The following is a 114,418-nucleotide window of genomic DNA, read 5'->3' as shown; positions in this document are numbered from 1 at the left end:
AAAAAGCAATCCATGGGAACATTGATCAAAATCAGTGAATAAATGCGGAAAAGAAATAAGCTGATTTTACATAATTGTATGCAAAAAGAAAAAAATCCAAGGGCCATTAATATCAGTTTGTTTTAAATATTTGTTTTGAACAAATACTGTCTTATGAGGAAAAGCTACTAGATTTGGGACTATTCAGCCTAGAGGAGAGAAAGTTCCAGAGGTACCTCTGAGCAGCATTCCAGTACATAAAGGGAGCTGCAAGAGAGCTGAAGAGGGACTTTTTACAAGGGCATGTAGTGTTAAAACAAGGGGGAATGACTTTAAACTGAGAGCAAGTTTAGATTAGATATTAGGAAGAAGTTCTTTACTGTGAGGGTGGTTAGGCACTGGAACATGTTGCCCAGAGAAGTTGTGGATGCACAGTCCCTGGCAGTGTTCAAGGCCAGGTTGGATGGGGCTCTGAGCAAGTCAGTCTAGTGGAAGGTGTCCCTGCCCATGGCAAGAGGGCTGGAAGAACCAGGTGATCTTTAAGGTCACTTCCAACCCAAGCCATTCTCTCGTTCTATGAAATACAGACAAGTCAGCTGGGATTAAATAAGAGCTTGGCCCTGAAAAATAATTATTCCTGGTGAACTTTGAATTCAAGGGCTTTCAGCTGCTTTCAACCGAACAGGAGCAAGAATTTCCATCCTGGTATCTCAAATAACTGATGCCAGATTATCTGAGGTCCTGTAAAAGATCTCAGACTTTGACATTTCATAAATTAGCAAGTCAGTTCTATAGATAGACATCCCCTTCTGATCCAGCTGGATAACAAGCAATTTAATTCACTCCCTATCTGTTACCACCTGCTTCAGAAGATTGTCACCTGCCAAGTTTTACTAGGGGGGAATGCTGTTTTAGAACTCTGTGCAGGACACTGCAGCAGTTCTCAGCTTTGCCACGCCACTCTCCTCCTGACCTATCATTCATTGACATGAAGATGCATTCCTTCCACATGTGGATACAGCACCAAGTTTCCTCAGGATGTTTCCAACTGCTCTTCCCCTTAGGTGCTCCAGGACATGAGGCCAGCAGGAGACAACTCCTTTTTGGAAGGAAGGAGCATTTGAGGCTCTGAGCTTGCTGCATGCAGAAGGCATCATTCATTACTTGGAACAGCTAAGCTACTTTTCCCTGTGGAAGTCAAGACAATATGAGTTTTTTCAAGGACTTTTGCTGGAACCCCCTAGACTAAGTCGCTGGAGGGAAGAGGGAGCCCAGGAAACCTGGTTAATATTCAAGGAGCATCTCCTCCAAGATCAAGAGCTGTCCACCCCAATGTGTAGGAAGTCAGACAAAAATGCCAGAGAACCTCTGTGGGTGAACAAGGAGCTCCTAACCAAACTCAAACACAAAAAGGAAGCACAGAGAAGGTGGAATCAGGGACAGATAACCTGTTAGGAATATAGAGACACTGTTCAGGTATGCAGGGATGAGGTCCTGAAAGTCAAAGCCCAGCTGGAACTGAAGCCAGTGAGGGATGTCAAAGACAACAAGAAGTGCTTCTCAAAGGCACAAACAAAAGACTGGGAAAAATGTGAGCCCACTGCTCCCCCCTACACTACTGCATCTCACTCCATTGTCTTCGACTAGACAGCAAACAACACAAGCTCTGTACTCCTAACTGGACCTACCCTTCTCTGACTGTGCTTTGTGTAATAGAGTTCCTAGGATTTCCATGCATAATATTTTTTGTTTGTTTGTTTTTGGGTTTTTTTTGTCAACACCTGTGAGCTGGTTTGGCTGGCAAATTCCTAACTGAGAAGGCTCAGCAATGTAGCTGCAGGGAAATGGAAATTATCTTCTGTAATACTATCAGCAGATTACCTTTGTCCTGGGGCCAATTTACCTTTTGTAACCCCAGCTACAGCCAGAAACACACAGTAGTCTCTTACAAGCTTCCTCCTATATCTCTCTGCACCTTACACCACTGTATTATGGCATTTACATGTTTCACATGGTAGCACTTTACTGAGAATCTCTTCTGATATCCACAGGCAATCACCTTTTGTCATATCACTGCTTTTAGTTACATTTCCAACTGAAAATAAGCCTGGGAACCACAATGCCATTCTCCTGAGGCTGTCAATTCAGCAAATAGCACAGATACAAAGATTAAATATAAGTCGTGTGTGTATACATGCACAAATATGATCTATTATCATTTTTAAATGCTAAATCCTGTCTTTTTTCGTGGCATAATACAAAAGGCTTTCAACCAGAGACACTCACAATCTAAACAGACAGAAAAAAACCCACAAGAGCTTAAACAAAGACTCTTATCTTACCCTGTGCTTTTACAAAACATTTAACCTTTTACTTAGATAGACTAGGGCCAGGGCCTCACAAAGAAAGCAATGTGTTCAGGAGGGAATGGAAAAAGGGCGCTTCCCTTCTGCAAAAGGATTGAGAAGGAATTCCAAACATGAAGATAAAAATCAAAATAAAATGGGAAAATGAGATAAAGTAGCAAACCAGAATTTATTCATTGTGTGTTTCAGTGAACTTCCTCTGATTTCCTGTAATGTACCTCAACTGCTACAATGTTTATTTGCTAAACAGATAGTCCAAGCCTCTAATCTATGAACTTCCACAATTAAAATTTGAAAACTACAAGGCCCAAAATAAAATGCATATTAACATGCTTAAATTGCAAGTGAACCCATAGAAACTAGTGCCTCCATATTGCATACGTAGATCTGGAATGTGACCATTTATTTTAAATTAACTGTTTGGTCCTCACTGACTCAAAATTACCTAAGTGCCACCAAGGTATTGGCCTCTGGCAGCATGCACACATAAATCTGTTCAGGCACTGACAGGACTGTTAGCTGAGGCCTCAGAAACCCAAAATCTGGATCCTCAAGACATATATTTCCATATTTATCTCATCAAGCAGTTCAATCTCGCTGACAGGCTCCGAGGACAATCTCTTTTAAGAGATAAGTTGTTGAAATACTCCTGCCAGGATAGGAAAGACCAAGGTAAAGCACTAATGCCCACGGCAAATTTAGCCTGACAACACAGTAATCTCTTCTAAAATACCTTTGGCACTAATGCACCAAAAATTTCCCATCATCCAACTGCATGCCCTGAATCACGATAACTGGGAAACTGAGATGACCCCGGATACTGCATGACACTAAGGCTGATATAAAAGCAAATAAATGTACTTGCTCCTTCACAGCAGTTCATGCCAGTCTATGATTTACACAGGCTGATCTGGCACACATTTACATTCCTGTAAGGGCTTTCTGTACTTTTTAACTATATCTCTTAACCTCCTCCCTGCTATAAAAAGAGAATGATGATCTTTATGTAACATTATAGAAGCACTGTCAGTTATGACAATTAATTTTTAAAAATATATATTCAGAATAGAGAGTTAAATCTGCTTTATTGAGGTAGAGCTTTTTTGAAGACAACAAAAATTTTATCTAAAGTTAGGAAGAGCTGGTGCAAAAACTGCCAAGTATAATGATTAATAAAGAGAAAACAGGAGTTAGGCACTATTAAAATGTTTGGTTTACTGCACATGCACTCATATTATACATCAAGTGGCTAAAGTTACCAATATTTACATACATACTTAAAAGTCAGAAGTTCATTAAAAACCTTTATCAGAAATGTTGAACAAGCTAATTATAATTTTATTTATCTATCTCCTTCTAGTGGCAGAACATGAAATCAAATACTCAAAAACTGATTTTTGTTATCTTCTAAAACCCCTAAATACAATGATAAAAAATGTTAGTTTGAAATACCCAATAATTAACACTTATAGTATACCAAACATCTGTTCCACAGCTTTATATCGCCTGTAGTCAAAATTCAAGCCTTTGCAACTTGCCTGGTGAAAAGGTAACATGACCCAGAATATTTTTCTGTATTTAGAACTAATCCAGATTTATACGCTGTTTTTACTACAGCAGTATGCAATATTCTAAAACAAGCTCTAAGAAAAAATAATTTAAAATGTGAAGCTTAACAGAAAATGAGATGAAGCCTAATGCTGCTTTCCCAAAGAAAACCCTGCTAAACTTATTTGATATTATTAAGATCAGTGAATTTTCTTGGAAAAGGAAAAATGCATTAGATCACACCTATCTGGACAGATAAACATTTGATTTGGTGCAATGCTGACATTTGTATTTATCTTATGGAAGTTAAGAAGAGGCTGGAGGAAAATTTTCCGTGATCTCCCTTGTGATCAGTTTTTATTTAACACCTTAATTAATAACTTCAACCCAGTGAGTAAGGAGACACTTTCGGTACAAAATAAGAAACGTAGCATAAGGAAAGAAAACCGGGGAATTATATCACCAAAATAGTATAAGACTTAGAACTATGGAGTGCAACATTGTAGCAAAATGTGGAATATGTAAAATTTTCTGAAGAAAGGATGTTCTTTAATGTTTGATCCTTGTATACTTTCAAGCCTAATCAATAAGAAAGGAGATTTAATCAGTGAAACAGAGAGCAGCCAACAAGCTCTAAGTGATGTCTGGGTGTTCAAAAGATAAATTACTTGTTGGTAGAATTGCCTTGTTGAGCTTTAGGGCATGACAGGTTCCAGTGATCTCAGACCTGGAGCGAGGTTATCGAAGCTGAGAAGAAGGAAGTGCCACTGACTGCAGACACAAAATGCAGAATTTATGGGCCACAAGGACATTAGGCAGAGCCCCCAAGATAATGAAGAAATTAATAAACCAAACCCAGAAACTGCACTGAATCAGCTCTGACTGGGTAAAAGGTAAATCTGCAGGAGCAGATCATGAGCAGCAACTCAGAGACCATCGATCCGAGAAACCCATCAGCCCAAAAGAAGAGAGAGACTGAGCATGGGACTAATTAGCATAAGAAGCAAGAGAATCATTGACCAGTAGAAGATAGAACACTAATACAAGAACTATGTAACTTGTAGCCAAGAACACTAATTCCTTGTTGCTGAAATGTACAGATAGAAAGGAGTTTTGATAGTTGTTGTGCTTGATTTGCAGAATTCCACTGAGCACCCAGGCTTGCAGAACTCTGAAATAAAAGAATCAATGCCTCTCTCGAGTGTGTAGTTATTGGCTTGTATTGTAATTGTTGTTGCACACTGGAAAACAAATCCGATTTTTGTGGACAACAATGTCCTGCACTTATGAAGACATAAATTGTTATCTCAGAAATCCTGGTCAGAGGGATGTATTTGATGGGGTGTATTTTTCACCCGTCAAGATAAGCAGAAAGCATCATACAAAGTACACGAATGGTAGAAACTAACTGTATACTTTATTGTTTATTAAAACCTTTCTTAATCAATGGTCTATACCAGAAGCAGAGGATTATTTTTGGTGATGGTAAGATTTGCCTAGTAGCCCTTTTCAAGGAAAAAAGGGGGATGGGGTGATGGATGATATTTTAGGGATGCCCATTTTCCACTACAACATCTAAGATTCAATAAAAACTTGCAGAGAGCTCGGGAGCGCCAAAAGCAGCTCCTATTTCTGTTTTCCAGCCCCGAGCGGAGGCCGGCGCGCCGTGAGGGAGGAGCAGCGCTGTGGCGGCGGGGCGGAGCCGCTCCGCTCTAAGATGGCGGCGCGGCCCTCACGTGGTGCGCGCCGAGGCGGGCGCGGGGCGGGAGCTGGCGACATGGCGGCGGCGGCGGTGGGCGGCGAGGGCGGGAGGAGCGATGGAGCGGAGGAGGACGAGGTGGAGGTTGGTGGATGCCGACACCGGGGCGCTCCCCAGCCCTGGGGGAAGGGTCCTACCCCCGCGGGGCGTGTCGCGCCCGCAGGCCCGGCCCGGCGGGGCAGGCAGGGAGTGGGCAGGGCACGGACCGAGCGCGTTTCCGTGCGGCCCGCGGGTTTCTCTGTACCCGCAGCGCTCCCGTCTCAGAGCTGTGTGCTTCTGGCTGTTCTGCTTCGGGCTTCCTGGGAAACGGCGTGGTCTGAAAGAGATCTTCCAGCTTCCGTTGCTTCCTGTGCCCATAAAATCACAGAATCAGAGAAAGGTTTGGGTTGGAAGGGACTTTAAAGATCATCCGCTTCCAGCCCCTTGCCATGGGCAGGGACGCCTCCAGGGATGGAGCATCCGCAGCTTCTCTGGGCAACCTGTGCCAGTGCCTCATCCCCCTCTCAGTAAAAAAAAATAATTTCATTAATAAAAATTTCAGTATCTAACCTTAACCCACTCTCAAATCTGTTACCCCTTGTCCTGTCACCACTTGCCCTTGTAAAAAGTCCCTCTCCAGCTCTCTTGCAGGGCCCTTTAGGTAGTGGAAGGTGCTGTTAAGTGTCCCCAGACCCAGACTGATGCTCATTTTTCAAGAGTGAAAAAAGAGCTCCATTCCTAGCTAAGAAGAAAGGCCAGAATATTCAGGTGTGAAGCAGGTGTCTTATGGAGTAGTGGGTCACTACATTTCCCAGGGTTTTACAAGAGCTCTGTCGCTTGACAAAATGCAGCATAACTCTGATTTGGGGTCTGTTTATCCTGAAAGTCTGGGTCTTTGTATGCTGTTCTTATTGGTGTGGATTGCTTTCTAAGGGGCCTTTTTTTTTTCCCCCTGAGTTCAGATATATCTGTTATAGCTGTACATAATCAAACTTTTCTTGTAGGAGCAACTGGTCATGGTCGAGCTATCGGGAATTATTGATTCAGACTTCTTAGAAAAATGTGAAAACAAGTGCAAGATTTTGGTGAGTGATTACAGCTCAATAGGAAAGGGGTAAGTCATTACGGATGTGAAAAAGGCACTGAAGCTGCTTCAAAATTTCTTGGCATTACTAACATTTAGATCACATCTTTGATAGAGAATTATGTGTGCTGTATTTGGCTTCATGTTGTGGGCTCTGTTTCAGAAAGGCCATGAAGACTTAAAATATATTATTATGTAAATATAAGGAAACTTTTTCAGAAGTATATATAAGCTTGGACCACTATCTTATTTTAAACTCTAAGTTAATTTTTTAAAAATTATGTATTTCACACATTTTAAAAAAATTTTGTTAATCACCCTTTTTCAAATAACCGGCATATAGCTGACAGGTAAAGCAAAATATTTCAGATTTGTACTGTATTTACAATGGGGTTTTTTGCAGATTTTTCCTGGCAAGTTCAAGTCTTGTAAAGGATAATTGGGTATTAAGCTTTGGGTAAACAGTTTTGGATGTAGTTTGCTTCACTGTGAGGTTATGGTAGGAATCTGGTTTACCTGTCCTTTTCCTTTTGAGTTTTTGAATCACTTTATCTGTATGGGACAGATTTGATTTGCCCTTCAAAAACCTATGTGGACTATGAGAGCTGTTTAGATAGTACAAGTACTATTGATTTGCACATACTTTCTGCAAGTAGACCTTTATTATAGACTGAAAAGATGGAACAGAACATCTGAGTGTGCCACTGACCAGAATATATGTGAGTGGTAAAGTCAATTCTGAATGTCTCAGAAGTAGAAATACAATCAAAATTCGTGAAATACCCATCTTTGGATGGCTATGCTTTTATAAGCAGGTTTGCTTCCACGATCTGACCTAATTCCCTTGAAATTTGTTACATGTATGAGTCACTACTGGTGGCTAAATGGCTACAGATGCTTCAGTGTGGCTGGTGGGATTCTTTCAAATGTTGTGCTTTGAGATTCACTTGTAAATAATGTTACTAGAAAAAGTTTAAAGTATCCATACTGTGTCTACTTGTATCCAAATCTACTTGCGTTCACTCCACAGAGTAAACTTTCCTTGAGATTTTGTAAGGGACAACTGTTGTTGAAACCACAATTAATGATTCTGCTCTGTGTTAGTCTGTTCAGCAAGTTTTCTGTGATGCTGGTCACATAACGGGAAGACAGTCTCCAATTCTGCATAGTCTAAAAAGGAATGCAAATCAGCCAAAGAAATAAAATTTTAAATATAAAAACCCCTTAATACCATTGTTTAGTGCTGATGTGTTATTATTTTTAATAATTTCTTATGCAAAAAAAAAACCAAAACAAGCAACCACCACCACCAAAAAACACAAGCCCCCCCTAAATCCCACAGAAATATGTTCTATATGTTAGTTTATTGCTATTGGTGTTCTCAATTTATGCAGAAGAAAAAGAATCCCAGAGCTTAAATCTTGTTGATCTTAGATATTTCTGTGTTTCAAAAATACAAGAGGAAAATTGCACAAATTCATATTAACTTGTGTGATATTCTGCATTTTATGCAATTTACCACATAATGCCTCACCTTCAAAACTTTTAGCATCTGTTTGTCTTCATGTCCTGGATAATTCTGATGTTCATAAGGTGCTATTCAAAGTCATTTTGCCTTAATTAGTGTATTCTGTTCAGACATTTATTTTTATCAAAATAGAGTATATAGGTGTATCTTGTATAAAAATAATGGGATCCTGGCCTGTGTATTTGGAAAACCTGTGCTATAGAGGAAGGGAATGAGCTGATAGAAGTGCTTCCCTACTCTTCCACTCTTTATTTTAAAAAATCAAATAGCAACAATTTCCAACTGCTTCACAATGTAGACACACAGTAATCACAGAAGCTTCTGTGACCCAGCAGTGGCACTTCTGGTGCTGATGGAATTCCTTATGTTGGCCTTCCTCATCATGTGTGTTTTCCAAAGGCTTTTGAAACTTTTTCCTCTTTCCAGAGCTTGGATTAATTGAAGTGTAGAAAATAACATCACCTTCATGCAAACACTAACATTATTGTTAATTTGAAATGGAGGTTAAATTAATTTCCTAGAGGAAATAATAGCATTTTTACTGTAACTTAGACCATTAGCTGTAGTCTGATCTAATTTTTTTAACATACTAGAGCATTTTCCATACAGTTCTATAGTAGGTTTTATTTTGATTACTAAAAGAGTTTTATCTGGTATATTTTTGTATTTAATATACTTGAAATAACATGTAGGATGAGGAATTGATATCATCTGGATTCTGCTATGTCTGTCTTTGCTGGTCTTACAGTGAGAAGTTCATCTGTGCTAATACAGACTTGACATCTGTGCAATTTTGTTCGTCTTTTTGTAGGGAATAGAGACAGAGAAGCCCATTTTACAAGTGGATAGATATGTATTTGCAGGAGAATATGAAGGTAGGAAAATTTGTGAATACAATCTCTGCTTTTCTAAGTGACCCAGGGAACTTTCTTAACATCAGGTAGTTTTACTGCAATTGGTCCTGTGAGATGCTGAAATTGTGAGTAGTTGTATTACACCACGTAGAGCAGCAGCAGTCTGAGTTCACTGCTAAATTAACAATGCACCAATGGTACTTCCAGGAAAGTATGCCTGGAAGCTGACTTGGGGAGTTCACCAGCTAGTATTACTGCAGACAAAAATGTGGGATATAAAATGCCTTAAAGTGCTTGTTGTCTCCCATGTAAACAGGACTGACATGTGCAATCTGTAATTCTCTCTTTTGCCCTGTGGTGACAACACTGGTCTGGAAGAAAATGGTCTGGAATCCTCCCTTGTAGTGGCTTCCAATGACTGTGATACTCTTCTCTGTTCCTGAGTTCCTTTCCAGTGCCAGGATGGAAATTAGAACATTCCCAGAGCTGGGCCATTGGGCACAGTATCTGCAGCTGATGTAATTTAGTCTCTAAAATTTTCTCACTTTGTTTTTCCTAGATACCTTGGGAACCTGTGTGCTTTTTGAAGAAAACACAGAGCAAGGTGATTATTGTGGTTCAATAGTCTGTTCATTTTGGTAGCCAGGGAGGTTAAAAATATTTATCTCATTTCAGTTGATAGTGGAATTCACTATAACAGTTGGGGTTTGTGTATTGTTTTTTCTCCTCTCTTCTTAATAGATGCAGAAGGCAACCAAAAGGTACAGCTGAAATACAAGTGCCACACAGTGAAGAAGCTGAACATGACACGGACCCTTCTGACAGAAAAGAAGGAAGGAGAAGAGAATGTTGGTGAGTGCTTTTGCTCTTATGCATGTGGACATGGGTGGATTATGCTTGGGAGTGTCAGCCTCTATTAAGTCTTTGATTCAAGAGCATGCAGGAAGTTAAAGGAACTTTCTTCTTTAGGCACCAAATGTGTATATTTCAATAAGAAAATTTAAATACATGTCTGACCAGTGCTACTTCCAGAAATGGCTGGTAGGAGATTCCCACAGAGAAGTGTAAGAGCAGGGCAAACATATGCTGATGCTCCCTGGTATGTTCTTCTGTCATCTAAAAGTTTTGAAATCAGAAGTGCTGTTTTGTAGTTCTTTGTTGATTTTGTTTTTTCCTACTTCCATCAGTTTTTCTAATGACTTTTTAAATCTCTGTAATTGTTGAAAAGCTATAATATCCTTAGTAAGAAGTTCCATGCTGTATGTACTAGAGCTGAACTGTATTTACTGAATTTACAGTTCAATGGAGATGAATTTAACTTACTTGCAAAGACATACCTAGAAGACCATTCATATTGATTTTCATTCTGTAGGTAGAACTCAGTGTTCACAAGTTTGCTTCATTTATTTTCTGTACAAAAGTCAGTACTTTTACATAGTCAAACACTGAGTATCCTACTATATATAGCAGTATTTTAGTCATGCACTGTATTTCTCACTATGAAAAGTAGTAAATGGGCATGTGAAAAGTAATAGGAGAGGGACATGCACATATTTGTATCTGAAGTGGTTCTTTTACTTAGATCTTGGTCAGGCTTAGCCTTAATAGCAGTGACCTTAAACTAAGAAAAAAACGGCTGGTAACTCTTAACTCCTTTTGTCACTAATAGAATTTTCCTTCTTTGCATCAGGTGGAGTAGAGTGGTTACAGATCAAGGACAGAGATTTTTCCTACAGCAGGCCTAATATGATTTGCAGTTTTCTACATGAAAAGGATGATCCTGAGGAGTCAGCTCAGGCCCAAGACAAATTGCCTGAAGAGTCAGAGGAAGAAGTGAGTGGCAAAGAAAATTCTAACATGAATTGTGACCTGGAAAAGCAGCACACCTTGGAAATAGATTCCTCTATTCCTCTGCCTGACAGCTCTGCTTCAGGGGCAGAAGAATTTCCTTCTGGAAATGCTGCCGTAGAGGATGTACCTCCGTGATATCAACACTGATCTTTTCATGATTTCTTCATGGAATTAATGGGCCAACTTTTATAGGCCATGACATGATTTCCACTATATCTGAAAAACTAATAGTGGAAAAACAGACATTATGTTCTTGTGCATTGCTTTTGTGTTTGAATTATGGGGGGAAGGGCTTAAGTGGTTTTTAAATTACTGACTGGAAAAGTATGTATCCCTACCTCAAAACTGAACAAGTGGAAATGGTTACATAATTAAAAGAAACTCCTACATTAGAAAAAAGTTGATGTATTGTACAGTCTGAACGTTTTGTAAAAAGAAAAAAATCATTGTTTAAAATAAAGTCCTGAATTTTTCAAGTATAGCTTCACTTTGTGTGTTATATTCAGCTGCATACTATGCCTGCACTTGTACTGCAGTTACTGAAAGAAAACAAATCAAATAAGTGTGGCTTTTATTGGCTGTTTGAATACTCATCAAATTGCTTAGTTTGGATTCTCCCTAGTGTCCTTTGTCTCATTGATAGAGCTTAGAAATCTTCCATGTGGGAAGCAACTTTAGGAGGTCTCTCATCTAACTTCTTATATAAAATAGGGTCAACACTGAATTCAGGGCACGTTGCTCAGGGCTTTGTCCACTCAAGTCTTGAAAACCCCTGCAAACTTGTCAGCAAGTGAAATCTAGGTCATAGAATCTGTCACTCTCCTTCCCCAATTTTCTGTATAATATAATGTGTGTTACACAAAAGGTAGCGTGGTCACCCCCTTTTTCCTCACAGTAACTTCTTGCCTCTAATCTTCCTCTCTGGCATTTTTCTGAAGGGTTTTATACTTAAGATCCTGTACCCACACATCAGTGGTTTCCAAACTGTTCCATGTGATCGTATTGTGGTGCCTCACTAGCCTGTGGGTTGATACTGCTACATCATTTATACTGCCACACAGTGTTCTATATCACAGTTGAGTGTGTGGTGCACTCAGGATAATGATTTTAAAAGCATAACATTTTTTTTAAACATAAAACATTTTCTCCCTGACCTACCTTCCTTCCTACCTTTCTCTGCCTCCCTCAAAACAGTCTAACTGCAACAGTGCTGTGATGAGGGGAATACCTAATTAATTCCAGCATAATTATGTAATACTTTAATTACTAATGATCAGAGGAGAAGCTCACCCACAGTGTTGTTCACAGCGCAGGATCAGTAAAAAGTCATTAAAACTGCAACAGTTTCAAACCATCAATCCGTTTCTTCTCTTTTTTTTTTCTCTGTGTAGAAGCGACTTGAATCCTAGGGGAAAGGGAGGCAGGGAGAGGAAGAAGAGGGAGCATGTTCTGTGTGCCTCCAGCCTGGGTGTGGATCTTCCACATGGTTGTTGTCTACATTTGAGGTTTCAGTGAGACCGCTCAGCCATCCCTCTGGATTTAACTGCAACCGTGGAAGTTTAAAAACATCATCATTCACACTTGAGTTGTGTGGTGCTGATAGCTAGGGGACAATTATAACTGGAATAATGATCCTGGGAACACACATTATCTTTTCTGCCAGGGGAATGTTTGTGGCACACTTGGTGTGCAGCAGAGAGGGCTGGGGGGTGGGAGGTCGAGCTCTTGCTTTGGCTGCTTCAGCCACTGAGAACAGAGAGGTGCTCCAAGAGTTCTCTGCCAGAATGCAAACACAGCAACTCTCCCTTATGTTTTGTTCACTGACTGCTTAGTCTGTCGCTATGTATGTGAGATTTTTTTCCTTAGGTACAAGGAGCATGCCAGCAGAATTGCTTTCTGGCCTTCTCAGCCTTCTCTCTCAGTGGTATCCTGAAGCTGTTTCTTCATTCTTGTTCATCTAAAAATCAGTATTATTTTTTTTTTAAATTGTACGTATATCATAAATCACAAGTCTATTCATAATAATGTTGGGGGTTTAATATTTTAAATGTCATTTCTAATTGTTGAGCTTTTGTTTCTATCATTATTAACCCTAACTTTTGCAACCATACAACCTCTGGGTCAAGAACCTTTTTCTAACATCCAACCTACACCCCGCGGCACAACTTCAGGCCATTCCCTCAGCTCCTGTCACTGGTCACCAGAGAGAAGAGCTCGGTGTCCGCCACCCCTCTTCCCCGTCAGGAGGAAGCTGCAGGCTGCAGGGAGGCCTCCCCGGGTGTGCTCAGCTCCAGGCGGAGCAGAGCCAGTGTCCTCAGCCGCTCTCCGTACGGACTGCCCCGCAGCCCTTCGCCACGGGCGACAGCGATGTACAGCCGGCAGAGCGCCCTGCCCGCCGCGCCCCGCGCATGCGCCGTGCCGCGCTCTCCGGGCGGATGTGACGGCGAGCGGGACATCCTCCCGCACATGCTCCGCGCGTGGGGACAGCGATGGATGCGCTGGACCGAGTCGTGTGAGTGTACCGGCGAGCCCCGCACCGGGGAGCCCCGCACCGGGGAGCCCCGCACCGGGGAGCCCCGCACCGGGAACGCCACGGGAGGGCTGCAGGGGGGGAGCCGGCAGGGAGAAAAGCCTGGTGGAAAACGTGCTGGGAAAAGGAAAACCAAGCGCTGCCGTCTTTTTAGTGGTGGCCAAACAGGCTTTACTCCGTTGGTGGCTTAAAAGAGCCGTGGTGACCAGCTGGTGTTGAATTTGTGTGTTTCCGTACACCTCAGAGAATTCTCTTCGTCTCTGGAGTTTCAGTGATCCCCGCGACAGGACGCGGAGCAATGGCTGTAAACCAAAGCACAAGGAGTCCCACCTAAGCGTGAGGCAGAACTTTTTGGCCTGGAGCGTGGCAGGGCACTGCAGCAGGCTGCCCGGGGAGCTTGTGGAGTCTCCCTTCTGGAGATCTTCCAAACCCTCCTGGACGCATTGCTGTGTCACCTGCTCCAGGTGACCCTGCCTTGGCAGGGGGGTTGGACTCGATCATCTCCAGAGGTGTCTTCCAACCCTGACGATTCTGTCATACCTCTCTGTGTGGGGGTGCTGTTTGTTTTAAAAAAGAAACTAAAAATAATGCTTTACTGAAAAGATAATCTAGTGGAGAACTGTAGTTCTTAAGCCGTGTAGCCACTGATGTGCCACTGCTCTGTGCCCCTGTGAAGGCTGGGGTGTTTCACCTGGATAGTGCCCAGTGCTGCTGGCAACTTACTGCTGCTGGTTCCTGACAACAGATGTGCTGTACTTGTGCTTTTAGTTTGGGTGCCATTCGTGGTCCTTGAGGAACTTTGTTTTCTTCTCATAAGCAAGTTTCTGGCTTGGGGAGGGAGCCAGTGTGAAGGGAAGCCTTCAGCTTGTCAGTAGGCTGGGAATTGTAGTATAGGTTGAGCTCTAAATTAGCAAAAAATTCAAAACACGAGACTGGAAAATTATGTTTGAAAATTTGAGGGGACAGAGAGGAAAAGGAGTGGCAGTAAAACACATTCACCTGAGACAGGGCTTCTGGCATTGATCGTAATTCTGCAGGTTGGGATTAGTTTGAGTCGTTGAAACAAGTTAGTTGAACACAGTTTGTTCCAATTCTTGTTTGGTTTCATTTCATCACTGTTTTCTGCAGTGTTAGGTCTCATTATGTATATTAAGTTTTTAACTGTTAATTTATTGTTACAGAAAGCCTAAAACCAAAAGAGCAAAAAGATTTCTTGAGAAGAGAGAACCCAAGCTAAATGAAAATACAAAAAATGCTATGCTCATACGAGGAGGAAATGCAAACTTAACAGTGACAGAAGTGCTGAAAGACATTGTAAGTTGTTGGACATAGCATGCAACCATCCTCTCTATTCCTTACAGTTTACTCTGTCTGCTGTACTATCAGTATTTTTATCCTCTCCCTGTACCCCAGATCTCAGATTGACCACTACTCCTAAGGTGTCATTACCTACTTCTTAATGGGGATTTTCTTCCAGTTTCTTCTTTGCCAGAGGTTTTGAGCTTGCTCTCTTATTTTTCCACAATTGTCCAGTATATAAGGTGAAGTGTTGCTAAGTCCATTTAAAAACAAGAGGATTAGGTACAGAACTGGGACTGTATCACACAGCTAAGACATGTCCCAGAATCCTGTAAACTGACTGTGTGTATTGATATGGAGCTCTCAGCATCTTCTAAAACTTTAAGCTACCAATCCTGTCTCCTAACTCTGTAGCTGAAAATATTGTGGCTGTTCCTACACTGTTTTTTTCTCTTTGCTTTGTTGTTTTCCTACTGTTTTATGCTTGTGATAATCAAGTTATTGTTTTCTCCCTGTTTTTCCTCATGCCCCTTAGAAGCAGAGGGATTGTATTACATGGCTTTGATTTCAGCTGTTTCTCAGTTATTTTGTTATTTCTTAGTTTCTACAAATAATTCCTTCTGTAATTAATTTGGAAACAAGATTGTTACCAGCTTGACAGGTTTGATTGTGAGCAGGCCTTTTGAGGCACCTTATTCTAGACTGATCTGCACTGTTACTGTTTCATGTGCTCCTGTCAGTTGTAGTGATATAGAAACAACAGTGCTGTGCATGTTTTAGAGATGACACATGTATAACTTTGTGTTTTGCAGTACGCTGTGAAGAAGCCTTTTGCTGTTCTGTATAAAAGGTAAGTGATCTCACTTTGACATCTTTGAGTCTTCTGACAAACAGACAGCTCTTGGTAATTTCAGAGCATTGATAGAAATGCTGGCTAGCATGGGGACTTAAACAATGACCAGGGCTGCAGAAGATGACTGATTGATCATAATTTTCAATAGACTGGAAACAAGCTACGTGTGATCAGCGTTGGTGCTGAGTCCTGCACTGTGGCAGGTGGTCCAGAGCAGGATTCAGCTCTAAGACTTGCTCAAAATGGGAACCCAGTATCTGTATGAATGCAGTGCAGAGACAATTGTAATAGCTTAATTTAACAGTGAATGAACAGGCAAAGGCAGTTATTCATACAGTGTCACTGGTGCTGGTAGTGGTAGTGGTATTCTGAAAGTCAGGCCCCAGGAGACAGGAAATGTGGAGGAAAGTACTTAGAATGGCAATGGTGGCACAAAGGCATTCCTGGCTGTATTAATATGATTTGTGGCATGAACTTAGACTGAAGCTCTGTTGCTGGAGTTTCCAGTAGAATGCAGAACTTTTTATTATCAGAGAACTAATTAGAAGTGGCTATCTCGACCTGTTTTGGGTTTTTTTGGGTTTTTTTGTTTTGTTTTGGCTTTTTGGTTTGGTCTTTTTTGTTTGGTTTTTTTTTTGGTTGGTTTGTTTGTTTGTTTGTTTGTTTTTTGCTTTTAACTTGTTTTTCCCCCTCTTCTAAGGAAAAATATTACCAGGCCTTTTGAGGACCAAACATCATTGGTAAGTATAAACAATGGTTTTTCTTATGACATTTTTGAGCAGGCTATCCTTGTATGCTAAAAGATGAACCATCAGGGAAGAACAGAGCTTGGTTGGGACTCAGGGGTAAAAAGAGAGTATTTCACCTTTGTAAGAGGCAGGCCACCCAGGAGGATCACAGAGATGTTGTGAGGGTTTACTCAGGGGGGAAATTAGAAGGGCCCAAACCCAACTAGAACTTAATCTGGTTACTGCCATAAAACACAATAAAAAAAGTTTTTGCAAATACATCACCAACAAAATGAGGGCTAAGGAGAATCTCCATCCTTTACTGGATGCAGAGGGAAATACAGGGCCAAAGGATGAGGAAAAGGCTGAGGTGCTTAATACCTTCTTTGCCTTACTCTATAATAGCAACATCAGTTGCTCTCTGGGTACTCAGACCCCCCTGAGCTGGAAGATAGGGACAGGGAGCAGAATGAAGTCCCCATAATCCAGGAAGGAATGGTTGATGACTTGCTACAACACTTAGACACACATGTCTATGGGGCTGCGTGGGATCCATCAAGGGTACTTAGGGAGCTGGTGGAAAAGCTCACCAAGCCCCTTTCAGTCATTTAGCAGCAGTCCTGGCTAACTGGCTGGAGGCATTTTTTTAAAAGGGCAATTTCACAATGTATGTGTTGGTTCAGTAGATGCAGGACACATTTGAGGCATTTAAGTTTTTTGCATCTTTTTAATAAAATATACAGTTATTAGAGAGTGTACACATATTAACACACAGTGATTAACAGAGCTGTTTCTAGGGGAGTCCCCTCTGGTCTGTTCTTGGCCTGTCTAGAGTCAGCATTTTTTCAGGAATCTGGTGACAGAACTCGGTGCTGAGCTGTGTTATTTGTACATGCAATAAATCCAGCCTCTCCAGGTGTCTCTCTGACCTCCCGTGGGGCAGAGCTGCAATGTCCTCTCTGAGCTGCTGCTCTTGCAGGGGTGGGAGATGAGGTGTCCTTCTGTGCTTCACAACTGCCAAGTGCAGGTATATGCTTGTGGGAAGCACTGGATAAGTAGTGTGTGTGTGTATATCATGGAACCACTGTGGATACACAAAATGAGGATCTGCCTTGGGAGGCAGAAGTGCATTACAAGACTTTGGAGCTGGACATCTTTAGAAAGAACTGCTGTAATGTTGGCTCTGGACATGGTACCATAATAGGTTCTCTAATCTATTCCTCCTGGATAAAACATCTTGTCTGTGGTAGTCTCTACTGGCTTGGTTTTAAGTAGCATCTTAGTCCTAAATAATAAATTGACATGAAGTTGCTCTGTAGTAGGACTCTCGTGCAAATGTGAGAATGTTGGAGATTTGCAGATGTTCTTAGACTTGCTGTTGAGGGAATTAAGTGGTTGTTCAGAAGCTGTCAGACAAAGCTAATATGCTGCATAAAGCTTAGTTGGGAAAGTAAAATGAGGCATTACAATGGCAGCTAAGTTGCAAATAGTTACTCATCAGGCAAGGAGAAATGGTTGAACATATTTTGTGTAAAAGCAAATAACGAGGAATCGTAAGAAAAGGTGTTATAGATAAAATGGCAAGAAAAAATTGCCTGACTTGACTTCTAAGATGCAATGGGAAATAAAAAAAGAAATTATTTGAATCTTGAATCCAGCTGTCAATTTTAGTGTAAGTGCTGAAAAACACTCATGACATGCTCAAAACTCTTCTGTTAAGTGCAGTTGATCTTCTCATTAAGCAGCTCCTAAACTCACGTGTTTGTGCCATATACCTTTGCAGAATATTTTAAACCCTGAGAATTGGAACTCACTAGATTTATTCTTTTCCTCAATTGCAGGAATTTTTTTCAAAGAAATCAGATTGTTCTCTATTTCTCTTTGGCTCTCATAACAAGAAGCGACCGAACAACCTGATAATAGGTAATAAGTCTCACTTGGGTTTTTATTGGGATGATAAGTGTAGTTTTCAGTGAAATTTAAATAGCTGGATTTTCTTTTTTTCATTCTCACAGGTCGCATGTTTGACTATCACGTGCTAGACATGATCGAGCTGGGCATTGAGAAGTTTGTATCCCTAAAAGATGTCAAAGTAAGGAATCGCTAATTCAGTGTTTCAGTGACACCTACTGGTGGATTCTTTTAGTGCATTTTTTCCCTGTTTTCTGAAGTGAATTGTTTAAAAAGGTATTTCGTGCACTATGAGAGGATTGGTAATTTGTGTACTCCAGATCGTTAATTTGATGCTCTGCTTTTTTATTTATCTTGGTTGGTCTATTCTGTCCATATTAATCACAGGTCACAGTAGTTTTTAATTTGGTGTAGAATGGCTGGCCACCTATTCAATCAGTAATATGTTCCCCGATGCTGTCTGAATTTTTGTTGTTTTAAAATTCTTATTCCACAGAACAGTAAATGTCCTGAGGGAACAAAACCTATGTTGATATTTGCTGGTGACATGTTTGATGTGAATGAAGAATACAGAAGACTGAAGAGCCTTCTTATTGGTCAGTATTTTGATTTTTTGGGCAGTAGGATTGCACAGATCTGTAGTAATATGATGTGTTGGGAAAAGCTAGTTTGTTAATGAATGTTTGCCTATGTTCTGCACTGAAAGAAATAAAGGATGAGCACTTGTAGGTTTCATGTCACATCAAATTAAACTAATCATGATGACTATTCAAAGGAGGAAAAAAACACTGTCCCAAAAGACTCTGAAGATGAAATTTCATGTTCACTAGAATTCATTACTTTGTGGGAAAACTGTCATTTTCTAAAATGTCTTGGCCATCTGGGTCATCACTTTTCTAACCAAGTAGTGGTTTGAAGTATCTAAATTGAAATTAGTAGTTTAGGTTCTGAAAGTGGGATATTTTTCTTACAGAAAAGTCAAATCAGTATAATTCAGCTTCTGTTTCGGTAATGAAAGCATTTTGTGTTGGAAGTTCCACCAATTCTAACAGGCATGCTGTTGCTTAGAGTGCTTGGAAGGAACAGGTACAGTAGAAATCAGCTGTAGATAACAGTTGTGCCCTAACTTTAAGGCAGGCTTGGAGCTTAGGAAACAAACTGGCATGAAGTTTTTTACTAACTTGAGATTGGAGGCTCTGGAAGATAAAGCACATTCTAGCTTTTCCAGTCATAGAAGTCATAGGATACTGTGTCTCTTGATACTTAAAAATGCATCTTGCTTGGTAGGACTAGATCTGGTAAACTATGATGGTATGCTTTTTCTTTTTAATAGTTTTCTTAAAAGTAGATTACTTTTTTTTCCTTTTTAAGCTGTGGTAAAATATTGAACCTGGCCCAATAAGAACAGTCTTGTTCTTTCAGTTCCATTTTTGGGTTTCTAGGTAAAGGGGTAAATGATTGCTCTTTAGAAACAGACCCTAAAAGTGAGTATTTTTTTCCTTAGTATCATTCCGTAAAGCAAGATGTTTCATCTGGAATGAAACTGAAAGGGAGCAGGAGAGGAGTAAATTTTCATCCTCTCAATACAGCTGAGTGGTTTTTGGGGTAGGATGAAAGGGTGATAACTGAGCTTATAATCTTTGAAGGTGATTGAATAAGAAGATAAGTGAGTTTTACTGCTTTGTGTTTGTGTCACTGTAAATGAATATTTACACTGCAGGAAGCAGGTGAATTTATTTTCTGAAGTGTATCTTGTTGGGGCATCTGCACAGTGATGGGCATCCAGATGTGCTCGTGCAGCCCACAATCACACAGCTGAAATGGGAGACATGCATAGTAACATAGTTGCCAAGTAAATGACTAGTCCTTCCTATTGCTCTTGGTATTCCTGTCTTTTCTCCTCTCCTCTTTATTTGCCATTAATGACTCGGCAGTCAAACGTAGTCCATAATTTATCTTTCTTCTTGAACATATGCCAAGTACTCTTAATTGTTCTGCTGACTTCTGTGAAATACCCAAATGCAAAACAGTAGACAAGGAAAAAGGTTAAGGAGAGTAAAGACTTGAAGGTATCACTAACCAATTTAAATCGTTTCGGTATTAATCTGAGCTGCTTCAAAACTGCCCTTAACTGATAAGGAAGAAGTGCTTTGTTCCATTTCTGCAAAAGACAGCATCTTTAAGCTGCTACTCTTGCTAAGAAAGATAGAAGAATGTCTTTATAACAACAGCCGCAAATATTTTGTTGCTGTACCAGTATTGTTGGGGTCCCAGAGGGAATATTAGATAGCTGACAACTTCTTGTTGCCAAAGCAGTGTGAGGCCAGTGATACTGAGGAACAACCAAGCTTTCATTGAGTTTTGTGATATCAAAAGGGCTTCTGCATGTTTGGACAATCATCTTAACAGCAGTTTCTTTGTAAAATTGAGGGCAAGGGTGAGTTATTGTCTTCATGTCTTCAAATGCTATAGTCTGGTTAAACTGTGAAGTGGAAGAAGCTGTTTAGGAGAAATAAATGACGTATTTTCTTTGGAGATTTTCTCTGGAGACCTGGAAGACAAAGATATCCCATTCCTTCTCTTTTGGTTTTCATTGCCCTCCAGTGTGGTAGTGTAGGAGTTCATTTATGATACAAGTCTTGAGATGCAGTTCATGAATTTCTAATAACTTTTGATGCCTGCACCTATAAGATGTTTCAGCTCTTACAATGCTGCCTGCTTGTTAGTTCTGTTATTGCACATCTATTTTATCCTAAAAATGGCCAGGCACTATAGGGCTTGCACTTTCTAAAATGTTGCTACTTTCTAAAATGTTGCTTTGCAGAAGATCTCTGCAATTTTAGATTGTTCTTCAAATAGCCTTCCTCACACAGACTCTTTTTGAGTGTTTGAAAAGATTTGAGGGCTTTTTCTGGCCAGGAAAGGATGGCTGGGAAATGTCTGGGATACAGTTTGAACTGCACGCCTTCTAACCATAGCTACATAGATTACAGTGTTACCAGCTTTTGGATATTAATTGATACAGAAAGACTTACATTCCAATATTAACTTAGGAATTTTATCTGGAAATAGAAAAGTCCTGAGAAGCTCTCTGTAGGGAAGAGTATATTAGACATTCTGGAAACATGTTTGAGGACAAGGGGGAGAGAGAACTAGGAATAGAAAGAAAGGAGAAAGCAAGTCTCTAGTCCAAGCAAAGCAAGAGTTGTAAATTAAGAGTACATTAAAAAAACTTCAACTCTGGGTACACTGAAGTGTAAGGTTTCTGCACTGTTCAGTGTTGCCAGGAAACAAATTCCTGACCACCTGCGTTTATTGGAAGAGATCATCCTGTGGGTAAAAGATGTGTGATGCCACAGGAAAATATGAAAGGAAGGTGTTGCCAATAAAACCACTGTGAATGTAGCTTGTGTACCTGCACAGAACTAATGGAAGGGGAAAAAAAAAAGTGAATAAAATGTTTTATTTGCAACTTTTCCTCTAACTACAAGTTAGACTCAAAAGAAGAAGAGAGTATTTAATTGACCAAGGAAGTTTCCTGGGCTGACTGCAGGTGATACTTGCCAGCAAAACTGTTTTGGATGTCACTCCAGTTCTGATACTCTTGCAAAAAGGTAGTGAAGGAAAAGACAAGTAGCCAAGGGATCTGGAAACAGGACAGAGTGGGAAAGAGATATGTGTTTTGCATTTATTAGCAGTTCTTCTATGTTTCAGCATTGCCCTGTCACATTTATTAGAACACCTTGTTCCCTTGGTCAAGGTCACATTCTTTCTCTACCCTCTGCATATGTTGGACAGATTGCTGTGCTCTTTGCAGGCTCTCTGATTGCACAGTATATTTTCATAGCATGATATAAGAACCTTGCTAGAGGCAGCTCATTTTGTATTCAACCTGTATTTCAGTGTTCTCTTTGCAAACTGAGCAAGTATTTGAAGTGTCTTATTTTCTTAGATGTGTTGTGTATTAATAGAGAAAACATTAGACATAATGACAAATATTGCTTTACCTAGAGGATAGAGGTAACTTGTTGTGAGGGAGGTAGGAAAGAAATGATACAGCTAAATTTTTTCTCAAAGTCACAGAGAGAGAAAATGTAGGTAAAAGTGGAAAATAGGCAGTTTTGATCTGCTGTGTGCTGGTTTTGATCCCTCTTTCTAGTCTTCCAAATCTGGCTATGATTAACATTTAAGTATCAGGTTTCAATGATGTCTTTAAACAGATAACTGAGAAAATGGCTTCTCTGATCTGTGTTTGAGCATTGACTGGCCTAAACACCAAATAAGATAATATTTTTCCCTCTGATTTCAGAGATGAATATTTAAAATAATAGACAATTCAATTATTCCAATTAGCTTAATAAGTTACTGCTCTGAAAGTGTATTTGCTCCTTTCCATGCACTTATATATAGGAAGTGTATATATAGGTAGCATGTATATTGCTGCCAAATTAATTTTGGAAAGTTGTTGTATTCCTGTCAGAATTTCTACACACATTTGGATTCACCAGAGCATGCTAACATGTGCAATGTTAAGTTTCTGTCCTGTGTTTTGGCCAAGCTTCAGTTTTAAGTAGTCTCTATTTTGTGAGATTCCTATTGAACATTTCAGCTTTTCTAGAGCCCTCCCATGTATAGCCTTGCTTAGTTATATGCAGGAAAAATACCTTTATAGGAAAGGTGCTCACATCAGTGATGTGATGTGGGTCCCTTTTGAAATAAACCAATTTGTTATAGGCATCTGTTGGTTTTATTTTCATCCAAGAAACCTGGTGGGTTTTTTTTTTTCCTTTTAAATACTCTCTCAGATTTCTTCAGAGGTCCTACTGTGCCCAATATTCGTCTGGCCGGTTTAGAGTATGTTCTGCATTTCACAGCTGTAGATGGGAAAATTTACATGAGAAGCTACAAGTGAGTATGTGTTTTATCTGTTTGTTTGAGGTTTGGTACACTTGTCAACTTTTCCCCAAATTTAATCTGTAGTTGTGAAACTGAGCTGGCTTGAGTTGCATTCAGAACATGCAATGTGCAGAGGTGCTCCAGTGTAACTTGTACCGCAGCAGAAAAACACTTGAGCCCTAAGTCTGCTGCCTCTTTCCTTGCTGAGCTCTTCTTAGCTCAGAGGATTGCTCTTCCATATGGCTGGATTAGTAAGGTGGTGTGAATTAACTCAGTGAATTCTGAGTAGTCTTAGACTTCATGGACTTAGTCTGTTCTCAGGCTGATTTCTAGGATGAAACATCACTTAGGTGTTTGCCAGAGAGCAGCAGGGGATAGGCTGCAGACAGAGATGCAGGGGGAAAACCGGGAAAAGGCAGGACAAGGTGATCTTTCTTCTTGCATGGGTGTTCACCCTCACAGTTCACTCCCTGCCTTAGGAGGCTGTGAACATTCATAGCTCATATTCCATGTGATTTTGATTTCTCTTAATACAAAATCATTTTAATCAGCCTCACTCTAAAAACAAAAACACAAAACACTTTCTCAGATAGTGCTCAGGTTATTTTGCTGTAACTTATGGTAAATATTTTTCATGTCTGATAATACCTAGGATGCTATTTTGAATTTGAGAAGTGATATGGCTTTCAGGGTAATGGGGCTGAATTCTAAAAGTGATACTGATTTTATACTGGTCTTGTTCAAAGAAATAAAAAAATTAAATTAGGTCATATTTTGGATGTGTTCAAATTGTAATGGGACTGATTTAATATATTATAATTTATTATTGATGGATGCCTTTCCTAATAATAGAGTTAGTGGTAGCAGTTGATTTAAATGCTATTTTTTGAACTACAGGATTGAACCTGTCCTTAAGGAAAATGCATAAATCTCTAACACAGGGGACAATGTTGATTTTGGTTGGTTTTCTCCTCCTAGAGTGCTTCTGAAGAAATCTGGCTGTAAAATACCCAGGATTGAACTGGAAGAAATGGGACCTTCATTAGATCTGGTTATGAGGAGAACACATTTAGCTTCAGATGACCTTTATAAGCTGGCTTTGAAACAACCGAAAGGCCTGAAGGTATGTACCTTGGAAAGTGCATTGCTTTCAGTTCTATGTGTGAAGAAGAGCAAAAGCTGAAGTATAACTTGTTGTGTATTATTTGACCAGAGCTTACTGTCAACTGACATTCCTGGGGCCACAGCACTTCTGTGGTGGTCAGCTGGCATCCAGACTCTCCTCTGGAAGCACATAAAATACACAGCACAAATCTTGGTCTCTGAACTCCAGCCAATGTACGAGGCCTTGCTTTTGGGCACTTGATTCTCACCAGAGCTCCTGGCAATGTACTCAGAAATATTGAAATTGTTCTTCCCTTGCAGCCTAAGAAGAAAAAGAATATTTCCCACGATGTGTTTGGTACAACTTATGGTCGAATCCACATGCAGAAGCAAGATCTTAGTAAACTGCAGACACGGAAAATGAAAGGGTTAAAAAAGAGGCCAACAGAGAAGTCAGCTGAAGATGGTGGGCCCACTCCCAAAAAGTCAAAATCAGCATGATAGTTTCAGACAGCTTTGAAAACTGTATGCCTTCAAATTTAGAATACATGTTGTAATATAAATTGTCAGGCATAAAAGATTGAGCTGCTGTTAGCTTTAGTTTTGTAAAAAAAGTCTTTTTAATAATTGGTCATTTTAAGGGGAACACTGGGGTGTTGAGCTTTAACATGGAACTTGGTTATTTAAAATAAAAAATATGATATAACTTGCTTAGTTTTACAAAGCTGGGTATTTGTTTCTTGGTCACAGCAAATATATGAGTCAAACAGGTGACTAAACAGTTTCACAGAGTGGATTGGAAGAGACTTGAAAGATCATCTGGTTCCAACCCCCTTGCCAAGAGCAGAGACACCTTCTGCTAGACCAGGCTGCTCAAGGTCCCATCCAACCTGGTCTTGAACACTTCAGGGACAGGGCATCCACAGCTTCTTTGGCCAACCTGTTCCAGTGCCTCACCACTCACACATGGGAGAATTTCTTTCTAATATGCCCCCTGCTTCGTTCTTTCAGCATAGAGGTACTTAAATTGTGTCTCCAATGAGGTGACTTACTGGTGAGAGAGGCTGAAATTCCTCTGTGCTGCCCTTTGGGTGCTCTCCTGTTGACCTTCAATCCCTCTCAAGGTTTTGGGCATCTCTTGCTGGCATCAAACTGGTTGGAGTGTGATGGAATGAGGTTCCCTTCCCCCAGAAACTTTAGTTTTATTGCACTTATGTTGGGAGCCCTTGATCAGTCAGTTCTTCTTACAAATTCTGTGCAGGACCAGAGCATTGTATGTGTATAATATACACAACTTCTCTGTTCATTTATCGTTTATGTATTTCAGATTTTGCACAACTGCAACACTCAATAAATTTTAAACCATTTTCTAAAGTGTGAACTCAATACATGTGTGATGGCCAGGCTTTGCTTTTGACTGTTGCACCAGGCCCTGCTTTGTGCTGGCAGAACTGGGAGTGCTTAAGGTGTTTTTACTGTGTTCATCACCATGGTAGTAAAGTACCTGATATTTACTTTAGGCATAAATGAAACCTTTACAGGTTGAATTTCAATCTTTGCTGCTTGATTTGTGCCCAGAATGGAAATATGTGAAGCAACCGTGAAAGGTATATTTTTTCAGATATTTTTTCTTCTTGCCCTGCTTTCCTCCCAAGTTTGTGCTCATGAGTTAGTGCAGGCTCAGCTAAAGACTTGTAAAAAGGGGATGAGGGTTTAAGAGCTTAGTGAGACTTTTGTATGGTGTTCTGTTTTGGAACATATTGAAAAACCTGGCTTTTTTAATTCTGCTTTTCTCTTTGGAAATTGTTACTCTGCCCTTTAAGCATAATTATGATAGAAGTGTACACACTTTATCATGAACACAGCAAGCTTTCTCATCCTAGTTATGTTTTTAATACTTTATCTTTTCTTGCTAGTTTTCTAATCAGCCAAAGTGTCACGGCAGAAATAGGTGGTTTGTTATTTTCAATTGTCTTCTGCATCCTGGATGGAAACTATTGGGCAGCTTTGCTTTCGTTAGGAGGGCTGAACTGTAATTGTGGCTGCGCAAATGCCACACATGATGTTCTTGCAGTGCTCATTTGATAGAATTTGTAGTGTGAAAAAGGAAGGGCTTTGAAATTTGGGGGCACAAACAATTATCGTCAATGTATTTGCATGGCTCTCTCCAAACCCTTTTCTCTGATCTATGACCATGTGCTTGAGAAATTGATGATTCCATAAACTTCTTCAGATTTGTATTTCTCACTGTATCTTTCTAAAGTACAAATCACTAGGCTTTTGTCTGAAAGCTGTAGAAGAACCATACTAGCAGGCAATGCTATTTTTCACAAGCTTTGAATTGTGAAAGAAATAGTAAAATACTGTAAGTTCATAAAAGACAGCATGCCCATAGTTTAAAAGACTCTCATTTCCCAAATTTTCCTAATTTGGAAGCTAATTTTGGTGCTTAATTTGGGTTTTTAAAACCTAACTTCTTAGCAGTAACGTAGACCATCTAAAATCCTGTTACCTCTTATTGTTAAAAGTGAAGCAGTGGTTCAGTAGGAGCCCTCAGAGAGAAGCTGTTGCATCCTGGTGTAGGTTTTTTTAATGCTGCTGCTGTTTTACTCCTTGTATGAAGAGGAGTCTCGGACAGGTTAGGGCTACTACACATTCCAACACCTGAGTGTGGTTACTTAAAGCTTCAGAGAGGTGAGAAGTCTTTTAGCATGGGAAATCAGTCAGTAGGGAGAGCCCAGGTGCATTTATCAGTCCTTTGCAGGTGGCACTTGAAGTGCCTGATGTCCCTCACCTGTGGCTGTCTGTGTGAATACCCTTCTATATGCAGCTTTTTGTACTGGTGAAATACAGCTCTGTGGTAGACAAAATGTGTTAGATACATGAGGCAAGGAGAAATTCTTCTGGATATAGTGTAAAGATATTTAGGCTGTGCTTTTTCATGCCAATCACTTTCAGGTTATGTTGTTAGCAAGGATTAAAACTCACTTTATTTCTAACAAATACTCTGTAGTACTCAAAATAGTGCTGTTTTGGTGCAAATTCTTGAGTGGGAAGTGGAAACACTCTTGTTTTTCACAGCAGAAATGAACCACTGATCTCTGTATGACAAGATAGGACGAGGTGAAGTTAATAAATTAGATCATCTCATGTTTTTCAGAGACGTTTCAGCCTTGCTGTGAAACACTGATGAAGCCACAAGGCTGGTGGCTGACATGATTTCAAGTGTACAACAGGTGTAACCACACGTCTGGTTCATAGGCAATGGCTGCATTCTGAGTATCTGATTTAACTCAAGGTGAATGGTGATAGGAAGGCTCAATATAACCTTTCTAGTGGAATGTTCTTATTTCCCAGACTCTTTCAAAGTGTAAGGAAATTTGTCTGTAGCTGTGTGCATAGGAACAGAATGTGCAGTACTCAAAGGGCAGCTGATGAAAGGGACTTGCTCTACCTCAATTGCTCCTTGCTTCCAGAGTTCCTCAGGCTCTGAAAACACATAAACATGGCCCAGGGGTTGCCTGGCATAGGCAAGGCATAACTGGCATGCTCATCCCTTTCCTCTGGCTTTCATCTTCTTACCTCCCAACACACAGGATTTAGCTTTATGGGTTAAGCCTAGTAATAACTTTGGTTTGAAGAAAATCCCTGTGGGCAAAGCGTGGCTCCCAAGGCTGTGCCTGTGCAGGAAAACAGAGATGAAGTTGCAAATCAGCAGTCAAGCCCACGCTCTCTTTAGTCTGGCTGGCAGGATGGCAAGGGCAAGGAGGGTACAATTGGTGCCTTCTGTGGACTCTGGGTCTCTGTGCTGATGTTACTCAGCTGTGCTGCTGGTGTCTTTAGTGCTGCTGTTAACTAGGCTCATGTCATTATAGATAACTGATGATACGCATATAATGTATAGCCTACCTGCACTGTAAGTTTTCTTGCCAATTTTTAGGGATGGTGGAATTACAAAAAGTAGGAAGAGAGGCGGATACTGGGTGCTGAAACCTGCTAGGTTCTTGGGATTCCCACATTTTTGGGTATATGTCCTGGGTGCACATAATCACAGCCTTAGCTCTGTGCTAGTATAACGTGACTGAGCACTGAGAGCAATGAAAGCAGTGAGTGGTATGTGTGTTTGAAAAGAGCATATGAACTTCCTTCTTCTTCCTGGATTTGGTAGGTTTGAGCTTATCTTCACAGTTCCTTAGCAACCTTATTTGTTTTTAGTAAGTGCTTTCTGGGTTTGATTGTGAGGTTTTCCCTCCACCACTGGCTTGGTTGCAGCTGGGTAGGGTTAGAAAAGAGCATGAAAAGAGGACATGGCAGACACAACAGGTATGACACTGACTGCTGGATCCTTCAGCCGGGGGGAAAAAGGCTTATTCTAGATGCTATCAAATATGAGCAGGGCAGTAGGGTAAGGAGACTAGAGCAGAACTGTGTTAGAGGCATTTTCATTATTAAAGAGAAGAAAGTGGAAAATGTTAGCTGTGCATAATATATATAACATAGCCATACATAATACATGTGAACATGTGTATTACACATGGTGCAGAGTTCTCCCCTGTCCCCAAGTGCAATTTATCTCCTCCTTTTGAACCTTGCTAAAGTGCCTCTAGCAGTACTGACACATCCCAGATGCAATCCAAAGACATAGCTGAGAAATAGGTCAGTTGCATCAGAAGTCAAGTTTCCTAAAAATGTACAAGGCAAACAGACATGAGGCTTCTGAATGTGAAATCTCTGCAGAATTGCCTTTCTAAATGGATGAATGTTCCAAGTTAGCAATATGACTAACACTATATGTTAGACATAAAGTTTTTAGTAGAACTTAACAGGGAGTATGCATGGTTAATGACAAAATCTCATTTTGTTCCAGCTTTCCTCCTTGATAATCCCCTAATTCTTTCTGTGATGCAACACAACACCTATGAAATCTGGATTTCTCACTCCATCCATGATCCTGAAGTATGCCAACATGGGCCCTGTCTTCTGTTTTGATTGTTGCAACTTGCTCCTCTTGACCCCCTTCACTCTCACAGCCTCCAAACCAAACATGACAGAGCTGCAGTGACCCCTTTCCCACTGTTTGTCCAGACCATCTCATTGTGCTGGCAAAAAGTTGAGTTTCTTGTCTTTTATTGTTCATAAACAATAAACTGAATTTTTCACCTATAGACTGCTGCAATGCAAAGTAAGGTGAACTGCAGAATCTATGTTTATCTCCCTGTTTCCCAACATTTGGATATAGTCCCTGGAGAAGCCAGAGACCAGCAGGCACGCAGTGAAACGGCTGTCACTTAAGACAGAGCTCTGTAATCAATTCTAAGGCTGCTTTAGGGGCTGGCATTATTTCTCCCCTTTTTAAATCTGCAAAATTTAACCATTGATCTCTGTTGCTGGCCTCTAGGCAGGAGAATTACTGATGCTGCTGAATGCCCTAGAATTATTGCTGCAACAGCATGTTGTAGGTAGGCACTCTGGGGTCCAAGATCATCTGCTCCCAAAAGATAGTTTAAAACCCTTTTCTCTCTCCACTTGTTTTTCAGATAAAAGCATGTTCCTTGTACTAAGTCAGGGTCTCTGTTTTTCTAATCCAAAAAAATCCATGAGTAGTTACATCTTTTCAGCTTTATTGCAAATTGCTAATGTTTCTCTCCGGTGGCAACTGAGCTCCTTGGCTCAGAAGCTGCTCTCTCCCCTGGAGGAAGGTAAGGAAGGGATCACAGAAGTGAGGGGGAAGAAAAGATTCAGGCAAAATGTCTCCTTTCTCTCCTGGTGTGTCATGTTGTTATGTGTGACAGGAACTGGTCTCCCAATGTGACAAAGAAATATGAGATACTGGGCAGTATAAATTCACCCCAAACATCTCTAAGCACAGTTCTCACGAGCAACAACCTTTTTGGTGTGAGTCACTGCTGCAGATGGGCAGTCACAGCTGCTGTATCAGGAAGTCTGTCTTGGGACAGTTGGCTGCAAAGCGTGTGATGTGGAACTTGCATTCACCTCCCAATGCTGCCATTAAATTTTTTTTTTTCAGTTGAAAATAGATTATTATGAAGAATTGATGAGGCTCTCTGAAGTGCACATGCATCATGCCAATAAACAGTAATGAGCTTTTAATTCATAAGAGGCGATAGATTTCAGCTCCTGTTGGCTTACTTTGCACACAGGAATAATTCCTTGATCAACAGGGTTATTTGAAAGCAATATTAGACAGGGATTATATGTTACGTTGGGAAAAGAAGTTTGTAGGTACTTTTCTTCTTTTTTTGTTTTTTTTTTTTTTGTTTCTTTCTTTTGATTTCTTCTCTGAACATACTTGAAATACCTAAGGGCTTCTAGGATATTGTAGAGAAAACAGTCGTTTTCCCTAGTTAGTATAACTTTAGTGTGTTCTGCAGTTGATGAGTGAGGGGTTTCTCTTCATGTTTCAGATGCTCACCTCTTCAGGGCCATGCAGAAAGGCTCACTCAAAGAAAGATTCAGAGACATGGTAAATGCTGGCCATTTCCTTCTTGCTTTCCTGAGAGAGAGAGAGAGAGAGAGATACCCACCCTTCCTGCTATTAGCCTTCTCCAGTTTCTCAGAGGCAGTAGGTCATACATGATGACATTTCCTAAAAAAACCAAGCAAACCCACAAACCAAACACTTTATAGATAACACCCTGTGGGCAGTGCAGCAGCAGTGCTGACATAAGGAGTTAGGAAGGTGCAGCTGTTTGTGGGACTGGCAATCAGGTCAGGGAATTGAATTCACTTGAAAAGGCAGGGTGGGGGAGAGGGAAGGGGCTTTGCTTTGTTTGGAAGCCTGGATGAGCTCCCTGACTGATCTACAGCACAACTGGATGTGCACTGCTTCACTGGGGAGGAAGTAAGAGGCTGGGGATGGGAAGGGAGATGTAAAGGAGCTCTTACTACTTGTATTGCTGCTTGCATCAGTATCTGTAAGGCAGTGCCCAGGTTTGAGAATTACCGCTGCACTGAGTTTGTTCTTAAAGAAATGGATGGGGTTTGGGATCTGTATTTGCCAGTAAGCTTCATAACAGCTGCCCCTGTGATGATCCTTTTTGACACCATTTTACAGATGTTGTAGCAAAGGTTAACTGACTTTTACCAAACAGACTTGCTTTAGGAACAAAGACAAAATGTAGAAGCTGAGAATTCCTTGCTGGTGTGGTCTCTGTTGGTGGTTTCCATGGACTTTCCTGTGGCTGAAGCCTCTGCTGTCTGTGCTGTGGTGGAGCTGGCACAGCTGTCAGGGTCACTTGGTAAGGAAAAGGTTGACCTAAGTGGAACCACTTCTGATTTTTCATTTTCTTTGCAAAGAAAACCTCTCAGAAATGCTAAGCTTTTTCAACAAAGACCAACACCACCTGGTCAGTTGTAAGAAAGTAAAGGTCATCCTTGTGCCTTTTTTAACAAAACACAAAGAAATCTGTCCAGATTGGTTTTAAGGCAACCTTTGAAATAATACAGAACTTCTGCTGATCAGGAGTAGCCTTCTGACAAAATTCCCTATGTGGCTTCTTGTTTATCTAGAAGGATTTTATCCACTATGAAGATTTTTCAACATAACTCTTTTCCCTCTGAAGCTATGGAGACATGCCATAAACAAGACTTTTTGAGCTTTTTGAACTTTTTGAGTAAAGTGATTTTGCTTAATGAACAAAATGCTAGATTAATGAACAAAAAATGTTTAATGAGCAAAAACAAAAGATTAAGTTTGGCTTGTTCTAGTCAGAGCATGATCAGAAATACTTAATGTATGTTTTGCTTGGAAAGCTAACACTACATCTTAGCATGAGCCTCAAGTCTTTTGAAGGCAGATTTAGTTATTTTCTCCATTTATGAAAAATATTTTAAGTTTAAATTTCATTAGATCCATGTTGCTGTTTTCAGGATGAAATAGCTGATTAGGTTCTTAGTTACTTTACTTTCAATTCCAGGAAGGAAATCTATTCTGTAGCCTATGTGGTTAAGTGACTGAAGAGTTTAAGACAGACAAAGCTGTCCCTGTTAAGGAAAAAGTATAGTTAAAGGAATATTATGACAAAGTGAAAGGTGAAATTCTTTTTCAGCATGTGGGCTACATAAGGCACAATAAACCTACCCTAAAGATGATCTCATGCATGACATCCTGTCAAAGGTAATTCTTGTACCTTCAGAGACTCATGCTTGTGGCAGGAGATTTATGCCACCTGACTGGTACGCCTGGAGAAAAAGATGTATTAAATGCTACCAGAGAAGAAGGAAAAAGCTTGTCAAAACTTGTGGTTTATGAAAATGGTGCCAACATTTGGTCAGAGCCAGCTACACTAGGCTTGTAATTGATTCTGGGAGCTGAGTTTACGGGAAAGTTTTGCTGTTCTATTAAAAGGTAGAACAGGATGAACTTTTCAACCTAGTAGGTAGAGCAAGTTTCCATGGGCCCAACTCTGTCAGCCAAACAAATGAGTGTTAAGAAAGAACAGGCAAATTATTAAGACAAGGCAATAGCAGAGCTGTTGTTTCACAATGAAAGCCAGATGACTGAAATCAGAAACTTTCTGGTCTTCTATGTCCCCTCTTGGACACTGAGACAGACACTTGACTTGGAGACTTGTTCAGAGACTGAATGGTGGTAGCTTCTACTTATAAAACAAACAAACTCTAAGACCTTATCCTTCAAGCTCTCCTGTTTACTTGCAACCATGCATTCCAGAAGACTGTTGAACACAGTCCGTCCTGGAGAACCTTATTTTCCCTGCACTGAGGGAAACCCTTAATGAGAACAGGCATTCCTCTTTGTTTGGGAATTATTACTCCACCTCTGTATTTTGTACTTGCCAAGAAGTACTTGTGTGATTAAGGTGGTTTGTTGTTTTAGATCGATAGTTTGGGTGTGGGATACATCCAGCTTCCACAGGCCAGAAAATCTCAGTGAGCTCACTGCCACTCTCAGTTCCTGTGAGGGAGAGGTCTCAATGGGATCACTAAGGTTTAGTGGTTGTGTGAATAAAGATATCTCCAAGATGAATGTTTTTGAGTGACAGGAACCTTCCTTTTTCAAACAAACACACTGTTTATGAAATATGACTGGTTTATAGTCAGTCTATGATAAAGAATAAGCTGTTAGAAAAATGGAATTTCTCAGAATCACAACACTTGCAAACCTTGTGTTGTTCCAAGTCAGAATTAAAAGGCCAAACTTCCCATTGTATGAAAACTCTGGGGATAAAGGAGAAAGTTGATTTGTCACCATGGAAACATTCATATCTTTTTATTCAGTATAACACTGACAGTAATGCAAATATCAATCTTAATCTTTCATAAGTTGAAGAAACAGAAATTCACTTTAGTGAAAGCACAGTGTTTTACTTTGACGTTTTTATTTCTACATCCAACACTAAACCGTGTCCCAAGTGCCACATCCACATGTCCAGGGCTGGTGATTCAGCCACTTCCCTGGGCAGCCTGTTCCAATGCTGGACAACCCTCTTTGTGAAGAAATTATTTGTAATGCCCAATCTAAGCCACCTCTGGCACCACTTGAGGCAATTTTTCTTATCCCTATTGTTCTTGTAGGGGAAAAGACAGCTAATTTGGGACTATCCAATGAAGAAAATGAGTGGAACATAAAAGGATCCAATTTTTTAACACAGGAACTTTAGCTATGGAACTCCTGCTAGAAAATATGAGTGGTAGAAAGAAGTCCATTTATCACAATTCCACTAAGACTGGGGAATACTAAGAGGAAGTTACCGCTTTACTTCTTTACCAGCCACCTGTGCAGTGGGACGGTCTGTGCCTGCATGAAGAATTAGGGGAAAAGGAGGAAGACTTGGTAGATAAGAAAACTTAAGGAACAGTGGGAAAGAGGATGAAAAATGTCAGGGGTTCTGGATTGAAGAGATGAGGAGGAATGTTTTGACTCTGAGAGCTGGGAGGTAGCTTGTGAAAGGAGTGCGGAGATAGAAGGGCTTGGGACATAAAAAGTCACAGCTGCAAAAAGGCAGATGAGAGAAGAGAGTTAGGAGATGAGTGTGCTGTGCTATGCAGGATTTTGGACGAGAACGGGCAGGGATTGCTGTGGTGCCTCCCTGCTGCCTCTAACCAGCTGTTATCTGGAGACAGAAATGTGCAGAGGCTTGGCCTTCCTCTCCCAGCAGCACGGGTTTTGTCACCCCTACATTCTCTTTTTGCCCCTCAAAAGCATAAAAATTAAAATGCAATTTCCAGACGAAAAGATAACTGTTTTACCATCTATTTAAGATCAATAGATGATCATGGATTCTCCAAACTAATCTCCTCCTCTATAGCTTTTCCCCTCCAGCCTGAGCTGGAGAAGTATGCACATACTTCTGTCCCGCCAACAGGCTCAGCTGACAGTGGCACGGTCTCCTTCGCTCAAATCCATTTCCAAATTTAGTCAGGGAGATGTAGTAACAAATTGTGGACAAAGCCCGTTCCCGGATTGGCCAGCAGATGGCAATTCCTGCTTTGTAAGATATCCTTGGAAGCCCTTTAAGGCGTACAGAAAGAGGCGTTTGCAGTAACTGAGTCTCTGTAAAAATATATTGAGCATAAAGACGCCTCTGGAAATTGTGTCCAGGTTTTCTGCACAGATCAGATACCAGAGATACTCAGTGTGTGAAATCAGCGCTGTCATACATTAAAGAAAAAAAGAACTTAACACTGTTTTGTTCACTCAGCAGTTAACTCTGTTTTGCTGTTGTAAACAGGCAGCACAGGAACTTTTGGTCCAATTTTAATGGTATTGCAGAATCTACATTGTTTTGGGGATATTTCCTGTCACATCAAATGTTCCTGACATGCTTTGACGTGGAAAGCTGAAATTAAAGATAAAGGTAAAATAAGAGGGTGTTTCCTCCTGTTACAGATCTATGGGAAATGATCTGTTTAATTTCAGAAGGAAAAAAAAGACCAGAGCATACAGGTACAGATAATGTATCTATTAAATTACAAACTTCTGGACAGGTTAGCAGAGAAAATTGCTGCAGAAAAAACAATGTAAACTTAAGTTAGGTTCTTTGCTGTAAAACGGAAAAGCTTCAGGAATGATGTAAAAAGCCAGCAAGACAGAACAATGGCTAATGGACAAATACACAGATATTTTCCTTTTCCTTGCCTGAATTTCTCTTTCACTTTTACACTGAAATGGCTCTGTAGGGCTAACTACCATGTGCTATTTAGGAAATGTTGTGAGTTTTACATTTGAGGAGAGGTAACTCCCAGCATAGGGAGGAGGAAGGGTTAAGAAGGGAGTCCAAGCTGACATTACAGAAATGACTGGGCCAGAAGGGGGTATGGAAGTTCCTAGTAAATGTGGGGGAAAACATTCCTTAAATAATTTCTGGTGGCCTTTTTGCCTGGAGAAGCATAAATGGGATAAGAAAGAAAGGTTTATCTAGCTTTGTGTGGCTCAAAGTTTAGTTAACTTGATGTGAGACTGAGGGCTGAAGGGAGAAAAAAAGGAAAATTTTTGGAAGAAGTACTAGAGGTCCTGCCAAAAAGCCAGGCTTAATTTTAAGCCCTCAATATTTGAGACTGATCGAGATACTGTGTTTTACTACTTTCCAGTAGTACTGATACCATCAAACCATAATGAGAGAATTCATTCCTAGACTGAGAGTGTAACAGTTTTTATGCAAGTCCTTTCCCAAATTATTGCACACAGACCAGAATTGTGCAAAGTCTGCCCTTGTGTTTCTGTCATTAGTGGCCTGTGCTCTGTGACACTCTGAGTTACAAGACTTCTCACTGCCAAAAAAGAGTTTCCTTGAGTGAGGGAGAGTCTGTATCACCAGTGACTAGCCAGTCGAAGAGGAAGTCTGGAGGGGCTGTCTGGCCTCAGGCTTCAAAGGAAGGCCAGGATTTGCTGGTGGTGAATAGTTTAGGCAGACCACAGGGACCATGTTCAAAAGTTTGTTTAAAAAACAAACAAACCTACAACTCTTACGTGTTCATGGGTAAGAAATTCTTGTACTAACCCTCTGCCCCTTGCTTTAACACCAAACTTGTTTTGAAAACTGCTATTAGGAAACCATGTTATTAGGAAAGAGCAGAGTCAGGAGGAATTTATCCAGGCAACTAGGAGTGTTGGTTTCTGGGTAAGAGAGAGAAGAGGCTCATGGTGATGAGAATGGAGTTAAGCATGGGATCTGCACCTGGCAATTTGCTTGAGAAATCCAGAGTTAGGTACACTGCATGTCTGTGCATCAGCAAAGCTTTGAAATGTGGGAGGTTGAGTTTGGATGCAACCACAGTCGAAGATGATGTCTAACCAGAGAACAGATATCAAGCCTCCTATGACAAGTGCTTCCAGTTAAGATCTCATGCATATATTGCTCTCCAAAAGGAGAGTGACATCTTATCTTTACAAGAAGCACACATCTTGATTATAAAAAATCAGAAGTCTAGCTCTCTCACACTGATCCTTCACATGAGGAAAGGCAAAATGTGGAAAAGTTCCACTCAAATTCCTTTGGAGGTTACGCTAGAGTATCAGTCCTACTGTGAAAGCTGAATTCAAACACAAGGTTGGGGGATTTTGTTAGTGTCTGTAATTCCTGGCTACGCTTGGATTCATTGCACAACCAAAAACCTGCTTTCTCCAACCAACAGCCTTGCAAAGTCATACTGAAACCAGAAAATACTGTGTAATTTGGCAGCGGTATTACCAGCCATAGAGATCTGGCTGCTGCAACTTGTGTAACAATCTTGCTAATTGTATTTAAATTGGAGTGGATCAACCCTTCTAATGCTGAATAAAGAACAACTATATTTTTCCCAAGGAGAAAAGCAGATAGAAGGCTGGATGTGTGCAGGTGAGCAGGCTTTTAACAGGTGTTTCCACAACAAGATTTGACAGCAGGTTAACTATTCCCATTCATTAGGGGTGTGCAAGTTATTACATTGCATAAAGTAAAAGATGGACTGAATTTAAAACTGTAGTAACCCCACAACGATTCATGTACAAACACAACTTAAAGGTCTGTATTTACTCTACAACTGTTCATATGTAAACAGTCTTGTGTGAGAATGATTACTTGTCTTCTTGTTCAGCTTTTTCCACATGTCCCTGGAATATCAAGCTAACTGATGGAAAAATAAGTCCTCTTGAATATGTGGACATATAATGATACGTATAAGAAAGGGTTGTTAGTCCTTTAGCTTCTGCTTTTCTACTGATTGGCTGCACATCAAATACCCTGGAGAAATACAATTAGAAAAATGTCTTAAGACCAAAGGAACTAAAAAATTACAATGTATGGGAACAAAGGGGGTTATTAAAGGTCAGAAAACATTCTTTCTGTAAAACTAAGGGTCCCAGGTTATTTTTAAGATCACCTCCTTAGGTCGGGGGTGGCTTTCTTAGTGGGAATACTAGGTATGTTTGGATAATACAGAAACCTGAGATGATTTAATGATTAATAGTGCTCTTCTCCATAGCAAATTTACCTCAAAGAGAACTGTAAAATCCTGTTAGTACACAGCAGTATCCTTCAGTAAATTCCAGCTGGAATGACGATAGCACTGCATGTGCATGCTTATAAATCAGATTTCTAAGCATCTGTGAGTTATTAACGTGGCTTAAGTGGCTTGGTTTTGTATTGTCTTATTGCTTATTTGGCCCAATTTGAACATGCAAGCTTTCCCTTAAAGGGTGGTACTCTGTGTACTGTATTATTCAAACATTTGGCAACATCTTAAAGGTTTAGATGTTACTCGAAGAGCTTAGAGGAGGTGAAAGCTTTTAGTAAAATAATTAGGTGGAGTGTCATTTAATTTTAAATATTATCCCAGGGAGTTTAAATAAGATGACCTTGATTTCACCCTGATGAGAGAAGGAGGGAAGTGTTTTCTTTCAAGTGTTTCTAACTAAAATATAAGACACAGACACCTAAACAGTTAGACTTTTCATATACTGAATAATTCTGCCTGCAAACTGATACTACTTCTGTTATGTCACAGTGCTGCGATCAGAACCTTCTGTAATGCAAAATCTTTACATAGTCTTCATTTTAAATAATTGGGAAGATAATTCTGATGATAAAGAAAATTGATTATTAATTTGTCGGGGTTTGACCCTGACTAAATGCTGACACTCCAGCTCTCTCCTGCTGCAGATGTCCAGGAGAGGAGAAAGGGAAAAAAAACTGTAAAAACACACACCAATCTCATGAGTTAAGTGAGATAAGACACTGGTAGGAGGACACACAGAAGAAAGGGCAGACAAGCCCTAAACTTAAAGTTGCAAAGTGATTTAATTACCTAACTGAATCGAAGGATAAATGAGAGGTAAAAATAAACTTTTCATACACTATTTTGTTCACTCACCCCCCTCCCTCTTATGAACCCATTTTTATTCACCACTCTTTCTAACCAACAGCTCGGATAGGGGGGCAGGGGGTGGGTATTTTCTCAGTCCATAGAGCAGGTCCATAAATCTATTCATCACCATAATTCTTCTACTACAAATACTCTTTACTTATCTCCCTCTGTCTCCAGACAGTTTTTCTGCTCTCACCCCTTCCCTCTTAAGAAGCAGTCTCTCCATTCACCCCCCTTCCCTCTTTCCAAACCAGCAACACAGACAGGGGACAGGGTGAGGGGTTTGTTCTCTGGTCAGTCCATCAGGGAGAGGGGTTCTCTACTTAGCCACAGGGTCCCTCCCATGAGAGACAGTCCTCTGGGAACTTCTTTGGTGTGGGTCCAATCTCATGAGCAACATCCCGCCCGAATTCTGCTGCAACATGAGTCTCTTTGTCCATAAGGTGCTGTGCAGACTCTCCTGAGCCGAAGCCAAGCTGCTTCCATCCCAGGAGCAAGGCTTTTCTCTCCCTTGCAAGGCCTTTGCAGTTTTAACTCTTTAGATGAGACTCCAGCTGGATCACAGCCTCCTCCAGGCATCCACCTGCTCCTCTAGCATGGGCTGTGGGTAGATCTCTGCACTCTTGTGGACTCCATGGGCTGCAGGGGGACCTCCTGCTCCCCCCATGGCCTTCACCGTGGCTAGCAGAGGGTTTTCAGCTCTGTCGCCTGGAGCACCTCCTCCCTCACCTTCTTCACTGACCTTGGTGTCTCCATGCTGTTCTCCCTTCACATATTTTCACCTCTTCCTCCTCCTCTAATTAAAAAAAAGTGCGTGCCGGCCGGCGTTTTGATTTTTTCTTAAGTATTTTTTCACAGAGGCGTAACCAGCACCTCTAATTGGCCCAAACTTGGCTGGCAGCATGTCCATCACTCTCAGAACCATCAGAGATTGGCTCTGCTGGACTTGATGTAAAAACTTCCAGAACATGCACTCAGGACACACAGGAGCCATCTTTGTGCCACTCCCCACCTCTCAGACACTTCCTCAGGCTTACTACAACAGCTTCTGAGGGGTTTAAATTTCTCTTAGATGTTAAAAATACCATGCTGATGTTTTGGGCCAATCAAAACCACCACATAACATTATCTGTCTTAGGGAATGCATCTAGGATTCCCAGAGAGGAATCTTATTCTGTGTGCATCTCTTGCTTACCAAGAATACTGTTTCAGAGGGAGGACAAAAAGCACTTGGGACCTACTGCATCTGGACAATTCACATCTGGCTTTCAAGTAAATGCTGCATTATAAATGACCAGCTATAAAGTAACCTAGTACTCCTCATGGATGGGGCTGGCCAGGGGTAGAATATTGTCTTGCTCAACCTAAGTAATAGGAAAGGCAATTTAGGATTCCTTAATGAAATTGATTTGTGTGAATATATGCTATACTAAAAATTCTCTTTCTGTATTAAATAATTTTATTTTGCTCTGTAAAGTAAGGGTTATCCCATTTATCTGGTAGGGATGGATTTTATCAGAGTATAAATAGAAAGTGCAGGGCCTATGTGTGTGCTTACTTTTGAACAAGTGGTATATTTTCACTTAACCACAAAGTAAATACATATTTAGAGGAAGGCCACTGATACAGTATTTATTTAACTTTAAGAAAATCCTTGTGAACAAAAGAATTAATTTTATTCTGCTTTTGAAAGAGAGGACATATTTAATGGTGCTAACAAGAATTCTTATGTTTATTTCACAAAATACGGTCATTGCAAACTAAATGTTCCATTTCCATATTCCTTTTTTGAAATCTGTTTTACCCATATTAGCACACATGGGTTGAATAGTGTGTGAAATAATAACCTATCGATCGGAGAAAAGTGAACCAGAGAGAATATGTAATTTTTTTTCTGAACTGACCTGCAACAGACTAGATTTTTTTCTTGTGGGATACCCAACTTCAAATTCAGGATTTCAGATGATAGTTAAAAAGTAAATGTAGACTAAGGATAATAATTTAGAATTACAAAAAAAAAAAAAAAAGAGAAAAGAAAAAAGATCATGTATTTTAATCTTTCATACATTAAAGCAACTCTTTGTGAGTAGAAAAGGTGAATGAAATTAAGTCCTTTTGTGCCAGCTGCAAGGTAGATACATGAAATTATTTATCTAATATTTAATGTCCTATACAGTTTAAATCCTTCAATGTAAATCTGTACAGCCCGAAGCTATTCTTTGCTATATTTAGTACCTCTATATCAGTCTTAAAATGTCAGATTTTTTTGTGTTTATTTCTCAACACAAATCTGTTCAGTTTACAAAGCCAAGTAGAACTTTCTACATGGAAGGCTTTGTTAACAGTTTTCATATGCCTTAATATTTGAATTGACTCACTTAGATACACAGTTTTGCTTACCCAGTAAGTAAAATGCTGACAGTGTGGTAAATCATACCTTGAAATGGGGCCACTACCACCTGCTAACCTTTGTTATAGCCTTTAATACAGAAAACACTTTCAAAGGGACAAACAGAAAACAGTATCAAAAAAGTTAATTTAACTTCCTTAGAAATCAGAATTCTTTAAAAACACATGAGCAAGATTAGTGTTACTTCTATTTCTGGTGGTTTTTTACTCCAGGTTGTACTGTCAAGAGGTAGAAGTTTTTTTCTTTTTTAATTTTTGCAGCCTGAAAAATCAACTGAGTGGCCACTGAGCAGACAATAAAAATCTGCTTCTAGACAACAATCTGATTTGGTTTATTTGGTAAAACATTTGCTTCTCTAATGCTCCAAACTTTTGTTGAAAACAAAATTGAGTTCTTGAGATTGCAAAGGTGGTCTGGAATATATTAAATCTACATAAAGGAAGGAACTCTGAGGTGCTTAGATCCTATGAAAATGCATGCAGTATGAAATACTTGACCTGTGTAGGGGTATCAAACCAAGCCTGAAGACAGCCTAAAGCAATGGCTTGAAGCAGTTCCTGCTCATTTGAAAGAGATGTTAACTTTGAAGCTGGATGAGAATGTTGCCAGCACTGTTAGTTATTTCACTGCCAAGAGAGAGGTGAATGATCATGCTAGGACAATGTATTCTTCATGCTTCCTCATTTAGCAATAGGATCAAAACAAATTCCGTGTTTGAGGTCAGAATAAAAATTATCTTAAGATGTTCTTCAACTTAATATGCAAGAGTGGGAATAATTTCACCAAATTTTAGATGTCTAGAGTTCTCAGTCGTACATCTAAGCTTGTCACCTGGGCTCCTTCAGTGTCATTTATCTCATCATAAAGGCTAATGTTTAAAGTAATTTTTGCCCCTGTTCCCATCTACCCACACTACATAGATGATGTCCCTGATCAGATGTTCACAGTGGAGACAGTGACAAGGTAGGCTAGAGAAATCCTACACTAAAAGTCTGCTATCAAAAATTTAGCTTTGTGCAACTGGAGATTGGCAGGGGCAGAGGGCTTTGACAGGTAGTGGCTGCCACTGTCTTTTACTTGTGTATCTTTAATAGTAGCACTTATGTGTCAACACATCCACTCTTCATTAAATGATAATCTAAACCCGAATTTGATTTGTAAAGGAGCCAGACCTGAGCCATAAAGTAACCTAAAAAAGGAAAATGTTCAGTCTGGAACTGGTGTTTGAAATAAATGTGGAAGTGGAAACTGGACGTGTTGCTTTTCCTTAGCTTCCCTATTTAGACATTTAGCATACTTTCTTTCCCTCTCTCACACTGGCTGGAATTAGGAGGGAACCTATATCTTGACAACTAATAGCAGTCTAGAAACCTTTTACTGTAGGTATTATCAAATTTAGGTTAGACACTCTCAACACTCCCCCCAGTAAACAAGTAAAATCTGTGGTTTTTACCTTTGAAAATGTGACTCATCTGCTCAGCAGTCAGATGCAGCCCTTGTAGTTCATACAACTCAGCTGCAGCACAGTCTGAAACATCAGTAGAACATCCTGTCTGGCTGAGAGATGCATAAACACTGCTTACTGAATGGGATTTAATCTAATGTTGATCTTCACGCAGTTGGCGATACCATGTTTTTGTGTTTTAATGGTTATCCTGTTTATCTCATCTTTCTGACTTTAGTCCAAATACTTCTGCTGAGTAAGTGTCTTAATAATACTAGCTGAAAATTAAAGAACAAAAAGGCTTAATCATTAATATCATGCATTAGTCTACCTGGCCACAAGATTTTATGTTAGCCTCATGTCCTCTCCAATTCCTCGCTTTCTTGGATTTGCTTCTAATGTACTTGTTGAAAATTTGTGGTAAACTTAGGCATTTTACTTAAGAGCTTTTTTTTCTGGATGATGTAGGCATACCCTTTTCATTGATTACAGTACCAATTCTAAACAAAACAACAGAAAAAGGAAGAATTAAATTCTCTGAACACATACTCTTCAGGCTTGGCATTCTGTCCACTTTACCTCTGTGGAATACTACACAACTTTGAAAAGCTTTACAAATAAAACGGTTTATGGAAAAGCTGTCTTGGTGTGTCCCTAACAGCATACTTCAACAATGAAAGTAATTTTTTTTCAAGTCACTGGCAATTGAAATATTCCTTATGGTCAAAGAAAATTCAGCATGTGAGAGCTACTGAAGTGTTGGTCTATTTTCAATAGCTTGTGAGAAAGTGAGTCAATGTTTAATGGGGAGTTGGTTAGAATTTCAGATAGGGCTGCAGAAGATGCCATTTCCTGGCCCCTGGGGCTTTTAAAAGTCCACAAATGATAAGGCAAATTCCTCCTTTGGCATTGGTCTTTTATGTATTGACCCTAAAATAGGCACAGCCTAAGTACCACCATAGCAGATGCCTCTTGTAGAGCATTATGTCTTTCGCATGCACAATTGCTGTTTGTTATCAGTGTAGAATATTAATAAAACATGTAAAATAAGCACATTACTATAAACAGGAAGGAATCTTAAACAAAGCCAAGGCTTTCCTCACATCACATTTCTCAGCTTATTCATCCTCTCTTGTTTTTTTCCACTTTTCTCTCTGTTTTGCTGTTGGTTTTACGACTTTTTCTTTCTGCTTAGCTTATAACAACAATTTAGCTGAAACATATGCAGTTACCTGTATATAAGGTGTATCTTCTGTATCTCTGTAACCTCTTTATTTTTACTGTTTTATGGTGATTATCTCATGTCCATCTTCCTTCTTTCTCCTTTTCAACTATTTTTCTTGTGAACATACAGGGCTCAAATAGCAGAACCTCAAAGGTGGCTTTCCTTTCACATACCTTTCCAGAGTTAGTATTATTTTTTTTTCAAATAATAATTTTTAAATTCTTTGATAGCAATAATTTAAACACCAGTGGTTTTACTGGGAATCTTTGGGGTTACAAAAGCTTCAGAAATCAAACTGCAGGCAAACCTGCCCATATTCTGTTTGCAAAGTACATTTTCTGTGGAAATTATCTGACTAAGAAGAGTGAAATTTTATTGTTCGTGTTCATGGGAACTGCTAGGGAAATAGCTGAGATCTCAAGAGACCTCTCTCAAAAGGGAAGAGGCTTAGCTCTTGAGAGGAGCAGAATGTACCAAAGAGGTACAAAGTTTCCCTAGACACCTACTTAAGGCCTGTAAAGGAAGAGCCCATGTGCCTAATTTTTTTTAAAATAAAGTATTGCATGTTTTTTTTTAGTTTAGCTAAATAGCAATAGGACAACAAGGTATAAAATAGGGAAGAAACGTTCAAAATAATTATAGACATCACATTTATAACAACTGTATGTGCTGGAGAGTCTGATTTTCTGACTATGCATTCCCGAATTTGAGGAGAAAGGGAAAAGAATTAATTTACATTAATCAAGGTATAAGAAACATTTAACAGCTGGAAAATAGAATCTTTTAAAGAAAACGCACAAAAGTGAAAGCTGCACACAATATGCTCACAATGGGTTTTCTTAAAGACACATCCTTTATCTTAAAAAGCATGGAGTTATTGCAGCGTTTATAGGAAACAGGCAAATGAAACTGCAGTACCTAAATATTACCTTGAAAACATGCAGAGAGGGAATTACTCTTGAGCTTAACTGAACACTGTCCAAAACAAAAAAATATGTGGCTCTTCCTTCAAGCTGATTTGACATTCTATCATACAGTTCACAAGCTTCCATTCAGGACTCACGTGTGAGGAGTCTCACTAGGAGTTAGAAATACATTTAAGAGTTTGTGGAACTGTGACCCTTTGGATCAGCCATATTAGGATCTTGGATTTTGCCCTTGTTTATTCCAATGCAACTGGAAGTTTAATTAAGTTAATCACTGCTGACAAACATAATGAAGATTGAATCTGATTCCAAAAAACGTTTTGTTTGCTCTGTCATAATTGTTTAAAAAATGTTATATTGTGGTGGGGAAAGCTTTAGTTATTGTAAGAAAGCTCAACAGATTTAGAAAACAGCCTCTGGACAAAGACTTAGTGGAGAATGTGAACTGTTAACTTTCTCAGGTTAAATTGTTTATGAAATATTTTGAGCATAGTTAAGCTTATGATAGGATTTGGGTTTTAATATGCATCAAAACTTGCTCCTTGGAGGAAACAGATGTGTTTTTCAGTGGTTGGCCAAATATTTTCTCCTTGCTTTGACAATCATTACGTGTTTCATACAACTATATTGTGTTTTGTTGCTGGGATTTTATTTTTTTCTGTATTCTACCGCTGTATGTATATGTGTAAGGTTTTTATGTTTAATTTAGATGGGCATGGGTAGCAAGACAGTCAGTGTGCAGCAATATGAGTGCATCTATAAAATGCACTTTGTTATAATAATAATTGTTTTTTACGTTGTTATATGCTTTTTTTCTTTAGCTACTACTTTTCATGTGGAGAGCAATGTGTGCTGAACCAGGAGACATGGTGTTAAGAATCTGTGCTTTGTTTTGGACCAAGTTTTATTTTCCCATGTGGCCACTGGTAGGTAGGACGGAGAAGGTGATTCATGGTCAAAAAGGGAGGAAGAGGCTTTGGCAAGCAGGCTGGGGAGTTGGATGGCACAGCGGGCATAGCAGTACCAGCCCAAGTTCTGAAGGAAGAAATTGGGATGGTGCCTGAATGCAAGAGGATGCTTTGAGCCCTCCAGGTTTCACAGGGAAGGATGAAGCATTCAGATTTAATCCGCTGTTTTTCTTTCAAGCAGCTCTCTTCCTCATCAAGCTCAAACTGCTAAAAACGTAAGTAGGAGAACAGATGTGCGTCTGTGAGCTTGGAAGCAGGATCATGAATCAAAAGCTTGTCATTTAACACTCCTGACCTGTGCTTTCCCTGTCCTCTCGCTTCCCTGGCTGTGGGGAGGAAAGGTAAGAGGTGATGCCCCTGTGCAAATAGGGAACATGTCAAGAGGTGTGCAAGAGCAAGTACTTTCTCTTCCTTTGTTAAAAAGCAGGGAAGACAACTGGGCAGCAGCGGTTCCCCCGCGGTGTCCCCTGGCACAGGGGAGGCGGACAGCTGTCCCGGAGGACAGCGGATGCCCGAGGGCCCTGGAGCTGGGCGCCTCCGTGCCGGGGCTGGCAGCTCTTCCCTCAGAGGGGAGGGTGGGCGCTGGAGCTCCGCGGAGGCCAGAGAGCGCCGGGCAGGGCCGAGAGCCGGCTGTCACCATGGGGGTGTGTGTGTGGCAGGGGGTGCGCGTTTTGGGGCGTCTTCTCTTTATTTCTCCGTTGTTTGCAAACGGCCGGGGAGAGAGTTTCAGACTTTCCCCGCTCCGCTCGGGCGGGACACCGCTGGGGGCAGCTGCCCGGCCTCGTGGGGAGCGGGCTGGGCCCGGGAGCGCGGCCAGGGGCTTGTTTACCGCTCTGCCCGCCGCGGGCAGTGCGCGGTACCTGTGTGCAGGCTCGGGGCGCCCGTCCGCCTCCCGCCTCCTTCCCGGCGGCCGTTAACCGCTGGCTTCCAGCCTCGCCCTCCGCCTCCCCGCTCCCCTCCCCGGGCGGCCGCGGCACGGTGTGCTCACTGCCACCGCCGCCGCTGACACGGCGCGGCCCCGCCCTGCTCCACCCCCTCCGCCGGAGAGGCAGAGCGGCGGGCGGGGTGGGGGGGCCGGAGGGGAGTGTGGCTTCGCCTGCCTTTCCCTGGCCCCCTCCCTTCCCGCCCCTCCCGCCTCCCTCACCGCGGCCAATCGGCGCGGAGGGAAGCGCTCGTGCCGCTGACGCCCCCGAGGGAGCCCCCCTTTTAAAATAAAGCGGCGGCGGCGCGGCGGGACGAGGGGGGTGTGCGCTAGCCTCGCTCGGTGCCGCGCACCGACAGGCGGACACACGGACAGGGCGCCGCAGGATGCGCGCAGCCCCCGCGGCCAGGGGCTGAAGCGGGTGGGGGACGAGAGGTCGCGAAGAGGAGGAGGAGGAGAAGGAAGGCGGGAGCGGCGCGCTTGGAAGGTCTCGCGCCCTCTCCGAGGATGGCGCCGGTGAGCGAACAGCTGGAGCCGCAGGGCGCGGGGGGAGACCCTGCCGCCGCGACCCCCTTGCCCGAGCCGCCGGTGGTCGAGGAGCCTCGGCGGGAGAACGGCGGCGAGTGGTGCCCCGGGAGCGGCGAGAGCGGGGCCCAGCCACTGGCGGCGGCGGAAGCCCCCGGGAGCGCGGGCTGCCCCGGGAGCGCTGCGGCGCCGGAGCCCCCCGAGGGCGGCTGGGGCTGGGTGGTGATGTTGGCCGCCATGTGGTGCAACGGCGCCGTCTTCGGCATTCAGAACTCATGCGGGGTCCTCTTCGTCTCCATGCTCCGGCTCTTCGGCAGCAGCGAGGACAAGCAGCTGGTCTTCAAAACAGGTGAGGGGCGGCCGGGGAAGGGGTCGGGGTGGCTTCCAGCTCGCTCCGCCTCTGGCCTTCCCCGCCTCAGCCCCGGCGCACAAGGTGTCCCGGCCGGTGGCTCCCGCCGCTCCGGCCGTCAGTGTCCGAGCCCCGGGGGGCCGCAGGAGCCAGACCCCTCCGGAGGGCCGGGCCGGAGCCCCGCCGCCCCGCCGCCCCACGGGGCCTGGGCTGGGGCGTTCGGGAATACCCCCGAGGGGAAGGGGAGCTCCCCTCGCCTCCCTGCCGGGGTGCGCATTCGCTGCCCTGCCCTGGGTCAGCGACCTCCGGGCTCTCGGGGGAGAAGCCGCGGGAGAGGAGCAGGTGTGCTCTGGCTTCTTCCACAGCCGGATCTTGAGGCATCTGCCGTCGTGCATTATGGGTTATAATGCACACTTCTGGTCGCAGAAACCTTTATTCCCCTGCCCCCGTTAGCCTAAAGGTTCGTCTAAATGATTAATTAATAGCGGGGTATAGTGACACTTAAAGTATATCGAGAATGAGCTTGACAGTTTCCAAACCCAGCATTTTGATGTGCAGATTTACCACTGCAACCAACGTCACGAAACTCAGCCGTAAAACCGATGATATTTACAAAACTTTAAAGACATTAACAGTACTCTCACGCGTTACTGATCTAAAACACTTTAGACACATAAGATTCAATTGGTTCAAAGGTAAGCATACATTCTGTTTTGTTTTATGTAAGTGTTCTGTGGAAGGTGGCTTGTGTTCTGACTTTGTAAGTTGGGGAAATGCAGTTTTTGGCTCTTGGAATAATAACAGTTAAAATTAATTAACCGAATTAAAACGATATTAATTTAGTATAGTAAATAAGTTGACTTACATAAAGGATAGCTTCGTGTTAAATTATTAAAATGAAATACTGAAAAATAGACATAGCTTTTTGTTTCTTTTGTAAAAAACGTGTTCTAGCTATGTAGCCTTGCAGAGCTATAAACCTTCTAAGGAACTTTCTCAGTATATAGTGGGCATTACAGACCTTTAAAAGAATTTAATAACATTTGTCTTCCTTAATACTTGCATAAGTGGGCCTAAAGTTGAGATGTTAACGCAAAGAAGTTAATTTTCCTCCTGCAGCTTAGTAACTACTTTTGTCTGAAGTAGAAAACCAGGGCAGGTGTCTAGACTGAAGTAGAAAAGCTAAAAAGCTGTGGTGGAGCATTAAGTGATGCTCACTCTGGCATTTGAACAATTTGCAGTGATATACAAGGTGTGTTCTCCAGTGTTGTTGAGCTGGGAAGATGGGAAGCTACATCTGCACATCAGGCTGGGCAGTGCCTGTTTCTCAGAAGGGAAATGCACATCCAGAAGTAGGTGCCTAGGCTCCTTAGCCTACACAGGAGAAGACTGAGATTCAGAGAAGGTGCTGTGAACACTTGTGGACTGACCTGGGAGCCTCTGGGCAGTCAGAAAGGCAGAAGCAAATGGGTGGCTGATATTCTGTCTGTTTATTGTATAAAAGTGTAATTGCTTTTTCTGGGGATCTGGTTCTATACTAACAATCTCTTAAAAATAGTTGTCTTGTACTTAAAAAAACCCAAAAAACAACAGTCTTTAGGCAGTACTGCAGTAGTCAAAATAATAAAAAAGAGAAAGATTGAAATTATCTCCTACCTTCCAGAAGAGTATTAGCACTACTGGTGTTTGAGTGAGGTGAGATTGTGGGTGTGCTCCACCCATGTTTTTGAAAATTTGCCCAATTGCAGAAAAGAGTGGGGGTGAAAAAATGGCTTTAAAGCCTAGTTGTTTTGCATCCTGCTTAGATGAGCAGGAAGAGTTCCGAGTCCTGAATGCAGCCAGTATCTCCTGCATTGCTTTTTAAGTGATTTGAGGGGACAAAAAAAGGTACAGCTGCATTTTGTTGCACTTTGTTGCACTTTGTTTTGCTTTATCAGATGTACTGTGGTTTGGGTAATGGAGAAGACACTAATTTTGCTTTTTTTTTTTAAAATCCAAATGGGTTCAAGCTGAGGGAAATACCATGAGATAGCTGCCTTGACTTGGTGACTTGTGTCCATGGAATGGGGGACTGCAAATACAAAACGTCTTCTGTAAACAAAAGAACAACAGCTAAAAACATACCTTTCCTTTTAATGCCTGAAAGTACCTTGATGAGTTGGGGTACTGTAAGAGCTAAGCAGCAACTGTCAAACAGAAATTTTTGCTCCCTAATGTTGAGCCTCATTGCCCAGAAACTTGTGGAGGTAAGACCAAATGTGAACTGAACTAAACAAATTCTGATACAAAAACTTAGCTTGCCGTAAAGGAGTGCTATGATCAGGAATGGCAAATTGCACTTAAAATAGCTTTTACTGAACACTGATGGATTAGCTGGCATTGCTGTAGAAAAAAATAGAACGACTGAAGGGAAAAGTCACTGTGATTTTTGGTGTTAGAGCAAACTGTAGCCTGATCGTTCCCATGGTATTGATTCAAATACTCAATCTAGAGAGTCTCTTGTGTTTGGACTGACTGCAACTCAAACCTGGCAGTGGTAACAGAGTTAGTCAGGTTTAATGAATTGGAAAACTGGAATTTGTAATGGAAGTTTTCTTGCTGTGTGGCTTTGCTTTGGTAAGCAAAGTTTAATAGTCTAATCCTTCTGAAAGAAAGATTTCTTTAATATCTGAAATGCTGAACTTTTGAGAGGCACCAATATTCCAGGTAATTTCTCCAAGGACCCCAGGTATCTGAGGAATCTTGCAGTTGATCCACAGTACCAAAGAATTCAGGTCTGTTGGGTAGTTTTTTGTTTTGGTTTTGGGGTTTTTTGTTTGTTTTTTTGGAGGGTTTTTTTGTTTGTTTGTTTTGGGGGGGTTGGGTTTGTTTTGGTTGTTTTTTGTTTGGTTTGGTTTTTTGTTTGTTTGGTTTTGGTTTTTTTAAGCTACAGGATTACTTGGCTGTTGCCAAAAGCTTATCTATGGCAAGGGTTTCTGTGTGCCTGCTCTTTTGGGATCAGTCAGTAGTTGTCTTGCCTGGTGTTTTTCCCAAAAAGAAGAATTAAGTAGGTTATGATACAAGCTGGTTTTGGTATTTCTTAATAACATCTTTTAATATCTTAAAAATGAATGCAAGGCAAAACGGGAGGGCATGAAGTACCACAGTCTATGCTGTTTTTCTTGGTGTTAGTAGATGGATGGATATTCATCAGTATGAAAGGCAAAAAGGGAGGAGGCAGAATGGAGGAAGATGTAGTCAAGAAGTGACTCTGCCTTGCAGATGAGGAGTAAAAGGAAACAAAAGTAAGGGCAAGGCAGCAAAGCTGTTTCCAGCATGGCAGCATCAGCACTGGATAACTAAGATAAAGAACTATAATTAGCATTCTTGCTGGATTTAGAAATATTAAGGGAAAAACTTGTGGGTCATAGAGGGTTTGAAAAATTTCTTCAAGGGACACTTTTCATGAAAGATTTTGAATGTAACTAGTATACAGTATTTTGGTATTTATATTAGTAAAAAGCTAATTCCTTTGCCTATGTGGTTCACTACATAAGCAATTCAATTTTTTCCTTGTGTAGCTATTTTTTGTTCAAAAACTAAATGATGCACAACTGCAGAAAAGGAAAAGCCCCCAGTGTAAGTATAAAACTTCTAGAAAGGTGTGCCTGAAGTGTCAGGAAACTACTCTGTTCATTGTTTATAGCTCATTGTGTTTGAGGAACTAGTTGGGTGGGAAAAAAACAATGGCAATGAAATACAGGAGGCTCTTGGAAATAGGGCCGACCTATTGAACACTAGTGGGCCTCTAGTGTTCAAATGTAACTGTAGCCTGATCACCCGTGAACGGAAAGGATTTGGTCCTCAGACCAATCCAGGGTCTGTCAGGAAGAGCACTTGGTTCCTTTCCTTGCTGGAGTTGTCACATGGGGATGAGGAGCGCTGAGCCATCCCGTTGTTCATTGAGAGATTTGTGTGTGAGCTCCATCTAGTCCTCTGTTGTGCTCTCTCGATAGATGCCTCTACTCTGGGTTTTTAAGTGTGTATGTACCCATAACTGTTTTCAAAAGGCAAATAAATACTATGATACTAGTGGCAACAGAGATAAGAATGGTAGGCTTCATTAAAAAAAGTTTGATAAAATTACTAGTTCCACTATGTTAATTGCTCCTTGTTGTATGATTTGCAATTCTGATTCTGTAACTCCACTGGATTATTCCCTGTGTACAAGTATCAAGTACACCTGTGTGTACAAATATTGCCTCTACTTTCACAGGGAGTGTGTACTGCTATCAGAGTTCTGCATGCATGTGTTTACTTTGTTAGCCAGTGCTCCTAGAAGACACTGCCTCACCTTGCCTGGACTGGTTATCTTTGTGCTTGTGGGCCTCTCCCTGGGTTTGGTTCTCTAAGGTGCAGCCTTTGGTGGTGTATCTGGATATCAGGATGATTGATTGGCTGGTTTAACCCTGTTGGCACCATCAGGACTCTTGGACCTGGATTGCTGAGGGTACAATAGGGCAGGAAGGAGAATTCTGATTTTACTTGCATACTCAGGCTATAATTCAGATACTGAGAAGATAATATTGAAAGACTACAAAGATCTACAAGGGTTGAGAACAAGTAAACTGCAACTGTGTGTGTTATCTAGATTTTGCTGAGCAGGGCTGGCTTTTTAATTGCACAGGACAGTTTGAAGTTTTCCTTTACTCTTGTCTAGAATCTTTTGATATCTTCCTGAGTTTTCCTCCAGAGACAAAGATCATCAGCACTTCTGTTATAATTCAAGTCTTTGTTGTGTAACTGTCCTTCAGAACCACACTTACATTTCTAAATCTTTGGGCTGCTGTATCCAGTAATTTGGGAACCTTGGCAAGCTGCTGCAACTTGTATCACATGGCTTATGAGACAACACCTGACTTTTCTTTTTAAGAAGTATTAAGTCAAATTTGGAACACGGAAATTATCAGAGTACCCAAGTACAATTTGTGTGAGGTCCAAGGAAGTGTACTACTGTACAAAACCTTGGTCAATACGGATTACATTGCAGCAGAGGATGAAGTTCCACAAAAAGCTACACTCATAGCTATCAGTGCTGCTGTAGTCTGCTTTCCTTCTCATGTTTGTGTGGCTACTGAAACCAGAGCAGGGAACCAACAGTGGGTTCTAACCAGAAAACTGACTTGATATATAAGTAATCATTCATTTTAGGCATCTGCAGTCATTTTTGTACCCCCTTGATCTGGCTTTGTGATTATAAATATATATGGACATGAAGATTCTGGAGTAGTTGATATGATGACTAGGTAAAACTGGAAAGTTGAAGGCAATTTCTGTAGTATGCTATCTTTATTTAGAACAGAATGATTAATACCACTACTGTTTATGCATACACACATGCACACATCTTCATGCCTCCAGCTCTGGAGTGTTTCTCTTGTAGTCTTGATAACTAATCTGCAGAGTGATGAGTTAGGTTGTCTTTTTGTTTTTTCCTATGTTGGATTTCACATTGGTAGCTTCTTCCTGTTCCAACTGCAGGTTATCTTGCAACAAACAGCTTCATTAGGGAGAATAATCTTCCTAATGTGTCTGAAAGCTAGTTACCAGTTAATTTTTGTGGGTTTCTGTAGAGTACTTCAATTTCATAGGGATGAAACGTCCCTATAGAATTCTAAAGTTGATTGGCAATTGTCACCACTCTGCATTTAATTCACATGCCTCAAGTTATGAACTCTGGTGTGCTGCCTGTCAGACAAAACCATATCCTCTAAAATCTCCTTCATACAAATCCACTGAAATACTATGTTTTACTGTACTTTATTCATGATAGTTTTGTTGCATGTGAAATACTTTTCATACTCCCAATTATTGCTTTTTCAGTGTCTATGTTGCTCTAGCTCTTTGTAATGTAGAAAGGAAAGGTGCTGTGTCATGTTACAAAATGAGGCTTTGCTGTTTTCTGGCATGAATGATGTACTGTGATGACACTGTACTGTCTATTTTGCATTATTTACATAACCTAATGTTTTTCTTGCTGCTTATTATTAGTACCTGCAGTCAGTGAAGCTTTGTTGACTTTGAAGCTTTCCAGCATGCATTACTCCTTGCTCTTCAACTTTGTTTTGTTTAATTGGTCACTGTAGTCTCTTCCTTGTCATCTTATTCATCCATTTTTTGGCTACCATTCTTTGAGGTTTCTCAAATCTCTTCCACATTTTTGCGTTTCCCTAAATAACTGCCTACTAAAGGGGAAGTTAGCAAAATGTGTATGTTTATTAATAAACTTTTTTCTTAGACTTAGCAAGATGTACCTGTGCCTAGTGCTTGCCTATCCATAAACATGATTTCATCTTTCAACAGTCTGCTTTGCCTCCAGACACTTTCAGTTTACTGAGGATGTTCAGTCTTCAGTCTCTTTTATCATGATTTCTCTGGCCTCCTGAAAGGCCATATTGAAATTTAAATGTTATTGGCCTCTATTTTGTTTATTGAGTTACTAGTCTTGTATGAAGCAATGTAGTAGACTGTTCTTAAACTATTATAGCATAGGTCTATTTACTTTAGCTAGTTTGAGTTAATTAGAGATCGTAACAAAATGGTTAATGTAGCCTCTCTACTTGGAGCAATGTCTGCTAGAGTGGGCTGCTGAGGACCTTGCCCAGCTGGGTTTTGACTATTTGCAAGGAAGAGTACTCCACAGCCTCTGTGGGTGACCTCTGCCAATGTTTGACTACTCTTAAGAGTAAAGATTTTTCTTGCCTTTAAACAGAATTTTCTCTATTTCTATTTGTGTCCATTGCCTCTTGCTGCTTTTCAGAATACCCCTGAGAAGAGTTTGGCTCAGTCTCTTTTCACATCCTCTCATGGGATATTTGTGCATGGTAGGATTGTTCCCTCCAGCCTTTCCTGCTTGAACCTAACCAGCACCACATCTCTCAGCCTCTCATTGTGTGTCAGATGTTCCAGTTCCCTGATCTCTGCAGCCCTTTGCTGGATTCACAGTAGTAACCAGTTGGTGTTTCAGACTTTCGGTGCTTGAAGGTCTCTGAGAAGGTAAAATCAATCTCTTGTCACCTCCAGTGCAGTGCATTGTGCTGACCCCCTCCATTTCCCTCATGGGGTAACACAGATACTGCACCAGCACACACCTCCTCAGGCATCTGACTGCCTGCTGCCTGCCACACTCTTCTAATAGAATTCTACACATCAAAAACCATGCTTTGAAATTAGAGAAATATTCAGAAATTTTTGACTTGGATTGCTGTGTGTTGCTAAGGAAAATAAGGATATTCAGTAAACATTGATCTGTAATGCTCAGCAAGTAATTACTCAGTTTGTGATTGCTTCTGCTCTGTGGACTCTAGGATAGGAGATGCACTGATTACTTGCATCCAAGCTAATGTAGCACTGATAATATAACTTCTTGATTTTTAGAATAGTCCTTGTGTGAAAGAATGATGTAAGTATTTTCTTATCTTCCACTGACTTTTTTTATTCTTTGATTTTGTGAACAATCCATGCCTTAGACTACTGCAGTTCAGCCTTCCCCAAATATGTACAGAAAGGATAATTCTGTGAGAAAATGTTCCCTTGTGATCTTACACTATCCGTTTTAGTTTCAGAAATCTAATTTATTACAATAACAGCAGCTCTGTTTTAGATCTTGCCTTTAATTTTCATGGGAACTGGATAGGAATGACTGGTTCTAATAGCTAAGTTAATAGCAGCCCTTTAGTAAGGATGGGACTAATTTTAAAATGATCAGTGCTAGTTCGTTCCCACACACAGGAAGGGATTACTGGGATGTTGAGCCCAGCCTCTTTGTTATCAGCTGCATGTCTGTAATCCCATGGAACATACTCTCACTTAGTTTGCAGGGACTTGTACTTAGACTGGAAGTCATAAAGCCATTTCCTTGCTGCCTTTTTGCTGAGTAAGCAGAAGCAGTGAAATCTTTGGCTGTTTATCTTCAGCAGCATGCTTTGTTCAGTAGAGCTGTACTCTATGTATGTCCTCCAAGTACCCCAATAGGTTTTTTTCTTTTGCATTTTTAAGAACATAAATTGGAGGAATAATAAGTAATTTAAAACATGTTAACTATTAATTTGGTTCTCTTAGTCTCTAGCTGTTATCCTCTTGGCAATTATTTGTAAAACATGCAGTAAGGATGGTCTTCTGGCTTGTGTTCTGGATTTTAGCCATTTTTTCAAGACACTTCAATAAAAATATTACAAATGGAAAATGCATTGAGTAAATAAAATAAAAGTCTTTCTACTTCATTGTAAAGAAATATGCTTTTATTGGTACCACTTAATTTTACCTGTATTTTATCAGTGCTGTAACTGACTAAGGATAAAACACTGCAATATAATGTTGTAAATAAACTTCAGTTTTTTTAAACTTTTGCAGTCCAAAATGAATGAACAGTCCTTTCTTTTGAAACAAAACATAGCTTTATTAGTTGCAAGTTCAGTATATGAAACCAGGTGCAGCATTCTTGTGTACCAGTTAGGAAGGTTTCTGTTTTGTGAAAAGAAAAACCAACAAAACCCCACTTTACAGCATCAAAAGAGATTGTTCAAATTAGAGATGTCCTACTTAGCACTTCCTATATATTGGAAGCTTAAGAGTCAAAGCATTCAAGAGGAAAAGAGAATGTTAGTATTCATTAGAGAGTGATCCTGAGTGAGTTTTGAGACGGGCTGTATCTTTGGAGTCTTTTGTCTGTGCTGTCTCTCGTATCAGCACTATAAACCTGCCTTTTGTCCTTGGACTGACTTCTGTGTCTTTGCCTTGTTTGTTCTCTGTACCCAGGCATGGACTGGCCATGTGTCTCTTAAGGAGCTGCTTTGTCTTCTCTTGATTAGAGTCTGGATGGCAGCTAAACCACATACAGAGTGAACAGTTAAACAACAAGGACATCAGTGTAAAACAAACAGTTAGGTTTGTCCAAGGAGGCCTGTAGCTCTTGTCTGAAGAGTCAGAAGCACTAAGTGTGCTTGGGGTACACAGCCAGGGCTTAGTAGGACAGTAACTTGATCCTGTGTTACAACTGACCATGCTGGGATTGGAATAATCTCAATGGGTTCCACAGGTCAGACTGAGCCTGCTTGTTGTCAGTGTGCTCCAGTTTGGTGCATACCATAGCATTATAGTAGTTTCAAAGTGGTTGGAACTGGCTGATGATGTCTGCTTCTAAACAATGCTGCTTGTTTTTATGAGAGGAAGTAAGGCGTGGTAGTGGTGCTTTACCTGAAGTAAGCTTTACCTGAAGATGCTATTAAACTCAAAGCACGTGAGATTGAAATTGAGGGCCTGAACTGTGGTGCGTATTTTGGACATGTGTGTCATGGTTCAGAGTAACAGCTTTATCAGTATGCTGATTTAGTATTGCTAGATAATATTTTTTCCAATCTTGAATGTACTATTTATATGATGGCTCTGGGATTCTCCTTTGATTTATTTGTGAAAATACTGGCTGTGGCCCCTTGAGTTCATTAGATTAAGCTGGCATGTGTGTGACAAAACTGAAGGTATGTACTTTAAAGAAAGCCTTTATGATTTTGGCACACAAAAGGGAATTTGAAGTTGCCCTTTGTTCTTCTATAACTTCAAGTAATTTCCTACCGTTGAAATACTTAGGTAGCTTAGGCTCTTCAAAACCCAGCATTGCATTCCAGGCTTGAAAGAAATTAGAACTCTCAGCCTATAATTTTTGACACAGCTGGGTACTGGCAGTGATCTAGAAAATTAAATCAACACTAGGAAGTTTTCTGGAAGCTTAAATGTGCAAGCCTGGGATGTATTTTCTAATCCTATCAGAGTAACCCCATTTTTTACAAATTGAAGCATGAAGCATTATCAGCTTTTTACACCTTTGTATGTATCAAAGTATTTTGTTCATAGTGCAGCAGTTTAATGAATATTTAGTTTCATGCAGTGAAATCACTGACCCTTGAAAGGTATGTGGGGGACTGAGATAGAATTGGGTAAATTACTGGGAAGGCTGGAGTAGAACTGCATGAAATTGGTATGGACAAAGTTAGTCTATATGCACAGTCAGAAGTTTAGTCAGCGTGACCCAACTCTGATGTTCTGATTTTGTTTTTTTTCTTTTTCTGATGTTAGGGGAAGAAAATAGTATGTTGCATGCAATTTATGGTACGTCGTGCTGCAGTATTAATGTTTTGTATATGTGGTTTAAGGCATTTAACTTAATGTATGTTACGTGATACAGGTTCAGTCTCTGCATCAAGGTCTGTGCCAACAACTGTATACTGTATTAATAATTATTTTAGCTGAAAATGTAATAATTCAGCAATTGGTTGAAATATTTGAAAGTATTTAGTAGATAATTTAGCTGCATTTATTAATGGTAATTGTACTGGGAAAATACAGGTAGAGAAAAGCAGATACCCTGTAAACTGCTCTGCTACTTGTTCTGTGGGATACTGTCTCTGAGTAATTGAGCTTTCTTTTCTATTTTATGTGGTATCCCACTTTACCTGTGTTCCAGGTGCATATATTCCTGATCAGAGCAGGTAAGAGAGGTGCTATAAGCATTAAACTTAAAAGCCGGGTGAAACACTTTATCATGTTTTTAAAACTACCCCCATCTGGACCTATGTGGTTGTTCTGTAGTTTCAAACAAAAAGGATGGGGCTTCTTATTTTGACAGCATTCCTCTTAAGTTTCAAGTTAAGGATCAGAATGGAAAGGATAGAAATTTGTAGCAAATTTTCATATTGAAATGATGTTGTTTCCTGAACGGGATAAATCTTAGCATTTCTCACAGCTTCTTGTTTATGGGTAGTGTGAATTCTCTGGAAAATGAGTGCTAGTTCTTTGGGATAAGATCTTAGCCTGAGAGATTGCTGGTAAGTGTTTATTGTGCAGATGATGGGGATATGAGCACTATTATTGAAATGAAAATACTTCCATTATTTGCTTTTTTATCAAGACATTGCTTTTAAAAAAAGGGTTAGAGCTCTGCTTTTCTTGATCTTTTGCAGAGCTCTATAGAGTGCTGCATGAGCTGTTCTGGAATTCCTCTTCAACACACTTACTTGTTTTTTTGGAAGAGAGTAATTTCTGTGACTATGATACCACAACTTGCTCACAATAGCTTAAAACCTGGTTGCTGCTTTTTTATTGTGCGTTAAACTAAAATTGGAAGTAGAGGAGGCCAAATGGACTCTAAAAGATAATCTGGAGTAATCATAGTTAGAAATGGGTTACAGTAAGGTGGACAAGGTGACCCCAATAATCACACCATGTACCTGAGAGTGTTGTCCAAATGCTTCTTGAACTTTGTCAGGCTTGATGCTGTGGCCACTTCTGTGAGGAGCCTGTTACAGGGACTAACCACCCTCTGTTCATTTATGCCCAACTTTTTCCTAATATTCAACCTAAATGTCCCCTGGCACAACTTTAGTCCATTCCCTCAGGTCCTGTCAGTGGTCACCACAGAGAAGAGATCAGTGCCTGCCCCTCCTCTTCCCTTCATGAGGAAGCTGTAGACTGCAATGAGATTTCCCCTCAGTCTCCTCCAGGATGAACAAAGTAACCACAATCCCTTCTTGTATGGCTTCCCTTCTAGGCTCTCCACCACCTTCATGGCCCTCCTTTGGATGCTCTCTAACATTTTATACCTTTCTTATATCATGGCACTCAAATCTGCACATAGCATTTGAGGTGAAGCTGCCGCAAAGCAGAGCAGGACAATCCCTCCCTTGCCTGGCTGGTGATGCTGTGCCTGATGCACCCCAGGGTATGATTTGCCTTTCAGTTTATAAGCTCTGCTTTTCCTGAACTTTAAATTTCATTACAGAAAAATCACAAGGACCATGAACTAACTTTTTTTCTCAGGCTCCCCATGTCATTATTGCCAGAACTACCACCTACCTTTTGTGCAAAACTCATAGCTTGGGAGTAGAGAATTCATTTTAAGGTAATTTTGCCACCAAGTGTGAAATTATATAATGGATAAAGTCCTTTTTTCTTGAATAAATACCTCTAGTGGCTAACCTCCTAGAGAAGTGTTGAGTGTAGCTTTTAGTAACAGTCATCAACTGAGTTGTGGTATTAACAGTTTGTGGTTGGGGGAATACATGAATGTTTAGTGGGAGACTAAGAGGTAGTTAAAGAATGGCTTAGCAGTGTTTACGTAAGGATCGTTGAAATGAGTGGAGTTCAGGACTAGTGTAAATGCAGAGGAAAGAAAAAGGAGCCTCCACTTATTGTTAGGGATAGTGAAGAAGACATCAAAAGTATCTGCTTACTTTAAAAGTGGGGCATCTTGGTAAGCCACCCTCTAGTGAGAATGCTGCATCCACACAGATTTGTTTGTTCATATAAGTGCTTGTCTTCCAAACTGACTTGTACTGCTTCTGATTACAGCTATGCTTTGCAGTGGGCGTTGTTGTTTGCTTTAGCCATTGCTTTTTGTCTTTAGCTGCACTCTCCATTTTTTAGGAAGTAATTTCAAAATTGTAAAGCATTTTCCTGTGTGTGATTGATTTAGTTTAGACGGACGTAGATTCTGTGAAATACTGTAAGTAATGAATTTCAGTTTAGTATAAGACAAGGGTATCACAAATGTTTTGTGATAGAAGAAGAGAGTATCATAGGTTTTTAGAGCTGGTCTGTTCATATGCTTGTCTCCAGTTTAAGGAGAACTTCAACTATTATAGTTACATTTTTGCCCTCAGTAGTTATATCTGGCATGTGTTAAAATAATAAATGGGTAAACTATATATAGTCGTTCCCTTACCTTTTTTCCTGTTTTTATCTGGGTCACTACAGGAGTGCTGAAGCAAATGTGATGGTTTGAGGAGTGTTTTTTATGTTCTGGAAGGCATGATATGTACTGAGGTGAGATGCAGCCTTCCTAAATGGCACTGGTGCCAGTCATTCAGTGACTTGGCATCACACTGTACCAGTAATGTGCATTTTGCTTTCATTGGTGTGGATTTTTTTGGGTTTTTTTTTTTTTTCTTTAGTCTTGCTCTGCTTGTCTGTTTTGCTGCACTGGTATGTTTGGTGGACATTTTCAGACAGTGATGCAAAATATACGAGAGGGGTGTTAGACCTGGAGAAAACTGGCAAGGTATGGAATTCAACTGGCAGATTACAGTAGATGGTGGTCTGTTGAGTACATTTAGTGGTTTGTGGTCTGGACACTCAGCTGGGCAGATCAGGCTTTAACTTTAGAGTGGGCTGAAACTCTGCAGTTAACCCAAGCCGTGCTGATTAGATCTCCACTGCCTCTAGTGGGAGCTTTGACTCCTCACTCACACAGACATCTCCGCTTGTGTGCTTTCACATGGAAGTTGAATCCAACTCCTGGTGTCCTGAAGCACAACAAAAAGTACTGTCATACCCTTATGAGTATGTGGTACATCTTTGTGGTCTTTGCTCTAACAGTATTCACAATATGACATGCACACCAGTCCATACTTGTCAGAGGTCACATTTACAAAGCCAGTTAGCTGGATATTTAGGGGGGTTATTGCTAAAGTCATCTTTCTTTTGAAGGTTTATCAGAGTCTGATAGGATCGATACAGAAAGCAGTGCCCTGTAGAACTCTTTGATGCTGATGTTGTAGGTAGCCAGTAATTTAGCTTTGTTTGCTGAAGAGTTTTCCATGTGATGTTGTACTTCTAATTGCTCTAGAACTTCATGGCATATGGAAAACAGGCTGATGCTGATGTTATGGCCTACACTTTTGAATGATTCTTAAAGGTAAATTCATCTTGTATTTGTAATGCTTAAATACATTTATATAACTTTAGACAGTTAGACTGTAATTATAGGTGCTGGGTCCTTTTCAGCTATTTCTAAATAGGAGGTAGTTGTCGGCAGCTTTTCCAGGTATGATTGAGGCCAGTGGTTTGTTGAAGAGCAAAGTTAGGCTACACAGAAGAATAAATCAGTGTGAAAACATCCAGAAAATTTAAGTAGTTTACCAACTGACATTGGTAGACTTGCAAAGCTTGTTCTTGGAGGCAGGATAGTGCTGCTTGGTATATGTCCCCCCTGCCCTTTAACCTTTTTGTTTCCAGTTTTGATCTTGGCAGGATTATGGAGCTGCTGGCATACATGGAGGCCAGACAGTGCCAGTCAGTTATGCCCTGTCTCTGGAGAGGGAATTCACGCTGAGTCCCACATTTGGTAGAAGCTGGAAACTGCAAATTGCTTCCTCTCTGAAGCAGTGCATTGCTTCTCCGAAATTTGTCATGGCAGGACCTACTGCTTTGCCAAAATATCTGAGAGATGCCAGTTGGTACCTGCCATTCAATTTTTTTTTTTTTTTTTTTTAATGTTGGCTGGTCTAATATGCTCTTTGAGACTTTTGTTCATGCATTAATTACTCAGTAGGCTAATCAAATACTTGAAAATTAAATTTGGAGTGTTTTTTAGAATGAAGCTGTCTAATAAATAAATAATCTAACTAGGATTTAGCTGGATATATCCAAGTATAAGTGGCATCATTCTGGTAATGTTTTCTTATTCTAAGGAAACCACTTAAGAAGACTTTGAAAGTTAAAACTTGAAAGTATTTAGCTATAACAAGAAATTTATAGTTACTTCTGGTATGTTAGTATTAGAGGTTAGATAAAACAATAGAAAAATTGATTTTGAAAGTGTAGACATTATGTATGCTGATATCTTGATGTAAAAAGCCCTGATTATGATCACATTGGTACTATTATATATGCTCAATATATATTAAATATTAAAATGTTTCTATTTTAGTTTTATAATTTATTTAAATTGAATACTCTGCCTTTTTGTGTGTGGTTTTTTGGGGGGGGAGTGGTGGTTTTGTTTGAGTTTTTTGTTGTTGTTTTTGTTTTGTTCTGTAATGCTTTCGGTTTCCCTGGAAATAGACCGGTTGCTATGAAAACAGTTTGGAATAGCATGTTGTCTGGTCTTGGCTCAAACAGGTGTAGGCAACCAGTGGCACTGCCAGGCATCTGCGTGGAAATGAAGTGCCACTTCCTTCTTTTCCTAACAGTTATTGTCTGTATATGGGCAGCATCTGAAGAGGTCAGTGCTGCTCTGTTAGAAAATGGCTTGAAGAATATTTTAGTTTTTTTCTTTCTGAAATGGTTCCCTCTTCCCCTTAAGTAAGAATATTATCTAGACAATTAATCTCAAGATTTTGCTGTGCTGTTTCTTCAGCAGCAAGATGTCAGGTCTCTGAGTTCCTGTGCGTATCAGCTCTCGATACTTCACTGATGCAAGTTGCCAAGATGAAGCACTGGTTTCTACAGTTTCTGCTTGCAGCTGTCTGCTTTTCTGAGCTCCCAAACCAAGGAGAAATGCATGAAAATGGAAATGCTCTTCTGTTATTTTAATAGTTTTACTATTCTTATTACATTTACTTTTACATTCCTTACATTAAATGAGGTAGGATGTTCTCCACTTTCAACTGGAAAGAGGGAAATATTAAAGTAACACTTAATCCAATTAATGTATTTTCCTGCTCTGATTCATTGTGATGACTTTGAGCATCTGGTGGTAACTGAGCATGAGCTGCTTAAAGTCACAGAAATGCAATTCCCATTATTTCTGCTCATTGAAGGGAATAAATGAATTACCAGACACAAATCTTGGGATAATTGCTTGCTGAGCAGGAGATCTTAGCTCTTAAAAGAAATTAGTTTTGTAAGTTTGTGGAGCTGTCAGAACTAGTGAACTATTAAGAAAAGGTTAACCACAAATGAACAGAAGCTGAGCTTTTCAGTCTTTTTTCCCTAACTATTGCAGTTGAACTCTGCAGTATAGAAATATATGCAGTGTAGATAAACATTATCTCTTCCCCTTTGTTGTGGTTTAATCCCAGACAAAACCAGGACACCCTTATGAATTTTACTGTAATTTATCAATTGAAGTTTAAGCTGCAGACTGAAGTTTGTCGATGTTTCTGGCAGTACAGACATAGGATGCATGTGCAGTAAGATACAGTATGTACTGCTGTTTGGAATGACAAAACCATTTTGTGTTTGAAGTAACTTATTTTGAGTTGGTCCTCTGATTTGGACATAGAGGGAAGGCATGTGCTCTTTAGCTCTAGACAGTCTACCGTGTGCCATTACATCAATTTTCCTTATTCTCCTTTTTTTGACATGACTTAGGGAGGTTAGTGTCCAAAATTCTTTTTGAGTTCTTCATAACTATGTGGCTTTGTGATTTTTATCTTTAGGGTGTTGGTGTCTGAAAGTCATCTTGCTTGTCACTGGTCCTACTCCTTTGGGTGAAGGAGGTGTTAGGACTCATCCCTCATAGCTCCTGCTCAGGAGCATTGACCTCACTGGAGTCTTCTGCTTGGTCTGGGAGCAGACTTTTCCCCCACACACATCTGGAAACATTCAGAGCCTGAAAATAATTAGATAAGACAGCCTCAAATACACCTAAATATTTTCCCTGTAGAATAAAATGTCCATTAACTAGTTTTTAACACCTTTTATTTGCAGGATAACTAAGGAGTAATTTAAGTGATTCCTGGATTTTTCTGTCCTGATGGGTATTTTCTGTCTGTGTAGATTGTTGCTATGGGCACTCAATGCACTTTTTGAGGCTATAAAAATCTACATTTGTCTGTCAAATTCCTGTTATGTACCTGGTCTTTATAAACAACAGCATATATTCATTCTGATTTTCTTACACTGTTTATTATAATGTTTACTACATTACATGTTTGATCAAAATTCCGCAGGGATTCTGGAAAAGTGATAACAATACCCTGGGTTAACTGGGATTAAGTACTCTGGTTGGAAGTAATTGTTTCATGCAATATGTTTCTGCCTGTCAATGAGAACTGCAGTTCTTTCCTGTAGACAGAGTCTTTTTAGTATGGAATCTCTGCTTGAAGCTTCCTCAATTTAAAGTAGTCTTTACTTATTCTCCTTCCATTTTTTTAACTACTGTCAAATTATCAGCATATAGCAGACTTTTCATATAAGGACACTATTATTAATATTCTTTAAGGACAAACTGATCACAGTAAGCTGTATTTGACTTACATTCAGAGTGGGCATGGAGGCTTCTGAGCCCTCCTGCAGTCAATGTCCAAGTATCACCCATGGGTTGGTAACAGCAGATGTGTAAAATCTGTGTATTCTCACAGGTACTTGCTGCCAATACATGGTGTTCTATTCTCAAGACACAGTCAGGAAACAGCATTTCCTTTTGCACTCACTGACTTCTGTTTGTGAATGCAGACACACATTTTTAGGAAAGTACAAAAGCAGAATCAAACCCAGCCTGAGAACAGCACTCAGATTTGTTTTTGCCATAACACATCCCCAGTGCTTTAAAAAAAAAAAAAAAATTAAAAGCTGCACACAGTGGAAATAAATTCATTTGGGGAAAAATGTCAATATTGTATGTATTTGTCATTGCGGAATTGAATTTTGATAGCTAAAATATTAGACTATTTAAAATTTTTATTTAAAAATTCTTTGAATAGACTGATACAAAAGGCACAAGTATGTGATTTCAATCTTATGGGTCTTCTGTACTGTGCAAATGCAGTTGTGCAAACAAGAAAATGGCTTATTCTTGGCATTTTTTGGTGGTTAGGGGTATCACACTGTGCACAGCTTACCAAAAGCAGAATAAATTGAAAGCTATGTTACTCTTTTCCCCTACTGTTGACCTTGATTTGTAGGTACTTTAATTAGTGTTTTGCTTTTATGGGCTACTGCTAGTAGAGACTTCCTTGATTTAGTATTTCCCAATGCCTTTTTATTTCTAAATTAGAGTTAACTAGAATTGCTTTATACATTTCTTGCACACTTGAAAGTTGATTTTAAACCCAGATGGTTCAAATTCTGAATTTTATGAAGAAGTTAACACATGCAAAAGATGTACACACAATGTAAACCACAGAACCATTAAGGCTGGAGAAGACCTCTAAGATTGAGCCCAACCATTAAACCAGCCCTGTTAAGTCCACCATTAAACTGTGTTCCCAAGTGCCACATCCATATGTTTTTTGAACACTTACAAGGATGGTGATTCCACCACTTTTGTGGGCAGCCTGCTCCCGATGCCCAACTACCCTTCTGGGGAAGAAATTTTTCCTAATATGCATCTCACAATATCCTCTCATGGTACGACTTGAGGCCATTTCCTCTTGTCCTGTGACTTCCTGCCTGGGAGAAGAGACCAATCCCTGCCTCGATACAACTTCCAGATGCTAACTTTTGAATGAAAACCAAGAACATGGCATAAAAAGAAGCAGCGGTGGCTTTTATTTTGCACACAAATTGTTGCATACATCCCTGGCTGTGTGATTTACTGCTTTTTAAAATGGGATTTGAGTTGTTGTGACTAATGAGTGGTCATGTTGTGTCAGTGTGCTCATTGGCATGACTGTGCTTGAGAAAAGAAACTCATTTGGTTTTAAGCCTGATTATAAGACTTTTTGAACAATTGAATTCAACTTTTGTCTTTCAAAGTAATGCCTTCAGTGGTATGAGAACTCTCTCAAGGAGAATCAGAAGCTGCTGACAGAAACATGTAATAGATTCTGTAATTTTCTGGCAGCAATTTCATTATTAAAATTGATATTTTTATTTAGTGTTATAAACATGAGCTACTTGGGAACAAACCTCTAGGGTAAACTAAGGAATGTTTAATTTATCAAAAAATGTGGTTATTTGTTATTTCTGTTGTATCTTCTTCCTTGTGTTTGGTAGCTATGGAGAAAAGAAACTCATTGCATAAAGTCATTCCAAAACCTCAATTTGTAATGCTGTGCTTTGCATGGATCCTCCTGTTAATTTGCAAGGAAGATTTGACCTTTCCTTTTGAGTGCACTGGCAGTGGATTTTAGAGGAAATAGCCCTGCTTGTGAAGTCTCCTAGCTGTGGTGTCTGTATTACTGATGGGCTGGGTGGACTCTCTGGATCCCCTATTCAGAGCAAGTTCACTCAGAGTAGATTACCTGGGGCCTTTGTCCAGTAGTGTTTGTACAGACACCCCATATCCTATCTCCTGCCTCTTGTGTTATAGCTGTGCACCTCTGAGCAGTGAAGTTACATTTTCACTGCCTTTTAGGGAAACTGTAGATGTCAATAGGATCTACACTCCTCATGCCTCCCACAATTTTTATAAGGTTGAAAAACCCTTAGAAAGGTAAAAACCCTGAAAGACCCAGCAATCTTCTATCCTGCTTGAGGTGCTCCAATCCTCAGTTACCTTGATGGCCTTCTCCTGCTCTCAGTCCAATAAATCAACGTCTAGCTCTTGCTCTGGGGAGCAGAAAACTCGGAGGAGCTCCAGATACAGCCTCATGAAAGTGGAATGCCCATGTCCTTCAGCCTGCTGGTAATGTTCCCACTGATGCAACTTGGAGTGCAGTCAGTTTTTTTTGCTGAAGGGCACACTGCTGGCTCACATTCAGCTTGTGTCCATGAGGTCTCACGTGTCCCCTTCTGCTAATCTGCTTTGTAAGCAATTGACCTGCAGTCTGTACTGGCTCCTGTTCTTTCATTCCAGGTGCAGGACTTTACATCTGCCTCTGACTTCCTTCTGTCTGCTGTTGTCTCATTTCTAGCACTTTGAGATCCCTGTATGTAGGAGCCCTGACCTTCAGCGTATCAGTCACTTCTTCCAGTGTGGTACAAGCTGGTACAGGTGAAGTGTTTCTTTTAGTACCTGTTATCTCTTGCAAAACCAGCTGTATGTCTTTAATGCTGAATAAGAGACTTTCACACTTGAAATTGGTCTAATACAGTGTTCTGTGTCCAGTAATTGATGCTTACAAAGCTTAAAAAGTAATTTCTCCTGTTATACACCTTCTTCCCTTTGGCCAGTCAGTGACTTTTGAACTTGGAGAGGCTCAAGTCCAACTGACATCAATTGCACTTAATACATGTGGACTTCAGAATGCTTAGTTGCAGGGGAGGCACAGTTAAAATATATTTTCTTAACGTAATCCATACTTCCTTGTGTTCTTAATGTGCTTTCAGATAATTTTGGGAGTTCCATCCAATTTTTGTTTGATGAGAAATTAAAAAGTATATTACTCTATTAGATCATCCATAGATATTCTCTCTCAAAAAAAGAACCCTCTAAAAAACACAGTAAAGCTAACTAAACAAAAGCCACCTTTCAGCTGCAGTCACCTGAGTTGTGTTTTAAGATGAGGAATTTTGTCTCTTCACCCCTCCTCTGTTTTCCAGGTGATTAGTTAATATTGCTAAACAGCAAGATATGCAAAATGGATTCCTTCTGGATGTTGCTGGTAACTGCTCTCTGTATGCTAATTTGACCTCTCCTTGTTTCTTTAACCTACTTTATTCATACCTCCGAGGGCTTTTCTCTTACCAAATAGAAACTTTGTTTTTCTAAGAATCTTTGTGATGGATAAGCCCTTTGTTGAAAGCTGCTAGAAGTTCCCTCGTTAAACACACTTTGAATGGCATGTTTCTTTAGCATATCCAGATAATTCTCGATAAGTGATTATATCTAAACACTGTTTTTCTTAAATCTTTTTATTCAAAAGAAGTTTAATCGCATGATTCATGATTGCTTGATGAATGATAAGTATTTAAAGCTGCTTTTAGATGTGCAAAAGCTCATGATATTCAGCCTCTTTGAAGAGGTCTTGTATCAGAGGTGGTGACCTTATTGTGGTGAACAACTACATTTGTTTTGTTTTCTGCTTTCTAGAATAAAGATTAGGTGAAGGAGTACTCTTTAAAAAAGAAAAGAAAGCTTGTAAAAGAAGAAGGTAGCTCTTACTTCTAAGTTTTATTCCAGTTTCTTAGCAAAATGCAGAAAACATAGTTAAAACTATAAATTCTGTAATAATGTACTGAAGAGTCTTTTTCTTCTTGAGGAGTACTTTTAAAAACAATTCCTAGTTGTGTCTTTGCCACATGGAAATGCTGGGGTCTTTTCCCCTCAAAAGAAAAACTTACTATTTATGTTCACCAATACTGAAGTGTATGACATCATCTGTTTGCCTTGGCAAGATTATGTGAAAATATTTTTTGACTGGGGGTGAGGGGCAAGCGAGAAAGATAGAGACTTCCATGCCTTGTTCCTTGCAGGCTTTTTAAGAGCAGGAATGACTCAGTTTGAGAGTAGCCATCCTGAATATGAAAAACTTGAGTGTATTTGTCTTCTAAGGAGATGTCCCTAGTTGCATTTACCAATGGAAGAGAAATACCTAAAACAATATTGTTGTTTTGGGTCTTTTTGTTTTCAGGTTTCTGTAATTTCTCGTATGAAGTCTAATATTCTTAAGAGTAGTAAACTGGTTGTAGAACTACTAGAATCCTTTGTTTTAATTATTGGATATGTTAGTAAGTTGTTGGGGTTTTTTTAAATTGATTCACTTCAGAGCTCCTGAAAGTAAAAGCATTGCCTCAAGCTAACCATGATGTTGGCAGGAGTTGTGCAAACTTCTTTGTGTAGTTTTTGCCAAAGAACCTTGTTCTTGACCTGAAATATCCCTCCTGTTTCCAGCTGTGAGCTTCATGAACAAACAGTATGAATTTTGACAAGCAGATCATTATTCATGCAGAATAATTTATTAGATCAAATTTTTGTTCCTAATTAGTTTCCCTTTGTTTTTTAACAAGCTTTACTTTCTTGTTTTCACTGTCTTCTTAACAGCTCTTACATTTTGCCTATGTCCTTGGATTGAATAAGTAATTCTAAGAAATGACTGAAGGATGCAAGTGACATGTGACATTGCATTGTCTAGCTTAAATGTCAGATACTACATGTAACTTGCTGTCTAAGAATGTATTAAAGTGCAACATAATTTTATTGGTACTTGGAATTAACTGAATTGGTCTTTAAATTGTGATGTTTATAAGCCAGGAATACCCAGGGAGAGAATTAATTAAATTGGAGCTTTAAAAGAAGATTGAATTTGGAGTGGTTTAGTGTTTAAATTGCTATATCAGGGATTTTTTTCCACAATAAGATAATGTTATATGCTATTTAGGAAATCAGAAATTTTTCCTGCAACTAAATCTTTCCCTCAGTCAAATAGTGGAAAATGTTGAGTCAGACATAAAATGGTCTGTACTGAAGCAAGTGTGTGTGATTCTGTGTTGCCTGATTGATATGGGGATGGAAATTATGGACTGTTTCCCTTGTTAATACTGATTAGGGTTTTTTCCGCTCTTACCTGTCCCATTCATCTCCTTCCATGTGAATGATGAAGCAAGGTTCACTGTGAGCTGTTAAAAGATGGGGAGGTGATTTCTAAATTAAAAAAACTAACCTTAAACCCACACAAAAACCTAACCTCATGCCTGTACATGTGCCCAGTTGTACCCAAATACTCAATACCTGCTGTTGAGCAACCAGGCCACACAGACAAATGTGTCAAAGTGGTCTTGCTAGAAATCCACCCAATGAAATCAGTGATGGGAGATTCCTGCCATCAAATCCTCATGTCTGCTGGGTTTTTCTTAGGTCAGTAGTTAGATGCTGAATTTGGATGTGACTTTTGTACTCTATAGGAGATCAGAGGTGAGGATCTCTTAATTCTGTTCCACATCTGAGTCATTACTTAGATTAGAATTGCTTAGTCTTTTGTCTCTTTCTTGGTTGCCTTATATCTTCAGTCCTGATATTTATCATCCCACTGTTATCTCTGTATGACCTAACCTGTAGTTTGTCCCCTGCTTTAGTGTAAATGTAGTCCTTGTTTTACTGACTTAAGTATTTTGAGGAGCGGATATGTAGATGTACTGTGATCTTTGATCTGCTTATCTAGGTGTGATCAACACATGCTATTCTTAAAAGCATTTCTCCTGATATTCCTTCTGGTGTTTCCACACCCAGGCATTCCCATTCATTGTCCAATCAATCAGTCATAATGTTTCCATGTCTCTGTATTAATATCGCTGCATTTGTACAAAAAGGGAAAAAACACATGCCTTTGTTTCATGCTAACTAGCAGTTTTTCATCTGTTACTATCCCTTAAACTATTAAAATATCCTTTTCAGACCACTTGCCTGAATTGTTACTGAAATTACTCCCCTTTGGTTTGAGTAGCTACTTCACCTACACATTTTGTATGGGGCTCCAGTTCATTAGAATCTCTTTGTTCCCACCATGTCATCCAAGAAATCTGCTTAGTTTTGCTTCTCCCCCTTTTCTTTTTCTACCTTGCTGGTGCCAAAGGAAACACAAGACTCCAGTGTCACACCGGCTTTAGCGTTGGAGCTTATCAGCTTAATGCTTTGCTTGCTTTTGGTATTGCAGCTCTTGTCTTGTTCATACCTGCAGATTTACCCATCCTCAGATCTTACTGACCTGCTCGACACTTGGCAGCTCCTCAGTTTCTGGTTCTCTTCCTTTCATGGGCTGAGTATGCATTCCCTGTACAGTAAAGTTTGTCTTGTTTTCCTCAAAGAAACTCTCTGAAGAGCAGCCACCTTCTGGAGATGGATTCCTAGAGAACTGGTGGGGTGGTTGTTACCAGGTTTGAACTGCCAATGGCTCCTCACATTACCACTGCTTTCGTCCTTCTTTGGCACCCAGCGCTTTTTACTAAATAAAGCACAAGCCACAGGGCTTTCTGCACCCCGGTCTGGTCCATGAATTGCAAGCAATTAGGCCTTGTTGATTCTTTGGTTTTTTTGGGCAGGCTGGGGGATACTGAGTGTCAACAGCTTTTCTTTGAAACACTTTAGCTAAGGAAACATGCCTGCTGTAGTTTAGTTTTGAGTCATTTCAGAATAATTAAAATTAGGGACTGTTACTTTGCTGTCTGCATTACAAATAGTTAATTACTTGTGAAGTCTGTTGGACTGATACTTTTGTTTCCAGTCTTACTTGACAATTTGCCCACGCTACTTGTGAGTGGGCATGCTAGTAATTAATGTTGTTTGATTATTTTACCTAGCGCTAGTTTACATTATGTTATGCTATCAAGTTTAAGCTATGCCCATGAAATGTCCATATTTCTGTTTAGGGATCAGTCATGGAAGTCTGGTGGTTTGTTTTGTTGTGGGGTTTGGGTTTTTGTTTGTTTGTTTTTTGTTTTGTTTTTTCTCCCTTTCCATGAAGACATTTGGACTCTGCTTCATGGAAATTTAGAACAGCTGCTGAGCTCACTAACTTGTATTCCAGTTGCTGACAGGAAAGTGTTCTGTCCTAGCAACTCTTATGCTGTGGGAATCCTTGGGAGGAAGTGCAGAGCTTATCAGAGGTTTTCTTTATGATTGAATAATGCTCTTTTTATCAGTATAAAAGCTACCTGTGAATTTACCTGACAGGGAGATCTCCAGGGGAAGGACATTATTTTAGTGCAATTGCGATGCCTTCTTACCCCTTGATACACTTTAGTTCTCTTGATGCCACCTCAGTTAACTCTGTAGTATCTGGGATTGAATGCTACAGTAGCTCTTCAGGAGGACATACCTGTTACCAAATGGACACACTACATGAAAACTCCTTTGCTGAGGGGGTAGAATTAAAACTGAACGTTCAGAATTGGAAATGTCTTGTTTAGCCAGCACTACTCAGCTTTGCTCTGTCACTGGTTTTTCATTGACTTGTGTAAGAAAGACCTAATCATTCCTGTGTGATAAGTGCAACTTGCTGAAAATACCAGCTTGGACCAGAAGGGGAGGACTAGTGTATTTTAAGTAAGGCTATGATTATTTTTTCTCGTGGTTCTAAGGGTTTGGGAAAATCTCAGGCCAGATCTGACAGCCTGAGAGCAGTGAAATTGCTGCAGCTTTGTGTCCCTGGTCTAGCCAGTAGTAAGGCTGAAAATGTTCCCAGTAGGCACCCTCACACAGAGTACACGTGCACACCACATGTGCTACGTGTGTGCACAGCTGGCCACACAAATTAACTGACAGGCACTCAAATAACAACATTCACATGAACACAGCACTAGTGGCATCATCCTACTCCCCTCTCTAGCTGAACAGACTGGAGTTCTGGTAGTGAGAGTGCACACGCGCGTGTGTGTGTGTGTGTGTGTGTGTATGTATCTGTATTTATAACATTATGTTTGCAGTGTGGATCCCTCCAGGTGCTGGTTTCAGACACTCAGATATGAGCACAGAGGTCTTGACCAGTAGGAGTTTGAAAGGGAATTTAGCAAACAGACAGGCTAGGCTGTGCTGGTCAGGGGAAGGGCATGGTGAGACTACATCTGCCAGCAAACTGCTTACATGCGAGCCTTGCTTTTTACCCCCTTGTAATTCTTACTGTTCCACACTTGCTCCTCTCCAAAACGCCTAATCTCTCCCTGGTTCCTCCCGTAAACATCCCCTAAGTTAGTTGTGTGATCCTGAAACGCTTTTCTCCCAGTGTGTCCCATGACCCAAGTCAGTACTCTGCCTTGGTTCTGAAAGCGCCCTGGCATTGACTCATCCTGGTGGGTGTCACACCTGAACATGGGGGCTCAGGCTCTCTGGGGACAGACCAGGGAGAACAGGACAGGTGTCCCCTCTTCTGGGCCTGGGGGTTGGGTTCCTGCCTGCCTTCACCCCAGTGCTCCTTGGGGCATCCAGAGACAGGCTGGAGCTGTCAGGGATGCAGACTCCTGGTGCATGTCCGGAGCAGCTAGGACAGGATGCTCTTTGGGCTCCCTCTCCTGCCACTGCCTCTGTGCCCCTGTGTGTGCCTGCGGCTGATCTCGTATTGCATAACCCAGCTAGGAGCAGAGGGAACTCCAGGGAAGACACAACCTGATAAAGTCACTAGTGGTGCTGGCAGCAGGCCTTTGGCCAAACTTTGTAGAGTTTTACTCCATGAACAGCAGAAATCAAAAACTGTTCAGGATCTTGCATGTAATACATGTAACAGCCCTTTTTCTTCTGTTGCTTTTTCTGCCTTTTGCTTCTCTCGGAAGCTATTTGTTGGTGAAAGCAGCCCTATGTCTTGAGCTTTTTAGATCTTTATAAGAGTGAGAGACCTTTTATGCTCTAGAGAACCAAAAATTCCTATATATTTAATATGAGTGTTTTGTATAAAATGTGAATATATATATGTTGTATACACATTATTAATATTAATCTAACTGTTCGCACATTATCTAGTGATAGTTCCTGTTGTAATAGCACTTTTGTTAGGTTTAACATTATTTTTACTACTCCTCTTCCCTTAAAATTAGAAATAGGGAATAATAATTCACTTACTCATATGGAGTTAAACTGCATGGAGATGGGAAATCATTGGTCTAATTCCTTAATTGATAGAGTTCTGGAAATAGCATTAAACATGATTGTTGAAATGGTGGTAGCTGAGCTACTTAGTGCTTAGATTGCAACCTGAGAAAATAGAATATGTGCAAAAAGCTCAGATTCTAAGAAAGCAGAGTAAAATGTTACTGGATGGATATTGAGCCTTCAGCAGAAAGAATCGAATGCTTGTCTTTTGTGACAACTGTTGCATTATTCTCTAATGTACTATTATGCATTATAAAACAGTACAGATCTTTTTTTCCAGTTATATACCAGTTCTTGCCATTGACAGAACAAAAATGGCTGTGTGGCTGCAAGAAAGTGTTTCATTTTTGCCCAGTTTAAGTAAGACTATTGCAGTTGCTTGGAAGAGTGGTGGTTTTAGGCTTCTTTGCAACAAATAAAAGTTTCTCTAGTGAACAGCTAAGGAGTAAAGCATTGAAACTTTTAAGTTCTTCTGACTTCCATCAGATATTTGAAGATGACAGGTTCCTTGACTAAGTTTTATAGTTTCTCTTAAAAGAAAAAAAAAAAAAAAACCCACAACACCAAAAAGCCCCAAGCAAACCAAACCAAACCCAAACCAGAAACCAGCTTACATTGAGGAAGTAGTAAACAATGTTTTAATCCAGGACTTCAGAGAAAAAAATTATACTGAACACTGTGTTCCTGTTTATTTGCTCATGGTGGGTACAAAGAGTCTTTTTAATACAGGCATCCAGAAGCCTGAAGAGCTAAAGGCATTGGTGAAGAAAGGGGAGGAAAAGAACCAGCAGTATAATTGGCCCAGTTTTGTGCTGTTTTACCTCCTTATTTTATAAATAAGAGCTTTGGACTTCTGATATTTTTCCAGGATACAGCAAAATAGTCAGTAAAAACATTGGTTTTATTACTAAGATAGTGTGATCTTTATCAAGCAAAATGATTTTTTTCTTTAAAAGGATCTTCAGAAGGTTGTAACCCTAACATTGACTGACTGGTGTGTGTTGTGTTGTTTTCCTCCCCACCGTAGTTTTGGTGAGGTTTGCTAGTAGGTGGATGCAAAGTCCAAGTTGTTGAAATAGAAAGATATGTTTTTTGACTAAAACACAAATTTATTCCAGATATGATTGGTTATACATACTTCCTATTTTTATATAGATTGTATAGGCTTTATTACTCCCTTATCTTTGACTGGATTTTATCTATGTAAAAACTCACAAAGAAAATACTTTGCTAAGTTTGAGAACTGATTTGATATCATAAGCATAATCATATACTTTTGGTAATACTGAATAATAAAGGAGAGAACCTGTAATGCTGAAGAGGACTTATATATGGGAAAAATGTTGCAGCATAATATTGGTGCTTTATCTCAAGGAAAGAGTTTTAGCTCAAAAGAAATATTGCAATTTAAAAATATTAAGACAATGCTTGTGTAGCTCAATTACTCGCCCATTTATTTGTATTTTGAAGTTAAATTCCTGTGTTTTGCTATGGAAATACCTGGTTTTATGTATGAAATAATGAAGTTGTGTGAAAATAACAATTAAAAACTGAGTTTAAATTGTTTTTTGGATAAACCTGTTGGACCCCTGGAGAGGGGGAACCCTTTTTGCAGGAGGTTTACTGTGACCCCATGGGAGGCCCACACTGGAGCAGCCTGTCTCTGAAGGTCTGCGCTCCATGGAAGGAATCTGCACAGCAGTTTGCGAAGAACTTTTGCCCATGGGAAGAACTCGTGCTGGAGTGGTTAGTGGAGCACTGTCCCCTGTGGAAGGGACTCCATGCTGGAGCAGGGGAAGAGTGTGAGCAGAAAGGAGCAGCAGAGACAACATGGGGTGAACTCTGCAGCCCCCATTCCCTGTACTCCTGTGCCATTGAGCAATGGAGGCAGAGAATTTGGGAGTGAAATTGAGCCCAGGAAAAAGGGGAATGTATATTTTAAGTTTAGGTTTTATTTCTCATTACTCTAACCTGATTTGATTGGTAATAAATTATACTAATTTTCCGAAGTTGAGCCTGTTTTGCCCTGTTTTCTGTCCCCTGTCCAGCTGAGGAAGGGAGTGATAGAGTGGCTCGGTAGGTACCTGGTGTCTACCCAAGATTAATCCACCATGAATTCATATTCTCAGCTCTAGATTATCAACTTGAAATAAGTGTGGTGCTCCTTTCAAATATTTTTGAGGGAGTGTTTGCTTTCATGTTTCTCAGGAGTGTTTTCTAAGAAAAAAACCCAATCCCCAAAACATTTTAATCAAAGACCAATAAAATAGTTTGGTTTCAAAGGAAGCTTAAACATCATCTAGTTCCATTCTCCCTGATGCCATGCCTGGATGCCCGGGGATCTCCATGACATTTTAGGGGGTCAATTCTTTAAGCCAGAAATTATCATTTTGGATACCAGGAAAGCATTGCCAACTCTGGGACTGTGGGGTGCAGCTCCTTCTGCTGCCGCCTGGGAAGCAAGTTTGGAACCACTGTTCTGGGAAACCACGTCTGGTTTGTGGCTTGTTTTTAACTAGGGGAAAGTGGCATGTTTAGAAACACAAATAACTTAGAGCCCCAGGGCATGCTGGCATTGCAAGAGTAGGTCCCTCTGTGGTAGGTGCTTAATCCATGCTATCTTTTGCAGCAGTAGGTATTCAAACTCTCCTTTCCTCTCCACCTTCCTTGGAAGGAAAACCATTAAAGATTCATAAAAAGTGACTTTCCTAAGTTCCTGCCCCTTGGTTTGACCCCAGGATCTTGCAGAAAATAGGGTTTGTACAGTACATTCTATCTTGGGAGAGACTGTCTTGATTCAACAGCTTATCAGGAAGCATTTTGTTTCAAAAATCTTTGTATTTTACTAACTGTAAACATCATCCAAATTATAACTGTGACCTGTGATATCTGCAGTGTTGAGACTCCACTCAAAACCCTTTGTTGTTCATAATAACTAAAAATATGCAGATGTGAACTCCAAATCTGCTGAGTACCTCAACGAGCTATATTTCACGTGTCCTGTATCTGTCAGGCTGACGTATGCAGCAAGTCACATCCAGCTGCTTAGCTGAGATAAAATTACTGTGTGTGTGCAGAGTAGCAATTTGTTCAAGTTTTCTGGATGAATGGCAACCTGGACATTTGGATTGCTGGAAATCAGATAGAGAACTGCCTGGGTAGCTGGGCATTAAGTTAATGAGAAATGGTTTATTGTCCCAGTGAGTCATATTGGCAGACTTGAAAATTTTGTAAGGGGATGAGAGAGAAGAAGCAGGTCAAGAGTTTACAGTGGCTGGTTCACTTGCTTACAAGGGTTAGAGTGCACATGAGTGTAACTGATATAAAGGGCACACGCTGACATAAAGATTTATCCTGTCACATGTGCCTTCTGTCTGCTCTTATCAAGCTTTCCATGCAAATGATTTCCTCTCACTATTAATCCTCTGTCAGGGACAACACTTCAATTCATTTGTTTGCTGTGCAAAAACTTAAAATGCCCCTGTTGTTTGACAAGGTTTTCAGTATTCGAAGGGAAGAGAGTAAGGACATATGAGTGAAAGAAAATTAAATGCATGGAAGTACCCTTTTGTTTCTTTAGTCCAGTTTTGGACTTCTATATCCATTTGGCATTGTATTTGTGATAGGACTGATAAAATTATGTGGAATAAACAGGAAAGCATTCTTTATGAATGGCACATACTGAACTTGTTAATTGTCACCTCATTTTACCTGAAGGTTCCTTGCTTTAAAGTCAAATGCAGCTTTCCACATAACTATAGCACAAAATGTTACAATTCCAAAGACAGAAATTTGCTGTATAGTTCAGTGTTTGTACTTACATTATTAAATGCAAGCATGTGGCTCTGAACATTTGTTTGTATTTTGGATTGTATAGTTTTGTTGCAAAATAGACACTTTCATTTCTGTATAAGTACAGAGTTCTCTCTGAAGCAGAGGCAAGTTAATCAGATCTTACCTTGAAAAATACTTATCTGTTGCACCATCTAAATGATTTACCCTTAAATCACTTGTTCTTCTGTTTTATTTGGCCTGCATAATAATACTTTGGGTTTGGTTAGCATGCTTTTTTCTTTATGGTAACTAGTCTGTCCCTTGCTTAAAATGCCTATTGACTAATGACTGTTTTGGGGTAGAGAGTGGGAAAGGCTGGTTTGTAACATGGGAAGATCTTTTAGATAACAATCTGAGCCTTGAGGGTAGGCATTGAGAGCCTGAAGTTTGATTATTTTGTAGGGACCTACAGAATGTAAGGGGAATATGTTGATGTAATCAGGGAATAAATGCTGTTAGAATCTGTCTTGAGGATCTGCATGAAGTTACTGAGATGTGATGGGGTCTTTTAGCCACTCCTGATAGATTCAGAAGGATCTTTCCATGTGAAAAGTTAGGGCTGGTCTGTGAGTTGCTTGGTGGCAATCTGGCTCCTGAATTTTAAATAGTGTACCAAATGTACTTGTGAAGTAAGATTTCTTTATCATGCTGCTTTTATCTTCATGGTCTCACAAGGACTTCTGATACGGTAGAAGTGAAATGAATGCCTGTGTCAAATCAAAAGGCACCCTTGATTTGCAGGTCTTGCCCCAGTGCAAGCAAGGTGGGGGAAAGAAAGAAAGAAAGAAGACTAACAGCTCCATCAAAAGTTTAGGAATTTGGATCTTGAGGTCTAATCTATGCTATAGCTCTAAAACATGAGACCATTGTATAATACTTTGTTGCAGATATGTCTGGAATGTGTGCAGCTGTTTGTTAGGAGAGAGGTTAGGATTAAACCTTTCTGGAAAATCAGACTGTCATCTTTGAAGTTAATAGGTAGTACTTCCTTATGCAGAACATTACTGAACCTAAATCAAAACAGAACATGATTCTTGGCCTTCAACCATTTGGAATTAAAAAAAAAAATTATAAACAAACCAGTGCTAATTTGAGGGGAAGAAAAGGAAGATAAAAATGTGCCTGGAAATCAGTTCTGGAGCTCAATATTTTAGGCTATTAGGTAAAAATGTGATTACATTGTGCTTTGAAAAGAGTCTTAGACAGTCAGCAGAAAACATTCTTGTATAACTCCTAAAAGGAAAAACAAGTGGTTACAGCCATTTCTTATCGATTTTTTCTGTGTTTATTCTTCCTACCACAGCATTTTCAGACTTTATTAAGTGTCAAAGGTCAAGCTCAGTTTGCTATGAAACCCAAATGCACGTGTTTTTCTGTTAATGATTTACTTATCCTTCCTTTAAAGGTTCCTGAAGGCTTAACACTTAAAATCTCTAGCAGCAATATTTTATCTAACACTGCACTTTTGAGCTTTTGTTTTACCTTCTACTAACTTAAGCATTTGTTTATTTTCCTCTAACTTTTTAAAATACATAGAAGAGTTGCAGTCTCTCTAGTAGTAGAAGTTGTTGGCCTATAGGAACATCTTTAACTGTTTCAGGTTTCTATTATCTCCCCTATTGTTTGAAGAAAATTTTATGATAGCTTCCCATGGTACTTGCTTTGGGTTCACCATTACTGTCTGTTTTGTTAAAGAGGGAACCAACAGGCAAAAAAAAAAAAAAAGGCTATTACACTCTGCCTAAGCTTGTGTTAGTACAGGAAATGTAAATCAGATGGTAGTTAAGTAATTTGCTACTCGCAGTGGTGTGGGATGTTTTGAATACTATGTATTCAGTATATGTATACTTTTAAAAAAAATTTTTCTGCTTTCCTGCTGCTTATGCACACAAGGACTTATCTCAGTAGAAATTCTGATCATGTGTTGTCATTACTTATGAAGGCAGAGGGTGAAATTAGTCTCGTCCAATTCTTGTAAATGACAAGCTTGGGGAGGCTCACTGTATTAGGGATATATGTGAATTTCTTCTGGCACTTGGTCTTGCATCTGTCACACATCATGTGAGAGAATACGGTGAATAAAGCCTTGAAAGAAATAATAAACCTATGTTTTGACTTGATAGAATGTTTGGTGTTGTTTTGTACTCCTACAAGCTTGCTTTGCTTGTACAACAATTTTACAACATGTTGGCAAGTTTATGCTTCTTTCCACCTTCTTGCATTAAGTTCAACATGGCATATATGAACCCTAAGTAGCATTTTGGACAGTCACAAGGTACAGACACTGAAGAGATGCTATGCATAAGCATAGGAAAGCTTTTGCCATTGGCAAAATCTAGGAGTTCAATCTTTCATTCAGAATAAACAAATTCAAACTACCTGATAATGATCCCATGTTTGCTAAAAGCAGAGGTTGTGCTTTCATGCTTTATAATATGGAATCAGGGTGTCTGTTCAAAGGTCACTTTTTGTAGGGATTTAGTGACTCATATTTAGTTACTGGATTTGGATGCATTACAGGCAGTATTTTTCAGTAATAAAGTTACTCAATAAAAGGTTTGTTTCTCAGGGACAAGAAAAAAAGAGTGGGGGGAAAACCCCCCAATGTCTTGTGTTCCTGTTGGCTACTTCCACTAGTTCCTGGTTTATGAATTTTCATGTGTTGACCATGATCTCTGAGTGTGTTATAGAAATCTGATTAGATCCTCTACAGATAGTTTTGATTTCCAAAGTGTGTTCCCTTGGTGTCCAAAGGGATAGTACTTCCTTTCTCTAAAGTATCTTTGCCCAATGTATCAAAGTATTTCAGAATTTTCATTTTAATTAGAACTCTTTTTTGTTTTTTTGTTGAGAGTAATGGTTTAAGGGAGAGCCTAGCTCAGACATTTGCAAACTAAACACTGGAAAGCAAGCAAACGGAAAGCTGTAGTCATGTAACCTGAGTTCAGAGTATAGGATACTTCCTGTGACAGCATTATGTCACAAATTTATTTTTAGTCTTTAAACACATACTTCTTCTAATGGGATCAGCAGTTCTCTTTTGATACAAACAAGCAGGGCACTTTTTTACCAGTAGGGATTCTAAGTGTGTCAGTACATGCATTTTAATGTTTGCTTTCCTTTCCCACTGACATACTGTTCTGCAATCCATGGATTACTATGAGATTACTCCTCTTAGTAAGAGGAGAAGCTGTGTGGAAACCTGTTGCTCTCCCTTTTGCACCCACAACTGATGAAATTCCTCATAATTCACGGGAAGTTACTGAGCAGGTTCTGAAACAATTTTCACAGGCAGGTGTCAGCAAGGCATGTAGAACAAGGTATTTGATGTTGTCTTTGGGTAGTGATAGGTTAGATAAAAATAGGGTGGCAGCTTCCAGGAAGCTGACCTACAGGCACTCAGAGGACATGGGAGGATATTGGAATATTTGTTGGGTCTAATGGTTGTGTTGATCTGTTAGTTACCTGACATCTGCTGAGCAATTCCCTCTTTTGCAAATTACTGGCTTTCCCTGGAGAAAGAAAAATAGGTAATGGATAAAAGAGGATGTAACTGGAGTGCCTTAGGCAAAGGGTAACCCTGTGATTCTGGGTACAGGCAACGAGAATAAAACAATACTGATGGGAAAATTGCACCAATAGGAGGGAGATACAGTAGTTCTAAGCAATGAATTTTGCACCTCTAATGCTTATAATAGGTCTCATAAGATCCACTTGTTAGGATCTATTTGGTTTAGAGTTCAAGGATATCCTCAACTCCTTTCCTTTGTTAGGGGGGAAAAAAGGTTTTGATCTCATGGCTCAGTTTTATTTCTCTTTTTCTTGCCTGAAGGAATTAATATTGCCAACCTGTTTTTTTTTTTTTTTAAATTCTGAAGGACTACTGATGTTTAACACGATCTTCAAAATCCAGTTTTTCAAGAAGCAGGGCTTTAGAACAGTACTGTTCCAAAAATTATATGGAATAACTTGAGCTGGAGGAGAATCTCTGCTTATCTGGTCTGACAACCTTCTCTCAAAAGCCAGCCAGGTTAAAATACATTGAACCCTGAGTTAGACCAGGTTGTTTAGTGTTGTCCAGTCAAGTTTTAAATATACCCAAGGAAAGAATTTCCACAACTTTTTTGGATCACACTTTCTAAAATTTGACTAACTTAATGGTGAAAAATTTTCATGACATTTAATTGGAATATCGTTTTTTGCAGTTTCTGTTGTGTTTTTGTCCTGTCACTGCACCACTGAAAAGGAGCTAGCTTTATATCCTGTAATAATCACCTGTTAGATACCTGGAGGCACTGATTAGGTTCATTTTGAGCTGCTTGTCTTCTGCATGCTGAACAAATTCAAGCTCTGTAACCTGTCCTCCCATATGTGAGTGTGTTGGTGGCTGACCACTAGACTTGCTGTGTTCTTCTGTTATTGTTGAGTGATTAATATGGCAGATTAAATTCAGTTTGTGTATGTGTCTCACAGGGAGAAATGTAACCCAAATAAGAGCTAAAAAAAGGCATTTACATCTTTAGGTAACATCACCATTTGTAGGAAAATAGGGTAATGGATAGTTTTCTAAACATATTTACTCTGAAGCAACTGCAAAACATAAAAAATGAAAAGAGGAGAAAAAAGGGAAGTATAATTAGAACATAGAGACTGGAAAAAAATTGTTAGCACAGAAATTATTAAATGCTGTATGCAGTTCTGGTTACATGGCCTCAGAAACAGTGGGATGCATTTAGTCAGGCTCGATATAAAGGGGCAAAGTACATCTTCTATAAGAAGACAGAATAAGTCAAAAGGTTGCTTCATTTTGGAGAAGAAATTAGTATGAACAGATCTGATTAAGGCGTATAAAATCATGGGTTTCAAAAGGAACCTTAGCAGGGATGATTAATTTGTATTTCTTACAGCAGAGGAATTAAATATAAGTAAGTTCAAAGCCAAGGGGCGTTTATTTTTAATGTGGTGCTGGTGCCTGAGCATGTTCTGTAACTGATTACAATAAAAGCAAAGAAGCCAAAGTAATATTGATGGAACTAAATGTTCTTGTTGAATGGTTAGATGCAACATTCTGCTTAGGCGGTTTCTAAGCTGCTTATTACTGGATGTTGGGAGGGAAACTGGATGTAGCCAGGGAAAAAGTATTGCAGAATGCTAGCCCTTTTTCCAGAGTTCTTTGTCGAAGTACTTTGTGGTGGTCAGAAACAGGATACTGGGCTAAATCAATCTTTGGTCTACACAGCATTGCAATTATTTTGTTATTTTAAAAATTAAATGCCATGTAAATGTGATTATACAGGCAAGGAATTATTAATACTAGCTGGAGACAAGCAAATTATTTCCAGAAATAACTTTCAACAACCACTCTTGTTTCCTCCAGAACAGGATCTCTCAAATTCCCAACCTCATAGCAAATTTTTTTATGGAAGCCAATCTTCTGCTTTGCTGAAGAGAATATCCTTGTGTGTAACTGGCCATAATAGAAGTAGGGGTCCTTTACCCATTCCATAGTTAAATTATGGAGTTGTTTGCTGTAAGGGGTTGTGAATGCTGAAAATACACCAGTGTTGTAGGGAAGCTTGGCAGTTCATGGAGGACAAATTGTCAGAATATTGAAAAATACAGTGGAAAAAAAGTAATGTCTAATTTTGTTTATAAAGAAAAAGAAATAAAAATAGGCTCACAAAGTCTCTCAGCTGTTAATAGTTTGAGGCCAGGAGAGAACATACAGACTTCGTTATTCTTGCATAAATTGTAACTAATAACTTAATGAAAGCTAAATATTATTCAAGCTTCTTGAGCTTTTGGAAGTTACCAAATGCCTTTATTTTGTTTGCCTCATATTGCTTGTCTTCTAGACAGTAGCATTTTGTTCCCTTTCTCAACTGTAACAATCTCAAGAGAAAATATTAAAAAAATTCTTGAAGCTTGTTAAAGAATGAAGGGTGTTACTACAGTGTTGAGCCAACCACTTGAAAGACACTTGAGGATAAAACTGCTAAGTTCCATATTGTAATGCTTAGAAAAATTTGATTTTAAAGAAGAATGTTTTGGACGAGTTTTAGTGTTTTCTGTTTTGTTGCCCTGTAAACCATGTAAACTCTAAAGAATGAACTAAAATATTTAATAGCTTGGTTTATAATTTGGCAGATAAATATGTATTGTATAATCTAACTGTGACAATGGGAATAATTCTGAGAGTGCTCAGATATGAGATACTATATTTATAGTAAAGACACTATTTAAAATAATATTTTTTTAATTTTTAAAAGCTCATGGTAAAACAGCAGCATTTTTTTGGAGTATGTAGTGTAGTTGCATTGCCGTAGACTTTTGAACAGAGGAAATAATTGAAGAAATATCAGAATATATGTTCAGATTTTCAATGAACTGATCAAGAAAGCTGTGACTTTCATGTTTGAATAATTCCAGTTATAATGAAGTTTTGAGTTTTTGTAATTCATTATGTGTTTCAGTGGCACAAAACAAACAAACTTTTCAGACAGCTGCTCTCTGGTCTGATACTTTGATCTTAAGGATGACTACTTTTCCATCTTCTAGGGAAGCCTGAGAATTGTTAATTCTACAAAAAATTGTATGTTTTGAGGAGCTAATTCTTAGCGTCCAGTGCCTTAAGGAATGTTTAAGTCCTTAAAGTAAGAATAGGTTTTCTTCTATGGCAATCAAAATGTTTTGTGTATGAATATGAATGCAGTTGTATGTAGCAATTAGGTGCTTTATTAGTATCTGAATTAGCAGCTCTGGAATATGGCCAGTTTGTGCCAGGAAAGCAGCCAGTAGCCTGGAGGAGAAGTACTTTAGTATGTAATAACTGGTCTAGAGAGCTCTCAGTATTCTGGCAAGCTGTGTTTGTAATTTTTTGTATTACTTAGGACAGTTGTAATTTCTGTTTGAAAAAATGTGGAAGACTACTCAACGTACATTTTTCGTACTGCATGAAAAAGCATAAGGGTGCTTGAAAACTTACTTGAACAAAGTGAAATTGAAAAGTACTTGGATCTATTGAATGTATTTTAAAGCCACAAATTTCTTCATAGAATGAAAATATTGCAGCAAGGATTATTTGCCTTAGGGCATTTAAAGATTTACTTATGTGCTCTTTGCTTTATCTTAATTATTTTTGGTGCTAGGTTTCTTCACAAAGTGTGAAGACAGTACATTTTCTCAAACTAAGAGTACTTAGGAAGTTTAACTTCAAGAACATTCTTTTCAAAAACTAATAAAGATGTTCATACAAGACATGCCAAAAACACATCTAAATTACGTTTCTGTAGGCCAAAGAGAGCAGCTTATTAACTTGAGGTAGTTATTTAAAGGGCTCCCATTTTCATTAGGCAGATAAGTGGTACAGCATGGGCTCCCACTTCTGCAGGGGGTCTTATTCCCACATCACCCTTCCATTCTGAAATACTTCAGATAAGGCATCATCATTCATCTTAACTGTGTTGTGTTGAAAACCACTGGAAGCCTTCTCTTTTAGTCTCTGCCCTGTCATTATTGTAATAACAAGAAGAGAGAATCTAGCGATAAGAAAGGCATAGCTTTTTCCTGAGTGTCTGGAAGCACATAAAGACAAGATCAGCATGTTGTTAATTTAATTTGAGCTGAATGTCTTCACTTCAGCCTTTTATATTCCAATTATTTTATTAGCTGTATAGCTAATAAAGACTGTAAACCTTAACTTCACTAGGGAGAATGGTAATTGAATTACAGCCTGTAGCTCAAAAGTAATTTAGTCTGTTACTCCATGCAAGCTACTTAAGCTCAGTTTCAGATGTCCAATTTCTTTGCCTGTTTGTCTCCATGAACAAGGTCCACGTGAGATTGCATTTTCAAAACCAGTAATCCCTGGTTGGCTTGTCTAGTGCCTGTTGCCTTTGTGTCTTTTTGTACCTGGGCAGGAAGGGTGACAGGAGGTTCAGCTGTTCTTGGTACCTTCATACCGTGTGAAACCACTGGTGACAGTGAGATTTGTGATAGCTGCTTCTCAAGATTTAGCTGTCTCTTGGCCTTGCAGATACTCCCAGGAATCACAAGAACTCTGACTCTTAGTGCTGCAAATCACACAGAAGTGCTGAGGACTGTTCATGGTGCTGTACCCACCATTTATATCACAGGCTGACATGGACATTCTACCCCCTAGTGTTTGCAGTTTCCTTTGGACAGAAAAACTGCAGGCTCACTCTGGGAAAGATAAGTAAAACGACAAGGAGTCTTGTAGAACTGCTTGAATAGCTTCTTGGAAGGTTTGTAGCTGTCTGGTCTCCAGGCTGTGTGAGAGCATCTCCTCCCTCAGACTCCTGCTTACAAACTGTGGTTGGTACATGTCTAGTACCATCAGTAGCCATCTGAGCATTAATGGGGACAGATATCAGAGGAGTCATGTCCTGCCAAGGTGCTCTTGAGCATTCCTCAGCTGCAGAGAATGACGAGACCTTTCATATATTTGGTCTTTTCCTTTCAGGCAGTGTCACAGGATCCTTTTTCTACCTAGTCTCTTGTGCTCTTCCTTCATACAGCTTGAGTTTTTGCTGCAGAGGTACAAGGCTGGCCGGGTTATCGTATATGGAAATGGCCATAAAAATACCTCACTCTTTAGATTGTGCCTTGAAACTTCATTATTTTATCACATGATCAAAAAAACCCAGTAACCCACATCCCTCCCTCCCTCCCTTCCCCAAAGAGGTCATGGTCCATTGAGAGCATTGTTTGCCCTAAAATAAAGGTTTTATTTCTTGTACTCATTTCTGGTTTTCTCTAGCCGTCTGTCCTCTCCTGTCTTCCATTTATATTGTAAACTCTTGGAAGAAACAGGTTTTTTTGTTGGTTTGTTTTTCTGTCTTTAGTGCCTTGCACAATGAGGTCTTCATCAATGTGTAGGGCTCATTGGCGCTTTGACAACACATCTCCTAAGCCTTGGTATTGGTAGATCTACTTGCAAATATACTTCATTTAGTCTTGTGGTTACATGCTTTTCCAGATAATTTTATTTGCCCTCATCACTGAATCACAAATGTTTATCTGTGTCTTTAGGAAAGATATTCTAAATAAAATTCCAGTTACACAGATTTATAACTATTTCGTGTTGAAAGTGTTGTATTGTCTTCTGTACAATTTCAAATGAAACTAAAATATTTTTTCCAATTAATTTTGCATTTGCAGCTTTTCTTCACTTCCTGTTTAAAACATTTTTGCCCCCCATATAGATGGGGTCATTTGCAATGTAAAAGTTACTATATATACCAAATATATTAATTGTAACTATTAGCTATGCTAATAAGAGCTACTTGTGGCTGAAACTGTAGTGGACTCACCCGAATTGAATTTTAATGATCTAATAAACCAAGTACAGTTTTCACAATGTCTGTAAAGCTGGAGCAGTATCAAAAGTAGTGAAATTTTCCCATCATATATATAAGTAGTGTTACTAACTTGTTTGTTGGTATAAAGTAAAATCACATTCTTAATGTGTATATTACAGTATGAAAGCCTATTTCTTACTCATTATTGATGTTCTGTATGATCTAGATCTAGTAATGAAGTTTAAAATTTTTTTTTTTTCAGCAAATGTATCTGTTTAAAGTTTGTAAGGTCTAGTAGTAAGTCAAGTGAAATGTACTAGAGGTTCAAAGATATTTTTAATGACTCAGGCATCAGTTTCAATATTAGGTTAGTTACTAGAGAAATGTCTGTGTGTTAAAAAAAAAAAAGTAGAACTTTTAGAACTTTTTTTTTAGCTACCAAAAAGTTAATTGTATTCTTCAAGCTGATAAAATCGAAATTAGTTGTTTATGTAAATTGTTGGGCTGTTTTTTTACCATGTTAGATAAATATATTTTAAAATGTATTTAAATGTTTTTAAAATAGTTACTGAATTGCTACCCAAGTATAGTTCAGCAACATAAAATCCTAGTTGAAAACAAGTACTGACTGAAAGCTGAAATCACTTGGTCTTCTAAAATGTTGTCTTTTTTATTTTTTCTGTTTTGCAGCATGGGTGAGCTCTCTTTCTATGGGGATGGTCTTCTTCTGTTCCCCAATAGTCAGCGTATTCACAGACCTGTTTGGCTGTCGAAAAGTAGCTGTTATTGGAGCTGCAGTAGGGCTTGTTGGACTCCTTTCAAGTTCTTTTGTGAGGTAAAAAAATTAAATTCATAACTTTCAAAGTATTTTATTAATTTTCTAGTGTTGTAATGTTGATCTTGTCAACAGAAAATAACAGGGTAAACAGTGCTATTTTGTATTACCTGTTAGAGTATAAGACTTGTTTTATTTGAATTTGATTTTGCCTTTCAAACTATGATTTGTAAACTTTCAACTCAAAAAGAATTTCTAAAAATACAATGTCATAACAAGACTTCCTATTTAATAAGAACCACTATGTATGAATGTATCAATGACAAGAGTAGTGCTATAAGATCAACTGCATTGTCCAGGGTAAACTTATATGTTTATTTGATGTGTATTGTGTTTTAGCAGCTACATAAACGTTGATGTCTTCCCTCCCAGCCCTATCCCCTTAATTTTCTTTTGAAACAATTTTAATGCTGATAAAAATACAGTAGGATCTCCAGGAAGGTATTAAAATTCTAGTAAAAGTGGATGTTTTCATCTGTTTTTATTGGTCCAATTGCCGAACATGGAGATAGAGAAAATCTTGGTATATTGACTATACTTAGAGCTTATTTGTCTTGGTTTCTTTTCTTCTTCTTTACAATTGATTTATGCATTTCTGTGCACAATTTTTGCAGAATAAATCTTAGGAAATTCAAGATTGACTGATTTGTTGGAGGTACCCTGTAGAAGATGGGGAACAGGAAATGTACTTAGTCTAGTCATCATCAGAAATCTGTTAGTGAAGATAGGATTTCTAGAAGCAGCAGGAAAATAAGCCAGTTACCTCTAGTTCTCAGATTATTTTTTCCCCCACCCTTAGCAGAATAAGTATAGGAACAATTGATCTACATTCAGAAGAGTTTTCTACTTAGGTGAAAATGTATCTATACAGACAAAAAGCTTGTGGAAATTTCTTTTCTATGCTTGTACTTTTAATTAGATGGATGTGAGCTGCTGTGATGTGGATGGTTAATCCAGGTGTAAATATTTGTCTTAATTCATTTACTAAACAAACAAACAAAACCCCCACTTCTTGAAATGTTTTAAGAAGCTTCTTACTCAATTTGAGGTAAAAACTAAAAGATGTGTCTTGGAAAAGTCTTTCTTCCTCCTTGCTTCCTAGTAGTATATTGAGTGATGAATACTAAACCACCCTTGTTATTAGATAAAGATCATTCTTGTGTTTGTCTGACACCCAACTGAACAAGGGCACAGAAGAGACATGCAAGAGCAAGTTGTTTTGAAAGGCTTTAAAATATTTCAGCTTAACTAAACTTTAAAGAGCACTTTGAGAGGTAAATTCTTGTAAGAATACATGCCAGGTTGATGTGCATACTTGGTGTTTCATTATGTTACTTAAACTAAAATGATTTATGGCCATGATGTTATCAGCTCATTAAAGCACTGTAGTTCAGATATAGAAATCAGTGTTCTAGAAGTAAAATATTGTAAAGTCGACAAATGTTAACATGATCTACTGCTTTTGCAACACACTAATTTCTTAATATAAATTTTATGTCGTAGGAAATTGAGATGTAAGAGTGTTTATAATGCAGGACAATATTTTAATATGCATATTGTGCTGCAGACTCTGAATGAGTCTACAGATGGAAGCAATAGTTCACTGTCCTTACTGTATTATGATGCTCCTCTCATTTTGTAAATTCTGGCTTTATTTTTCCTGGTTATTTTCCATTAATAAAGGTAGTAAATCTTTCCCCCTTATATTGTTTCTGCTGGCTTATGTTATGTATCATCAGTTTCAGGAACTGATAGTTTAATATAGAAAGTGACAATATTATGTTATACAAATAATTAATTTTCACTATAATACACAAAACCAGAATTCCTGGTGTCAGACCTTTGTTAGTCAAACATGATTTTCTAAGAAGTTCTTTAATTGCATAGGAAGCTTGTGGGTCTATTTTTGTACAGAAGGGTGCTGGCAGATTGCGTCCTGTGATGGAAAGCAGTCCATAAAACATTCATGCTCCTTAAAAAAATGTTAATATGTGGGCTAACAGATTAACTGTTTTCCAGAACTGCTTTAAAAGCAGGTGTTAACTAATAAAAAAAGGGGGAAGGGGAGGTCATTGAAAACATAGCCTTAAAAAAAAATTCATATAAATTATCACATGCCACCTCAGAAATCTTGTATAAAAACTTCTTGCACACTGCCTCCGAGTGTTAAAAAATATTTTCTTTGCCTTACTAATACTACAGCATGAATTTAATTAATTATACTAATACTGTTACTTCATACTTTCTTGCATGAGTACTTTTTATTGATGTCACATGTCTGTGATCAATTACAATGGCTCTGCTTTGTTTCAATTGTGTAGTATATGGTAATGATGGAGACCCTCATGGTGAAGATCCACCTTACTATGAGATTAAATGTTTCATTCCTTGTTAACAATTTTTGTTAGTTCTTTCTTAGCATATTCAATATAGGGATCAAAACACTGAATTTAAAATATTTATTCAAAAGGGGATTATATGTCTAAAAAATTATTTTCTAAAATATTTATAATTTACCAATAATGTATTACATTACAAAAATTTGTCAGTATTTTTTTTCATTATTAATGATGTTTAGCACCTTTCTTACTATGTTTTCATAATAAACTGTTTACTTGATTTTTCTGGGTTAATGAGGAGAGTTCAGTAAGTATAATGTTTGAACTGCCAGCACAGTGAAGAAATGTGTAAATCGACACAGTACAATTTTCTTTGGAAAAAAAAATCCAAAAACCCAGCAATGGTTGAACTTATATTTGTCTAACTTGCCCTGACAATGGTTTTTAAAACTTTTTTTAGCCACACTATTTGGTGTAATTATAATTGAATGCATTTTTTCTTTTTTAAACCTGTTCAGTGAATTCTATGAAATTTTTCAATGGAAAGATAATTGCTGAATTAAACTGACACAGTGCTATTGAACTATAAGTATATAGAAACTTCTAACTCACTGAATATGAGCATCCGTTGCCTTTCAAAACACCAATGATTTCTTCTTTTTCTTTTTTGATACAGCACCATTGAGCCTCTGTATTTCACCTATGGGATCCTGTTTGCCTGTGGCTGCTCATTTGCCTACCAGCCATCCCTGGTCATTCTTGGGCACTATTTCAAGAAGCGCCTTGGACTCGTGAATGGCATTGTCACTGCGGGCAGCAGCTTGTTCACAGTGTCACTGCCCTTCCTCCTGAGGGTCCTGATCGACTCTGTTGACCTGTACAACACCTTGAGGGTCCTCTGCATCCTTATGTTTGTCCTGTTCCTGGCTGGATTTACATACAGACCACTTGTTCCCAACACCAAAGACAAGGAGGGAGGAAAGAAGGGAAAGTTCAAACTTCCTCCCGCCAAAAAGATTTGCAATTTCTCTGTTTTCAAAGTTCTCAGTTACCGAATCTGGGCTTTTGGGATCCCAGCTGCACTTTTTGGATACTTTGTGCCTTATGTTCACTTGGTAAGTGCACATTTCTTCCTACATGTGATAGGTTTGAAACTATAGATATGTGCCTTTTTATTGACTTAGAAGGCAATTGATGATATGAAGCCAGATTTAAACTGCAAGTTGTGCTGGAGAGAAACACAAAATTATTTTGGATGTTGTCCTATTAAAAGAGTGCTTTAATCAGAAGCATGAGTTAAGCCAGTTAAAATCTTTGTTCTCAATGTAAGGTTTAAAATACTTTAACCATGAAAAGAGAGATTGAAAAATACTCCATAGTATTGCAAAGAGAATTGTTCATTTTGGTACTCAGCTGCATACATTGCCAATGACACTTGTGTGTTTTAGAGGAAGTGTGAAAGGAGTAAATAACAGGAAAAAAGAAGTGTAACTTGTGTTCCTATGTATTGATGTATGTTCAAGTATCAATTTTTAGGATTATTGTATTCACCATTTTTCAGGTTTAAAAGCAAAATACCTGGATTTTTCTGTCTCTCAAACTTTAGCTTCGTAGTTTACTACTACAGCATTAGTTATAACTGCTCCTCTTACCCTGTCCCTACCAGCTGCCAGGTGAGCTGTGTTTTACTGCTGTCTACTGTGCTGATAGAGCTTTGGTGATGGGGAAGATACCAACAAGCCATTTCTTGTACATGTACTAGAGTTAATTTGTTTCCCTAGCAATTTTTTTTCCTGTAGTACACTCCTAAACTAAGAAATTTAGGTGCAGCTAGGAGATGCACTTATTGTACCAGGCTGGCAGTCATTGCACTGCTTAAATGGTGAATTATTCTTGAGCAGCTTGGTGGTGGTGCTCTCTAAACTGGTGTAAACCAAAGGGCTTAAAAGAGAAAGCTGGGGAAAAGCCCACAACCTCCAACAAGATGCTCCTTTTAGACCATTACATGTCCTTATATTCAGGAGTATTTGATAGAGCATGGACTAGTAGAACTCAGTATGAAAACAGAAGCGTCATTTAATATTCATTAATATTCACCCATGATAGAACAGTAAGATTAATGATAATACATATATTTACCTCTGTGAAAAAATCTTCAGTGCCTTAAAAGCTGTTTTTCATGCAATATAACAAGTGGTATCACTGCTTTCTGGTAAATTGCAGATTACTGACTCTGCATCAGGTATTTATTTTAAAAATTACTCTATGGTTGGGGCTAGGTTTTTTTTGAGCAGCTGTAAAACTGACTTTTATTAATGGTTAGTTCTTGTAACTTAGTATTTAATAGTATAGATCTTATTGTATAACAATTCAAATTAGACTCTTTCAAAGGACTATACAATCTAGATGGCATCTTATGCTATTTCCCCATTAGCTTTGTAGAGATATTTTGAAATACAACAATCTTCAGAGGAATAGAAGTCAAGTGCTGTTGAGAAAGCTATTGGAGACGTCGTAAATGATTCTTAACTCTTGCAGAGAACTGAAGAGTAAGGCTATACAGACAGGCATGTAGAACTTCTAATATACATTTATTGAACAAAAATCTTATCTTTTTTATGGAGATGCTTCTATTACTGCTTCCTGTTTATAAATCAGACTAAAGCTGCTAGCTGACTTGTAGAGAACAAACCCCATTATATTATACTATGCTTTGCTATATAATATTATAACATTATAATTTTTCTTTCTATACGGTGCTCCCCTCCCACCCTCCATATCAGATTGGCACAAATTTTGCCTATGAAATACATCTCCATTATAGGAAAACAATTTGATTGGGGCAGTTTCTAATGTAATTCTTGATAATACTATATAAAACTATTCCAGTGTACTGCTAGAATCCAGTATTTTAAAGATCACCTCAAAATTATATGAAGATATTCTTTTTGCTCAGAATTTTTGAGAAACCATGAAGCTTAAGTGTTTGTAACAAAATCTTCAGTGGTAGACAGACACATGCTTTGTATTCCTCCTTTGAGTGGGGAAGCTTCACCAGCCATTGGTAAAACTTAGATTGAATAGTTTCTCGCAAAACCTCTTCCTGAAACCCACAAACTTTTGTTTTAATTTACTTGTATCTATATACTCAATTTTACTTAAAGTCTGTGGATCTGTATTTGAGACAGTGAATAAATCAGTGCTTATGAAGCAACAGCATGGATTATGCCCTCCAACACAAATACTTCAGCTCAAGTAAATAGCTCTGGGTGTTTTTTATCTGAGTTTTGTCTGCTTTGGATAAAAAATCCACATTTTATGTATTTCCAGAAGTACATAGAAGTATGTACTTACAAAAAAGTCAAAGGCTGTAAGAACAAATAATGTTTTTCACTGGTACATCTACCAAATCAGAGTCTACTTTCCTCAGCTTTTGAAAATGAAAGTTACTATTGTTTCATTGTTTATGGTATTTTTAAAACTGCACTAATACTTGGAAAGGGATATAATCCTTAGGCAAGTGACGGCCTTTGTTATGCTAAAATTCTTGAATTATTCCTCCTGTTAGGGGTGGCTAATAGCAGCCAAGACTACCTGTCAGGGATGCTGGTTGCAAGTGCACTAAGGAAAAAATACAGTGAATGTCATGCCTACAGCTCTTCTCTTAGCCCTCTGGCTTGGTTCCTGTACTCACCAAGACCCATTTTTCCCACCAGGAAAGAGAGTTTCTGTCAGAATGGCTGCTCTTGACCATGAAATGAAGCATATGTGGCACAGGCCCTGCAGGCTGGGGTCCTTGTGTGTCACCACTTGGCCCATGGTGGCTGGAGACTGCAGGCTGGGTGTGCTGTAATCCTATCTGAAGTCACTGTCTGGCACTGCATAGGAGCTCCTGAGGTCCCAGCCAGGGTCTCTGGGTGCTTCTGGGCCAGCCCCAATCTCTATTTGTGCCTCTTGCATTTTCTGAAGCCTGTTGGAAAGGAGAATGCATGCTGTGAAACCTCTAGTAAGCAAGAAGTGAAAACTTTTTTGGGCTTTGGAATAACAGAATTAACCAAGTCGTTGAAATTTAACTCTCTGCTCTGTGTTTGCTACTTGGAGTAAAAGCTATTAAGACCAAAGAAGCACCCTGCTCATATTAAGTAGACTCTAATTAAAATTAAATGCATCAACAAATTGATTTTATGGCATGCTAGATAGGGACTGGTAATTCTTGACATGAATCCTCACTGGTAGATATGAAGCATCAGATTCCATTTGGCCCTGGCAAGGGAGAACCAAAAGGGAGAGCTTTTCTTATCCCAGTTTAATTGGTGTCAAATTCCATTAATAGGTGTTCTGTTACATGTGGCTTGGGAATTGGGTTGAGATAAAGACTATAAATAAATTTTGACTTAAGTTTATTATATACTTTCAGCATTAATTGAGTTTGTTGAAGAACAAACTGATAAGTCATAAGATTACTAAATCAAATGGTTATTATTCCTGTCAATTTTAAAACCACTCCAAAGTAGTGATTGATATTTTTTTATGCCCCTCTAAGATAGGCAGACAGACAAATAACATCCTTGTTGATTCTCTTTTGGTTTAAATTGCAAGTTCACAACAACAGTCTTAAGAGTGGAATAAGTGGAAAATGCTGTTTCCAAGTTTTTTCAGTAAGGATTATCTCTCAAGGAAATGGTAAAGTATATTTGGAAGAAAGTATACCTAGAAGTATACTTTCTAAAGTCTCTGTGCCACTTGTCCTGTGCTTGATTTGATAATAAATAGAGAACTTCTGTTTTTCAGCAGTCTGATATTAAGGCTTTAGTGTTGTTCTCTTACCCTTAAAAAAATATTTCCTTAATCAGGATCATGCATCCTTAATTCTTAGGAGCTTGTTAGGTAATTTTTGTTAAAATTTGATACAAGGTCACATGCTAGGTAGCTTAAAAGATGATGTTGCTTTTTGTGCTTTATTTAGCAGTGTGAAAAGAAATACTGCTTAAAATGAATGTTGCCACTGCCTAGTCTTCTCTAAGCAGTGACTAAAGTCACTACCAGCTTTCAGTATGAGTTAGGAAAATATTAATTATGACACACATGCAAAAAGGGGCCCAGTTATTGTGTTGTTTTCATTAGCAATATTCAGGCTACTATGAGGAATACTGGTAGGACTGATAATCTTAATACTTTCAGTCCTGTAGTAATTTGTCTTGGGGTGTTTACAAGTGTGGATTGATTTAGCAGTTATTTTTATTAAATGCCTCGTCCTAATGATAGGTTCTGCCTTATTTGAAACCTTGCAGAATGAGAAACTGAATTTAACAACCAAGTATTTGAACAAAATAGTGCACATATTTAAGTGCTCTACTTTTATAAAAAGCAACTGGATAGTAGATAATGCAATAAAAATGCGTCTTGATAAAGTTTACCTTTCCAACTTTAAGTATTTTTTATGAAGAAAATACTCCTAAAGAATTACTAGATATATTTGAAAATTTGGCCTATTGTTTAAATATGGCTGCAGGCTTGTACAGAAAGCTACCCATTAATGTATCGATATGCAGTGTGAAAGTTACCATGATACTGACTGTACTCTTAAAACTTAAGAATAGATCAAGAAAAAGATTTCAGTATTTCTCACCTTGCTTTGCTGCCTATTTCTTAATTTACTGTGTAAATCTGACTTTTCCTTTTGATGCTTATGTATGTTCATCTTCCATGATGGATACATCCTTACATATACAGAGGTTTTTGTTAGCAGTAGCTATGTGGAGTATATGTGTTCTGTGTCTGTTTGCTTAATGTTTACAATAGGAAAAAATGGTGTGTGTCCAGCCATTTTTTCCAATAACTTTCTTAGGAGAATCTGCCTTGGCAGGCAAATAAGTACTGGATTTAATCTCCTTTATAGATAGATACTGAAGATTCAATGCTTCATTGCTTCTCTGAAATCTGCTTGTGCCAGGAATAGGTTCATCTGGACCTCCAGGGAACAGGGAATTGAGATTGCAGACTTAATGCTTAGGAAAAAAAGGTATGCTTTTGAGACACAAATCATCACCTTGGACTCTGCTCTAAGATTCTTGGAAAGTGCTTCCAAGCAATTTTATTCATGTGAGAGTCATGAAGCTGGTTGGAGTCTCTGTAGATTACATGTTAATCATAGGAACTTTTTCATCCATATAAACAAACTCATTTTCTTGGCTGCATCACAAAATCAGACAACTTGGATAAATATTAGTCTGTCCTCTGGGTGGCTGTGTCTGTCTCCAGATGTTGTGTTTGTCACTTTGAAGTTGCTGAGTCTAGTGCTATGCCCGCATAGTCTGTCCTTGGACAAAAAGATAGTGCTGTCTGCTGATCTATGCTTCCTATCTTTTGCTGGAACATCCATTTTGTTCCTGCTCTTTAGATAAGAAAAGTAGTATTTTTCACTTTAGAAATATCATAATTAACAGGAGGACTTGCTGATATGGATTATAAATGACACAGACTTGTATTGCCAGATTTCATTCCTCCCCGCCACCTTCTTATCTGTAGCGTAATTTCTGTACCTTTGGTGTGATTTAACTGTTCTACAACTACTTTATCACCTTGAAGTACCTTCATACATTGAGCCTTGACAATGACTTGGCCTTCAGCTCTGTTCTTTATGAGCCAGCTATTTTAGCTTGTCTGCCCATTTCTCACTCTGTATCAGTGATGTGCCTTGTTTTTGTTAATAAGAGATCAGATTCTGCTATGCAAATTCAGTGTGTCTGAACCTTTGCTCCCCAGAATATGTGCCAATAAAAAATGTTGTCTTGTGCAATCAGCTTGGAGAAATTAAGAGCCAAGTTCATGTGAGATCCTCTGTAGTCACGTTTTTCCTAGGAACTTGTCTGAAATTCTTGCTATGTAATTTGAAAGCTGTATTTACTTCCTTATACTCTGGAAGTTTCTGAAACTTATTCAGGACAAAACACTCCCTCTATTCTGCCTATTCATAAAAATTTACATTTTCCATTTGTAAACTGCACCCTGCCCAGGCAAAAGCTTCGGGTCATTAGGAAGAATTTTACTGGAAAAGTATGAAGAGGATATAGAAGCCACCTAAGATATTCTCCAAGCAGATCTGAGCTGTCAAATCAGGATGAGCTTTGATATTTAGGATGAATCACACTGCACTGTTTGATGTTCTGCCCAGCAAGACCCAAGTCATCATCTGTAACATTGCTTACAAATGTTTTTGTAACTCTTCAAGCCTCCCCTGAGGGAAGAATGCACTGCTGCTGTGTTCCCTAAATGTTGTCAGATGTGACATCTCTAAATTACAGCTCCTCATTTGAGAAATCAATGTTTTAGTTTCTGCCCTTGTCCACGCAGGCACTGGCAGTGGCTCTGCAGTGGGAGACTTGCCCAAGGAGCCATAGTAGAAAGGATTTACCTTGCAATATGTGAAGCTGTTAAGGTTTTGCATTGTGTGTAAAGTCCTAATCCTACATCTCTCTCCTCCATTTAATTCTTATGCCCCTGGATTCCGCAGTGGAGACAAATGGAAGCGCAGAGATAAATGTTTTCCTTTATGTCTAAGTGTAGAGCATGGTGAAGAGTCTGATGTATGGACTCTAATAACCAAAAATCTCTAAACTTCACCATACAAAATCTGCATATCCCCAGAAATGTGCATACACGTAACACATCTTATAAGGTAATAACACATCCGTTCTTGTAAGGTAAGTACTGTCTGTGTTTTGTGAACCACCTGTATTATGTCATAAATTTGTTACTTTTAGAATGCTGTGTAAAATAATGCTTAATATCTAATAAGTGTGTCTGGATTTTTTTTTACTCAAACTGGAAAAACTGGCCTACATCATTCCATTCACTTGCTTTTATGGGCTGCTGTTCAAGAAACCTCTTCATTTCTTCAGATCTCCTACATCAGTCATTTGTCTGATATCTACTATGTCTTTTATTTCCCATAATCTGCTGTTAGTCTTGTAATGGTAGGAAAGTATCTTTTAAATTATGTCCAGTACTAACAGTAACTGTGTCAAACAGATTTCTCTATACTGTAGGTAATCTTAAAAACTTTCAACTGTAGGTATAGCTGTCAATTTTAGCACTGTTACCTTTCTCATCCACTTAATCTATCATGTTTCTTTCTGCAATGGAAGACTAACAAGACACCGGTTTTGTAAAGGTCTGATGTAATTATTAAGCAGAAATCTCTGTGACCCAAAATCTTCAGTGGCTCCCCATGCTTTACTTGCTTTTCTAATCTTTGCATTTATCTCCCTTCAGATCTCAACATCTGCTGCAGTTTGACTGCTCAGGTTAGTGAAATTTTCCCCCTTTATCCACTTCTGTCATTATCCTGTGCACCCATTTCTTTTCCAGCATTCCTTAATGTTGCCATAGCAGTATTTATTCTTGGTTAGATCCACTTTGAACATTGGGGGTGGTGGTGGGAAAAGTAAAAAATTATTTCCTACTTTATTCTTGTAACTGCTATTGCAAGCATATTTTAGATATATTTTTCAAATAAGTACTGAGGACAAATAAAAAACACAGGTACAGAAAGAACAGGAACAAAAAAGAATGAAACAAATGGGAGTTTTTTTAGAAGAAAAAGTAAATTAAAGTCTCAAATAAATGTGGTAGCAGGTATAATCAGGTACAAAATACGTGGTGGCTCTGAAGGATAAGAGCAAAGCAGTTTCCTCAGGTCTGTGCAATACTGGGGGATTGAAAGGTCTGAATTTCATTGTGATTTCCTTTGTATCAGTCTCTAACAGCACACTTCATATATTCTGGCATATACAAACTATTCTGATAGAAGAAGAAGCATATAGTTCAAAGTCAGAGTAAATTGCAAAGTGTGTTATCCTTTTTTTTAGTTTTAATGTTATTTTAATGGTAAACTCAAAATCCTGTATTTTGACACTTGAAACATCTTGACTTGAGCTAAACTCTTCAAACTCTTCAAGTGTACAAAAGCCTGAGATCACAGCTGGTTTTGCCCTGCTGTCTTCATACAATGTAACAAAAACTCATTGCCAAATTCCCTCACTCATCTATAGACCAGCTTTGGTGACCAGTTCCTGCTCCAAGAAGAGCTGTATGGAAAGCCTGTTTGCTTTTTAAGTCCTGGTCAGACTTGTGAATTTCTTAGCATGTGTTTTGAATCTTCCATTGAGGAGATCTCAGAACCTAGCTCTTCTTATTTCATTGCAGTAATTGTTGAGCTCTCAGCTATTTTTTCAGCTTCTTTTCTGATGGTTGAGTTAAAATTTGTCATTAAAACTGAGCAGATTATTTCCTAAAAAGGGTGAGGTGGTTTTGGATTGTTTAAGGCAGAAAAAAAAAGGGAACATAAATGTCTGTATCCTGAATAAGGACTATATCTCTGTATGAGGAGAGACTATCATTGTCATTTTTCATTGGGATTTAAGTGAAAATTTGACTGCTTGATTCAATTTCTCAGGGTCCTGATCTGGTAGATACTTGGCAGTATATTTGGGACTTTCTTGAAGAATTGAGACCCTTGAGAGCTTTGTTCTCTTCCCCAGCAGAATGAGCCAGGTGCTTCACCCAGGTTTGTGAAAGTTGAGGGGATTATGACCATGTCCACAAGGAGATCTCTAATACTGAAGTGCAATGGATGCCCTGGCAGTTCTGCGGTGGTTGAGTAGAGGTTTGAGAATCTGTTTAGGTTTTACTTGCCTAAGTCCTATAGTCTAAGGTATCTTGTCCTGAGAGGTGTGTTAAAAGTAGCAAGGAAGTCAGCCTCTCTTAGGACACAACACTAGCATTGTACAGTATTTGTACAGGATATCCCAATCCATTGTTTTGATATTCCACAATTTCTTAATCATAGCATATCATATCATGTGCTCAGTTTTAATGACATAAATTGTAAACTGATAACATGTTATTGCATTAGTAAATGCCTCAAGGATTTGAAAAGAATGACTAAGTTTTTACAAGTGTAATATAAGTGGTGTTAGAAGATTGCTTCCTTCAGTCATAGGTTTCCTTTTAATCAAATGTGCAGCAGAGTTTTGCCAAGCTAGAACTAAATGAAGAATTTTAAGTCGTAACATACAATCAGTAGGTATCTGTGACTATTCTAAGACATCTGACAAATCACTTTAGGAATTCTAGAAAATTAAATTTGGAGGTATACTGGTACTTTATCCAATTTACTGAGGTTTTTTTGAGTACTGACTCACTTTGGTGTAGGACCTTTTTAAATATTTCTTTTTAATAATCCTTTTTCATAAGTTGTGCTTATCAAATTTGTTTATTGCCAGGTCTTTCTTTTGGATTTGGTACACATGGTCCATGTAATAATGAGTAATGAACAAAACAGGACATAAAAAATCAGCTTAGGCCTTACTGGTATTGAGCAGTATATAAAGGTCGTGTCATGTCATGTCCTGAATTGATGTATTTTATTGTCCTTGTATTAGACAGGTATTCTAAACTGACTCATAAGAATTCTGTTTGAGAGAATTCCTAAATGCTGGCCAATGTCAAGATTTGTTACATCTGCCCTTGCCTCTGTAGGCAAGGTTTGCTACCTACTGAAATTAAGAGAAATTAGGGTTGTTTGTTAGGTTGGTTTTTCCCCCCTTAAATCTGTGTTGATCCTTAGCTTGTGATGTTACCTGTTAGACATTTACAAATAGTTCTGGTTTTGTTTCATTTTCTGCTGTTATTCTCGAAATTCAAATTAATGCAATTGACCTGTAACTCTCTAGGATGTGCTGATAGTAGGTGATTTGGGACATAGTTGAGTTTTGAGAGTAAAATAGGCCCTAGAAATACTGCTTTAGGCCACAAGAAGATGAGACTGTAAATTTAGAGATTGTAGTCACAAATGAGAATAATTTTTAAAAATGTTTTAAAAGGGTAAGCTTTATCCAACAATTTAATTCTCATCCCTCATGTACATAGCACTTCAGTTCTTGTGGATCCCTGACTTGTGGATCCCTGACTTCTTTCTGCATCCTTGTGCTCAGTCACTGTGAGCTTCCAAAGATGCTTGTGTGCCTTTTCTGTCTTGCTGCTGCTGTCCAAGCCACACCAAGCCACTGGTTTCATTTACATGCTCTTTAGGATAATACTAACATCTCTGAGATTTTTAAAAATTATTATTATTATTATTATTATTATTATTATTATTGGGCTTCAGGACTAGCTAATTTTGGAGAAAAACCCTCTCAAAACTATTTTAACTGTGTAATTGTCAGTCTGAGTAGTTTTGAATTTTTAATGCTTGGGGTTTTTATGTTTAACAGGCTTAACAGTTAACCTATTAACTGTTGTGTTCAGTTTTTCTTAAGATATTCAGATTATGCTTGTTCTGAATCTTCATGATGTATGAATTATTCTGTTTAATCTGCTTTACTCAGTGGAATAAGAGAAAATTTCCCTATTGCCATGTAATAATCACCTTGTTTGTTTAATTTCCCCCCTGTTCATTACGTAGTTTAAATTGACAAGAGATAAAAAGAGAGGTATTACTGCTATTGGGGCAAGTATGTAAGCAGGAATTATTTGAAGATCTGTATATGCATATTTGTCACGTGAAGACAGTTACAGTAACATTTCATAGGAATTATCTCAGGATATTGGCACTCCCTTAGGTATTACTGTGCTATTTCTGTGTCTTAACATGAAGATCATCTTTTCTGTAGAAGTTCAGGAGTTGCTGGCTTGTTTTGCTGGTTTTTTTGCTCATCACTAAAAGTTTCTTTGGTGGAGTCTGGACCAGAAACATTTTTGCATTAAATTATCTTCCCAGTGCCTGGTGTCATAAAGCTCACTGGCAACCAAGTTTCTTTTTCTGTTTCTCATCCTCCTTACCCCTGATTTTTGTGGTGAGTCCGTATACTGGAGAATAAGCAGTGACTTAACCAGAGTTACTTTGTGCTCTGCTTTTTAGCACTTTCTGAAACTTCTAATCACCCAGGACAGTTCACTGCAAAGAGAGAGATCACCAGTCCTGGCTACAGTCTTGATCCAGCTGATGGGATGGCCAGGGTGCCACCTGGACTTGGCGGGGCAAATTCTCTGCCCTGGAGATAACTAATTAGCATAGAAAGTGAGAAACTTCTTCACTAGGTTCTTCTAGACCTTCCTGGAAATGGGTTGGGGGACTTTGGGGATCTTTGGTCTTGATTCCCCTCTACAGTCCATGCTGGCTTCTCGACCTCATTCCTGTGCTTGCACTGCTCTTATCTCCAGGAGCCAGAACAAGGACATTTGTCCTGGAAAAGTGCTGCCCTACCTCCGTATGGCCCCTTCTCCAGCCACATCCTGTTCTTTTTCACAGTCTGTTATTGCCAACAATCCTTGGCTGTTATTACCAACAGTCCTTGGTTGGCTCCACAGCTATCTGGCTATCAGTGTTTGAGACATGCACATGAGTCCCCTTATCTTCTAGGCTTCTACACTCCCTCAGCTCTTTCAGGAAACTTAATTTGGAGCACTTAGGAATAGTATTTCCAGCATACAAATGGTACCAGCAATACTCTCTAAGCATTTTCTTTTATTCCTACTCTTGTTTTCAATGTATGTGTCAGACATCAGGACTTGCATAATTTATTGAAGGAAATGGTGATTTTAATGTACACAGTTTCCTAGGTTATATGTTGCTGTTGGCCATCTCTTTTGGTGAGATGGTATTGCATTTAGCCTACTAAAGCCTTTCTTGATTGGGAATCCCCAAAATGGGAAGAAAGTGGTTGACAGAATTATTTCTTACTAGTTCATAACCACTTCTTTCAGGTTCAGGTTCTCTCTGTTCGGAAGAAAAGGAGCTACAGCATTGCTCGGGTTGCTGTCTTTGATTCACTGTGTGAATGTAGCTGAAATGTGTGTGCAGTGAAGGGAAGATCTTAGCAAACTCTGGGTCTTGGTTGGATGGAGAGACATACAAGACTGTATGTCTGAAAGCATTCCAGCCACTACCAAGTCGCTGATAAATTTTCTGTTATTCTGACAATAACGAGAATTTGGACAAGATCTGTGTGTGTCACCCTGATAGAGAGCACAGGTATAAAGGAGAATGTTGATGCCAGGGATGCATTCAGTTATATTCTCCACTGTATCTTGATTTGGAAAACTGGATTATACAAAGATAAATTATATTTTTAAATGATAAAGATGCTGTGCTACTCTGGACTGTACCTGAACCAACCAGGTCTTTTCTACATTCGGAGAAATCAGACTTGCAATTCATCATGCACACTGCGTTACTGAGAACAGGCACAAGCCATTCTGAAATGCTTTGGCCTTTGTGTCTGTGTGCCTGGGTCCCCATTTGGCTGCTGTAGATAATCCCTGAAGAGTCATATAATTACAACCTGTATAGTCCTGCAGTGATGAGAGAGTTAATGCCTGAGAAGGTTCACAAGCAATTGCTCATTCTGGGGTTTTTGAATAGCTCTAACAGCTAAAAAGCTGTGAAATCTGAGTCTTGCTTGAGCTACTTTATCATAAATATATTTAACCTACAGTTGCACTTACAGTAGTTAATTTGTCCTGAATCACTGTATTTTCAGGCAGTTACTACTGCTGTTGCTTATAGCTTGCTTAGTGACTGTGTCACAGAAGATTGAATATGCTGTTCAGGGTATTATTTTGAGGATCAGCTCTGAGAGATCAGGCCAGGTTGCTCAGGATTTTGTGCACTTGGTCCTGAAAAACCTCCTATGAAGGAGACTGAACCAAGCTCTCTGGACAGCCTGTGCCACTGCCTTCCTAAGGAAAAAGTTTCTCCTTGTATCTAGTTGGAAGCTTCCTTTAAGGTTATGGTGTGCTTAAGAGGACTGAAAGCCAAAAAAAAAATTCTAATTTAGATATTTGAAGTTTGAGATGAGTAGTGGTTATTTCCTTGCCTAAGGAGTTAATTGATTCAGTATTTTCCCTCCTTGATCTAAGAGTGACAGCATTTCACCCCCTGTGCTACCTTGAGAAATGCAGTTACTCAATTGCAGGTGCAGGGTTAATAGTTATCTAGATATAGAGCTTTATCTTGCCTCTTGAAAAGCCTCCAGGGAGTGGATGGATCAGGCCTGCTAATTAAACAGTCTAGAGGCTGCAGAAACCTGGAACAGGTGACAAAAATTGCAAAGAACACCTTGGCTTCTCTCGCCAGCTGGGCCAGCAGGTGTTGACAGGCACATAAAGGTAGGGGTGGGAAAACTGTCAGCTTTTCCTTTTTTCATCCTTGGCAGAAAGGGAATAAGTAGAACAGCTTATCTTTTATGTTTAAATGTCATTTCAGGTGAAAAATTTCATCAGATTCTGTTCCCAAATGTGCAAAGGAAAAAACTTAAACAGAAAGAGCAAGCATCTGTCTTCAATTTAAGTTAGAAGTTTTTCTTTAAAACTAGACTAAGCCCCCTTGGTTTTTTTTTCTTACAAAATCAGTTATATTGGCCAAATTAATATTAGATTTAACAGGCTTTCTGTTACATGTAAAAAGAACGAATAGATTTTATACTGAAGAAAATTGCTGTTATTCAGCAAGTCCTGCTGTCTTGTTGGAGAAAAGGGCTCTGCTTATATATTAACATTCTGGTGGGGAAAGAATCTAGACTATTTTGCTCTAGAAGTGTTTACTAAAATGGAAATTTTTCATTTTATAGATAGGAAATTAAGGGTTCTCTGGTTTGAAGTGATATCAGCCTGCGGTTACCTTGTCTTTCAAATGTTTTTGCTACATCTTTACTTAAAATCAGTTTCTTCTGTTTGCTCTTCCATATCTCTGAGTTTTTACTTGTTTTTACTTGTTTTACTTTCCTTGTTCAGGACTGCTTATGAGCACAGAGATTGCAGGACTGTGCAGATGATTTCTACATCTTCTAGTGCCCACTTAGGCATATTTGGTATTGCCAAACATGTTCCAACAAGCAATAATGAAAAAAATCTCTTGTGGCTAATTTTCTGGTCTTCAGGGTTCAAAAAAACACACCCACCCCCCAAAAAACCAATCGAACCAAAACCAAACAAAAAACCCCCACCAAACCCCATGAACAAAAACCACTGTGGAAGCAGAAAGAATATAAAAAAAATCCAAATCTATTAAGCCAGTCTGGTGACATATATATATATATATTTCAGTTTTTAATATGACTTGAAAAGTTGTAGGTACTGACACTGGTACTTCATCCTGTAGTGGTTGATGGCTTGCTGTCAGGACCACGGATCAGTTGCTTTAGTTCTTCAGGCTGAAGTGGCTGATAAATAACTTTTCCAGTCTGCCCTGTTCATTGCTGCTGTAGCTGCACCCTCTCGTGGAAGTGCTTGCTGTTGTGTTTGGCACTGCAGCTGGTTTCTGCCCCTCTTCCTCCTTGCCTCTGGACATTATGGATGTTGGGATGAGACATTCTGGAGAGCCTCTCCTGCTTCCACTGTCTGGTCTCCAGCTCTCTGCTTCTTGCTCCTGGCCCGAGCTATGTCACAAGTTTGGTAGCCTGAGTGTCTGCCTTAGTGCACAGAGCAGGATTGCAGTGATTCCCATGAATCACTCATTCCCTGGACACCTGACAGAGCCCCAGCCAGGGAAGCAACCAGTTCCAGACAGCCTGTGGGGATTCTGTGTTACTTTAAATCTATGACTAGTAAATTAACAGTGGTTGGAGAAAACACTTATAAGTTCTCTTTTTTTGAAATTTGACAGGGCCATCTTTTTTGCCTGAATTAAGGTTGTTAATTGTGGATAAAGCAACAACATATTTCACATTGTTTTTATTGTATTGCACTAAATACTGCATTCTAAAATCTGTAGAAGCAGACTAAGTCAGATGACCATTTGCAGATGAATTTGTAAATCTGAGATTGACAGATTACTTCTATTTGACTCAAGTTTTCCAAGGTCTATCTTTTAATTCTAAAGCAAATTTCTCTTTTTAAACAGATGAATCATGTAAAAGACAGATTTGGTAACAGCGTGCCAGAAGAAGTGCTTCTGCTCTGTCTGGGCATTACTTCAGGAGTTGGCAGATTGATCTTTGGCAGAGTTGCAGATTATATTCCTGGTGCAAAAAAAATTTATTTGCAGGTATGTCTTTATTGTTTCTATATTCCCTCAGAACTGTGTATTCTGAAGGCTTTGATTTTGGGCACTATCAATAAAGTAAGCAGAATTAACTGATTGGAGATTTAAATTTGAGAACTTTCAAAACTGTGGGAAACTCACTGTGTGGTTTTTTATACTAGGACTCCTTGGTGCAAAGTTCATGAATCTCTGATTTTTGTTTTTAATACTAAGATAATGTCTATTTCCTGTTGTCTGTTTTCAGCTGGGAATGAAAGAAATTACTGATCATTAGCATGGAATGAGAACCTTTGGGAATTCTCTAAATTCTGCTTACTCTGTTTTATCTCGTGATTTCATAATGGTTGCAGAAAGGGGAAAAAATTAACCCATGTTTCCCTGTTAAGGATTTGGCATTTCTTGATCTTTGATAGGCACTAATTTGGTGTCAAATATATTCTGTGCACAGTACACAGGGGTATGGCCATGGGAATTTAAGAGGTGCTGAGTTGAGGAGATTTTGCAGAAGAAGTCCCAGAAATTCTGAAGCTTGGAGATGAAGGAGGAGGATATACACTTATTTCCCTCCACGCTTATAAACGATATTTTTATAAGAAACCAGCAGTGTTAGTGTATGATTTTGGAAAAGCTTTAGTTCACTTTTATGATGGCAACCACGAGGTATTCGCCATTTGGTCTCTTAAAATGAATGGCAAGGGAGGCATCTGGTGGGGATTTTCTGCACTGCATTACGGAAAAAAGTTCTTAGGAAAGAACTACTTTCTGCTGGAGTATTTGTTGTCATGGATAAACTTAGATTCCTTGATGTTTTATTGGGATTAGGTGGGACTTTGGTTTCCAATGCTGACACATGGATGTTGCACAGGCAAAACTTTTGTTTTCTTTTTAATTCTGCTGAAATTTGCTGAATGACAGTTTTAGTCCTTTAGTCTAAACCAAATAAATAATCCAAGATTATATGAGAAAATCTTTGTAAGCATACATGACCACACCAATGTACCAGGATACTTTTTTTTAATGGAAAAACTGTAATGTCTTCATTTCTGTTGAGTGTAAGCACCCTGAAATAACCACTCATAATACTGGTATTTTTACTTAACTTACAACAGTGAGGAGTCTAATTACAGTGTTTCAGCTATATGAAACTTATAATATTTCTGTGACTTTTATTTATAGAAAGAGCAGGGAGCAATTTCTCAAAAAATGTTAGTGCATGAGAAATGACTTTACACAATCACTGTAGGATAGTGGATTACAGATGCATTTTCAAAGCCTGCAAAATGGGTGGTGGAATTTCTTTGCCTATCATGAATTATGTGTTTGTTTTATCTTGGTATGTAACTTCTGATGGTGTTAATCCATGGAGACTGATTATCTTAAAGCAAATACAGGCAGACAAGTTAATTCACTACAAATGCAAGGAAGTTCATCTGGTCCCTTACGATTTGCAAATTTGATGCAATGCAGTTTTATTTTTTTTTTCCTTGTTCATGTTTAGGTGGTCTCATTCTTTTTTATTGGCCTGATGTCTATGATGATTCCACTGTGCCATGTCTTTGGAGCTCTCATTGCTGTCTGTCTCTTCATGGGCCTGTTTGATGGGTGCTTCATTTGCATTATGGGTCCTATTGCCTTTGAGCTCGTTGGTGCTCAGGATGTCTCCCAGGCCATTGGATTTCTGCTTGGGCTCATGTCAGTGCCTATGACAGTTGGACCTCCCATTGCAGGTGAGTATAGACAGGATTTGCAGCTGTAAATGTGTTTCTATGTTTGCATGACTTTTTGGCTATGTTTCTCGTTCCCTGCATCATGTGCAGAGCACTGACATTAGAAGTTTTCTCTGTATGTGCTTGAGAAGATATAGGGAATGGAACTGCCGCTCATGGGTTATTAATTTACTGCACTTTTCAAGGGTTGCTCAGTCTTTTTTATTGTGCAGGTATAAAACATTCCTCAGAAGATAGATAGGTGTCCAGTTGGATTTAGGACCTGACATTTTCCATCCTGTTAAAGGGACAGTCTATTGGTTGCTTGTGTTATAGGAGGCCTCCAAATTAAAATCTGAAAATTAACTGGATTCCGAAATTTGCTCATGCAACAATTGTGAGGATAAAGGCTCCAGTCACTTTAATTGCTCCTCATAAGTAGGAATGCTGGCTTTAATCATTCTTTGCTGGGAGACTGTTTGACCAAGTACAGGTTTTGAAGATGCAAACTTGGAAGTTCTTGGGAGGTGGAAATAGCTAAAGCTATTTCTCACCACTGATGATTTTCAGTGGTAATTTACCCTGAGATCTGGTGACTGCTACTGGAATGTACTTCATAAGACATAACTGAACAGTTATGTCTTATCATATAAATCATTATAAAGGACACACAATCATTATAAAGGACAAAATTTTACAGCTAGAACAGTATAGACTAGGTGCTTCCTAATCTGGATGTACTGTTAAATAGAACTTGACTAAAGGGAGGAATTTGGAGAGAGCAATTAGAATGAATTGTTGGAAAACACACTTTTTAATAAGAGGACACCAGGAGTGCAATATATGGAGTATATATAGAATTAGAGGAAGGGGCATCTTGATCAAAGGTAACTGTTCCCAAAAGAGGGAGAATTTCACTAAGTCATGGAAAGATACAAGCGCTGGAGAAGCCCAAATGAGGAACTTTCAAATAGGAAAGATAGTGCATGTTTTAAGGGATGGTAATTAAGCAGTTGAGGGGTGACATACTGAGCTCTTCATTACTGCTTCCAAGTCAACTCTAAAATACCTTTCTATCTACATGTACTCCTCTATTTAGCCATCAGGTTGTCAGGCTCTAACAGCTATAGTCTGTGCCAACTCCTGGGTTTCTGAATCTGAAGCTAAGACTTGTTTTTTGTAGATTCCTGAGGCCTCTTTATTTTATAAGTGGTAACTTTCTGCTTTTCCAGGTTTGCTGCGGGATAAGCTTGGCTCCTATGATGTAGCATTTTACCTGGCTGGAGTCCCTCCCCTCATTGGAGGAGCTATTTTGTGTGCCATCCCCTGGATCCATGAACGGCAGAAATTGAAAGAAAGAGCAAAACATGTTGATGGAGAAACTACTGAGAAAATGCTGGAAAATGAAAGCACTTTGGTGTCAGACACAACAGCAAAGCCTGTCAAAGAACTGGATTCTGGCTTTTGATGCCTTTTTTTTTCCTGTACCATCCTGACCTCCTCCTACTGAAGCTAGATTTCTACTTTTTGCTGAAGATGTTATACGATACTGAAGAAGTCTTGAACTATTGCTCAAATTGCAAAACTGCTGCAAGAATCTTTTATACCATTGAACTTTTTTGACAAGTCATTGAATTTGATTTCAAGCCACATTTTCAAGGTATTTGAAGTTTTGTAGCTTTAGTGTGTATGTGCGTAGTGATTCTGTGTGTGAAGAGAGTATTTTTTTAATCCATCAGAACTGATTTCTGGAAATGTGAAAGCTGTTTTTCCTTCACTGACCTGGGATTCTTCAATAATGTCTATGATCCATCCACTACAGGCACACCTTAGGTGTTTATACTGGATAAAGTAGTAGCTCTTATGACTGATCTGTTTTTTGAAGTTTCTCGTGCTGTTTACAGTCTTTTATAATTCTCTATCATGAACACAAATATGCATCTTTTGCTGAAATGATTTTTTCATTAGAAAGCTAAATTATTAAACAACTGTTGAAACACTCACTTGTGTTTGCATTCACCTTTCACAGTAGCCCAAAGAACATTAAGGATGAAATTTTTGATGGGCTGAGGTTTTGAATATGTGCAAACCAAGCTCCAAATGCAAACACATTCAGAAGTAAAGCTGCTGAATAATAGTTTTTTTGGTTTTTGTTTTATTATTTGGTGAAGGCAATACTCTTAAGGTGTATGTGTATAAATATTTTTTCAGCCAAACCTAGAATAGTGGATAGTTTTGAAACTGTACTGTCTGAATATTTGGAGCAGTATTGTGAATTAGACTAAATTTCAAATTACTCTATTGTACTTGTTAGGATTTCTTTTTTTGTTCTTAAAACCAAGACAGCTTTAAAGAAGACATTCTAAGTGCAATACCAAGTTGTTTTTAACGTGGAAATATACATGAGCTATTAAAATGACATTCAGCAATTAAAGATTTTTGCACTAAGCGATCATGCAGGTTTATTACAGGTCTTTATGGCTGTGCTCAATTGCCTGTAGGATAAATAGCTCCATATTTTATTCAAATATAAAGAAATGCCTTTGCATGTCCTATTTCTGCTTAACATTCTAAACAAATGGCCCCATTGCTTATGTATTCTTAGGTATTATGCACTGTTTGTCAAGCAAGTATTTCTGAAAATCTCTTTTTCTGAAAAAACTTTAAAGGCATAATACTCTGAGATGAAAACACTGTTTTTAAGTTTATCATGAAACGCTTTTAAGCATATTGCTTATTTGTAGATATGGTTCAGCAATCACTGGAATACTTAATCATTCTTTATTTCAGGTCCATTTGATACCAATCATTTTTGTTGCCTCATTTAAAACTGTCACAGCAAAGAGTAAACTAAATGTGATCTGGATAAAATGCGTATTTAAGTGCTTTTTTAAAATTAGTAACAATACTTGTTCTTTACATAAGCCATGAGGCATACTGTTTTTTAAGAATATAACCTTTATTGTCTTTTCTATTTTCATTGGTTTTCTTCTTCCGGTGTTGTAGTAAATTGCTCAGAAAACCCATACAAAACAGCAATACTGTTGCATTTAATGTTTACATCTAGCAACTGACAGAAGTTCTTTAAATATAATCATGCAAAACATCCTAATTATTGTAGACCAAAGCTCAGACTTTTTTTATATTGCAGAATTTCAATTCCTACTTTACATGAGTGAGGTCTAAAAGAATTGAATCTTAAAATGTTAGAGGCACATGTGTGGAGGGACTTGAAGGTTGGGGGAATAAAAAAGCCAATCTGGAAAACAGAGGTCCCTTCAAGTTCACTGGGACTTGTGCTTTGACACATCACAAGTACCTCTAAAAATTTCATTTAAATATGCATAGTATTATTAATTAAAATTACTGCCTTCATTACAAAAGTGATGTTGACAGCCAGTGCTGCTCTTGTCTGGAGTATTTCTGCAGAATGTGTTATTCAGTATTATTTTCCATTTGGGCAACACAAAAGGTGGTGTTGGGTAAATGTGGTAAAAGACTCTCATTTCCTATTGTTTTGTTATGAAAAATTAGTGTTCATCACAGATCTTGCATTTCATGTGTTCTAGCCCTGAGTTTTAAACCAAAAACAAAGATGCTTTTTTCTCACTGGTGCAATTTGAAATTATTGTGACCAGATACCTTGATGTAATTATGGCATCTTCCTGACTTGCTGCTCTGTATCTCTATAAATTATCTTGGAGAGGATTTAAAGTAATTGTTGTTAAGTTTTGGAAATAACACAGAAATGGTATAAAATAGTATGAATTAATTATTGCCATGGTGTTTAAAAAAAAATAAAAATCCAAACTCTCATATTTGACTAATAAAAATGTATAAAATTTATAAAAATCCCTAAACCAACAAGCCAAAAAAAACCCCAAAAAACCATTACTCCAGGGGGAGGGTACAATGAGTGACTAATGGTTTAGGAGAGATTCCTCTGGTAAAACCAGCTAGTAAATAGGATGTTAGATGAGAGGGGAGCAGAGTTAGGGGTAAGGAAGCTCTGCTGGTGTGATGGCATTGGAATAATGAACCTGTTTCTGATGCCAGTGCTTGTTTTTCAACAGTGCTGAAGTTGGAAAGGCTTTTCAGAGAAGATAAAGTAAATTGCTGCATAAGAACTGTTAGCATCTTTTCTGTTGGCTTGTATCTGTGGGGGAAATGTCCAGGAGAAAATGCGCTTTTCTGGCGTTTGTGTCCTAAAGCTAGGTAAGGTGAAAAATTCAGATTGTTTGTGGTGAGGTTGACCAACCACTGAGAAACTTATTGAGACAGATATTATATTCCGTATGCCCTGAGGTTTTAAAAATGAGTTTAGCTGACTGCCTTAAAAAGACCCAAATAGATCCCCAAACAAACCAAAACACAAAGAATCCTACACAAATAGCAACTATGTGGTAAATTGATTTAAAAAAATATTGAATGTTGTAGAAATAGAGAAAAAGACTGAATATTCAATTTTATTTGAACTGAATAAATGTAAATAAGTTTTTGTAAGAATTTATTTTTAGGTGTGAAAACCTGTTCATGGGAGGTTGAAACTGCTGGAATCCTGTGTTGATGACCCAAATCATGCCAGAGTCAATCTTGTTGGGGGTAGATACTAAAATTAAAACAGTAGCTTAATTCAAGACCCTTAAATCATTCTGATATATCCCTCTCTTGAGAACAGTTCATAGAGTACTTTCCTAGACCTTATTCTTCTATCCTATAAACAGAGTAATCTTTTCATTGAATGTTCTCAGGGTAAATCTTCAGAAGAAAATGAGTAGAAGGAGGTTCACTTAAAATGGCAGTGTGAAATTGCCAGACCTACCTGATGCTGTCATTTACTACACCAGATCTGGAAACCAATACTAATTTTGAGCAAGGTTTGATTGGTTTCATGTCTTTTCAGTAAGTATGAGATCCTTTTGATCCTAAGACGGTCGCTGTTGAGCCGCTAGCAGAGAAAAGGACCCAGGTTCTCAGTGTGGCAAGAAAAGAGGACTTTATTATTTTGATTTCAGCTTATATAGACTTTTCAGAGGTCGCCCAGATTGGTCAGTCAGAAACCTCCCCTTAGGCCTGATTGGCCAGGCCTGAACTGTCCAAATCTCGAGACACTGTTTTTAATAACATCCAAACTTTATCTTTGTTTATAAAACACAGAAGAAGTTCTCATGGGAAAGACCTGTGCTAGCCACATAAGACAGCTGTTCAACAAAGAGTCTGAAATAATAGGAACCCTTTGGGTTCTTCTTTACATCTCAGCTATGCAACAGTATCCAAAACAAAACTAATAAAGTATTGTTGGGTTTGTCCTGGCTACTTTTGAAGACCTTTACAAGTATCAAACTCGGGCTTCAAATTATAACATAGTTAAAATTTCTTCCCAGGTCTTTGTCTGTTCAGTGTTAGCATTTAAATTATTTTTCTAAATTTTTTTTTCCGTGACCATTTATTGTTCCTGAAAATTGCTCACACAAGTCCAAGATGCTATAGCTGTTCTGTAGCCTTTCTTCAGGGTGTATTTGGTTGTCATCAGATGAGGTAGACGACTGATATTCTTCTCCTTTGGTCCCTCATCCACAATCTCTGGGCATGTACATTCCCCCTTCCCTTCAGAGACACTGGATTGTCAAACTGATGCACACCACACTGGATGTGGGTGGTACTTTCCAGCCTTCCCTGGATGAAACCTTTGAGTAGCCATAGCTTGGCAGAGCAGGCAGGTTTTGGTTGGTGGAAGGTGTGAGGCTGGATCACCCCTGCTGGAGGCAGCTCTTGCAGGTACCAGATGAATTCTTTGATCACAGGCTCATGGTGTAAAAAAGGGACACTGCCACTGTAAAGCAGAAGAGCCCTGCTCAGTTCCTTGCAATCAGGTAGTACATGCCAACGGGAGGGGAGGTGATTCCTTGCAGCCCCAAAGGGAGCATGTCAGGATGGGGATCAGTGCTAAATCCTTCAGGTCATTCACATGGGTCACCTTAAGCAGCTGGGCTCTCCCTGTGCTGTCACGGGGCAGCTGTGCCCTCTGAGCAGGGAGCAGAGGCGGTGCCTGCTCTGGGGCCCCAATTCCCCTTTGGAGAGCTGCAAGTGTTTCAGAAGGCAGAAAGGACCCTCTGCTATTAAGGGGTGTGTATGTATCTATAAATACAATGTATTTTGATCAGGGCATGCACAAACATTCTGCATTTGACATGGGGAGGTGTAGCACTGGAATGGGAGAGCGGGCTGCTGGACAAGTGATCCCTTTCGTTGTGTGTCTCCCTGCTGACAGGCATGGCACCATTAGAGTTCCAGCCAGCCAGTGAGTTTCTAGCCATTTAAACTTTGGCATATGTGCAGAATGGCTTCTAGTCTATATATATATCGTGAGAACCATTGTAATGTTTTGGAACTGCATATGCTAAGATTGGAGTGATTTTATACTAAGCTGTTTGCTAATATTGACAACACTGACATGTTTAAATACTTTATAGATGTCATATTTTGTATGTTGTTTTTGATATTAAAGGATACATGTTTTGCTAGCCTTAACTCCATTCTTTCAAGTTCTGCTATGTTAGAAGGGTAAGAAATGAATGTTTTCCATGGTGCTAAAGTAACTGATCAGTCTCAAATTATTCAGAATAAAGATGGTAGTTCTTAAGTGCCCCATTTGCTACTGCACCCCCCAACCAAACACACCACACCAAACCAAACCAAACACCCCCCCCCCAACACCCACAAAAAAACCAACACACCCCACCCACCCACGGAGTGGGTCATTAGCAGGTGATAATAGCTAACGGCCTACAGCTGGTGGTAATAGAATACTTAACTACATC

The 114,418-nt window shown here is 39.2% G+C and overlaps 3 protein-coding genes across 5 annotated transcripts; all 3 read left to right on the top strand.

Annotated features, from left to right (window-relative positions):
* Positions 1-5,652: 5,652 nt before the first annotated feature.
* Positions 5,653-12,563, top strand: GTF3C6 (general transcription factor IIIC subunit 6). Of its 3 annotated transcripts, none has more exons than XM_085056161.1 (7): positions 5,653-5,736; positions 6,636-6,716; positions 9,055-9,118; positions 9,657-9,701; positions 9,839-9,949; positions 10,788-10,930; positions 12,340-12,563. In XM_085056161.1, exons 1-7 carry the CDS (start codon positions 5,671-5,673, stop codon positions 12,355-12,357), a joined length of 528 nt encoding a protein of 175 aa, XP_084912287.1. In that variant the 5' UTR covers positions 5,653-5,670; the 3' UTR covers positions 12,358-12,563. The 3 variants fall into 3 exon arrangements, with proteins under 3 accessions (XP_084912287.1, XP_084912286.1, XP_084912285.1); XM_085056160.1 differs by lacking the exon at positions 12,340-12,563 and adding an exon at positions 11,020-11,427; XM_085056159.1 differs by lacking the exon at positions 12,340-12,563 and having other exon boundaries at positions 10,788-11,427.
* Positions 12,564-13,248: 685 nt separating this feature from the next.
* RPF2 (ribosome production factor 2 homolog) lies at positions 13,249-24,993 on the top strand. The gene is made up of 10 exons (XM_085056158.1): positions 13,249-13,460; positions 14,660-14,792; positions 15,590-15,627; positions 16,331-16,370; positions 18,200-18,281; positions 18,374-18,450; positions 18,766-18,865; positions 23,075-23,177; positions 24,144-24,288; positions 24,591-24,993. The coding sequence occupies exons 1-10, from the start codon at positions 13,438-13,440 to the stop codon at positions 24,768-24,770; spliced, it is 921 nt and encodes a 306-aa protein (XP_084912284.1). The 5' UTR covers positions 13,249-13,437; the 3' UTR covers positions 24,771-24,993.
* Positions 24,994-46,312: 21,319 nt separating this feature from the next.
* SLC16A10 (solute carrier family 16 member 10) lies at positions 46,313-109,600 on the top strand. Its single transcript, XM_085056157.1, has 6 exons — positions 46,313-47,363; positions 87,363-87,507; positions 90,523-90,961; positions 105,751-105,894; positions 107,390-107,618; positions 108,830-109,600. The coding sequence occupies exons 1-6, from the start codon at positions 46,997-46,999 to the stop codon at positions 109,063-109,065; spliced, it is 1,560 nt and encodes a 519-aa protein (XP_084912283.1). The 5' UTR covers positions 46,313-46,996; the 3' UTR covers positions 109,066-109,600.
* The last annotated feature ends 4,818 nt before the right edge of the window (positions 109,601-114,418 follow it).

Source organism: Lichenostomus cassidix, chromosome 3 (assembly GCF_008360975.1).
Source record: "Lichenostomus cassidix isolate B80296 chromosome 3, HeHo_3.0, whole genome shotgun sequence".
Lineage (NCBI taxonomy): Eukaryota > Metazoa > Chordata > Aves > Passeriformes > Meliphagidae > Lichenostomus > Lichenostomus cassidix.
The sequence above is the reverse complement of the archived record's forward strand: the minus strand, read 5'-3'. Positions and strand labels throughout refer to the sequence as shown.

Bases quoted from the DNA above. Each gene is read 5' to 3' on its own strand.
- RPF2 (XM_085056158.1), top strand. From the start codon at position 13,438: ATGGATGCGCTGGACCGAGTCGT. The intron at 14,793-15,589 runs GTAAGTTGTTGG...TGTGTTTTGCAG, and splicing joins CAGAAGTGCTGAAAGACATT to TACGCTGTGAAGAAGCCTTT. The intron at 18,451-18,765 runs GTAAGGAATCGC...CTTATTCCACAG, and splicing joins TATCCCTAAAAGATGTCAAA to AACAGTAAATGTCCTGAGGG.
- SLC16A10 (XM_085056157.1), top strand. From the start codon at position 46,997: ATGGCGCCGGTGAGCGAACAGCTGGAGCCGCAGGGCGCGGGGGGAGAC. The intron at 87,508-90,522 runs GTAAAAAAATTA...TTTTTGATACAG, and splicing joins CTTTCAAGTTCTTTTGTGAG to CACCATTGAGCCTCTGTATT. The intron at 107,619-108,829 runs GTGAGTATAGAC...CTGCTTTTCCAG, and splicing joins AGTTGGACCTCCCATTGCAG to GTTTGCTGCGGGATAAGCTT.
- GTF3C6 (XM_085056159.1), top strand. From the start codon at position 5,671: ATGGCGGCGGCGGCGGTGGGCGGCGAGGGCGGGAGGAGCGATGGAGCG. The intron at 6,717-9,054 runs GTGAGTGATTAC...GTCTTTTTGTAG, and splicing joins AAAACAAGTGCAAGATTTTG to GGAATAGAGACAGAGAAGCC. The intron at 9,950-10,787 runs GTGAGTGCTTTT...TCTTTGCATCAG, and splicing joins GGAAGGAGAAGAGAATGTTG to GTGGAGTAGAGTGGTTACAG.